At 43.3% G+C, this 143348-nt stretch overlaps 8 protein-coding genes and 1 long non-coding RNA gene across 14 annotated transcripts; 4 read left to right on the top strand and 5 right to left on the bottom strand.

Moving 5' to 3' along the window:
• Positions 1-6261: 6261 nt before the first annotated feature.
• Positions 6262-13842, top strand: LOC133890807 (protein disulfide isomerase-like 5-4). 3 transcript variants are annotated; one of them, XM_062331370.1, is made up of 16 exons: positions 6262-6528; positions 7388-7430; positions 7586-7676; positions 8297-8391; positions 9207-9264; positions 9549-9733; positions 10062-10119; positions 10384-10424; positions 10521-10595; positions 11931-11987; positions 12164-12230; positions 12460-12606; positions 12720-12944; positions 13072-13233; positions 13318-13395; positions 13496-13842. In XM_062331370.1, exons 3-16 carry the CDS (start codon positions 7656-7658, stop codon positions 13571-13573), a joined length of 1347 nt encoding a protein of 448 aa, XP_062187354.1. In that variant the 5' UTR covers positions 6262-6528; positions 7388-7430; positions 7586-7655; the 3' UTR covers positions 13574-13842. The 3 variants fall into 3 exon arrangements, with proteins under 3 accessions (XP_062187354.1, XP_062187353.1, XP_062187355.1); XM_062331369.1 differs by lacking the exon at positions 7388-7430; XM_062331371.1 differs by lacking the exons at positions 6262-6528; positions 7388-7430; positions 7586-7676; positions 8297-8391 and having other exon boundaries at positions 9554-9733.
• Positions 13843-14340: 498 nt separating this feature from the next.
• On the bottom strand, positions 14341-14907 carry LOC133890322 (uncharacterized). The gene has a single exon (XM_062330729.1). It carries the CDS (start codon positions 14905-14907, stop codon positions 14341-14343), a length of 567 nt encoding a protein of 188 aa, XP_062186713.1.
• A 1186-nt stretch (positions 14908-16093) lies between these two features.
• Positions 16094-18612, bottom strand: LOC133891334 (uncharacterized). 2 transcript variants are annotated; one of them, XR_009904182.1, is made up of 3 exons: positions 17974-18612; positions 17785-17891; positions 16094-16316 (listed from the first exon to the last, which is right to left on the bottom strand). It is a non-coding gene; the product is annotated as an uncharacterized LOC133891334 (long non-coding RNA). The 2 variants fall into 2 exon arrangements; XR_009904181.1 differs by having other exon boundaries at positions 16094-16347.
• Positions 18613-21188: 2576 nt separating this feature from the next.
• On the bottom strand, positions 21189-22291 carry LOC133891388 (uncharacterized). The gene has a single exon (XM_062332103.1). The coding sequence runs from the start codon at positions 22046-22048 to the stop codon at positions 21476-21478; it is 573 nt and encodes a 190-aa protein (XP_062188087.1). The 5' UTR covers positions 22049-22291; the 3' UTR covers positions 21189-21475.
• A 12907-nt stretch (positions 22292-35198) lies between these two features.
• LOC133891385 (uncharacterized) lies at positions 35199-36700 on the bottom strand. Its single transcript, XM_062332100.1, has one exon. The coding sequence runs from the start codon at positions 36123-36125 to the stop codon at positions 35517-35519; it is 609 nt and encodes a 202-aa protein (XP_062188084.1). The 5' UTR covers positions 36126-36700; the 3' UTR covers positions 35199-35516.
• A 7808-nt stretch (positions 36701-44508) lies between these two features.
• On the top strand, positions 44509-47008 carry LOC133890996 (WAT1-related protein At5g64700-like). 2 transcript variants are annotated; one of them, XM_062331666.1, is made up of 7 exons: positions 44509-44949; positions 45048-45113; positions 45243-45359; positions 45471-45720; positions 45816-45974; positions 46061-46212; positions 46474-47008. In XM_062331666.1, the coding sequence occupies exons 1-7, from the start codon at positions 44774-44776 to the stop codon at positions 46685-46687; spliced, it is 1134 nt and encodes a 377-aa protein (XP_062187650.1). In that variant the 5' UTR covers positions 44509-44773; the 3' UTR covers positions 46688-47008. The 2 variants fall into 2 exon arrangements, with proteins under 2 accessions (XP_062187650.1, XP_062187651.1); XM_062331667.1 differs by lacking the exon at positions 46474-47008 and adding an exon at positions 46307-46449.
• Positions 47009-57806: 10798 nt separating this feature from the next.
• Positions 57807-60403, bottom strand: LOC133891083 (WAT1-related protein At5g64700-like). Its single transcript, XM_062331777.1, has 7 exons — positions 60118-60403; positions 59970-60032; positions 59321-59437; positions 58759-59011; positions 58476-58631; positions 58233-58384; positions 57807-58132 (listed from the first exon to the last, which is right to left on the bottom strand). Exons 1-7 carry the CDS (start codon positions 60303-60305, stop codon positions 57964-57966), a joined length of 1098 nt encoding a protein of 365 aa, XP_062187761.1. The 5' UTR covers positions 60306-60403; the 3' UTR covers positions 57807-57963.
• A 27618-nt stretch (positions 60404-88021) lies between these two features.
• LOC133891569 (rab GTPase-activating protein 22-like) lies at positions 88022-94585 on the top strand. Its single transcript, XM_062332294.1, has 11 exons — positions 88022-88734; positions 89924-90019; positions 90188-90291; positions 91851-92110; positions 92196-92318; positions 92402-92490; positions 92636-92741; positions 92836-92933; positions 93386-93649; positions 93976-94059; positions 94253-94585. Exons 1-11 carry the CDS (start codon positions 88633-88635, stop codon positions 94271-94273), a joined length of 1347 nt encoding a protein of 448 aa, XP_062188278.1. The 5' UTR covers positions 88022-88632; the 3' UTR covers positions 94274-94585.
• Positions 94586-129633: 35048 nt separating this feature from the next.
• Positions 129634-139854, top strand: LOC133890855 (protein ACCELERATED CELL DEATH 6-like). 2 transcript variants are annotated; one of them, XM_062331464.1, is made up of 3 exons: positions 129634-130454; positions 138348-138880; positions 139025-139854. In XM_062331464.1, the coding sequence occupies exons 1-3, from the start codon at positions 129749-129751 to the stop codon at positions 139748-139750; spliced, it is 1965 nt and encodes a 654-aa protein (XP_062187448.1). In that variant the 5' UTR covers positions 129634-129748; the 3' UTR covers positions 139751-139854. The 2 variants fall into 2 exon arrangements, with proteins under 2 accessions (XP_062187448.1, XP_062187447.1); XM_062331463.1 differs by having other exon boundaries at positions 129640-130454; positions 139016-139854.
• Positions 139855-143348: the final 3494 nt, after the last annotated feature.

The raw sequence follows: 143348 nt of genomic DNA on the forward strand, positions 1-143348 counted from the left end.
GCCAAGAGCGGGCGGAACCCCTCAAGGCAACATAAAAATAGTTTACCATCACCTTTTCGCTGCCTCCGGCTGCTTGGACGGCCGTCGTGTAGATCTGGAGGAACTCGACGAGGTCAATGGACCCGTCGTACTTCTCCGGCAGCTCGGGGCGGAACTTGGAAGGCCACCTAACCCGGCGGAGCTCGGTGGTGAAGGCACAGCAACCGGTGCCGTACCCCGTAGCGCGAGCGGGGGGTTCTCGGTGGCGAGAAGCAGCGAGCCGGGGATCCCCGGTGGCCGCGGGCCGGGAGAGAGGAAGCCTGGTCCTCTGCCCCAACCCCCTGCCGGGTCTCCTGCTGACGTTCGAGAGTAACTCGGGCATCCTCGTGGCCCCTCCGCTCGTCAAGGTGCAAACGAAGGTCCTAGGCTTCAGACACGGCCAGGGGGACGGTGCTCCGCCTGGAGACCCCTCGGCCCGTGCGGGTGTTGCCCGTTGAGGAGCCGGCTCTGGCGGCACCATGCTGAGAAGTGGCGCGAGGACTCCCGGCCTGCACCTGGCGACGAGCAGTGCCGACCAAAGCGACGACATCTTGCATCCACCGACCTTCCGGAGTGTTCGGCGTGGCCTGAACGGGCGGATGCCTAAAGAGAGCATGTGCTGCAAGCAGCGCGCTCCCTGGGCTAGCCTCGCTGAAAGCGAGCCTGCGCTGAGGCGGCACCCGACGTGGTCCAGAGGCGGACCTAGCGGCCGGGGTCCCGACCACCTGCTGGGGGTCGAAAAGTACGTCGGCAGCGGCGGCGGCGGCCCTGATGGGCCCAGCGCCTTGATCCCCTTGAGCGGGAAAAACCGCGCACGTGGATGGCGGCTGCCGCTGGTACGCAGCAGCGACGGGGCTCTCTTGGGCGTCGGGCAGCGCTCCATCACTGGAAGTGGAGCCGGAACGCTGGAGACGGTGCCCACCGGCCATCTTTTCCTGTGGGAAAAAAGTGAAACAAACAATCCAGGGATATTCCCCCCTACCTGGCGCGCCAGCTGTCGGAGGGTGAACTCCTGTCGCAGGGATCCCGAGAGACCCCTTTTTAGAGATTCGGCCGGGGGATGATCCTGGAAAAGCTTGTTTGGGAAATAAGCGGGAACGGAAACAAATGCGATGGCTGGTGGGAGATGATCGCCCTAATGCGAGAAAAATGGGTGCACCGGGGTTCAGACAGATTCGGGCCGCACGGAGGCGTAACACCCTACTCCTGTGTAAGCGCTATATTTATCCTTGAAGGGAATTCTTCAAGGATGTATCTGGTTCTAAGGGGAGAGCCGTTTACAAAGAGCTTGAGGCTCTCGTGTTCTAGCTTGGCTTGAGCTGGTTCGAGCGTCTGCGTCCTCTTCTTCACACACTTCCGGTCCCTCTTCGGTCTGGTTCGTCGGGGCATCCTCCTTTAGTGTTCTCCATCCTTTCCTTTTATAGGCGCGCCGACCTCAACATATCCTGAATGGGAAAGAGGGGATGCGAATGCCAAGATGCCACGGAGAAAGGCGTAATCATTTTGTCTTGACGAAGTGACAGGGGCGGTGGAGAAATGCGGCGCGCATCCGACCATTTGCCACTGTGGAAGCCCTCGGGCACCATAAAGGGGGCCCACCGGGCAGCCTCAGAGGTGCCTGGTGCGCCCACCCTGTCTTGTTCTTCTGCCAGGGCAGGATGGCAGGCGGAGCGCTTCGATCTTGGCAACGTTATCCCGAGGCACCCGGATGAAACGGGACGGGACCCGTGCATTTAATGGACCCACGCCCCCTCCCCCCTGCCAGTTCATGGCAGGGTCTGACACTGGGGCGTGGGTAGCTGAGAATGTCAGGATGTCAGGCCGCGCGTGCCTATTAAATGCGTCATTGGGCCTTTGACTGGATGACACCCTGACGACGGGACCCTTCGGGTCGTCGAATGATCTTGCGCGAACCATCGGGGAACCGAGTCCTCGGGGGCTGCCACGTGCAGCCCCGAGCACTCTCCCCCGAGCACTTGAGTGAGACCTTCGGGGAACCGAGTCCTCGGGGGCTGCCACGTGCAGCCCCGAGCACTCTCTCCCGAGCACTTCGGTGGGACCTTCGGGGCACCGAGTCCTCAGGGGCTGCCACGTGCAGCCCCGAGCACTCTCTCCCGAGCACTTCGGTGGGACCTTCGGAGCACCGAGTCCTCGGGGGCTGCCACGTGCAGCCCCGAGCACTCTCTGCCGAGCACTTCGGTGGGACCTTCGGGGCACCGAGTCCTCGGGGGCTGCCACGTGTAGCCCCGAGCACTCTCTCCCGAGCACTTCCTTCTTGGTATTCGGGCTCTGCGGATCATCGGGGAACTAGGATGTTTGGGAACCAGATGCGGCGGCCCCGAACACCTTCTCACGGGACTTAGTTTCTTCTTACCTTGCAGGGTGGTGACATGTGGCGGATGGCCGGTCTGGTCTCGGGACTTAGGGACCCCTGGTTCTGAATACACCGACAGTTCCCGTTGGTAGTTAGGTACTCGAATGATTGAGGCAAAAATTACATTTCATAATCCTGTTAATAATATCTTGAAGGAAACTGCAACAAAAAGTCTGGTCACTCTTCTGTACCGGGTTGTCACTGAACCTGTTAATAATAGTATATTAGTGACGGGTTCTATTCAGTCATCACTAATAATATATCTCCTTGATGGTTTCTTACTTAGTGATATCAACAAATTTGTCATTTTGTTTCTTCCTATTTTGTTCCCGTTGGTAGCTAGGTACTCAATGATTGAGGCAAAAACTGTATTTCATAATCCTGTTAATAATATCCTGAAGGAATCTGCAACGGAAAGTCTGGTCACTCTTCTCAATTTTTTTTTTAGGTACGCAAAAAAAAGTTGTCACCTGCAATGCAAAGTGCACGTTCTACTAAAATAAAATGTAGACATCATGGAGATACAGGACGGGATGGGAGAAACATGAAATCTTTGAACTAGGTTACAAACTTACAATTGTCCCGCCCAGTATCTGTGATAAGATTGTTAGGATCTAATTCTTTGTCATGTACCACCCAATTATTGTAAAAAAAATGTACCATCTAATTCAAGAACTGGTGATGATTTATTGATTTGTCTTGATTTATATGACATTGCCATGCACTGTGATTGGAATCAGTTAGGACAGGTTACATTAAGATTTGGATTGAAGAATAAAATTTGCAGCTCATAAGCCAAGCTAGCTCTAATACGCATGATTAGCAGCATCTCATCCGCTCCAGGACAACTGGTCCGGAAAAGTTGCTAGTAGACTGGTAATAGTACAAGAGAATGTGAGAATAATATACTTTTTTTGAAACCGAGAATATTATACCGTTGGAATACTGGAAATAATTTATGCCTGCTTGTTAGCAGCTAGGGAGGGGCCCGTTGAATTAAACTGAGTTTTTACAGTGAGGTAGAAACTTAACTGTGAATCCCTAGTCTGCTTGTGCAGAGTAACATCACAATTCACAACATAAATAATGTTTTCGAGAACGTAACATAAATCATGGTTATTGCCTTGATTAAATATAAGGCCCCAATATGAGCTTGATCTTTTTTATTTTGAGACGCAATATCTGCTTCATCAGTGGTTTGTAACATTTTTTTTTCTGAGGAAGAAATGTCTCGAAGGAATTCATAAGAGCACAGTTTCAGTGTAGCTACGCTGCAGATTTACAATTATAGGACTTCAATCTCTACTTATATAAAATATGAGTTAGTTCACACGTCATATATTTTCATACTCTTCTTCCATTTAATAAAAATATATAAAATTCGAATAATTTACCTATTTTTGTTATTCACCTTTGTCCTCTAGTCTTCCGGCCGTGTTTCCAGCTATAAATATAGAACTTGTTTTACTAATAAAAATAAATAAATAAATTAGAAGAAAAACTAGCGGACAATCCTCACCTTTTTCAGATTTCATCTTAAACCAAATTACGGTATCGCTCCCAATATATTTTGTTCGGTGGCGTTTTTATGAAACATTCATATCTCCATACTTAAGTTTGTGATTAATATTCCCACGTCTAATATTTACGTTTTCACCGAAGATGAAAAAGGCCCAAAATAAAAGGCCGTACAATACGTTTATACCTGGCCCAATGGGGAGGAACACTGGCTTTGCATCGCGATGGGCCCACCTCAGCCGAGGCCGGACGACGAATGGCTACTTGGGTGTGTTGGAAACGAGCCCTCAGTTCTCTCTTTCTCTCACGCCGAACAGAGGTAGAAGATGAACAGTGGATATGCAAGAACTTGGCGACGAACGCCCCGGCCGCCACACGGCCTGTATGTTGGCTTGCTATTCAACTCAATGGACTCGAGAGTACAGCTACACAAGGATAACATGGCCATATATAGACCCAGCGGCATCACAGCGCCCACACGATCCACCATGGCGAGCTTGACGCGCACGGACGCATCATCTCCGGCAGACCCGGTCTCCCCCTGCGTACGAGCCACGAACTCCTCCGCACCACCCGGTCTTCACCTCCACTCGTACACCTGATCGTGATCCTTCCGCTTTTGACGCCTCGGCCAACGACTCGATCATCCCTGCTGCTACAACTCTAACAGCCTGCGCGCGCACCACACACGCGACACGGACACAGACACGCACCACGGCCATGAACACCATGGCGTGGTTTATTCCAACAGGGTGGGCCAGTAAAGGCATCTTTAACCTTTTTTTCTTTTCTTCCTCCGGAACCTATGGCTTGGGCAATTTGCAACTTTCCCTATACAAAAGATCCTCTCGCTCTTGCTACAGTTGATTTACTATCATCTAGAGTAAACATACTATTTTCCCCCCGAGAAACATAGGTGAAAATAACCCTCCTTCAATATTGCATAATGCATAGTGCATACCACATATGACATATGCCACTAAGACTTACTCATTATTCACTAGAAATTGCAGATATTATTTTTAAATAAACACCATACCAGAATTAACTAGACATGTCCCCTCCGGTGATAATTGCAAGCAACAGCTGAGATTTGATGTAACTAAGAATGATACCTCAATGTTTAATTATTTTTTCATCGAAAAACTCTTGAACATATACCTATTTGACTCATGAACATCAATGCTACTTGATTTTATTTTAGAAAAAAAAACTATAAATCCAACTCAGATTAACTGAACAGATAGAGATAAACAAAAAATCAGGTGTCGCAGAGGCTAAAAACATAATTTTTTTTTCTTAACTCACCCAGAACACACACACCCGAAAATTGTCAAGAAAATCTTCGGATATTGGGAGGCTTAAAACACTCAGATGATATTAAGCAATACTTTCTCTCTCCTCCAACAAGCTAGGAGGCTCACGCTAATAATGTGATTAGTCTCGTTGTAATATTTTGTCACAATAAATTAGTCTTATTAGCACTTTTTTATGAGGTTAGTGTCATTTAGTTACAAAACACATAAAATTAAAATAAGAGATAAAAATTATGTTAGTGGAAGAGAAAATTATTTATGTTCTAAACTTGTATCCAAATCGTTTACATGTATTGATTTAATTCGTATACGTTTTGATTAATTGTCAAAATCATGCGTGAGATATATGTAGTCTGACCAAAATCAAAATCTGTTTATCTTACATGAGCATTGTGCCTGGCATGTTGCCTACTTAATGCGACGATTTTGAGTTACACGGCGCTTCTTAATCTATTATCTTAGTAAAAAGTTTGAAAATTTTCATTATTCTTTATTATGAATTTTATCTATTAATTAATTGTATTTGACATGAACTCTTTATTTAGATATTTAATTTTTAAGGCTATATTTGATATGGATCCTTCTTGTTTTCCTTTCTAACCCTAATTTCAATTATTATTAATTTATTTTATTTGGACTCTTTATTTATATATTTTGTTTCTTAAACTATATGAAAATCCAGCTGCTAATTTTTCATATTTTTTCTTTCCAAATCATATGGAAATCAAACTACTAATTTTTTATTCCGAATTTAGCTATTTATTAATCATAATTGATATTGATTCTTTGATTCAATTTAGATCATTAGATGTTCATAAAAATAAGTGATCTAGATCTTGTTTTCGATTAATGTGATAATTTCGTGACTTTGATAAAACATGGTGGCTCCTTTTAACCTTAAATAATAATATAATATAATAGATAGATTCTCCTTTTCCCTCTGAAAAGATAAGGTGACAAATGTTGAGAACATAAAAGCAAAGCAAGAAAAGTTAATAGGCACCTAGCAGCGTCCTAGCGTACCTGGACACCTGGTATCAGGCAAGGAGGAGGACACTCAGGGCCTCAGGGAGGGAAAAGGAGGACACGAGGTCGGTGCGGTGCGCTCGTACCATACCGTGCGCGGTGAGATCCCCGAGACGGAGACGACGACGACGAACCCCCACAAAAATCTCACCTCCTTCGTCCTCGCTCCGCCCCAGATCTCTCCTGCCCCCACACCCCGGCGGCCGCCGCGTGTATCTGAGCGCCATCGGCAGCCATGATGTCCTCCAGCAAGCTCAAGTCCGTCGACTTCTACAGGTACCTCCCGGCTCTCTCCCCCGTCGATCCGGCGCTTCTCAGTTCCTCGACGCTTTTCTCCGCTGCGGGTGCTGCCGTGTGCGTCCGTCTGTCTGTGCGGGGACGGGCGGAGATTCGAGGGCCTTGCGCGGGAATCGTCTGGCAAGGGATGGGCTGGCTCGGTGCGGACTCGGCGGAGAGTTAGATGAGTCCGGCGAGTGGTTTCGTTCGATTGCGTTGTGTTGGGAGGATTAGTTGAATCCCAAAATGGTGACATTTTTTTTATGTGTGACCTTTTTGTAATGGCATTGTGAGGTGCGCTCATTGCCCATTGTTAGATTTCATTTTGTCGTGGTGCTTCGGTACGGATAACGTGTTGCACTCTGATGCGGGTATGCAATTCAGAAACTAGAATAGAAGCTAGTCGGACAGTTTGGATTAGATAGTAGAAGCCCCTGTGCCCTTGAAATTACTTCGTCTGGTACTCTGGTTGCAAAAACTCGTCAGTAGGATGGCTTTCACATACCAAGGGATGCACTTTACTTAGCAAGTCGTGACAAAAGTAATCTTTGGAAGTTACAGAGTATGAGTGGGTTATTCTGTTTGAAGATGAAGCGTGAGTATTTAACTGGTTAGATGTATATTTTGCAGGGGCAATGCCTACATTTGGCAAGTTCTTTATACATCTGTTTTTGTTGAAGCAAAAACGTGTTTGTGTTCAGACGTAGTACATCCAAACTATGATGAACTAGTGTATAAGAGTCTGTTCCACGGGATTCGAGAGCTGAGTGGCTCACACTGTTTTTCTACTAGATATATCAATCATGCTATTTAATCAGAAACTTGAGTTTCTCATATCCATATGATCTTTGGGATACAGATATATGGAGGCAGTTTGATTCTCTTGGGCAGTCATGATTTTGGTATGAGCTAGCTATTATGCCTTGATTTTGAAGCCCCTAGAATAATAATGTGGAGATTAATTTGATTCAGAATGACTGACTTTTGTAATGTGCTGTCCTGAATATTATTTATAGGTGATGGGTTAATATATTGATGTTTTTTTTTTGTGTTGCAGGAAAATCCCTAGGGATTTGACCGAGGCATCACTATCTGGCGCTGGATTATCCATTGTAGCAGCACTAGCTATGGTGTTTTTGTTTGGAATGGTCTGTTTTTTTGTCAGTTGCGTCTGTTATCAATTACAGTAGACCCTGCCAGTTTCTTTTATATTACTTGCTTTTAGTTTTGTGTAGCACTACAAACCAAAATGATAGGATCGCCTTCATATTCCAATTGGTGATCTTAAATTAAATGTAAATAAAGGAATTGCGAAAATGAACAGGCAATTATCTTTGTTTATGTAGATATTTTGCCTTCTAGCATTTGGTTTTCTGTAGCATAGCTGACTGCTGTTGCCAGTTTCTGTTCCTCACATTTGTTCTGTTAATTGATTCAATTGAGTGAACTGTTTTATTTTTCAATTGATTATTTGGGTTAGAACATCAACAAGATGGGCTAGATTTTGAAGGCACCTATGATTGTGAGAACTTTAAGCTAATTTGGTTGAATTGGTGGAGAATTGTCAATTGTGATGTACTAAACATTTAAAGTGGTAGTTTAGTTACATTCTATTTCCCAAATATTCTAGTTACTCTGGATTCAGTGCATTGTGGGCTGCCATTGTTTAAATATTGCAATGCGCTGTACTTGCCAGCAGTTTGAACACTAAAAGATGTTGAACTGATTTCTCATTCAAGTTCTGTAAGCTGTTGATTTGTTATTGCAGGAGTTGAGCAGTTACTTAGCGGTCAATACTACCACATCTGTGATTGTTGATAGGAGTTCAGATGGGGAGTTCTTACGGATAGATTTCAATATGAGGTAAGTTCTAGAGCATGTCCCAAGTATTGTTTAGTTCAGAGTTTGAATATCATTCTAAATATGTGCCTCTATGGTATCATACATAACAATGCTACATGTTGCCCTTTCCATCAAGGCTTACAGTTTATAGAATTGGTGTACTAATTTATATCTTCTCTGCTGATATTAATTATTCGATATCGTGATTATAATTTTTTAATGTCATACAATGTATATGCAGCATAAGACAAATAAGTGCAAGACTGTGAGTAGCACACAGTACTCTTTTGCAAATTGTGTCAAAAAGAATCATATAATGTTAATTTGGTGACTAGTCTAATAGTCTTGTAATATCTGCTAGTTTGCTAAATCCAACCATTTGTAATGTGGTTATAGAATAACAATATATTGTTCTTTTACCTGGTATTTCCCCCCTTCTTAAATTCCATATTACCTGAGGTCTACTGGAGAAAGTAGCGCTCAGGGAAATCGCTAGTACTAGGCAGTGCACTGCTCATTCACTAACTTTGTATGGTTTAATTAGTCTTGCTGGTGATTTGGGCTTTGGAGTGGTTTTCTGAAGTCGAGCTTCATTTACTACTATTATTACTACCAGTACTATATTATTATTTGTATTTTATTAATATCATTTTCTTTTTTTTCTTTCTTTCTCTTTGGTTCATGTGGCTCATATTGGGTTTCATCTCTAGCCTACCCCAAGTTACTTGGGACGAAAGGCTTTGTTGTTGGTTTGGAAGATGACTTCAGCAAATCTAGAGTGTGAAACTTGATTGTTGCTCCCTCAAATGTTAACTGATTGCATTTGTGTTTTACAGCTTTCCTGCACTTTCTTGTGAATTTGCATCAGTTGATGTCAGTGATGTGCTGGGAACAGTAAGATTATATCTTTGCCTCCTGTGCTTTTCTTGTTCTAGCTTCTAGAATTTCACAATATATGTTGTTGATTTTCTTTGAAGATATTAGAAAGAAGGGGAACATGAAAGGCATCTTATGTTTTCCAGGAAAAAAAGGAAATGGTGTTGAAGTAGTCATGTATATTGATGTTCCTGTTAAAAATTATTTTTCGCTAGATTTGAAATGCAAGCTATATATATATTTGCACACAGCATAACCTTTTTTCTTGGTTAATTTTAATTTTCTGCTAAAACCATATGCAGAACAGATTGAACATAACGAAAACTGTTCGCAAGTTTTCGATTGATCGGAATTTAGTACCAACTGGATCTGAATTCCACTCGGGGCCTATTCCCATTATCAATAAGCATGGAGATGATGTTGAAGAGGATCATGTTGATGGTTCAGTTCCCTTGTCGTCTCGCAATTTTGATAGCTATTCGCACCAGTAAGTACTAAATTATCTATCAACCTACAGTCCTACTTGATTAAACTTCAAACATCTTAGTCATTTTTCATTTAAAATCATATCAATAACCAACTAATTGCGCATGATCTTCTATTTATCACCATCTTTCTGTGTCACATTCATGGAGCAATTTATATGCATTGTATCTCTATAGCTCCAATTATTTTGGCCAGATTGAGCATCATTACTCATGTTTGTTCAGATAGCTCCAATGTTGTATGAAATATTTCATCCCTCGTCTTCCTTTGATGGGAGCCCTAATATTGCTTCAGTCGATACTTATCATGCTGCTTTTATTCTTTTTCAGGTATCCTGTTTTGGTCATCAACTTTTATGCCCCCTGGTGTTACTGGAGCAATCGATTGGTCAGAATTTATCTCCTTGTGTTCCCTTGTGTTCTTCATTACTTAATTCTCCTATATTTCTGAGGCAAACAATAATGTGCATCTGGACATACTGTGCAGTACTAAACTCAGATGCTCAAGAATGCAGTGAAAGCCATTCTTAGTTTGATTAATTTTGTTTCACATGCTTAACTTTTGACTTTTTTATTCCAACTGAAGTATATTTGGGGTTGTGTTCTGTTGAAGTAAATGTAATTTCTTGAAATGTTTATTGTCACTCAATAGAAACCTTCGTGGGAGAAGGCTGCGAAAATAATGAGGGAGAGGTGAATACTGTTTTCTTTATATGCCCCTAATAAGGCTAGGAGTTTCAATGTGTTATACTGCTAATTGATATCCTCATTGTTTTTTATAATGTGCAGATATGACCCTGAAATGGATGGTAGAATCCTTCTTGGCAAGGTTGACTGCACTGAGGAAGTTGACTTGTGTAGGAGGTTTGTACCTATTGTTACTTAAATTCGAAACAGCACAATTCAAATGTGTATGATGCGGTATGGAATCGCTCATTCTTGGTTATGTATCATGAGGAATTTTGTTAACTATTTGCAGAGTCCTTAAAAAGTGGTCTGACGATGTGAGTCTAAAAATGATATCATTATGCCATCATCTTTCATAAAATTAAAATGTTGCGCACTTCCATCGGGATTTTGTGGTACTCAACTACTCATTCCTTCGGGAACTATTTTCATTGAGAACTTTTCCTTCAGTAACTAAGCATTGATGGAAAAGATCTAGGGCCTGTTTGGCAAAGCTCATAGACCAGCTCCCAGAGTGGAATTAGTGGGAGCTCTGCCAAATGGTAGTTTGCATTTTTTTAGCTCCCGAAGTGATTCTATGGAAGTGATTTCTTGAAATGAATTAGATGCTGGGAGCTGAAAAAACCAGCTTTTCTTGATTTACTTCATTTACAGAATCACTTCCCTCATAGAATTTATCTTAGAGAATCATATTCAGTCATAGAATTACTTCCCACAGAGAATTTGGATCATAGGGAGCTCTACCAAAAAGGCCCCTATTTAGATTGATATGGACTTGCTCAAGGAAAGGGTTCATTCAAAGCTCATGCCTTATCTCTTGACTTGGTTACTGGCTTGCAGCATAAATTAGTTTGACCTCATTTGTTTGATATTCTTTGACTATATTTGTTTCGAAATTTTTATTTGGAGGCTTTTTTCCCGGTCTCTAGCCTTGTTGGTTGTTATGGCATCAGCTTTGGAGCTTGTTAGCCCTTATAGACCATGTACGTTATCTTTATATAAAATAAAATCTTCAGTAGGGCTGTAGGGCTCTCCCCTACTGGTCTCCTAAAAAGTAAAATAAAATAAAGTAAAGAAATGAATTAGTAGAAAACAGTTTTTCGTGTTCCATATTGTTGGATAAAAAGTAGGAACAGGCCAGTGGTCTGTTGGTGGATCCCTACCACCCAGGTTTGCGTCCTAGTACTGGCTTTGGCTCAGGTGTACATCTTCATTAGTGGGCACCAGAGCTCTGGCCGTATTCATAAACAGAAGGAAAATAGGTAAACAGTTCCAGAATTTTATATTTATCATCTCTATATATGAAATGCTCTCCTGTGCATTTGATTGCCTGTACTTTTCTTTGATGGTGCCATATAGTTTCAAGCTATGCATATTGATTACCTAGTCTTAACCACAAGAAAAAGGCTGAACTTATTTCCATTCCTTGCTTCACGTCATAGAATTTGTATGTTCCGTTTATACCTGTACAGATGAAACATACTTTTCATCTCTTTGATTTATCAAATGCAGGCACCATATACAAGGTTACCCATCCATTCGTGTTTTCCGTAAAGGGTCTGATATCAAGTAAGCACAGTTCATCTTACATTCTATTTAGATACCTTCTAGGTTTGAGTAGCTTCAGCCTACATACAGTGATACGCTACTTGGGCTGCACACATTTATTTGTGCTACACTTGTGTTAATATTTACCCAAGTTCCTGGTTCCATTAAAAAAAAAAACTAATTTTACTTTTACACAGGGAGAATCAGGGTCACCATGATCATGAATCATACTATGGGGAACGTGATACTGAGAGTTTAGTTGCGGTATGTTATGGATCACCTGGTTTCCAATTCTTTTTCCTGATTTAACATGGTTTATCTTTACTGTGACACTATATCCTAAACATTAGAATGCTGGAGGAAAGCAAACAGCCTCCTATTTTATAGGGAAAGCAAAAGGCTAAACATTTTTTGCTTGTTAATCTACATTATCTATTGTTCCATTGTCTTAAATTGCTCTTAAGAATTCCTGATATAATGTTTTGAACCTCAGGCAATGGAAACTTATGTTGCAAACATTCCGAAAGAGGCTCATGTGCTTGCTTTGGAAGACAAATCCAATAAAACTGTTGATCCTGCAAAGCGCCCTGCTCCATTGACCAGCGGATGCAGAATAGAAGGCTTTGTGCGAGTTAAAAGGGTAAAATGAGCTACATATAAATTACAAAGAGCTGATTTCTGCGCTGATGGATGTAGTGTGGAGAAAGGTGTTCTGTTGTCTTTATTCTTTAATAACTAGTTCCTGTTTACCAGGTTCCAGGGAGTGTTGTTATCTCGGCTCGATCTGGGTCACACTCGTTTGATCCGTCCCAGATAAATGTTTCACACTATGTGACACAGTTCTCATTTGGCAAAAAACTTTCGTCAACGATGCTTTATGAATTCAAAAGACTAACTCCGTATGTTGGCGTACACCATGATAGATTAGCTGGTCAGTTTTACAATGTTAAGCATGGTGATGTTGATGCCAATGTTACTGTAAGTCCCTAACTTTTTATTATCTTTCTTATTAAGATGTTCAATAAGGCCTCATTTATTTTGATCACCGACACTTCTCGTTTCTTATGAAGTAACATGGCTCCTGTTTCATTTATGTCATTCTTAGATTGAGCATTACCTACAAGTTGTGAAGACTGAGCTTGTAACATTGAGATCATTAAAGGAATTGAAACTGCTTGAAGAATACGAATACACAGCGCACAGCAACTTGGTGCGCAGCTTCTATGTTCCTGTTGTAAAATTCCATTTCCAGCCTTCTCCAATGCAGGTTGGCATCCTCATATCATTTAATCTTTTTTCGTTTTATTAACAAGTGAATGATCCATCTAAAATGATTTGCGTTCATCATCAGGTCTTAGTAACTGAAGTTCCGAGATCCTTCTCTCATTTCATCACAAATGTCTGTGCTATTATTGGTGGAGTCTTCACGGTGAGAACACCGAACACCTCCTTGTTTATATATACATTCATATTTCTGAGTCCATCAAACAAAAAAAAAATGACTAATGAAAACTAACCTGTAATTCTAGGTTGCTGGAATACTGGATTCCATCCTTCACAACACGCTAAGGCTGGTGAAGAAGGTTGAGCTAGGAAAGAACATTTAAATGCCGAAGGTAGATCTTTCGACGTGCCTGCGAGTTTTAACGGTCGCACTAGTAAGCCATTATTTTTTTATACCTGGGTAGCAATTCTTGGTAATCAATATCAATATATGAAAGAGGGAGGCGTGTGGGGTTGACAAAGTTGGAACTAGGGGTCATGATATAACTAGTGACCTCGACCTCACTGGTTTGTTGAATCTTACAAATAAGACAGTGGATCCTTGTGTCCCCTGTGCTAATTGAGCAAGATTATATGCTGTGCTACTTATTCATGACTGTTTTTATGTCGTCCCTTGTCAATAAACTGTATCTCTGCCTTGCCCCAATTCAGCTCTACAAGTGTTTTCACCATCTCGTCCAGATTCTGAAACTCACGGTACTAAAGACAGTTCTTTTCCAGTATGAATTGGTAAAAGTAAACTGCTTGTAGATATGTAGGTATCCATAAAAAGCCATATGAAAATAGAATATATGCTGATCCAACATAAAACCATACGAAAGGGAGATAAGCCTAAACGTATTTTCATTTCTTTTCTGTATGCAACCGATCTACATGATTATATTTTCCGACCCTTAACAATCTTAAAAAAAAATTCAAGAACCAGAAACAATCAGATTCACGTGACATCTAGTTACCTGTCCCTGAAGAATGAACTCGCTACTCTGCCGTTCTTCCAGTGGGTGTCCGTTTGCAATCACTCGGAGAATCCGAAAAGAAAAGGCAATGGAAAAAAATCTTTGTGTTAGATGTTCTCAGATGGGTTCGCCAGTCAGGTTGCACGAACCGTGGACGTGCAATGCGAGCTGCTCTCCCTCTTGAACGGGTACACGACGACGTTGCACGCCACCTGGGACGCCGCGCTCACCCTGAACGGCCGGAGCACGGCTGCATTCCCGGCCACCGACGTCGCCGCCTGGAACGGCAGCGCCCCGGTGAGCACGTCCAGCGCGTAGAGATTGTGCAGGATGACTTTCTTCGCGTCCACCTGCCCGGCCGCCCCGACCGTCGCCATCGACCGCGCCTGGATCTCCCCCGCCGGCGCCGTCGACTGCCCGACCGTCGTGTTGTGGTACGTCACCGTCGTGACCACCTCGCCGTACCGGAACCGCGCGTGGTTCGGGTTGTGCAGCGTGACCTCGACGGCCAGCGAGAGGTTGAGCTCCGGCGGGAGGACTTCGAAGGTGTTGAGTCGCGTGTCCACCGCCGTCGCAGCCACCCGCGGCGGGCCGCCCCGGAGCACGGTGAAGTAGAGCGCGACGAGGGTGACGGCGAGGACGACGACTACGGCCAGCAGCACACAGCAGCATATTAAGGCGTTCTTCTTGATCTTTGCCATTCTTGCTTGTCAGGAAGGTAGGAAAGATATTGGCGTTTCTCAATGTGTTATTCTTTGTGTTGGGTGCTCATTGTGGGTTTGTGATACGAAAAGGGGTTACTTTGGGATATCAGTTACTTATTACCCCCTCCTGTTATAAAAGAGTGTATTTTTGGGTCACGTGTTGACTTAAAAATTAACTGTTAATTTCTTTTTAAATATTTTGATCAAACTCTTAAAAATAGCAAAACAAGGTTTGCCTTGAAAAATAGTTTTAAAATATTACAACTTTGCTATAGTTTGCATATATCTTATACTACTAATTAGTGTCCAAAGTAGTGCATTGGTAATTGTGTTCATATCTAAAACGGCACTCTTTTATGACTAGAGGGAGTAAGTACTTCTCTGTTCGTAATGAATGTTTCAACATCAGAAGCAAAAAGTGAATCAATGAACCATGACACATGTGCAACTCAAAAGCATGTATTGCCTCATTATTTTCTGCGACAGCTGCATAAATATTGTTAAAACTATCGCACCTGTGCAGCATTACTGCTAGTTCAACATAATTGGAGCAAATCTAGTAGTTTTTCTTTCTTCTTTGGCAAAATTGGCTACAGAGAACTATTATTTTGTGGCGTCTGCTGATTTACACTGGAAAGATGTGGTTAGGTTTCAGGACACCCCATTTTCTCTCCCTTTGTTGAATATATTCCTGCACATCAAAAATATGATTTTTGGATGATTAAGAGAGGAATAGGGAGCCCAGTGTCCTTGTATGTATAATACCGTGATCAGTGATTGTGATAACAAATTCTATAAAATTAGTAATTTTCGGAATCTGTATAGTATATGGTCTCTTGAACTTAAGCCGCATCTCCATTATGTAAGAATATGCCCAAAACATCAATGTAATTCTCGGCCAATCCAATCATGGAGATTATTGCCCAAATGTAGTCTGTCGAAGTGAGGTAGGACCCATGAGTTTAACTTATTTGCCAATATACTGAAAACGCTTGGGAAGATTGAAAAGGTATAACCAGACAAATAAATGATTACTTTATTTTGTAATAAAGAACAAAAAATGTTCAGGAAGATTCCAAGATTACTGAATTTGTCTCTCTAGGAATGTCTTATTAATATCAACACAGTGAAATATTTTGGCATTGATTCTCGTCGTGTGCGAAGTTAACAAATAAGATCCAACAACAAAGAAATATCGTTTTGTTCATTGACCAATTATGCACAAAGCCATAAACCAAGACATGATGCACACCAGTGAGCAAGTAGATAATATAACATTTCCACATGTTCTCAGATGACAACTGCGAGTGTCTATTGAATCTCTAAATATCCCTTATTGCTAGTGTCCGTGCAGCAGCTTCAGCCCCCATGGTGATGTGAATTGAAATCAGAATTGAAGAGTCCTCCTGAAACTTTTTGGAATCCCATTCAAGATAACTACATTACATGGAAAATATATACGAGTTAGGCTGAAAATAGTTCCTGACTATCTATTTACAGACTTTGCTGTCAGAGAATTTGCATGAAAAAGGAACACTTTTGTGATTGTAGAACAAGAGCAACATACACTAACAGTTGTATAATCCACATATCGTGGTAGCAAACTATAGGGGAAAAACTGGTTCGAAATCAAGGTATCAAAAAAATCTAGGAGATCCTATTGCTAGCTTTCAATCACCTGAAATCAGCTTTCTTTACAGTTGACACGTGATTGTACGTTCGATCTCGGGCCGACAAGCCACCTTCTTCTTCCTTCAGCCACCACAGCCACCACACTCACACTCTCTCTGCATTGCCCCGACCCCCACCGTACTAGCCTGGCTATCTCCACTTGTCCCCGCTCCGATTCTTCCCAACTGTTGGTCCTCCGCCTCCAGCAGCTGGTGGCATCCCCATCACCTCGCCGTCCTGCCCGCACGTGTGCCACCACCACCGGGCCGGCCTTCCTCCCTGGGCATCCCTCTAAGCCCAAGAAGGATAAAAAAATCCCCTCCCTATACTCTAAATCGCAAAGGAAAGCTCACTGGCGACTGACGACTGTTAAAGAGGCATGATTTCAGTTGCCTAAAGCCTAGGAAATGTGAAAAAATATAGTGTATGAAAGGAGCCTATATGGAAAGTCAAGTTCCAAAGATATACATGAACAATCTCTTCTTGCAAGGAAGAGGCACATTGTGCAGTCTAGTGCCATCAATGGCCCCATAATCTGCAGCATGAAACTATGCTATTTACATGTATGCAATTCAGAAAAATGGTCTATTATGGCTTCGAAGCTTGTACTATAAAAGAATTTTACTATGAAAATAATTATAAATGTGCTTTGTACTCAAAGTTGACTCTTTCTATAACTGTATTACAATATCATTCAGACCACATGATCAACTTGGTCTTTTGTTACTCCCTCACTTCACAATATCATGCAGTGTGAGATTATCCAATCAGCTAAGTAAGGTTAGAATTACCCTGATTTAGGAAACAAAGTAGCGATGCACTCCTAAAACGATATATAGTCTTTTTGACTGATGGTCAATTGCTCAGCTCCAAAGAGAAAAAAAACATGGAAATCACACACAATAATTCAATCGTTCTTGCATCATTGGGCCTATATGGACCAAAGAAAATCTCATTTTGACATCATGGACAAATTACAAAGCACGTGGATATATTGATAAGGATAATGAGAAAGCAAATCAAGTCTGGAACTTTTGAAAGAGCTGTTCTGAATTTTGATACATATGTATCCAAGTTGCGCTGCAGGTTTAGGGGAATGCAAAGCAAATATTTGATTCCCACCCATTACTGTTTCAGCCAATGAATCCAAGGCCATTATTACTGCAAGTGAACTTAGTGGATGCTTACGTAAAGGCAAATTACCTGCAAAGCAACCCACACTCATTTGGCTCAGGCAGAGGTCAATCCTCACATCAGCCAGCTCTACACAGCAAGTGTGTGGTCTTGTTGCACATAAGTCATGTCAAAATCTGCAGTTCAAATCAGTGAAGCAAAACAGAATTAGTGCATCTAAGCGAGGCGGACTTTCTGGGAGCCAAGAAATGCACCAACCTTCGGTGTCCGCATCGTTGGGTGAAGGGCGAAGTCCAGAGTGGCGGCGTCCTGCTAAATGCGACCACCTCCATGGTGACCCGCGAGGCTCCCTTCACCTCGCCCTCCTCCTAGGGCAGCAGCGAGGAGGCAATCTTGGCGAGATCCACGATGGCCTGGAGGCCCGGGAGCCAAGTGGAGCCAGTGCGGAAGCGGCTCTCGATCTCCGTCGGGTGCGGCCTGCATGGGGTGCCCGGGGCGGTTATAGGGAAGGAGACGGCGCTAGACTCATTGATGAAGACGATCACGGGGCAGCTAGGAATTCCTTGAGGGAGCGCGATGAATGGGAGCCATTGGTGGAGATTTCGTCAGGGCCGTCCTCGATGGTCTCGCCACAGGTGGCCCCGTCGGCGGGCATGTTGATGAGGATGCCGCCGTCGGGGACGGCCAGGCGGCGCATCCGCCTCTCCATCTCCCTCTCACATGGCGGCGCACTGACCCAGACTTTCGTGCCTTGGAGGAAGTTGCGAGATAAGGTGGATCGAGCAGCGGGTATGCACCGATAGGGATCCTGAGCACGACGGCGGCTGTGTTCTTCTGCTGCAGCGGCCTGACGACGAGGAGGCAGGCATATAGATATCGGAGAGGAGGATGGCCAGAGGGGATCGGGATCCTCTGCAGTTGCTACTGGCAACTGCAGAGACGCTACAGTAAAGTGCATTTAAGTCTGCTCTGAGTCGTTGATTTCGTGGTGGATGCATCAGATTCGTATGCTACAGTGCTCTACAGTAGTGTGCTACAGTACCGAAACGACTGTACACATGATCAGATTACAGTTCCTACAGTAATGTATGATTAACTAATACACAGCACTGTAGCATTAGACTCATTTTACTGTATAAACAGTTATCCTCTGCATTAATGATGTATTAATGCAGAGAATCCGTGTCCGGCCAGAGGGGATGCTGGGAGAAGGTGGCGAAAGGGGTTGTTGATCGATCCGGGAAGAGTGGATGGACTGCGATTGGACCAACAGTTTTTCCATCGCTGAAGGGGAGCCATCCACACATGAGCATTCTCGGTTCTGTCCAGCCGGATTCGAGTCTAACTAGAGATTAAATTCTGAGAAGAATATTATATGTATATATAGATATGTTTAGTAGTTAAAGTATGTTTATATGTTATGTGAGGTTATATTTTTAATCATGTTTAGTGAGAAATTAAGTTGAAATACATTTTGTTTTATATGTGATGAGTGATTGATAAAGCGTTGATTTGGTTTGACGATTTGTGGGATTGTATAAGCATGTGTATGTATTGTAATTATAATTATAACTAATTAAAGTTGCAGAGAAAAATGGAGTTAGCGTTTTTATCTCTGAGATAAAAAATTTGCACTCGCCGAATGATCCGATGCTGAAAAATTAGTACATGCCGGATGGTTTGGTGTACAGAAGGAATTTACGCTGGAGGGTTTTGAGTAAAAAGATAAAACTCAATACTACAGATGGTCCGGTAATTAGATCTATCCATGCTGAATTAATTTTTTCAGAGATGTTGCAAATATCATGTCTGGTGAGGATGTGCACGCTGGATGGTTCGGCGATTGGATCTGTGCACGCCAGACTAATTGTTCCAGAGATGTTGCAAAATGACTTATCTGGCAGGTTACACTCACCAGATGGTCCGACGATGGAGGAGTATATGCCGAATGCTTCGTTGGAGGATTTTCTAGGAAGTTTTCGGTGGAGTCAGAATTACTAGCACCAGATGTTCCGGTGATCAGAGTGCAATACATGTTGAATCACCCGGTATTCACAATTTTTCTGGGATAAATTCATCAACGGAGAATTTTGATTTTGTCTAATTGAAGATGGAATAGGAGATACGTTTGTGCTTATCTTATGATGTACAGGTGATTGATGCAACTTGGCGATCAACGACGGGATGATTGGGGCTAAGCGGGATGTTTGATACTGGACGATCAAAGTGGCCGGGCGGAGTTAAGAATGATCCTAGCTATACACGTGGTGTGCAAGCAAAGCGTGAGAAGGTGGAAGAAGACGACGTGTTAAAAAAGTCAAGCAAAAGGGATACCGGTGCAAATGACAAGGCGGCCCGAGGGATCGGGAGCGGGAGAGACTTGCTAGTGATTAAGATCGCAAGATGGAGTACACGCATCGACATCAGGTGGCTTACTTAAGGTGTAAACAAGTGACGGCGAGTCATACTTTGAGAAACATGCAAGGTGGTTTCACGGTTTGGTATCAAAACCGTAGGAAGGAGGAGTGCAGTGGCATCATCGCGAAGTTTGGGTTGAGACAAAGCTAAGTCACGAAGGCGTCATGGCCGTCTAATGGACGGAGAAAAAGGTGGAGGAAAATATCCTCGATTATAGGTAAGAGTGTATTGAAAGAGAGAGATATTTTAGAAACAATCTAGGAAACTTAGTGATAAAAAAAACCTAGATTATAAATAAAGGGGAGGATTGATTGAGCCCTTTAAGGTATCCATTTGAGAGTTGTGTGCTAGGGTTTTAAAAAATTGAGAGATGAGCGATTAGCTTATGTATTAGGTGGGAGATTTTAATGAAAAACACTTTATAATCCGTTGAAAATAGGACGTTACTTTGAAAAAAAAGTTTATGTTTCCTCTTGTGCTTATATTCACCTCCTTCTAGTTTTCTTTCTATTAGCTCCCTTACTTGGTTGCAAGTTTTTCGGTTTTTATTGCAATTTTCGTTTTTATTTAAGAACTGAAATTTTTTACTTTGTTGAAGTTGTTCTTCTTATTGCCAGAGGGATAAGAATCACATATGAGTGATCTTGAATCATCCTCATACTCTAGATCTATCAACTTAGAGAATTTCTTCATACAGTTCTCTTTTTGTATATAAGTGTTTTTTATTCAAGTTGCAATAGTTCTTGAGTGATGATACTTAGATTAATTTCTTATAGAACCTAATGTCCAGATCTATCCGGTGGAGCTATGGTGTTTTTATGATCATTGTGATTTTTCTTGTTTCTAGTTTCTTGCTTCCACTCTTTATTTTGAGATACGTAGATAAGAAAATAGAAAAATACTATCTAAAAATATGGAGAGACATCTATTCACCTTCTATAATCCCTGTCCTTAGTCCTACATTTAAACATGTGCTAGTATGCATGTATATAGGTGTTTATAGGTGTGAGTGTCGTGTGCGTGCGTCGGATCTATACTTAAAAACACACCACCCCTAGGATCATGCTGTTGTTTTATATTAGTAGAGAAAAACAACATAAATTAAGCAACATCGATAAAATTATTATGCCCATCCATTCTATCTACCAAACCCAAATTAACAAAGTAATTACCGAAAGAACATCACAGCATGTACTCTTAGTTTTCTATCCCTAAAAACCGAGAGCACGCAACTCATCTGCAGTTCTGCACCCAATTGATGTGTCCATTCGTTAACAGACGCGGGCTCAGAGCACAATATCTGCTCAGCGCCTCGGCGGGAGCAGAATCGTACCACTAGCAGCTACCGGCCTATATGGACAGTGGAGGTGCACTGCGTGGTAGTGTTGTTCCTGAGCGGGAACACGGTGACCTCGCATACCACCTCCGAGCTCGCGCTGACCTTGAACACGCCCAGCACCACGGCCTTGCCGGCCACCGCCGTCGCCGTCTCGAACGGCAGCACCCCGACGATGGCTTCTCCGAGGAAGTAGGGCGTCAAGACCACCTTCACCGCGTCCACCTCTACCGTGACCGCGATCGTCTGCGTGGTGCGCGCCCCGATGTCCCCCGCGGGCACCGACGACTGCCCCACGGCGGCGCCGTGGTACCGCACCACCGTCGCCACGTCGCCGTGCCGGAACGACGCGTAGTTCGGGTTGTTCACGGTGACCTCCACGTGCATGGTGAGGTTGAGCTCGGGGGGCAGGATGCTGAAGGCTGAGGTCTCCGCGCCCACCACCGTCGCCACCACACGCGGCGACCGCGGACGGAACACGGTGTAGTAGAGCGCCACGAAGACGGCGCCGAGGACGACGATGACAGCCAGCAGCACGCCGCAGCAGATCAAGACGGGCTTCCTCTTCATCTTGGCCATGCCTATCGATCGACAATTAATTTACCCGGAGGCGAAGAGGAGGGTGCGCCGACTAACTCACCGGTGCTTCTTGATGAGTTCTTGGTTTTGGAGGTCAATGGGACCTGAACCTGAGGAGGAGAGAGCGATCATAAGTAAGAGGGGGAAGTTTCATTGGAATTTCAGTTATATTTCTTGTTTGCTTAGAGTCATTTACACGTATGTGATTGCTTTGCTCACTGGTGTTCTTTGGAATTTGGATTATTGTTTAGCTGGCTGCTGATCAAGTCGTCTCACAGCCCAAGAGATTAGTAAAAGAATTCCATGGAGATTGGAGATTAGTGTATTAATTGATTGATATTCGTTTTGCTCATTGACTCAACTATTGGGGGTGTTGTTTCTCTCCATGGTGACTCAACTATATGTCACTTGCCAGCAATGTCTTGTCACTCGCAACGTGTAATTTGTTTACTCGCTCGCTGTCGCTAGCTCATTGTATGAAGGAGAAAACCGAGCGTAAAGCTCGTCTGGTTTCGTTACAACATTTGCGATTTGGATGCATGCCGGTAGATGTGGACGCGCACGGTAGAACTAGCCCACAGGGAAACCGAAAAATTCGCGTGTGGATCGAGACGTCGAGTTGTTTCTATATTTTACTAAGCTGCCTGTCGATGTAAGTGTAACGTTAGCATTTCGATGATCACATTGTCTCTGCCCTCTTTTAAATTGCGAACTTCAGGCTCCGTAGCTTTCCATCTGGAAGACCGAATACCAGAGGACACAAGAGAATGTGCATTTCTGTTTCGTGTCTTTCCAAGCCCTTGAAGCCCAGGCTCTCAACCTTGTCGGCCCCTCTAGCTCTTCCGGCAAACTCATCCCCTACCGCGCACAAGAGCCCTAGCTTCCATTGCGCTCCGCGCTCGTTGCCTGCCGCTGAGCCGTCAGCATCGACAACGCCTTGACTATACCTCCACACCCCGGCTCCTCCTTTGTCCCGATGAGATTCCCCTCCATCCTCCCTCTTGTGCTTCGCTGCCGGCCCCCGAGGTTGCGCCTTGGGCCGTGGAGGAGGAAGAAGACTGGAAGTTTGAATCCAAACGCTATAAAGCTGGAACAAATAATGATTTCTATTTACAGGACAATTTTTCCAAAAATTAGAACATCTGTTCTTGTTGATTAGAGTGGTTTTGTAATTTACCTGGAACATTTTTGGGCTTGTTGCCTCTTCTCTGGCGCCAACGAGCTGTGTGGGATGACAAGCTGGTGGGGCGTCGACGCCGGGAAAAATCATCCTTGAGCCAGCGATCCTTTTCTGAGCGCGCCTGCTACTTACCAAGTGGCGTCTGTCTCCGACAGCGTCGCTCCTTCCGTTTTTGGTAGCGAGCAATTTGGTCCACCAGTTCCTTTTTCGTCCGTTTCCGAGTCACGCGCGTCCTGTTTCCGAGTTGGCGTCTGCGAGAGGCGAGGTAGGGGCGGGCCCACTGAGATTTGTTCCCCTTCCTCCCTCCCGTTACTATTTTCGAGATTCATTTCATCTTTCCCTCTCTCTCCACCGCTCTCTCTCTCTCTCTCTCGGTTCGTTCCCTTTCCTCCTCTTCCGTTTCAGAGTCGATTTTCAGGTCAAGAGGAAGAATGTGAGTCACTAGTGTTCGGTTTTTATGATTTGGGACGAGAGTTTCGATTTCATCGATTCGATTTGATCCACTATGATGGGTCTCTCTCTCTCTCTCTCTCTCTCTCTCTCTCTCTCTCTCTCTCTCTCTCTCTCTCTCTCGGTTCGTTCCCCTTCATCCTCTTCCGTTTCAGAGCCGATTTTGGGTCGAGAGGAAGAATGTGAGTCACCGGTGTTTGGTTTTTACAATTCGGGGCAAGAGATTCGGGTTGTGCTGCTCACTCGCTCGCACCCTTCAAAGTTTTTTTTGTGGGTTTTTTTGTTGTGGATTTTTGAAACATCAATTTGATTTGATCCGTCATTGATTTGTACACTTCCTAGGATCCTATTTTGGTATCGTTTTTACAGGAAGTTTGTTTAAGTTCTTGCGATTCTAGGGTTCTGGGAATTCCTCTTCCGTTTCAGAGGCAATCTTGTGTCGAGAGGAAGAAGGTGAATCCCTGGTGTTCGGTTTTTACGGTTTGGGGGCGAGAGTTTTGGGTCATGCTTCTCGCTCGCTCGCACTATTCGAAGTTATTTTTTGTCGTTTTTTGCTCTGGATTTTCGAAATATCGATTCAATTTGATCCGTCGTTGCTTTGTACGCTTCCTAGGGTTCTATTTTGTGGTCGTTTTTACATGAAGTTGGTTTCAGTTCTAGCGATTCTAGGGTTCTAACAATTTTGTTTTTTTTATCACACATCAGGGCCTGAATGTCTGCATATTTTTGTTGTGTAGTCAAAATGAAGCCTTCTGGTTCTAATGTGCCCTTGTCATGCAAGAGTGTTGAAGCTGATTCATCAAGCAATGTGGTATGTGTTTTTATATTGTATACATTGATTACTTTATTTCTCAGTTTCATAATGAGTTGTCTAGCTAGGAGCTTGATTATATTTTTCTTTGTACATGAAATGTTTGGGTAATCTTAATACATGGATTATCTTTTTAACTGTGTTTTTAAATCATGATTCACCATAAGTAACAGTTTTTTTTATCTGTATCTTTTTTTTCATAGAAAACCAATGACTTGACTGAATCTAATCCAGATGATATTGTGTTTTCATCAACTATGGATGTTGAAGAACAGACATACGCCACACAGTTCTGCTCAATAAGATGATCGAAGAACTTAATTGATAAGTTGAGTGATCCACAGAAAGAGATTGTAAGGAACTATGGTTTTGGATCTTTGCTACATCTCAAGGGCACTGCTCTTCCAAGGGGTCTTGTGTATTGGTTGCCAAGAATTATGATGCACGAAGTAGGTCAGTCAAAATCCCAGATAGGGGCTCTTTTAAGCTTGATTCGTTTACTGTGCATCAAATATTGGGGATTCCTTTTGGTGGCAATCCTGTGCCAGAAAAAGCAAATATACATGCCAAGGATGTCATTGCAAGGGATACTTTGCAGCGAAGTTTGGGAGCTAAATTTGATGACTTGATCAAACTTGTCACTCCAAAGTTGATTGGTGATAAGTTTGCGAGAATTTTCATGCTGATTGTCCTGTCCATTTTCATGTGCCCATCAAGTAACACTTGCACAAGCTCTAAGTTTTACTCGGCTCTGTTGTCAAAGACATCAAGTTATATGATTGGAGCAGCATGGTTTTTGATAGCTTCATTAAAAAATTCAGAATTTCCAGTTTGGTCTTACTAAGGGAAATTCATGTGGGAAAGTTTCTCTTGGTGGTTGTATATTCATTCTTCCTGTTAGTACATTTTTTCTTTAAACCTAATATTTGCTTACATGTTTAAGTTATGCAAGAATACTACATGATTCATTCTTATCATTTCTTTTTTTGTTTACAAAATAAATGTCATTACAGGCTGCATACTTTGATTCCTTGGTTATTCCTGAAGCTGAAGCACATGTTGACAATTCAATCCCTCGGCTACTTGTTTGGAATAACAAAGCAATTGATTTGTATCGAACTGTTGAGTCCAAACTTGACAAGATCCAAGTACCTTTTTTTAATTTTCTGTATGTGCAATTTCAATGTTCGTCAGATTAGTTTTGTTGACACTGCTATTCCTTTTTTTTAATTTTTGTAGGTTAAATCCATTTGAATGACACTGTTTGACAAGAACTATTCTAACCCTTCAAATTTTTGGGGGATTTCTATTCCCAGAGGAGGCAATTCAAACCGTGAGCATGTCACAAAAAAGGTCTCACAACTTTATCTTTTTTTTTGTTTTTTCATGTTTTATTCCCATAATATGTTATTCCCTGCTTTATGTAACTATATTATGTCTCCCTCACTTCTCTACAGGGGAAATCTATTCACTAGAGGTGTAGCAAAGAAGATAATTTGGATTCAAATATTGGCACCTCTCATGACATACATTCAGTTGAAAGGCCAATGCGTGGGTCATCTAAATCATCACCACATGTTCTTTGTGGGGAAGACATTCATCCTTATTTTGATCATTTCATAAAATCAACAATAACGGGTGATGAGAATGAAGTTGTAAGTACATGTTACCTTTTTTTTTTGTCTTTTTGCAGGTGACTTTGTCTACAATTTACTTTTATCCGTTTATGAAAGTTAAGATTAATAATATCAGACAGAGTTATTTGGAATAAACTTTGTGAGTTCAAGTTCTATAGTTTATTCACAACTGTAAAAAGTTTTCTAGCATAACTTCTTTGGACAAGTTCTATAGGAAAACATTTTTCAATGTAAGTCTCAAAAATTTTAGGGGGAAGACGTTTATGATAAAGTTATTTTTTTAAGACTTATCCAAAAGTTATGGGTTCATTATAAAGTTATTGGTAAGAGTTCTATCGATCAGTTTCTTTGACAAGTTATCGCTTAAATCTTTTTTTGAACTTTTTTGAAAAAAAAATTGCAGTACAAGTTTTGTGGATAAGTTTTCTAGGAAATATTTTTATGTAAGTCTCAAAAACTTTCGTTGATAAAGTTATCTTGAAAAGTTATTGGTAAAAAGTTAATCATAATGTGTTCATCTTAAAAGTTATTTTTAAAAGCTCATCAGGTGAACTTATTTTGAAATAAACAATGTTGAAATTTTTAATCAAAACTTTTTCCTTTTTCAACTTTCTTTTGAGAAGTTATTTCTAAAATCTTTTTTGATCATCCTTTTTGTAAAAAGTTTTCTAGCACAACTTCTCTAGACAAATTCTATAGGAAAACATTTTCAATGTAATTGTCAAAAGGCTTATGATAAAGTTATTTTTGTTAGACTTATCCAAAAGTTATGGGTTCATTATAAAGTTATCGGTAAGAGTTCTATCGATAAGTTTTTTTCGTAAGTTATTGCTTAAATCTTTTTTTATCTTTTTTGAAAAAAGTTTTGCAGCACATGTTTTGTGGACTAGTTTTCTAGAAACATTTCTATGTTTGTCTCAAAAAGTTATCAATCGAAAGGTTTTGTTACAAAAGTATATCAAAAAGTTATGGGTTCATCATAAACTTAACTGTAAGAGTTATATAAAAAACTTTCGTTGCTAAAGTTATCTCGAAAAAGTTATGTGTTCATTTTTTTTTTGGAAAATTTTTATCATCTTTGTTTGGAAAACCTTTTTTTTTTGAAAAAGTTTGTTGCATAACTTTCTTCTAATAAGTTATTGCTTAAATGTTTTTTATCACTTTCTTAAAAAATGTTTTACAGTACAAGTTTTTGGACAAGTTTTCTAGGAAATATTTCTACGTAAGTCTCAAAAAACTTTCGTTGATAAAGTTATCTTAGGAATTGAGCCTAGCTCAGTTGGTTGTGGGTGTAGATGTACACCTAGAACACTTAGGTTCGAGTCCTTGTCGATGCGAATTTGGGTGCCTATTTCTTCTTATTTATAATGCCACCCAGTTCCTCCTAGGTCGGTTAAGTTTTTTTATATAAAGTTATCTTAAAAAGTTATTAGCAAAAGTTAATCATAAAAGTTTATTCAAAACTTTTCCTTTTTCATATCTTTCTTTGAGAAGTTATTCCTAAAATCATTTTGATCATTCTTTTTGCAAAAAATTTTCTCGCACAACTTCTCTTGACAAGTTCTATAGGAAAATATTTTTCAATGTAAGTCTCAAAAAGTTTATGTGAGAGGTTTATGATATAGTTATTTTTGTAAGACTTATCTAAAAGTTATGGGTTCATTATAAAGTTATCGGTAAGAGTTCTATTGAAAAGTTTCTTTGATAGGTTATTTTTTAAATCTTTTTTTATCATCTTTTTTGAAACAAGTTTTGTGGGCAAGTTCTATAGGAAACATTTCTATGTAAGTTTCAAAAAACTAGCTATTGAAAGATTTTGTTACAAAAGTTTATCAAAAAGTTATGGATTCATCATAAAGTTACCTTTAAGAGTTATACCAAAAACTTTTGTTGCTAAAGTTACCTCGAAAAAATTATGTGTTCATCTTTTTTGGGAAAAGTTTTATCATCCTTCTTTGGAAAAGTTTTTTTGTCATCTTTAAGAGTTATACCAAAATATCTTTTCATCTTTACCCTGTCCTGTATTATTGACCATATTGCAATATGGTCAGTTTCCCAACAAATTACTTCATTTTTTTTCTTGTTGGAAAAGTTTTGCATTGAAATTTTTCATATATCCTTAATCAAAATTGTAGTATTAATTTATTCCCTATGTTTCTTTCATGCAGGACAGAGGACAGGGTAAAGATGAAAGATATTTGTCAATCTTTCTTCAAGAATTATGTTGAGAGATACATAGAACCAGTGGAACCTGTGATTGTCAAGCAATCTTGCGAGATGGTAAGGTCATACTGGTATGGATTACAGCAGCGTGGTAAAGCTATAAGTCCAGTTTCTGGTAAACAATCCAAAACTCTAGTTTTGCATCATTCTGACCAAGAAGCTCGTGATATTATTTACTATGATGTATATGGTGCAGGCAATAGTGAAAAGGATGCCACTATAGCATTTGATCTTGATAGACATAGACAAATTGATGGCAATTGCTCAATTCCCAGCCCATCTAGTCGTGTTGTGAACGATGGGCATCACATATTACCCTCATCTATTGATTTCATTGCAAACAAGAGTGTTGATTCATGGAATGCAACAGAGGAAGTAGTAGTTGATGGAAAAGTCTAGGAAAAAGTCCAGGATGTTTACAGAGGCAGGGTGGATGATCCCAACAAGGAGGATGATCCCAAAAATGTTGTCCTTGATGGTTCTGTCAATGTTGATTTGACTGATAACATTCAGGACATTTGCAGAGTTGGGGAGGATGATACCAAAAATGATATCCATGATGGTTCTGTCAATGTTGATTTGACTGATATCAAGCACCTAGTAACAACTGTAGTCATTGTTGTGTATGAGGAAGGAGACAATAATCATAATGTTGGCGATGAGGCTTGCAAGGGTGACAATACAAATGGATCAAGTGATACTGTTTTATCTTTGCATACCAAGTGATTATCATTGAACGAAAATAGCAGTGCAACTGAGGTGATTTCTACAGTTGCATCACTCCCAAATGACGAACAGTTCCATGTTAGCAATGTTGAAGCATCTGGTCTCAGATCCAACGATGATGCTATGACTTCTGAGTTGCTGCCTCATATGGTTTTGACAAATATTCCTTCTTCAAAGAGACATCTGATTTGTGAAGAAGATATCTGTCAATCTAGATATACTTCCATAGAGAAGAAGATAAAGACTTCATCTAATACTTCAATCAAAGAAGTTATAGAGCCAGGCATCACTAACAAAGCTGATACTGCATATGTTTCTCTACAAGGACCCGATGATGACGTTTCTCATATCAGTGTTCCCATACTGAATGACAAGCCTGCCAGAGATGTTAATATCACACTAAAAAGTCCGTCTGATTCAGATGCTACAGAAATTGGAAAATCTAAAACCGATGCTTCGAAGTTGTCAGATATGCTACATAAGAAGCGTGCTCTCAAGTTCCCAGCTACAATAGGCATACCTAGCATGTCTGTTACTCTCCTAGCACCACGGTTAATAGTATCATCTATTGAAAAAGACATCTTTCACATAGCCACAAAGAGGGTCAAAGACACACATAGAAGGTAATGAAATCCAAGTTTATATTTTTTTATTTCATCTAATTGCATTTCCAACATTTTTTAATGTATGATGTCTGAAGTATTCTGTATCTTCTTTTTTCCCCTATATCGCTCATCTGCTCAACATATGTAGTCCTATTATCGCACAAATTGGTCATTTTTGGATTAATCAGAGGGCATTTGGTGATGGATTTTTCGTGTATGCGATGATTGATTTAGTTTCGACTGCATTTTTGCAACGTGTTTTTCTCTCGGATTGGTAGTTCATGTGTTTTTAAAAAAAAAAACAGTGGTAGTTCATTTGTGCATTATTGGTACTGATAGTGGGACTGATTTAGTCGTATGGATGAGGCAATTCAAAACCACAATGTTCTGGTAGTTTTTTATTGAATGTATGTTCATGATGAGCTTATGTAATTTTAACTATTGTACATGGTGAAGGTAGAGCCATCACCGTGAGGCTTCATGTGATGTCAGTGTCAGAGAAATTGTTGTTCCGTGTCCAGTTTGGCACTCTCTTGTTACTAACATCCAAGCATATAATCTTTTTTTGTGAAATTTGTTTGCTTAGAATTTTGATTCAGTATCTGGAAGCAAACATTAGTTAGAATTAGAACATGTTTCTTGTATCTGATATGCAAGCTGAATGGTATACTCATGTTATTTTTTAAATTCAGGCTAAGTGATTTTTAATAAGACATCTAGGTAATATTTGCATAGATAAGTTATCTGACAAATTTATACAAATAAATTATATCGAATAAGTTATTAACTTTAGGGGTAAAAGGTTTTCTGGATAACTTATATCGATTAAGTTTTCTAGATAACTTTGTTTGCAAAACTTTTCCTAACTTTGTTTATAAAACAATATAAGAAAACTTATAGTGAAATAAGGTATGTCGAAAAAGTTATTTCTTTTTTTAATAAGTCATCTCTGAATAAGTTTCCTATATAACTTATAGTGAATGAGTTATCATATTTTATAAGTTATTTTGTTCCCATACAGGTTTTAGAGAAAAAGCGTAGATCAAGAAGACACTGTTTTCATTTCAACTATGTTCTTACACTGTTTTCATTTGTTGTATCTAACTTTTTTTGAAACATTTTTTATTTTTGTCACTACTCGTTTTATTAGTATTTTTGTGATGGTCTCTGACAGTTTGTGAACTATTGTGATTTTATTTTACTATTTTTATCGGATATAAATTTTGGTAGTCAAACTTATTGAAACCAATTAAAACTGATTGAAAGCAGATATTTAATTCGTGTTAATTAACTCCCCTCCCTTTGTTACCCCCTTTTTCCCCACATCCCGAAATGGTGCTGGCGGCAAACGTGGTGCCAAAAGGTAAAATGAGGTGCCAAAATGGTGCTGGCGGTAGATTTGCGTGGGACGGCGGGAAAAGAGAAAACGCGTTACGAAAGCCACTGTCACGTCTCAAATTCTTAATCACACATTTAAGCAAAATCATGTTTCTTTAGCATTATGCTCAATTTTGCGTAATGGTAATTCGGAGTGCTAACACACTTCGTTAAAAAATCATTTGGGTAAGAGAAAGAAAATTGGGGAAGAAAATAATTGAAGTTGCATTAGAAATACCCATTTTCTCTAACATGTGGGCCTCACATGTGGCCCCACCATCCTACCCACTTCCTCTCTCAAGTGGGCAGAACCCCACCTGCCCTCTCTCTCTCCTCTCCTCACTCCACTCGCCCACCCAAGCTACTACAGCAGCAGCTCTCCTCCCTCCCTCCCTCTCCCACTCAAGCACTCACTCTTTTCTTCCAAGAATCCAAGCTCAAGTGGAGGATTGGTATGCATGTGGTACCATTGCATTCTCTAACTTATTAGCTACTCATCTATCTAATCCATTTTCGTTTTCATGGAAGAATCGAGTAGTTCTTGAAGTTCTTGAACTTTTTAGAGCAAAAATAGAGTTTTGGTCGAATCTGAGCTCTAGAGTCGTGTTGGTAGTTGATGAGCAAGTTCTAGTACCCTTAGGCTATCCCTAACATATCCCCTTTAGGCTTGAAAAAGATCGCAACTCGAATCAACCAAAAATCCACTTGAGAACAGCTTTTTTAGGCTGGCTCGGATATTCCGGACTCACCCGGATACTCCGGGTTCAGAAGAAATAGTCTGTGGAATTGTGTTCAAAATTTGTTAGGATTTAGGGTGCGAGTTTGGTTTAGGATCTCTTGGATAAGGCATATGCACGTTTATGTAGCACAGATTTGTAAAATGAGTCAAATCACCCGAGTGGAAAAATCGTGAAGAAACGAAGTCTGTATCACTCAGATTATCCAAACAAACCCGGAGACTCCAGGTAGTTGTGATCGGTAGCCGAAAGCTTCGTTCAGAACCTCACTCGGAGTGTCCGATATATCTCGGATAGTCTGGACCAATCTGGAGGTTCCGAGTCAAGTTAGAATAGTACTAACCGAGAGCCTTCACCGGAGGATGGCCCGGATACTCCGAAACTCGGATATTCCGGATTCACCCGAATACTCTGGCCCAGTCAAATAAAAAGCTGTTATTTTCCGGATTTGGTTTAGATCATTTAGTATTGCATTGATTCGTATATCTTATATTTCTAGCATATTGTTAAGCTTTGTGGCATACTTTTGCACTTCTTTCATACTCATTGCATTACACGCGTTGATCCTTTTTAGAGATCACCGATCTATTGATCCCGGAGGCCGAGGGCGATCCCGAGGCGCCCCACCTGTTTGAGCCAGTGCATCTAGGCAAGCAACTAAGCATATTGATCCCTCTTGTATAATTGGATAAGTTTAAAATTGATAAAATATGCTTATGTATGTATGCATGTTTAGTGAGTCAGTGTCGGGTAACAATGGGTAGAACCTATGCCGATTGCATTCTTCTACCTTTAATACTTGTGTATTTACATTTCTTGTAGCCTTGAGATGTTGTTAATGTTTAGGTATGAGTTCGACTTATATGCTTATCCATGCTTGGGTCGTTCGGTAGATGTCGAATGACGGCGCACCCCGTTGTTCGTGAGCATAGGGCCTTCTTATGATTACATACACTTGTTGAGGTTGAGATGGTTGTATGAGTGGTGAGTATGAGACGAGGTGTGGGTGGTACTAGGATGGTGTTTTGTCCTACCCGGATGTGGAGTTCCGGTAGAGGAAAACCGGACACCGTAAACCGCTTTGCGCCGGTTAAGCATCGATCATCGGTGTTATTGGCTTTAACACTTACCGTACTCACCACATGCCGATCTAATGGTAAGACGAGCCGAATACCTTCGCAGTTGTGGCTTTTTGGGCTTGGACATCGACGGTGTGAGCGGGCGGGCTTGTAACAGTACTAGTTTGCTCCGGGAGTAGTTCTAGTACCGCTGCGCCGAGCGATGCATAATCCAAACGGTTGGGGCTGGCTGGGAAAGGTTATCACGAGTACCCCCTTGTGTGCACTTTGGCCGGTGGCACAAGCCGTATGGTCCTCGTGTCGTGTGGGTCTAAGAATATCCCCTGCAGGGTGTATAAACAGTTTGAACTGTCGCGCTCTCGGTCATGAGTATGCTTCTGTCCATCTGCATCGGTCGTAGAGTTTCGAGTATAGTTTGTGGTTCAATATGTGGGAGATGGTGATGTTAGTACTTGTTACGTATTGATATACATGTTACTTGCAGTTACTTTTGTTCAGTTGTTAGTTGCATGACAGTTTTCATATATTTTTGGTAAAGTTTCAGTCGCTCGCATATATGTCTAGGATGTTTAGTGCTTATATTTTACTTAACCTATAGTTCATCCTTGCTAATTATCAATACATAATCCTTGGAGTCGAACTATATATATGTGCTCTATATGGTTTAAGTCTTGCGAGTATCTTTCATACTCATGCCCGAGCTTTCAGGTACTCCTGTTGCTGGGTAAGAAGCTATTTTTGGCTACTTCGTGCCTGCCGATCAGGGTGACGAGCAAGAGTAGTGCATCCTATTCTGAAGGTGGCATTTTGAGACAGTGTCTAAGGGCATATGGCGTTGTCCTTTTTGTTGTTTATAAGTTTATCTTTTCGCTGCGTAGTTTTGTTTGTTAGGAGTCGAGGGGTTTTGTCTTCTTCTAGCTCGTTTTTGTTGTAAATTGTTAAAATTAGTTGCATGTTTAATACTTGTAATATAAATATTTATTACTTGCTCTTTGTTAAGCTATGTTGTGATGTACATGTTAGAAGGCATGTCTTCCGATCTTTGGGCACAAAACACGTGTCGGGACTACCCGGATGATATTTCTGATTAATCATTGAGGTTGTGATTATAGATAATAATTTTTTAATAATTAATTAAAATATTATTTAAACGGTTTCTAGCCACGTCGCGCGGGGAAACAGAGAACGGCGCAAAAACCTTGTCGAGTAGCTGTCTGAAGAGTTGCTCGTTCCCTTGCTCGCGGGCGTGCTCGAAATAGCAACGCCCTATACGAAGGCCGAGCGATAGTTTCGCTCAGATTAGACAGCCCACCACTGGCCCATCGCCAAGTAAGCACGGCCCGTTAAAACTTAGGTGTGTTTTTCTTTTTTCTCTAATTATTATAATTAATTTACTTTTATATAGGACCATGATTTTAAGACTTTTGTATGCAATCGACAATTTTAAATACGTAATTCAATAGTTTTTTTAAACTAATTCAACAATTTAATTTGACACGGTTAACATTTTATATGTAATTTAGTAAAACACCTTTATATGTACTTAAAATTTTCTGAAAACTTGATTTGACAAATTATGGAACGTAACTCAACATTTTTGAAAAACTGGTTCACCATTTATGAATAAATTGTTTAAAAAATATATTCAAAACTATCACCGATTAGTAAAGTCGATTATGCAAACACTTATTTAAATTAGGAATACCTGTTTGCGTATCGAAAAGAAGGACACAAGATTTTGTACAGGTTTGGGTATCCCTTAGGATAATAGCCTTACGTCTTGTGCTGCATTGATTAATCTTAGAAGAAGATAATTAAAATATATGTGTGTCTAGATGTACTCCTATAAATCTCGGCGAGTTTTCTTGTATCCTAGATCCTAAAGCTCTTGGATGAATCTAATTGTAGCTTGAATCTGTTGTGAATAATATGGATATCAATAGGGTTATTTCTATTTTCTTTCTGACCTTCACTTCTATCCGACCTCTCTTTTTTCCTTCTTTTTCCTCTCTCCCTCTACCCCACCGGTTGAGAACGTAATAACCTTCCCGAATTATGATACTTAAGAGTATTCTTTTCAAATCCAAAGATAGTTTATGTATGAAATACAATGAACTGATTTTAATATCTGCATATATCTTATTTACCTAATGCCAGTTATTAAACCTACTGTACAAGGTAGCGGATACATATACGATGGTACTCTATCCTCATAATATACTATATTTCTAGTAAATCTTTAATTATTAATTTCAAATCTTCATAAAAATGTCAAAATAGTGTATTCAAAATGTTGAATTTGTATATTAGAAAATGTTTCGAAATTTTAAAAGCATAATATTGCTCTCATTTTGCTGCACCAGTTCTCAATAATATCTTGGTTCAAACGGATACAAGAATAGGCTCATGAGAGGAAAATGTGTACAAAAAAAAATCTCAGATACCGTAAACCCGTAAAATGTGTACAGAAAAACGTAATCAATTCATAATTTCTCAGATACCGTGTACAGAAAAAACTGAAACCACACCACAAACCCGTAAAATCGTAGCCACCCATGAACAAATCCTCTGATCAGACGGCGCACCGTCACCGTCGTACGTCTAATCATGCGCAAGCGCAGCCCCTGCAGGGAACCCCGTCCCCTACCTCGACGAGCCGGACCCCGACCCCGACCCCGATCCGGTGCGGACGGTGGAGACGCAGCGCGAGCTGCTCTCCCCGTGGAACACGTACATTCGGACGTAGCACACCACCTCCACCGTGACCGGCACCTCGAACGCCCGCAGCACCAGCGCGCGGCCCACCACCCTCGCCACGGCCACGAACGGCAGCACGCCCGCGACCGCGTCCGACGCGAAGTGCGGGCTCTCGGCGACCTTCACCCCGTCCACCACCGTGGCCGGCTCGATTCGCGCCGTGGACCGCCCGCCGATCTCCCCGGCCGGGACCAGCGTCTCCCCCACGGGCTCCCCGTGGTACGTCACCGGGCTCAGCGTCGCGCCGTACCGGTACGGCGCGTAGCTCGGGTTGCTCACCACCACGTGCACGCCCACTGAGATCTTGAGGGTCGGATGAGGGAGGAGGCTGAACTCGTCGATGCTCAGGTCCACGGGCGTCGCCACCACGCGCGGCGGCCGGGGACGGTACCGGAGGTAGAAAGCCAGCGCCAGGGCGCCCAGGACGACGAGCACGCCGAGCGCCACGCAGCACGCCGTGCAGTGCAGCTTCTTCCTCCCCTTGGCGTGCGCCATGCCGGCTCACCTTGGCTCGATCGGCCGTGCGAAGCACAGTTGTCTTGATGAGTTCCTTGTCCTGGGCACATCACACATGCATGTGTGCTCACCGCAATATAATCTGGGTTGTGAGTAATATATTTGCTCGGCATTTTAGAGCTTGCTTGTTTGTGGGTTTTCGGTTTGGTGGTTTAGAAATTTGTGTGTATTTGAGAACTGGTTGCTGGTGAAGACGCTTTATCCATCTGTTCAGGCTATGTTATGCATAATTTGCCTTGGGATATGATGTGACTAAAACTGAAGTGAAGCAGAGGATTTGGTTGTTGGTCCCCTTTGATGGTTGATGTAATCTCAGTAGGTGAGAAGCTTTTCTTTATAGTAATCGCAGTAGGTTGGTTTTAGCCATGGTTTATGCCCGCTTCATATTTCACGAAAACAATATGCTAAACACTTCCAAAGTCCCAATAGGTGGTTTGCGGAACCCCGAAATGCCTTCTTTCGCATTTCAGGCCTCGCGGGAATTCGAGTAGATGAATTCAAAATCCCAATAGACGACTTTAGAATTTCTACTGATTCATACGAAATTCTTACGGTATTTTTCCTGCACTCCAAACGGGGCATTAAGCTTTTCCCACTATCCGTGGTGGGAGATAAATATAAGCTAGCTAAACCTAGTAGTATTTGCTGTGCTTGACGCAGGACCAAAATATTACTGTCATCAAGTAAGCATATAAGAAAAGAGGACCACTGACGTGACTTGCTTCGAATTTCCTGCTCTCACCAAGTCCAATAACAAATATCCGTTGGTTAGGTCCCACGATCGGCACTCATGAGTCATGATCTGACATGCATGAGAACGACACGCATCAGTATTGTCTCTCGCGGTGTTCATGGGTATATTTATCTCTCAACTTCTATTAAAAAGAATTATTTAAGTACTGAGATAATTTTAAGTCAATTTAAACGTATCCATTTTGATAGTGTGACATATCTATATTTAAATTTAAAAATAAAATAAATTTAAATTTATTGAGTAACTATATATCGATTTTCTTTTCTTTTAGGACGCCAACGTCATTTTACTTCTTTAAAGGAATTAATATCTATCCAAAGCCTCATTAAACTTATTAATCCTTGAATCGTTGCCATCAATTATCCAAAACCCACATATGAATCTAGATGCACTTTTACACCTCCTCTAGGCCGACCCCCTCTTCCTGCGTCACTCCACGACATAACAACGACATCTTTCGCGCTAGCCCCTCCTCCAGACAATGGTGTCCTCATTCGCACTGGCCCCTCCTCCCGCGCCACGCCACCTCACTTCATCTCCTCCAGATTGGCCCCCTCCTCCTACGCCGCACCATCAGGGCCTTCTTCTTCGATTTCTCCCCCTCCGGTATGTAGCCCTCTCTCTTTCTCTCTCTCAATGTGGAAGTGGAGGCGTGCATTGTGGCCTTCGTGCTCAAATCACTGCCCCTTCGGTTGGCTTACTTTCCAATTTATCTGTGATGCAGGTAAGTGTCACAAGGTGTGTCTGAATCTAGGTGCTGCTCAAGTCTAAATATAAGTGCTATTTTTTTTCTTATATTTCATTTGATTGTGAGATGCTATTATCTTAAAGTGTTGATTTGCACATTTGTGCTGTAATTCTTTTTTGATTGAATTCACAATCGGGAATTAGATTATCTTGTCTTACATGTTCTTTCTTTTTTTAATTTTGTCTTCAGTGAATCGTTCTTCATGGCTCCAGGAATCAAATTGATGTTGAAGTTGAATTCGTTCATTGCTTTAGTGTCGAATCAGTTTGATGTCGAAGTTAGTTTGCTTTAGTTTATAGGTCCAATTGAACCAGTTCTGGATTTTGAGAGGAAGTTGAATCAGCTCCCGTGACGACGCCAGTGACAGTGGCGTGTTCTGTGGCGGTGGCCTTTGTGCCACCATGTTTTTTATGCAGGGCGGAGCAAGGTCGAGTTGGCATAGCAGCAGCCAAGGAGCGTGTCGGCGCGCGGTGGCGGCAGCCGTCTCATTTATTTATTTTTATTTTCTAAAAATACCAATACTATCGATGGACAACCGCTAGCAGTGATAGCAATCTGACTGCCACTGCTCGTTACGTACTGCCGGCACCACAGTCTCAAAATTTCAACTTTGAAGCATAAAGTTTTTATGTATTTTGCTCATTTTGTAGCTAGAGTTTGAAAAAGGAGGTAACAATTCATAGCATGGACGCCCCATAAATTAGTGTATTAGTAAATTGTCGCATGCCATATTTTGTGAACAGAGTCTAAGCATCCTAGGTATAAGATTAGGTTCTATAGGACTATTTTTTCGATGGATCACGCAACTATTAATAAGCAGTAGAAATTTGGTATGACTCAATGGTGTGCTAATTTAACTCTTGTTTATTAGATGACGCGGCACAACATTTTAAATATTTTTGCACTCCACATTAGAAAAGAAATTGAGCATCCTAAAGCGAGTCCTTGTGTGACTCTTTTATTCACGACTATTAACTAGTCCCGGTTGCCCACTCTTTTATTCACGACTCGTGCACCCAGTGTCACTAGTGTAAAAATTTATCGATCTCATGGGTCTTCGACTTAATGGAATTTGTTTTTTTAAAAAAACAGGAGGGATACGCACCTCTACTGATTAAAATATATTAAAAACAACAAAGCTGATAATTAGAGTGGTAATTAGGCCCGTGGGTTTAGATACCTATAGGTTTTATGCTCGACACAAATTTGGTCCGATGGATCGGGTGCCCACAAATTTGCGGATCGAGCACAGGTTTTAGAATTCACCTTTGGTGCCCATCGGGCCGCCGAGAATCGTGTATTCGTCCGGCGGCCCAGGCCAACTAAACAAACCTTGCTTGGAGCCTCATACGGATTCGATCCCCAATCCCTGCTGATCCCCTCCCCGAGGACTTCACGCCGCCGCCTTCCACTCGCGACTCGATCCTCGCCCACACCGCTGCCCTCCGCGGCTCTGCCCTTGCTCGCTTCGCCGCCCGCCGATCTCGCCAAAGCCGCCTGCCTCGGTGACGAGGGCCTCCGCACGGCCGCTGGGGATTACACCGGCTTCACGCGCATCAGCCGCTGGGGATTACACCGGTCTCATCCTCTCCGTGCGGAGTTGCCGCTGCGCAACGCAAATGTGGCCTCCCTCGCGTGCTCGACTTCCACCGCGTCGCCGAGCGCGTTGGCTTCCTCACTGCGATGAAGCTCAATGGCGTTAGCTCGTAAGTGTTAACGTTGCCTCCAGCCTCTTCTTGTCTGTGTTTTGGTCACTTGATGCAGTAGTCGTGATCAAGGTTTCATTTACCGACCGGAGCTCGGTTACCGGGCTCCGGTGGTAACCGAAAATACGCGATAACCGCGGTTACCGGTCAAAAATTCAAAAAAAATCGGAGAAAATTCATTCGGCAAATTTTAAATTTTTGCGAAAAAATCATGTTTTTGCCCTCTCGGTAACCGAGCGGTTTGGGTCGGTTACCGAGCGGTTTGGGTCGGTTACCGAGCGATTTTCTCGCATTTTTGATTCGGTAGGTTACCGAGCGGTTTGGGTCGGTAACCGCTCGATTTTCTCGATTTATCGAGCGGTTTTATCGAATTTCAGCGCAGTTCAACAAAAAACCTAAAAAAGGGTTCAATCTTGTAAAATCAATAACTAATTCATCCGAGCTTCAAATCAAGTGAAACAAATTTTGTTGGCTTCCTTGTAACATGATCTACATGATAAAAGTATTTATACTCATAAAAAAGTTCAAAATTTTCTGTGAGAAATTTTATTTGTTAAACCAAGGTAAATGCATAGTTTACTCTTTGCTAATCCAAAAATCATGAAACTAATTTTTTTAGTCTTCTTACATGATCCTATATCTTTTAAAAATATATAAACTCATGAATTAGTTATTGTAACATGCATGATTTTGTAAATGTGTTGCGACTAGATTAATTCATAACTGACCCATCACACCTTAAAAATTAGTGAAACCACTTTCATTAGCTTATTTATATTATGATTTACGTAGAAAAAATAATAGTAGATATGAAAAAATTAATTACAGTGATGTTTCTTAACATATTCACTTTATGCTTGTGAACTTTGTAAAAATCATAGAGAATTTAATAAAACTCTAAATAAAGTGAAATTAATTTTAAAGATTCTCTTAAAATACGTTTTATACAAGAAAAATATGTGTTTGCATGTTACACTTTTCCTTAACATGAGTTAATAATTGAGCCGCGCGCTTCAATTTTTTTCATTTTTTTCAAACTTTCTCCCTATAGAATATGATGCAAACGACATTATTTTTGAAAAAAAAAAATTCACAGAAGTTCTTAGAATTATGTCTAGTTTTTTTTAAGATTTTTTTGATTTTTTTTTAATTTTTTTTATTTTTTCGAATTTTTTGAATTCAAATTTCGGTTACCGAGCGGTTTTTGAAATCGGACCGGACCGGGAAGGTCGATAACCGCGATTTTTGAGCGGTTACCGACGGTTTTTTAACCCTGGTCGTGATTTGGTTTGCTAATGTAACTTTATGCTCCAAACATCATCAGTTCTCCCACTTCTTTGACGTGGCTTAGTTTGATATTGCAACTTTCGGTTAGTAGTACTTATCCTATATGCACATGCACGGATCTAATTACTTCCTGATTTGTTATTGATTGTTTCTTGGACTTGCAACGAACTTGATTGCAACGTACAAACATGTTTTCATAGGTGTTATTTTTTTTTTCTAGGTTCAGACCCAAATCGAAACCCGATGGACATCCGACCGGTACGTGGTGTCAGTTTCTGCCCATTTACCATTTTGGTTTGAGTCGGGAGGAGGCTAATGGGTTTAGGGTTGGATATTGTTTTGCTCTACCGTACCCGACCTGATCCATTGCCACCCAACAAAACAAAAAGGCCGAATTATCTGATTATTGAAGCTAGCTAGTTGATCATCTGTTGTTTGTTTCTTTTTTTTTTCTCTATAGATAACCATGGCAAACTATTGAATGAAATTTACTTCGCTCTGGGCACTTGGGTCTTTGTTATTGAAGAGTCAATCGTTTCTTTCCTTCCAAATACAGATGATTTCCATGAAGAAGGGCAAGGCCAGTCTTTGTCTAAGATTTAATCGAATTTGTTCAGACGGGCTTTTCGCCCCCTGATTTGTCAGAAAAAACACACCCTAAAGCGAGATGTGATGGACAAGCTTTTTTTCTAGAACGTGCGATACTTTTTTTTTCTAGAACGTGCGATACACTATTTTATTAAGGAGAAACACAAAATAGTTCGAAACAAGACTTAAAGAGCCGAGGCTCTCAAGGGTTATCCTATGCCACGGTGAAGACCCGGGCACAAAAACAAGATAGGTTAAGATTACAAATCAAGAAAGGACGACCTAGGACTTACCAAAAGAGGAAGAGACTAAGCATTAAACATAACTAAAAGACGCGACAAGCCCTTAGAACCCGCTAGACTCCAGAGGGTAGCCACCTCCCGGATACTACGCACTAAGTTGAGGGGAGAAGAGCTACTCTGGCCGAAGATGCGAGCATACGCTCCTTCCATATCCGCCACACTATGAGGATGAAAAGGGAGTCGAAATCAGACCAGAGATCCTTTGCGACCACCTTGTGGCTACCGAGCCACCAGTCCAGCATGGAAGAGTGGGGAGGGGGGTTAGGTGATGCATGCGACCCAAACGGAGGACATAGAACCAAACCTCACGACTAAAAGCACAGCCTACTAGAAGGTGATCGAGGGTTTCTATTTCCTGATCACAGATGGTACAAGGGCCATAATTTGGAAGATTATGGCGGTGGAGGCGATCGGACGTCCAACAACGACCATGCAGCACTAGCCAAAAGAAGAGGCGGCATTTTATTTGGAGCCCTGGTCTTCCACAACTGCTTAGCTCTAAGGATCGTTGTCTGACCGATGAAGAAGGCCTGGTAGGCGCTGGCGGAGGAGTAAGCGTTCATGGCCGACCACTTCCAGATAAAGCGATCTGGAGTGCTGAAATCCAGAACGAGGGAGTCCAGTCGATCCCAAAGGCGAAGGTAATAGACCAAAACTGAAACCGTGAGGGCACCAGTGATGTCACGCACCCAAGACTTATCCCTTAGGGCCTCATTGATAGTGCGAGATCTAATGCGGCGCTTGGCGACCGCATGCAGAAGGTTGGGCGTGATCGAACATAGGGGAGCCCCTTCCAGCCAATTATCGTACCAGAAGAGGGCATGTTCCCCATTTCCAACCTCCATCGTAAGAGAAGCTCGGAACATAACATCAGTCGTGTAGTTCGTACGGAACTGCAGCCCCGACCAAATCTTGTTGGGGTCTGTACGTGCAAGCCAACACCACCTTAAGCGTAATGCCCTTCCATGTGGTTCAAGTCGGGAAGACCTAACCCATCGAGCTAGGTTTGCCTGCACACCCGAGGCCACGCCACAAGGCAATGTCCGCCAAATGCGACCTCGGTTCCTTTCCACATGAACGCCTGGCGGATCTTGTCAATGACCTGCAAAACCCAGGAGGTAGCACACAAGCAATGGAGAAGTAAATAGGTATGGAACTTAAGGTGGCCTTGATGAGAACCAGGCGCCCACCTCTGTTCATTAGTCTACCTTTCCAAGCAGGTAGACGATCGGCGACCGAATTGACCAAGGGCTGCAAAGCCGCTTTAGGCAACTTTGTCACAGACAGCGGAATCCCCAGGTACTTACAGGGGAAGTATACTATGGGACAAGGCATCATGGAGGTGACCAGCTGCAAATCTTGCTAGCTGCAACGAATCGGCGTGATCTGGATGTCATGGACAGGCTTAATTGTGGCCTCAAGTGAATCAAATGAAGCTTTCTTCTCCGATTTTCATCTTTTCTAAAGTTGTCCTCCCCCCCCCCCCCCCTCTTTTGTAGGGTCACAACATGCTCTAACTTGGTCGAGAAATGCCCTAAAAAGAAAAAAAAAACTTGGTCGAGAAGGAATTGAGTTGACTGCACTAAACTGCATGCCAGACTACTTGACTTAACGGTGTACTTTAACGTAATAATTCACACTAGATTCGCCAGATGTACACAGCTTTATTACCTTACTGCCTACGTACACAGCCTACGTCGTCCTATATTCTACACCTTTTATTTCTCTTTTGCTTCTTTTTTCAACTCATATAGCCACGACAAGGGAAAAAAAAATATTCTGCGTTTAGGCCATGGTCATTGCAATTTCATCAGGAAGATGCCTTTTGCCGTGTGTGTGTGAATTACGTGCGTGGAACAAAAGGACGTTCAGCTTTGAACATGGCAAAGGCGCCGACGTGGTCGTGCATCTTTCTATAAAGAGAGAGAGGTTCACAAAGATAGCGTTGCATTGGTGAACCGCGGATCCTTCTGCATCATGGTACGAAAGCTATGTATCGATTAAAAACAGGGATCAAAATTTCGCCAAAATTTTGATGAAATTTTTAAAATTTATGAGGGAACGAAATATCTAATTTCAGTAAATTTTTTTACTGATACGTGAGATGAACAGAGAAGATAGTGAAAAAATATTTGAAATTTCACAAATTTTCATCTTTTCGTCGATGAACGAAAAGATTATAAAACGAAATTAGAATCTCTGATTAAGAATGGAGGCCATGACGAACCGGCCTGCAAAGCTAGCGTTATCACTTGTTATCAGCAAATGGCTGCAATGAGCACTTCCATTACACCTCACGTACTGACGACATTACAAACAGACTGGTCATCATTTCACAGAAGAACGTAATATGGTCGACGACCTACTGCAGTGGATTTTGGCATGTTTAGGTCAGTTAGATCATCTCCAACAGTTACCTCAAATTTTCATCCTCAAAATACTATTACAGCATCCCCTATCACTAATACTGTAGCAGTACTGTATCACTAAATACAGACTCTGTTGGAGACGAATTTCTAGTGGTACAGTACCCCGCAAAGTACTGTAGTGGTACAGTACCCCGCAAAGTACTGTAGCACTAGAATCCTCAAATTTGCAGATCCTGTTGGAGAGGGCCTTAGAATTGAAGCTGGTAAACATTTAAACCATTTCTGAGTGATTGGTTAAGCAAGAACAAATAAGTCTAGCTCAAGACCTCTTGATACAAATAAGTCATCGCGAAACCTTAAACTATTTCGTTACGGCACCCGTGATGATTTATCGAAAATAAATGAAGATCAAGAGAGATCATGGAAGCTTCTCCCATGAACTGCTTTTCCATAAACAAGCTCAACTGTCACAGGCTTTTATCCAACAATTTGCCGTGCTGCTTATCCAAGTGGCAGTTTATTCATCTGTGGCCAGCGCACTAACCATCTTAATTTCTATTAATGTGGCCACTACGCCAATTAAGATTCAGGCTTTTTCTTATTAAGAATTATTCTTGTCGTCTCAAAAGCCTAACTTGTCTTAGTAACCTGAACCTTCCACAAAAAAGCTTGCCCATAAACTCGATCACTACCTGAAATTGTTGTTATCCAGCTCGCATGAACATGCAGAGAACTTTCAGCGTCCCCTTTAATTTCATGCGCAGTCTTGGCAGTTCACATAAACTCAGTAGCTACCCGTCGCGCATATATAATATAGGGAGGGGAGCTCAGGGCCAGGCACAACAGTGCTGATACACCATCGACCTCGCCACCATGAGCAACGGCAAGGTGTACGCCACGGTATTGCTCATCAGGCTGATCTACGCCGGAATGCACATACTCACCAAGGCGGCCTTCAACCAGGGCATGAGCACCACGGTTTTCGTCTTCTACAGGCACGCCGTCGCCGCTATCTTCTTGGTGCCTTTCGCGTTCTTCCTCGAGATCAGGTAGGCACATTTGATGGTGTCTTCACTCTTCAGTCATGTGTGCCTTCTGCAGTTATCATGAATGATAGAGTTGTTTACCTGGTGTTCTAAATTTGCAGGAAGCGACAAGCGCCACCTCTGAACTTCAAGCTCTCTCTCAAGATCTTCGTTCACGCTTTCTACGGGTATGTTGGAACTCAGAAAATCTGTACTATGTTCTTTGACTGAATAAGTGTGCTGTTCTTCTTAAACATAACCGAAAAATTTGTGATCCTGTCACCGAAATGAAACGCGGTTTCTGTTCTGTGGCTCAGGATGGCTGGAACCATAAACTTGTACAGCATTGGCCTGAATTATGCTTCGGCGACCTCTTCATCGGCGATCTTCAACATTGTACCAGTGGTCGCCTTCATCCTGGCCGTCATGTTGAGGTCAGACAAGTTAAATCAGAACCAAGAACCACTGATTTGGTTCTTCGTTACGTTTGGTTTCAGTACTAACACGTAGGCCACTGCAATGATCGTTCTTCCATTGCCCGACAGGATGGAGACCCTGAACCTGAGGACCGTCCATGGCGTGGCCAAGGCCTCGGGGATATTCCTCTGCGTCGGCGGCGTCATCGTGTTGGCGCTGTACCAGGGCCCCGAGCTCAAGTCCTTGAACCACCACCAGCTCCTCAACCACCACGCGAGCGCCGCCGCGGCGCACGCGCAATCCAAGAAGGACTGGACGCTGGGGATCTTCCTGATGACAACGTCGGTCGTGATATGGTCTCTCTGGACGGTGCAGCAGGTAATAGATCAGAATCTCTCCTCCTGTTTATGTTCAAGTGCCTGAATTTTCGTGGCGGTACTGATGTTGCCGCGATGTTCCCGGCCGTGCGTCAGGGTCCCTTGCTGCTGGAGTACCCTTCCAAGCTCCTGAACACGACGCTGCAGTGCGTCTTCGCGAGCGTCCAGTCGTTCGTCATCGCCCTCGTCCTCGAGAGGGACTTCTCGCGGTGGAAGCTCGCCGGCGGCGTCAGCCTCGCCTCGGTGCTCTTCACTGTAAGCTAGGCACTCACTCGGTTGATGCACTGATCAGTCGACTTCTCGGCATGTCACTGCTTACGCTGCGTACGTGCGTGTTCCAGGGCATCGTTGTCGCGGCGATCTCGTACTACCTGCAGATCTGGGTGATCGAGAAGAAAGGGCCGGTGTTCCTGTCGATGTCGATGCCGCTGAGCCTCATCTTCACCATGGCCATCGCCTCGTTCCTGCTGGGCGAGGACGTCAGCCTCGGAAGGTAACACCAAATCAGATCGCATTACCAACCACATCGCCGAAATTAAAAACCATCCACTCGCTCCTCCTTTTAACTTGTGCACGGCCCTCGCAAGTGGCACCGTATCGAGGTCACAAGCAATCCCATGAGGGGCAGCGAGATGATCAGATGAAGAGGCCCCAAACAGATCGAGCTCTATCCAGTCACTTCGCTGTCTTCAGATTTCATTTTTGACGCGTCCGTCCCGTCTGGCTCTCATCCCCCTCGCTCCTGTGGGTGCAGCATTATCGGCGGCGCGCTGCTCGTCGCCGGCCTCTACAACGTGCTGTGGGGCAAGAGCAGGGAGGAGCTGCAGGGGGCGCACGAGACGCGGAGCAGTGGCGGCGACGGGGACGGGGACGTGGAGAAGAAGGCGGCGATGGCTGCGCGGCAGCCGGCGGCCGGGGAGGAGGCGGATAAGCTCGGCGGGACGTGCGACGCAGCGGCCAGAGTCTGACGCGTGCGGATCATGCAACATGCATGCATGCGATCGGGTGATTCTTGACCGTCGATATTTCAGGACCGGCGTGTCACCCCCAACGACCGGTGTTTGTGCGATGACTGCAGAAAGGCTGCTGCTGCTGGAAAGCGATTCTTCCAGCGCCACCTGTATGTAGTAATGTAGGCACCCACTATTGTTTGTGTATTGAGATGTACATCACTTGGAGTTCCTAAGTGATGACTGATGACATATTGATGCATAAGAGTGAACCTAGTTTACTACCTTTCTGAAAAGTTTTTTTTTTTTATGTAAATGAGAATCTAATTTATTACTACTTACCAATGGGTTGTGCAGACTGCAGAGTCCAGAGAACATCTTTACTTTATCGAAGAGAGAAAAAAAAAAGAATATTGCGAGTACATACATCTTTACTTATTGCTTTACTTCGGCGAAGAAAAAAAAAACTACTACGACTACATCGTTATAATTATTTTTTTATTATCTTTTTAGTTGATCTTGTAAGTTTTATTTTTAGCCCATCTCAATTTACTTGGAACAAATGGTTTGTTGTTGTGGTTGTACAATACATCGTTACTGCATGCTGTCTTTTTTCCTTTTTTTCTTTGCATGGGCCGGAATGACCAAGCCCAACAAGTTGTCACGGCCGGGATGAGGTAAGCACAAATGGCCCAACCAAATCAGCATCTTCAGTGGTTAGTGATCCACTCCGAACCTTACATGCGAGTGGCACATAGACTTACGAAGCTGATTTTTTTAAATAATGGAACAGGAATAGTTTCATATCCCAGCCTCTAAAAAAGTTACGAAGCTAAATTATGTGTAAGAAAAATTGAAAAAAACCAAGAATCAGAAGTTGAGAGGACAAATTAGGAGACCTAAAAAATTTTGGTATAAAAGGGAGTATAAACACGGGAACCAGAATAGCCTCGTGGTGAGCAATGTACATGTGAGGTATCACCGCGTGCACCAGGATTAAATCCTTGTGCCTATCTTTATGTGAACATGTGTGTCCTAGTGGAAAAGGTGCATCTCCCCCTTCATGAACTTCTGTATCCCCACGCTCTACCAAGCTAATAAACAGCGGAGTGATAGCGGATTGATATCAGGTAGTAGATTACGGATAGTAGATGATATTACGGATGCTAAGTTTTAATAGATGATATTAAGTGACTCACAGCTGCTTACTTTGACTTCAAGTAAGTATTTTGATGTCGACATATGTACTTTATCTTGTGATCTTGATCGCCGGCAAGTCTCTCTCGCTCCTAATTCCTCGGACTGCCTTGTCACTTGCACCGACATCCCATTCGTTTGACTTTATCAACACGCCGTCTTCATCCTTCCTTTTAAGCTTTGCTTGACCTCTATATGCACAGCTAGTATCACCTTCAATTTCGCTCAGCCTCCTCAATCGTCTGGCACCAAGCACCCCACTTGGCTTCGATCATCCCGCTGTCAGCCGCCAAGTTGCATCCATCATCTACACATCATGAGAAAAACAGACATGTATCTCCAAAACACCATGTAAACTTATCACAAGTTAGTTCAAATCAAATCCCTATTAAAAAAAGTCTGTCCAAAGAAAAACATAAACATCGTATGTTTCGAGGTGTACAGTCTCTGAACACTAGACCATCCGGTGAGTACTATGATTCCTTCTTAGAAACCTCTTGGGAAACCATCCGATGAGTTCAAAGTTCATCACCGGATCATCCAACGAGTACAACTGTATCAGACCTTATTTTGCAACATCTCTATTAATTGTTCTAGTGAAGCCTTCGGTGCTCACACAGCTCATCATCAAACTGTCCAGTGTGCATCTTCTCTCTGGCACACTTCTTTAGAAAATTGTCCGGTGTTCACATCCCCTGAACACCGGACTATCTGGTGCAGCATTCAAATTTTGCCTCCAAAGAAAGAATACTCCGGCGTGCACTGACTCTGATCACCGGACTATCTAGTATGTATAACAACTCTGGCATTGAAAACATGCATCTCTGTTAAATACTCCGGTGTTGTCTAAGTGCTCACCGGATCATTCGGTGTATACAAATTCCCACACACCGGACCATCCGGTGAGTGCAATTTTTTTTGACTTTGACAGAACTATGCCAACTCCATTTACTTCAATTTTGGTTAGTCATGATTATACTTGCAACACATATACATGCTTATGCAATCAAAACATCATCAAACCAAAGCAACACTTTGTCAATCACTAATCACAAGTAAAGTAAGGCACATTTCAACTTGGTTTCTCACGTGGGAAGCTTCTCCAGTGAGGATGACGGCGGGGATGAGCTTGGGGAGGCTTGGTGAAGCTTGGGAGAGATCTTCTCGGTCGATCTTCGGCCATCGTGATAATCGAGGTGGGTGCTCCTTTGCTCTCTCTCGGTTTTGGGTCGAAGTGAAAGTGAGTGAGAGAGACGTAACGAGAGATGGTCGATAGGGCTTTAAGTGGGCGTTCTTAGCGTTGGTGGTTAGATCGTAGCTGGTCCAGGTCAAACCATAGGCTAGACCTACGCATAGTGAGTTCTCCATCCTTCCCCTTTTTCTGCCATTTATTTTCCCCTCTCTTCCTAATTGGTTTTGGGCTATCTAAGCTATTCCAAAAATCATGCAAATTTTTGTGGTGACACTAGGAGTCATGGGAAAACCATTTTGGTTGGTTTGAATCAAAAAGCTTGAGCCAAACTTTTTAAGAAAAAAAAAATCTCACTCATAAGTATATAGTGAAAACTCGAGTTGTGTAACAACGTGCCATTTTCAAATAGTTTTTAATACTTAAAACAAAAGCCAAAATCATTAAACATGATGCTAATTTTTTTTATATGATGCATATGCATGCTCTATGACCAAATTAGGAGTTTTGGGATGTGACACATCTGTCCCCACCCTAGACATATCTGCCACGAAGGAGGCCAGATCGGACTTGTTCTAGCGAGGAGATCGCAATAACCGGTTGTATTTGGTGTGACGAGTGGCGACGCTCCACATCGCAACAGTTGAACCTCGAGCTTCAATAAGAAGGGAAAAAGGAGGGAGAAAGCTACAACAAAGAGACCATGCCGCTGTTGTGGAAGACCTCGCCGAGCGGTAGTGTTCTGGTACGACGTTGTAACGCCTGGTGAGTCATCCCCTATGAGTCGCTCCTAATGGCGTGAAGGAGATTTTATGGGGTAAGGGGACCGGCTGTTATCGATGACGAGCCTATCCTTTTCACTGTATGTGATGAGCGAGGGAATGTGATAGTGGAACCTAACTTTTGACGACCCTGATATTAAGCCAGCTGAAACCTTGTTTCACCAAATCACTAAATTTAGATATAGAGAACCGGTTAGAGATGCTTAGGAAAACCTGTGAGCCACCAAGGAACCGTGAGTACCGACCGACACAGTGCAGACAAGGGAACAGCAACGACGCACGGGCAACGCCTGGTCGGGCGCACCGCCGCGGCCGCCAGCTCTTGCTCAACCCGGCCGGTCGATCGGTGCGCGAGTCGCGCGCGCGTGGCAAGTAGGCACGGCCGCCGCCGCCGCCGAATGCCTCGCTACCTGCTGGTTCACCACTTGACGTGACTGCAAGCCGTGTCTCATCGTCATCTGTTGGCTTCGGTCGACTGGTCGAGTGGTTAGCAAATCCAAGCATCCGACTCGAGTAGTGCCGAGTGTGTGGAGGCAAGTTGTGTCTTGTCACTTCAATTTATACCTGAAAGTTGATGGCTCAGGATCCATCATAAGTCGAAGCTTCGAATCCTGCAGCCCTTACAGACAACGAAAGCTCATTACCCCTCTCAAAATATTATATTAAGATGTTTCCGTTCAGGTACTGAATTGAATTATTTTATTCACAAAGTGTACAGAAATTTGCCTAATGCTAATGGCATCAATTAATAATATGCATCAAAGTGTGAAATCGACTACTACATGCATTCGCCACTTCGGCCGTCACGTTATCATGACAAACACGCACAAACTCATACACATACAACGACACCTGATCGTCTTAAAGTACAAGTAAATTGCTCATCTTTGTTTATTAGTTTAGATTTTTATGAGTTAGTCGGTACATATAATGTAATATGTATTAGAAACAAATATCTCAAGTTTAAATCTAGATAGGCATAATTAAATAAAAAATTATAGTCTACTTCTATCAGTTTAAACTTTTGAATAAATTGATCTGTGTATGCAACTTAATAGATCCAATACTGTATAATAGGAGAATAATACACGATGAAGCCACATGCAAGCTCGCTGAAAACGACCGAGACTTGTGTATCCCCACGCTCCGCTACTGTAGTGTGTGCTAGAATATGCAGTCATCTGCATGCTGTGTTGCGACTACCTCAAAGTTGTAACATAATCCTCAACAAACTGAACAGGGGAACATCAACGAGAGCAAACCACACGCACAGCGCACATGCACGGCATGCGGGACGCGCGCGGGCAACTCCTGGTCGGGCGCACGGCACTGTGCGTGCAAGCTTCGCGCTCCGCCGCGGCTGCTAGCTCTCGCTCGGCTCAACCTGCATGGTTGGTGGTGCCGCCGAGGCCTCGATCGCGCGGCTAGGCAGGGGCCGCCGAGGCAGAACGCCTCGCGCGCGCATCTCCTTGCGCCCTGTTGGTGACCGCTCTGCCTGGGTGCATCGTCTGTTGGCGCCGGCTGGTTGGCAGATCCACTGCCAGTGCTCTCCGAGTGCGTGGAAGCAATTTGCATAGTTTTCTTTTCCGAACAAGTCTTGTCATCTTACCGTGATTAATTCATTCACGAAAAGACGATGAATAATCCATGGTAGGAGTACGTGAGATCAAGCCACAGATCGTCCTGTCCGTACAGAGACCGTGAGAGCTCATTAGCTTCGCTCTCATAAATATGTGTAAGATGTTTACGTTTACGTACTGAATTACTTCATTCACAAAGGATGGCATCAATAATATGGATCAAACTGTGAAGCCCACTTTGGCGCCACTTTGGCCGTCAAGTTATCATCGCAAACAACTACAAATCAATACATATGCAATGATACATGAATACCTGATCTGATGCTATAGAATAATGCATGCTGAAGCCACGTAGAAGCTCACTAAAAGCGACCGAAACTCCTTTTTATCCATGCGGATGAATAAACTATGGTACTGGGAAGGAAACATTGCGTTGTGCGTCGTCATCTTACCGTCCTGAACCAACTGTTAGAATTATACCTGTATAGTAATTCTCAATAAATTTTAAAAGTCTATATTGCAGAGATGCGGTCAGATTTATCTCCTATTAATATCATATTACTAATAGAGGTAGATATAAAAGGTTTTCTCTCTATATATGCAAAGATAGACCGTCTATTGAGAGTATCTCTTAAATTAGGAACACTCTCATCACGTTAAGTATGTATAAGAGTTAGAGTTTTATCTTTTTCTCTTTCTGTTGTGATGTCACTGTAGTCTACTTCATTCCAACATCGGCGTGCACCGACAATCGGGAGAGCATGTATCCGAAACCCTCACTTTTAAGATCTTGTACCAGGAGATGACGAATAAGGTTTTTGGGAAGCGCTCCGCGCGACTACTCAAGTTCTTCACCACAGCTCGTCTTCTTGATCGTTTGGGTGTTGCCCGCTATCATCATCAATAAATTAGGCGCATCATCGGCAGGATTGATTATGCTGTCACCATGGGCAACTAGCATATTCAACAACCTCCATAACGCATAACCAGTATGTAAAAACAATGTTACTCGTATTTTATTTCCTGTGGTTCCTAATTTTGAGTATAGTAGATCTAGACATATATAGTGATTTCATATATATGACTAGATTATGCTCTGATAATATGAACATGTTAGTTTATTAGTTTACGCTCATGAATTATTTATGGATTAAATTAAACTTAAAAGTGCCTTATTTTTTAACAATCCAAAAACTTTATTGTAGGCACTTAGGTTTATCAATGGCTGGATTTGTCGATACACTGATGCCAGATAAGTTTTTTGGTGTGCACTTTAAGAGATAGTAAGTCAAGGTCACTTTATGGCTGACGGCTATGAATATTTACTGGGTGGCTAATGGCAAGCTAGAAGGAATCCTTACTGTTGAGTAGAAAAATGCTTCATGGATGCCAATGTACTATTTGTATGATGCATTCTTAGCATTCTTCGTGACCATCTTTGTGATGTGTATATGCACATACAAAACGCGAATGAGCTGTGGGATAGGCTGAATGTTAAATTTGGTGCATCAGATGCAGGAAGTGAACTGTATATCATTGAGTAATATCATGAATACAAGATGGTTGAAAATCGCTCAGCAGTCGAGCAGACTCATGAGGTTCAGTGCATCGTGAAGGAACTCAAACTCCTCAAGATCAATGTACCCAACAAGTTTGTGGCTAGAGGCATCGTTGCCAAGTTACCTCCTTCATGGAAAAACTTTACCACTGCTCTAAAGCACAAGAGACAAGAGATTACTATTGAGAGTTTAATCTCGTCTCTTGATGTTGAGGAGAAAGCTCAGGCTAAGGATGTGAGTCTAAATGGAGGCGAGGGACAGACTAACGCTAATATTATGCAAAAAGCTCTTCCACAACAAGAACAAAGGGAAAGATAATAAGCCAAACAAAACTACCACCTTCAAGAAGAAAAAAAAGATGAACACAACAAAACTACCTTGCTTTGTGTGCGGTGAGATTAGGCACTTTGCCAAGGATTATTTAGACCGCAAGGGAAGAAAGGCTCCACAAAAGCAGAACTCAAAGACGGCTAATGTGGTGACTATTGGCGAAGCTAGAAATAGAGCTGCAAGGTATGGAAATTTACCTTTGGTGTTTTCAGTCTACAAATTGGTGTATTGATATAGGTGCCAATGTTCATGTGTGTGTTGATATCTTAATGTTCTCTTCTTATCAGGTCGCCCAGGATTCCTCTGTCCTAATGGGGAATGGATCACATGCTTCTGTTCGTGGTGTTGGCACAGTAGATCTGAAGTTTACTTCGGGAAAGATCGTGTAGCTGAGGAATATGCAGTATGTCCATACAATGAACAAGAATCTAGTTAGCGGCTCCATTCTCTATAGAGACGGATTTAAGATGGTGCTCGAGTCTAATAAAGTAGTAGTGTCAAAGTATAGAAAATTTATTGGTAAAGACTATGAGTGCGGAGGCTTATTCTGTTTTCATTTTCTGATTTCAGCAATAAGTCTGTGAACCATATTTGTGGCAATGTTAATGATGATGCTAGTATTTGGCATTCGTGGTTATGTCATTTAAATTTTGGTTCTATGACTCGACTTTTCAGTATGAGTTTAATTTTGAATTTTTTCATGGTTAAAGGTTCTAAGTGTCATAGTTGCGTGCAATCAAAACAACCTTGTAAGCCTCACAAGGCAGCTAAGGAGAGACATTTGACATATCTAGAACTCACACATTTAGATCTGTATGAAATGAATGGTGTGTTGACAAAGGATGAAAATAATTATTCATGACGTTAATTGATGATGCGAGTAGATTTTGTTATGTATACTTGTTGAAAACAAAAGATGATGCTTTAGATCACTTTAAAATCTATAAAGCAGAAGTTGAGAATCAACTAGAGAGAAAGATCAAAAGAATTAGATCGGATCGTGGTGGAGAGTATTTTTCTAGTGACTTCGACTTATTATGTGAGAAACATAAGATTATTCATGAGATAACGTCTCCCTATTCACCTCAATCAAACGGGGTTTCCTAAAGGAAGAACCACACATTGACTGACTTGGTTAATGCCATCTTAGACACTGCGGGATTATCTAAGACATGGTGAGGAGAGGTACTGTTGACTTCGTGTCATATCCTGAATAGAGTTCCTCTCAAGAATAAGGACAAAATCTAATATGAAGAATGGGAAGAGAGGAAGCCATCACTTTCTTATTTGCGCACTTGGGGATGCTTGGTGAAAATCGATGTACCAATAATTAAAAAGCGCAAGCTCAGACCTAAAATAGTAGATTGTGTCTTTCTGGGATATGCTCATCGGAGCATTACTTATAGGTTTTTTTGGGTTAAATCTGAGGTACCTAATGTGCATGTCGATACAATGATGGAGTCTCGTGATATAATATTTTTTGAGTACATATTTCCTATGAAAGATTTACATAGAATGTCTAGTCTATCTTCTGAGATAATTCTTAAACCCACTCCACCTCTTGAGATTATTGAACAAACACATGAGCAAGATCATGAGGAGGATGACAGTGATGCTCCTAGGAGGAGTAAGAGAAAAAGAACTGCATAGTCTTTTGGTGATGATTTCACTATGTACCTTGTGGATGACACTTCGAAGTCTATTTCAGAAATGTTTGCATCTCTAGATGCAGACTACTAGAAGGAGGTTGTTCAGAGCGAAATGGATTCCATACTCGCAAATGGGACTTGTGAGGTCACAAAACGACCTTATGGTTGAAAACCTGTGGGTTGCAAGTGGGTGTTTAAGAAGAAGCTTAGGTCCGATGGTACTATTAAAAAGTACAAGGCTCAGCTTGTGACCAAGGATTATACCTAAAAGGAAGACGAAGACTTCTTTAACACTTATTCACCTATTGCAAGATTGACTACTATCCGAGCGCTACTTTCCTTAACTACTTCACATGGTCTTATTGTTCATCATACGGGCGTTAAGACAACTTTCCTTAATGGAGAGTCGAACGAGAAAATTTATATGGAACAGTCTGATGGGTTTGTATTAAAGGTCAAGAAGGCATGATGTGTAAGTTGTTGAAGTCCTTATATGATCTTAAACAAGCTCCTAAGCAATAGCATGAAGAAGTTTGATAGAACTTTAACATCTGCAGGCTTTTTGGTCAATGAGGCAAATAAATGTGTGTATTATCGCCATGGTGGGGGTGAGAGAGTTATATTGTGCTTGTATGTTGATGACATCATGATATTAGGACAAACCTTGACGTGGTTAATGAGATCAAGTCTTTTTTTATCTCAAAGCTTTGATATGAAAGATTTGTGTGAGGCTGATGTAATCTTAAACATCAAGTTAATCAAAGGAGAGAATAAGATTACTCTTACACAATCTCAATATGTTGAGAAGGTCTTGAGCTGCTTTGGCTACCAGGACAACAAGCCTTCTCCAACACCTTATGATTCCAATGTGATACTTTGAAAGAATAAGAAAAGTGGCAGGGACTAACTAAGGTACTCTAAGATTATTGGATCATTCAAGTACTTAGCTAGTGCTACAAGGTCTGACATCTCATTTGCTATGAGCAAATTGAGCCGGTTTACTTCTAACCCAGGCGACGAACATTGGTGTGTGCTTGAGTGAGTCATGTGTTATTTTCTTGGTATTATGAGTTATGATCTTTACTATTATGGGTATCCATCGGTACTGGAAGGTTATAGTGATTCAAATTGAATATCTGATGCCGATGAGATTTATGCCACAAGTGGATATGTATTCACTCTAGGCGGTGCTGCTATCTCATGGAGGTCTTGCAAATAGACCATCTTGACAAGGTCAACTATGACAGCCGAACTCACTACATTAGATACAACCACTTTGAGGTAGAATGGTTGCGTGAGTTGTTGATGGACTTGCCTGTGGTTGAGAAACCGGTATTGGCTATCCTTATGAACTGTGATAATCAGACGGTTATTATCAAAGTAAACAGTTCTAAGGATAATGACAAGTTCACAAGGTACATAAAGAGACGATTGAAGTATGTCAGGAAATTGAGAAACTCCGAAGTGATAACCTTAGATTATATCCAAACAACTAAGAACCGGGTAGATCCCTTTACAAAGGGACTATCCCGGAATATGATAGATAATGCATAAAAAAAGATGAGTTTGAGACCCATGTGAGTTATACCATAGTGGTAATTTAACCTATGTGATCAGAGATCCCGTGAATTAGGACTAGGAAGAACAAATTATTGGTCTAACTGGAGGAGGGTACCTTTATTTTTTATCCACTCAAGTGAAGATACAATACTCTTAGAGATCTGTAAGGCAGGTTGGCTATTGCCTTAATATGTTCTGTTGGCTTTAAGTAGCGAATATGCTAACCCACAAGACGTTCTTGAAAGAACACACCTATATTAGTCTGACTATTGCTTATAGTCTATGAGACTTGGTTGATCTCTAGTAAACTTATAAAGGGACTATGGAGTATGACTTATATGCTCCACCCACGGGGTAGCCTACTGGCAGCCAAGTATCAATTATGACTTTAAGTGAAAATTGTTGGCACAAAACTTGCAATTCAAGGCGTAGTCTATTGTTCAAGTTGTGAATGAGTGTAGCTTGATATTCTAGTGGATGTTCAACTTAACAGTCTTCACTAAAACACTGATATATCAAACAAAATTGGGAAATTGATATCTATGGGATTTTGAGATCTGGTGGGGGTTTGTTAGAATTATAGGGGAGGAGTCTGTATAATAATTCTCAATAAATCTCAAAAACCCATATTGTGGATAGGCAACCTATGATGAGATCTACCCTATATTAGTATCATATTGCTAATGGAGGTAGAGGTGGAGGGTTTCTTCCTATATATGCAAGGACCCCATCTCATTAGGTGAAAATAAATAGAATGCTAATCGAGAGTAGTCCTTAAATTGGGAACGCTCTCATTACATGAGTCTGTATAAGAGTTAGGGTTTTGTCTCTTTGTCTTTCTGTTGCACTGTCGCTATAGTCTACTCCATCCCGGTGTCGGCGTGCACCGGCAATTGGGAGAATAGGTCTTTGAAACCCTCATTCTTGAGATCCTGCACTGGGAGAGGACGAATGAAGTATTTAGGAAGCGCTCTACGTGACTGCTCAAGTTCTTTATCACGGCTCGTCTTCCTAGTCGCTTGAACGTTGCCCGCTATCATCGTCAACAAATTTGACGCGTCATCAGCAGGATGGATCGAACCGTCAACACGGTGCAATAGCATCTTCAGCAACCTCCACAGCACATGATCAGTATGTAAAAACCATGTTACTCCTACTTTATTTTCTGTCGTACCTAATTTTGAGTATAGTAGATCTAGACATATGTAATACTTTCATACATATTACTAGATTATGCTTTAGTAATATGAATATGTTAATTTATCATTTTTGCTCATGAATTATTTATAAATTAAATTAAACCTAAAAATATCTTATTTTCCAACACCAATTGCGCGCCACCAGTTCAGTGAGTTGACTCGCAATATGCGTTGGTTGTTCCCCGCACCCTGAAACCAGTGGCTTGCTTGGCTTTGACACAATCTTTTATGTCACATCGCCTGGCCGAGTTAGACCTTCGTTTCTGCATCGTCATCTGCTATCTGGGGCGCCTCCGTGTCCTGCAGCTCAAGGCCAGGTTTACCTTCGCTTATCTTGTTCGTGTCATCTTGCTCCTCGATGCGTTTCCCCCAAAAGACATTGTACAGGCCTCCAATCAGTAGTATCCCGGCAAAAATACTGCACAACACAGCAGCCGCGAAAAAAGATTCAATGATACATGAAAATACAAGTTCTTCAGTGAAAATACTAGTTCTTCAGTGACTCTGAACACACATACCTCCCCAGGCTAACTGCGTCCCCTAAAATGGAGGAGGATATGACGATTGTGAACACGAAAGTGAGCGGCATCGACATGGCGAGGAACACCGGGCCCCTCTTGGCGATCGTCCACATTTGCATGTAGTATGAAAGCGCAGTAACAATCACACCCTGCAATGTCGTTTCATTTCATTTAGAAACAAGCATCAGTAGGGCCGGCGTTTTTTAGTTGAAAAATGCGAACTTAATCCAGATGAATTACGCTGTAGATTATCGCGACGAGGCTAACATTCCAGCCCAGCTTCCACTTGGAGAAGTCCCTCTCGTATGCGACAGCCACAACGAAGGCCTGGACGGACGCGCACGAGATCTGCAGCGTGGTGTTCATCAGCTTGGAAGTGTCTTCTATCAGTGGCCCCTGAAAGAAGAATATCAAGTTGCCAGCTGCCACTACTCCATAAACATCGAGGTCCGAAGTTTCGATCAAATCTGAAATTTTCGTTTTGCTCTAAAGGAGAAATCTAAAGCTTGAATGCATTTTATACCTGAAGCACTGTCCACAGGCCTGCTAAAACGTTAGATAGTGTCATGAGGAAAATTCCGAGTACCCATTGCTTCTTGGAGTAGGTGTCTGCCCCAGCGGAACTGCTCCTGCCGTGCTGAAAGAGCTGGTGATGGTTGAAGGATCTGAACATTGGCCCGTCGTAGAAGGCCAGCACGGTGACACCGGCGATGCAGAAAAGAATACCCGCGAATTTGACTTTGCCATGGAACCTCGTCAGTTTCATAGTTTCCATCCTGCCATAAAAAGTCTGTTTTGTTCAGTACCAGAACTGAAGCATTTCCACTTTCGCAAAAAAGAAGCATTTCTATAAAAATAAAAAATAAAGAACCGAAACATTTCCGATGTACTAAGTCAACTGAAAGTGTAAATTAATTTTACACAGATGTTACGTTCAGAGTTAATAAAGCTCCCTTTTGTAAAAAAAAATTTGGATTACACAGATAAGGTCATAACTCATAATATTATGACAGATTTTTTTTTACTTTTTGTGTTTCTTACGTGACATAGTCTTAAAATAGGGGAGAAATTGGTGCTTTCTTTACCCAAATGTAATGGCTAGGATGAATGTAACCACCGGTTGAACATTGTACAATGCCGATGACGATGTAGCTGATGCATAGTTGAGTCCAAGGTTAAATAAGTCACCACATGCTGTCACCCTGAGAAACAAAAAGAACCAAGAAAAAAATCAGGTAAGTACTTAGGGTCAGGGAGCTGAAATGCGTTTATCTCATAAACGAATATACGAAACTTGTACATAATTTATTCAACTATAATTTAAATATTGCAAGTTTTATTCATAACTTCTGTTTTAACAGCTTCAAAGGTTAGGTCAAACGTAGAAGAGATATCTAAACTTTTAAAGGCCTGTTGCACTATTTGCATGGAGTGTGACAGTGTGCTCAGTTGAAGCAATCATGAGACATGATACCAAGCACAAATTTTGGAAACATAGTACATGACATGTAATTCAGAAGATCAGTACAGCAGGATGAAACAAGAGAGGACATATCAACCAATTTTTGTACTGCAAAGTTGCACGCTAAAAGGAATTATTTTTCACACTTACAGAAACACCATTCCTCAGACATGTGAAAGAGCCAAGAAAGGTCATAGCTCCTGCATGAACCAAGTAGCCTAACAACAATACGAGCATCCAAATTTCATACTAGAATATATAACGCAACTTACCCATATAAGGCATGTATAAACATCTTCCATCCAATCTTGAACGTCACCGGCTTAGCTTTACCCCTGCACAACAAGATGATCAGAACAGAACACAAGCAATAAACAATAAGGCAAGTAGACATCAAGGCACAGTTCACAAAGATCTAACCTCTCCAGAATGAAAGCAATAGGGATCAACACGAGCGCAGCGGTGGTATGCCGGTAGAACACAAACACCAGGGGGTTCATGCCTTCATCCAGGGCCACCTTGCTCATGACATGCATACCGGAGTACATGAGCCTGATGAGAACGACAGCGGTGAGAGCCTTTGCGCCACCACCCATGTTGGCAAGCATTGCTGGCTACGAAGTCTACAACTCCGGAGGCGACTCTGGGGTCTGTGGGCGCAGCTTATATATACATTGCGAAAGGCGCCACCATGTGGGAACCTCGTAAGAGCATATGACTTGCTCCGGTGTGCAGGACATGGATAATAATCCTGGTTAGTGCACCGTCACCTAATCAGTGCTGCGCCAATGGGGGAGGAGGAAGAAAGCGGATGGGAAATGCTGGGCACTAGGGAGTTAGGGATGAGTCATGCGAGCAGAACGGAGAGGAGATTTAGTGAAGGATGATCAGAGTATCCACTGATGGGAGGAGAGGAGAGAGGATGACAAACAAACAAGCAATCCGAGTCGATCCCAACTTAGTCTTTGGGAGCATTAATTTGTGGCTCAGCTGTTACCATTTGGAGCCTCAAGGCCACTACTTTTTTGTGCAAAGCTAATCAAGGTGTATACCAAGCTAAGCATACTGTTTCATGCCAATATTATTTGTTTATTTATGCATCGAGTTTCTTCTTGGGTGATGACTTGTGAATTGTGATTGCTAAAAGGGGACAAGGGAAGAAGTGACCGATGGAACAAGCAAACTGACATGTAGAAAGCATGTAGAGATCCACAGCAGATGTGCATGGTCTGCTGGTTCTGAATGTTCTCTGCACAAGGGCTGCTTGGATAGCAAATGTAGATGGTGGTGGTGTATGCGTCCGTCTCAAGCAGTGATAACATTTAGCTTTGGATTGCACCTAGAATATATAATTGGCTGGCTACTCTTTAGTGAGGCAGACAAGTATTAGTGGGAGAAGTGTGCATTTCTGCTTCTACACAAGATAATTATGGTAGTTCCGTGATATTGAAGGCAAAAGCAGACGTTCTCTCTTGTCTAGTTTGTTGACAATTCGGCATGATATGCACACAAGAAACTTGCAATAATTCTGATAGTAGCTTGTTCCAGTATAAAAAAAAGTTTTGAATACTAACACTAGAAACTTCTTTTAAGAAGTTGCATCGATTAGTAATCTTAATTATGGTATAACAACCCAGACATCACATGGCCAATCTCTTATTAAATACTCATCTCTTTAACCTACACTACACTAGTAACTGATACGTCTTACACATGTGAAATCAATCTAGTATACAATAATCCAAAAAAGTGTAGAAGGCAAATAATGGAAGAGTGGGTGTATTTTTAGAATATATGGAAGATAAATATTAAACGTCTAGGAACAAAAGATAAATAATGAAAGATTAAATGTTTTTTTAAGGAGAAACATGATCCAACTTTATATAGTGACCGTTTGATTAACTCGGGTAGACAGTAGAGATCGTCCGAATCCGTCACTACTGGTGAATTATATAAGAGTATAAATATACTCAATGCAAATTGAGTCTTATCATTCAGCCGCATCATCATAAAACTATTATCATAATACCATTTATATTACAACCCATTAATAAATTATGATCATTTGGTAACCTAATCCCCACCATACCCGCTAGCTTTGAATAGATGCTGCAACCCTGTCTGAAACAACTACTACCCTGCTGATGATCTAAACTAAGCAACGCCTATTCACGTGTTAAATGATCACCATCCAAGCATCCAAGATGTGATAAGTTTTCTAATCTCTCTTTTTATTTCTGTTTCATAATGCACCAGCATCGGATCGTGGGATGGTAGATATACTTCAATTCTTTCTCATTAGGGATAAATCCACTTTACTCTCTTGAAGTATTGTTAGAGTCCACCCTAACCCTGTAAAATATTTTTTTACATAACCCCTGAGGTTCTAATACCAGATAAATCTACCCCTCAAACTGGTTTTGCTTGGCAGTTTCAATGACATGGACAATGGTATTACCATGTTGATCACCACATCAGATTCAGCCTTCCACGTCACCCTTCCTCCTCCTCCACAACTTATGGACAATAACATTTAATTGTGAAAATATGTCATTAGCATTTTCGTGGAAAAGCATGACAGAATTGCTAAATTTGGACTTGACAACATGATATTTCTCTTCACACACATCTTTTGTACCATCATGAATTTTAATAAGCATGTTCCAAATATCATATGCATTGATGAGACTATAAACATGATAAAAAATGTTGGATAAATACATAGTTTTAGATTTAATTTAATTCCTAAATACAACGTGAACAGATCGACAATCATCATCATACTACAAGAGTTTATCCTAGACATATATCCCTCTAATATATTCTAGGATGAAAGCAGCAAGAAAACAGACATGGTGAATATGTCGGATCACAGTGAACATACCCGATGGCAGCTTGAGATGTAGAATCCCCCATGATGGTGATGCAGCAGAGAATGACGAAGAGGACATAGAGGAAGCGGATTGCGATGACATAAAGGAAGCAGATCATGAACAGTCGTGCCGAGTGCTTCCCTAAAACCTTATTTGCCCTCTCCCGGTGTAGGATCCCAAGAGCGATAGGTTCCAGAGACCTACTCTCCCATTCGTCGATGCATGCCGGCACAACAGGATGGAGAAGACTACATATGGTTGTGTAGCAGAGAGAAGAGGCAAAAGAACCTAATTGTGTATATGCTTTGTGGAGGCAACTAGCAGATATATATAGAGAGAATATTGCAAAGTTGAGACGCACCATGATTGAACTCGGATACGTGATACGATCGAATTCTTAATCGATACAATTTTCATATATTTATTTGTTTGCCCACATAGTAAAAAGAATAAAACTAAAAAAGAGACCGCACCTATGCATGCTAATGGACCCGATTTCAGCGGACCATTCATGCAAGTGCCATGTGCCCACACCCTTCGCCCATGCCCCCGCCCCGTCCACGGCGAGGCAAGCGAGCACCCGCATGTGTTCTCCTAGTTCTTTCATCCACACATGCTAAGTTGATAGAGGAGATAATTCCTTATAAGTTACTCTCCCTCCACCTCCAATAGCAAGGTGGGACTAACAGATGCTTACCCACCTCCACTTAGTTGGACCTTTGAGATTTCTTTATAACTACTCAATGTAATGAGCTAAGCCCATATATTCCGACAATCCGCCTACCAAATCTCAAAGTGCCTTGGTAATTTGCCTTCTCGCAATGCTATTTGATATACTAGTATTTTCATGGAGATCTGTTAGGGTTGAACATCTACCTAAAGCATTAAGCTACACTCATTCACAACTTGAATAATGGACTATGCCTTGAACTGCAAGTGTTGTGCAAACAAGTTTCACTTAAAGTTATAACTATACTTGTCTGCCAGTAGGGTACCACTCGGGTGGAGCATATAAGTCGTACTCCTTGGTCTCTTTATGAGTTTATTAAAGATCATTCAAGTCTCACGGACTGCGACTAACAGTCAGGCTTGTATAGGTGTGTTCTTAAGAATGTCCTGTAGGATAGCAGCTTCGCTAATTAAAGCCAATAGACACATTAAGGCAATAACCAACTTATTATACAGATTTTGAGAGTATTGCATCTTCACTCGAGTGGGTTGTTTTGTACTCTCCTTCAGTTAATCAATAGCTTGTTCTTCCCAGGTCTTAATTCATAGGATCTCTGATCACATAGGTTAGGTTACCACTATGTTATAATTCACATGGGTCTCAAACTCATCTCCTTCGATGCATTATCTATCACATTATGTGATAGTCTCTTTGTAAATTGATCTGCTAGGTTCTTAGCCATTCGGATATAATCAAAAGCTATCACTTTGGAGTTTCTCAGTTTTTTGACATATTTTAATCATCTCTTTACATGTCTTGAGGATTTCATATTATCCCTAGAACTGTTCACTTTGACAATAACTGTTTGATTATGACAGTTCATAAGGATAGCCATTTTGCTCCCATGATTGACCTCATCAGTATGGTCTATTTGCAAGACCTTCATGATATAGTAGCACCGCCAAGAGTGAATACATATCCACTTGTGATCTTAATCTCATCACCATCGGATATCTAGTTTGAATCATTATAACCCTCCAATACTAATGGGTACTCAGTATAGTGAAATCCATAATTCATAGTACCTAGCAAATAGTGCATGACTCACTCAAGCACACACGCCAATGCTCATCACCCGGGTTAGAAGTAAATCAGCTCAATTTGCTTACATCAAATGATATATCAAGCCTTGTAGCACTAGCTAGGTACCCGATGTACATGGTATTTTGTCGTATTTTATGAGCAATTCCCTCACATACATACACATATACACACAAAACAAGAAAAAAAAGAGAAAAAAAGACATGCAGGCCCTTTTCTTTAGGCCGGCCCGAGCCAGCCCACCCTCTTCCCCTCCTCTCTTGACCGGCTCAACCCGCTACCCCTTGCCTTATTCCCCCTGGTCACGCCTGCCCTAAGCGCTCAGGGCCACTGTGCTTCTTCCCCCTCTCTCGAGAGTGTCGCCTCTCCTCTCCGGAGCTCGTCACCTCTCTCCCTCCCACCGTGTCGTGCTCAGGCTCAGCCATGCTACGCCGCCTCTCAGCCAGCTCAGCCGCCCCGCTCTCTCCTCCCCTCCTCTTCTTTGCTCTCTGGGCCTTGACGCCCGAGCGCGCCTCCTCTATGCCCCCGAGCCTCTCACCCTGCCTTATCTCTTCCCCCGTGCTTATCCCGTCCCATAACCACCTCGATCTATTTTCTCTGCGGTGGAACCTCCCCGTTGCTGGCTATAAAGGCATGAGGGGTGCTCGCGGAGAAAGGGAGATCAGATCCAAGAGAGAGAGAGAGAGAGAGAGAGAGAGAGAGAGAGAGAGAGAGAGGAGGGGAACAAAGGTCTCCTGTCGCCTCAATCCATCCTCTGTCGTCGCCGTTCTTGCTCGCCCGGAGTACCATGGCCGCCGTCTCTCTCACCGGTGGGTCTCCGCAGTAGCCCCTCTCCTATTCCCCTCATTCTTTCTGCTACAGGGGCACCAGCTGATGTCTGTGTCGTGGCCGTGCGTGAGCAGGGGCTTCGGCCGGCCTCTGTGTCGTGGTCGTGCATGAGCAGGTGCGCTGATCGGCTTTTGTGTTGTGCCTATGCGTGTGCAGGTGTTGACGATTGGCCTTTGTGTCGCATCTGTGCTAGCAGATGAAGTCAGCTGGCATTCATGTCGCGTCCATGCGAATAGGTGTTTGCTTTGGTGTTTTGACCGACGTTCATGCAGCGTCTATGCGAGGAGTAAGCAGTGCCGGCAAGTGTTCGTGTCGCGTCCATGCGTGCAAGTGGTGCTGGTCGGTGTTTGCATCGTGTCCATGCATGCAGGTAGTGCTGGCCAACGTTCGCATCACATCCATGCGTGCAGGTGGTGTTGGTTGACATTCGCGACACGTCTATGCATGTAGGTGGTGCCGGCCGGCATTCGTGTCGTGACTGTGCGTGCAAGTGGTGCCGGACGGCCTTTGCACCACATTCGTGCGTGCAGGTGTGTTGAATCTCGGTCGGCTTCGTTCCTGCGACCGTGGAGATGGTGTCGTGTTTGATTTGGTTTGGCTGTGTTCTGTTCTATGATCCGGATGTCTTCACCGCCATGGAGGAGGTGTCGTGCTGTGAGTTGGGTGGCTGGCTGTTCTTTTATTCTGTGGTTGTGTTTCGACCGGTTTTGCACTGCTGTCGTGATCTGTCACGCTGGCAGGGAGTCAAAGTGCCATCGGTGAGCCGACAGGGAGTATGAGCGCCACCGGTGCGTGTGTTGTGCTCCTCTGGTTTGGTATGTTTGACCCGTGTGCGTTGTTCCAGGTGCTGACGCGGGTGCCACTAATCGGGTTGCCACTGTGATGGGTGTGCATGTGTTTGCTGCCCCTTTCTTTGTTTGTTGTCACTGGTTGGGTGTTAGATTGTCGTCGACGAATTGGCAGGAGGTCTAAATGCCGCTAGGCGTGCATGGATGGTATGGTGCTTGTTGGTCTTATATCATCGCCGTTCTGATAGTTGCTAGTGTATTCGTATGGATAGCATGGTGGCGCCATTGTTGTTCTATGATGTGGCTCGGTGTGACCTTGTTGTTTGCCCTGCCCCCCCCCCCTTTCTGCTGCTTGTTACTGGTTGGTGTTGTTACTCGTTAGGAAACTTGGTCCTGGTTGAAAATCATCGGCTATACTGTTGCTTGCCATTCTGATGGTTGAGTAGGGATGGCATTGGTCTCTTCGATGATCTATTGTTTTATTGACCTGATAGGTGCCATGGACGTATAGGATGTGTTATCAACTACTTGTGGTTGCTGTGATGCTATTGGCTCCCCTGTTGAGCTAATTCCCAGATGGTAGTATCTATCATGGGTTTGGTTCATTTATTCAGTTGGTGGACCAATTATCTAGGTTCTGGCTTGTAGAGTAATAGTGGTGTGGTGCTCCTATGTTGCTAATATTGCCCTACTGTTAGTCTTGTTAATATGACCAGTGGCTTGATCTTGTTCTTTGCTAATCCTGCCCTATCTTTACTGTTGCCTTTGTGGTTGATCCCCTAGTGCCGTGATGGCCTTTTGCCTTTATGGCCCTTTTACCTGATGTTGTCTATTATCGGTTGTTTGTGGTCATAGCTATCTGAGACCTTTGTTGGGAAATCTGTGAGCTGGGGAAAACTGTGCCCTCTCATTTGGTGCTGCTGTGGTCCTACTGTTTTGGCCATGCTGTTGTAGATTAGGTGATCTGATCATGTGTTAATCCGAGGTCTTTTGCTACTAATCATATTGATAGTCTGATGATAATGGCAAATGATGATTAATAAGCTCGTTGTTCAGGAGTTTGGTATTGTGTCGTGGCTGATGACATGCATTGAGGCTCAACAGTGCCTTTGTGGCTTGTTACCCTTTTGCCTGTGTGGCTTTACTGCCTTTGTGGTATTAGCCTTCGTGGCTGAGTTGCCTATGAGATGTTGTCGAGGTTAGGGGTCGTAGATAGGAGTTTAGAAATATTGCATTTCATCAGGCTCCCACGAGGTTGTAGCTGGTGAACCACTGCGCAACTAGACTCCCTCTCCCTCTACTCTCTTGTCGTAATTGAGGCTGAGGCCGATGATGAAGGGGCTACAGATTCTAAGGCCTACGTGGCCGATGATGGCTCGGAATATATAAACAGTCCATAAAGCTCATGCTAGACTATTTATCCCATCTTTTCCTTTTAATTATTTTTTTAACACTTACTGTGATGTGTTTTGATGCGTGTGACTACAGCCTTGTAGACTCGGAGACAACCTGACGACGAGCAGTGAAGCAGCTTAATCGAAGGTTGCCCGGGAAACTGGACGTAATTAACCGGTGGCCTTGCGAGGGTACGAGAACCAGGAAGACACGATTGCCAAAGCATTAGTCAGATAGCATGTGCTTTTATAGTATGTGTGAGAAAATTATAAACTATGAAATTGTACTTTATGATTTTGATAATGAATGAATAAAGTTATGTGTTTCAATTACATTTGTCTCATGTTTTCTCATATACAACTGTATACTGGCACGCCCATATATATTCACAGTTATGCAATACAGAAATTCGAACACAAACGACAAGTTTTGAATTCGTGAAACACCTGAGTGACCCGATTATCTGGGAGTATCTCAGTTGATCCCTAACAATCCTTTTATTCTTTTGAAGTATTAAGCTAGGATCATAAGGTATTGGAGCGGTCTTGTTGTCCATATAGCCAAACCGGCTCAATATCTTTTCCACATAATGGGATTGCAAAATTGTAATCCCATTCTCACATTTGATCAACTTGATGTTTAAGATCACATCAGCCTCTCCCAGATCTTTCATATCAATTTTTTTAGATAAATATGACTCAACATCATTAATCACATCAAGATTTGTCTCAGAAATCAGTATGTCATCAACATACAGGCACAAAATAACTCCCTCATCCTTGCCATGGTGATAATACATACATCTACCAGCTTCATTAACTGCAAAGCCCATAGATCATAAAGTTCTATTGAACTTCTCATGGCATTGCTTAGGGGCTTGTTTAAGACTATATAAGGATTTCAATAGCTTACATACCTTGTCCTCATAACCTTCAACTACAAACCCATTAGGTTGTTCCATATAATTTTTCTCATCCAACTCTCCATTAAGAAAAGCTATCTTAACATCCATCTAATGAACGAGAGACCATGTGAGGCAGCCAAGTAGAACTCTTATCATTGTTAATCTAGTGACATGTGAATAAGTATAAAAAAAAAATATTCGCCTTCTTTTTGGGTATAACCCTTGGCGACAAGCTGAGCCTTATACTTTTTGATAGTATCATCAAGCCTAAGCTTCTTTTTGAATACCCACTTGCAACCCACATATTTACAACCATAAGGTCGATATGTGATTTCCCAAGTCCCGTTGGCGAGAATGGAATCCATCTCACTACAAAGTACCTCACTCCAGTAATCTGCATCTGGAGATACGTATGCTTTTGAAATAGACTTGGGAGTGTCATCCACAAGGTACACAGTGAAATCATTACTAAAGAATTTTATTGTTCTTTGTTTCTTACTCCTCCTTGGAGCCTCACTGTCATCCTCCTCATGAACTAGCTTATGTGTTTGTTCAGAATACTCAAGTGGTGTGATAGATTCATAAAGTATCTTAGAGGTTTGACTAGAAGTGTTATGTATATCCTTCATAGGAAAAATATTCTCAAAGAAAGTAGTATCTCTAGACTCCATAGTTGTATCGACAAGCATGCCAGGTATCTCAGATTTAACTACTAAAAATCTATAAGCAATGCTACGATGAGCATATACTAGAAAGACATAATCTATTATTTTAGGTCACAGCTTGCGCTTTTAGTTATTAGTGCATTGACTTTTGCCAAGCATCCCCAAGTGCGCAAATAAGTAAGTGATTATTTTCTCCTTTCACATTCTTCATATGATATTTTCTCCTTATTCTTGGTAGGAACTCTATTTAGAACATGACACAAAGTGAACAAGGCCTCCCTCACCATGCCCTAGATAATCCTGCAGTGTTCAACATGGCATTAACCAAGTCAGTTACGATGCGGTTCTTCCTTTCGACTACCCAGTTTGATTGGGGTGAATAGGAATGTGTTCTCTCATGAATAACCTCATGCTCCTTACAGAATAAGTCAAAATCACCAGAGAAATACTCTTCACCATGATCTGACCCAAGTCTTTTGATTTTTTTCCAATTGATTCTCAACTTATGCCTTATAGATTTTAAAGTAGTCTAGAGCCTCATCTTTTGTTTTCAACAATACACATAACAAAATCTAGTTGCATCATCAATTAAAGTTATGAAATATCTTTTTCCACCATTTGTCAAATTTTACGAAGATTTGAATATATGAGTTCCAGTGGTGCTAAATTTCTCTCCTCAACAACCTTACGAGGCTTACAAGGTTGCTTAGATTGCAAAAAACTTTGGCACTTAGAACATTTGATAATGAAATTTTTGGAATTAAACTCAAGCTGGAAAGCCGAGACATCCAACCAAAATTTATGTAACATAACCGTGAGTGCCAAACACTAGCCTCATCTCTATTAACATTGCCACAAATATAGTTCACAGATTTATTACAGAAATCAGAAAGGGAAAAGCAAAACAAGCCTCCGCACTCATAGCCTTTACCAATAAAAAGTCTATGTTTTGACTAGTTTATTAGACTCAAACATCACCTTAAACCCATCTCTATAGAGAAAAGAACAACTAACTAGATTTTTGTTTATTGAAGGGACATGCTGTACATTCCTCAGCTGCATGGTCTTTTCTGAAGTAAACTTCAGATCTACCATGCCAACACCATGAATAGAAGCACTAGAGCCATTTCCCATTAGGACGGAAGAATCTCGAGCGACCTGATAAGAAGATAACATTGAAATGTCAACACACACATATACGTAAATCCCAGAATCAATGCATCAATTGGTAGACTAATTCACTGAAAGAACAATAGGTAAATAACCATATACAGTAGCTCCATCTCCAATGTTGCCAATGGTCACGTTGACAGACTTGGTGCTCTTCCCTTGATTAATCTTTTTCCCATTGTAGTGTTGGCAATCATTAGCACACTGGCTAACCTCGCCGCACATGAAACAAGGTTTATCATCTTTGTTCACCTTCTTTTTCTTGAAGTTGGTTATTTGTTTGGCCTTATTATTTTTCCCTTTGAACTTACCAGTAGAGGACTGTTGCACCACATTTGCACTAGACTGTCCATCGTCTCCTCTGGTATGCACATCCTTAGCCTGAGCTTTCTCGTCAACATCAAGGGACACGACCAGACTCTCAATAAAGATTCTTATCTCTTGTGTTTTAGAGCAGTGGCAAAATACCACCAAAAGAGAGGAAATTTTGCTATGATGCCCTAGATACAAACTTGTCGAGTAACACATACTTTAGGAGTTTAAGTTCCTTTATAATGCATTGGATCTCATAAGCCTGCTCGACTACCAACTGATTATCGGCTATTTGTAGTTATGATACTACTCCATGACATACAGTTCACTGCCTACATCCGACACACCAAAAATTACATTCAGTGCATCCCACAACTCCTTTAGATCCTTTATGTGGATGTACACATCATAGAGATGGTCAACAAAAGCATTAAGAATACATCCTACAATGAGTGTATTGGCTTCTTCAAACTTATTCTCCTTCTCAAAGTAAAGAGTTCCTATAGCCTGCCACACATAACCAAGTAGTAGTTCATAGCTGTAAGCCGCAGAGTGGCTTTGACTTACCACCATCTCTTAAAGTGCACACAAATAAACTTGTCTGGCCTCAGTGCATCAGCAAAACTAGCCATTGTTAAATCAATGTGCCTACAATAAGGTTTTTGGATTTTTGATAAATGTGCACTTTTATATTTAATTAATTCCTAAATATAACGTGAACATGAATAGATCGATTATCATCAAAGCAAAATCTATTCTAGACATATATATCTCTAATATATTCCACGATGAAAGCAGCAAAGAAAACTTGCATGATGAACATGACGGGTCACAGTGAACGTCCCCGATGGCAATGTGAGATGCAGAAGCCTCCGTGATGGCGATGCAGTAGATGATGACGAGGATGTAGAGGAAATAGATTGTGATGATGTAGAGGAAGAAGATCCTGAACAATCACGCTGAGCGCTTCCTAAAAACCTTATTTGTCCTCTCCTAGTGCAGGATCCCAAGAGCGATGGGTTCTGGACACCTGCCCTCCCATTCGTCGGTGTATGCTGGTGTAGCAGGATGGATCAGACTACGCACGGCAACACATCATAGAGTAGAGCCAAAAGCCCTAATTGAGTATATGCTTTGTGGTGGTGGCTGACAGATATATAGAGAGAGAATATTACGGTTGAGACACGCTACGATCGGACTTGGTTACATTCCACAATCGAATTCTTTGACACAATTTTCATATATTTATCTATTTTCCCACACAACCAAAGAATAAAACTGTAAAAGGAGGCCGCACCTGCGCAAGTTAGTGGACCCGATTTCGGCGGACCATTCACGCAGGTGCCATGCACCCGCACCCTTCGCCCCCACCATGGCCACGGCCCGACGTGATGAGGCGAGCGAGCACGCACGTGTGTTCTCCTAGTCCTCTCATCTACACATGCTAAGTGAGTGGAGAAGATAATTCTTTATAAGTTGGTCTCCCTCCACCTCCACTAGCAAGGTGGGACTAAAAATACACACTCATCTACACTTAGTTGGTCCTTTGAGATTTATTTGAAATTACTCAAATATAATAGGCCAAACCCATATATTCTAACAAAAAAAACACCAATGCTATGATATAATAATAAAATACTTCTAGTTATAGCATCAAAATGCAAATCTTCTTTGTTGACTATCATAAGATTGTTAAGTCTACGCAAGGGATTCATGTCGATATTTCCAACCCTCCAAACGTCTAAACATTTGCCCCTAAGATAATAGGACATGAGGATTTTTCAATAGGGGGAATTTATGTTGTCAAAGTGAGGAGCCCTACTAGAATCTATCATGTCCAAGGACAACACTTTCTCACTAAACGGGTAAGCCTAAAATATCTAAACGTGAGTCATAGGCTCTGATACCAATTATAAGGACCAGTGTCATCCTAAGAGGGGTAAACTAGGGCTTCTAAAAACTATTTAGTTCAAATTCATAAGATAAACCTAAATCAATGTGAGGAACCGTTCAAACAGTATTCTAATTAATCACTAAGTCGATCACTGACATGATCATGATTTCAACAATTAAACAGAATACCGCTCCAGTAGTCTTGACACGTGTTTTGTGCCCAAGGATCGAAGCACATGTCTTCCAACATGTACATCACAACATAGCTTAATAAAGAGTGAGTAATAAACATTTATATTACAAGTATTAAGCATGCAACTGATTTCAATAATTTACAACAAAAGCGAGTTAGGAGGAGACAAAACCCCTCAACTCCTAACCAGAGGTAGTTCAAACTATTTATACACCCTGCAGAGGGATACTCCTAGACCCACACGATACGAGGACCATACGGCTTGTGCCACCCGCTAAAGTGCACACAAGGGGGTACTCGTGACAACCTTTCCCAACTAGCCCCAACCGTGTGGATCGTGCATCGTTCGGCACGGTGGTACTAGAACTACTCCCGGAGCAAACTAGTACCACTTACAAGCCCGTCCGCTCACACCGTCGATGTTCAAGCCCACAAAGTCACAGCTGTGAAGGTATTCAGCTCGCCTTACAATTAGATCGGCATGTGGTGAGTAAGATAAGTACTAAAGCCAACTACCCCAATGATCGGCCTTAAACGATGCAAGCGGTCTACGGTGCCCGGGTTCCTCTCCCGAACTACCCCCAGGACTTTCCTTCGAGGCAGACGTCACCTCTAACACCGCCCACATCTCGTCTCATATTCACCACTCATCCAACTAACATCCACATAACCATATACATGAACAAGTAGTAAGCCCTAAGCTCGCGAACAACGGTCGATACATTGCTTGTCTTCTACCGAGGACCTATGCATTGCTAAGCATTTTGATCGACTCTTAGACATTTAACATGTTATCAAGGCTACAAGGATATAGATGAACAATTCAAGTTAGGGATTATACAATCAACATAGGTTCTACCCATAAAAACCCGACATCGACTCCCTATACATGCAAACCTATACATAAGCATAGTTTATCAATATTTAGATTTCATTCAATTTGACATAGGTGCAATATGATAGATGCTTGCCTTACTGCTCAGGTAGCTGCCTACAGTTACTCATGCAACATTCACAGAAATCCAGAAGATTGGAATCGCCTTCGACCACGGTCGTCTCCCACTCCGGCTCCTTGTTCGCTAAACAACACGTGCAACCATGAGCATGAACGAATGCAACAAGGTATGCCACAATGCTCAACAACATGTAGAAGTATAAGATATGCGAATCCATGCAATACTAAACGATCTAAACAAAATCCGAAAAATAACAGCCATCCGGAGTATCCGGGTTGGTTCGGAGTATCCGAGTTCGGACCCTCCGGGTGAACCTCCGGAAGAGGCGCACTGTTACCGCCTTTTTATTGTCTGACCCGGAGTATCCGGGTGAGTCTGGAATATCCGGGTTTCGGAGCCTCCAGGCCATCCTCCGGTGAAGGCTCTCGGTTAGCCACTATTCTAACTTAACTCGGAACCTCCAGGCTAATCCGGACTATCCGGGATGTGCCTGACACTCCAGGTGAGGCTCCGAGAGAGGCTCTCGGTTATTCCTTAACGCAGCTACTCGGAGTCTCCGGGCTTACCCGAATTATCCGGGAGATATAGACTTGGATTCTTCCACAACTTTTCTCCTCGAGTGATTCGACTCACTTTACAAATCTGTGCTACACAAACGTGTATATGCCCTATCCAAAGGGTTCTAAACTCATCTTGCATTCTAAACTCTAACCAATTTTGAACACAATTTGACGGACGATTTCTGCTGAGGCCGGAGTATCCGGGTGAGGCCGGAATATCCGGGTCAGCCCAGAAAACCGCTCTCGAGTGGATTTTTGGTCGATTCGAGTTGCAATCTTTTCCAAGCCTAAAGGGAACATGTTAGGGGTAGTCCAAGGGACCTAGAACTTACTCATCAATTAGCGACACGACTCAAGAGCTCATATTCGCTCAAAACTCTATTTTTGCTCCAAAAAGCTCAAGAACACCAAGAACTTCAATAACTACTCGAATCTTCCATAAAAATAAAAATGAATTGGACAGATGAGAAGCTCACGAGCTAGATAATGCAATGGTACCACATGCATACCTTAATTCCTACTCTTGAGCTCGGATTTGAGCGAGGAAGAGAGAGTTTGAGAGAGAGGGGAAGCTCCTCTTGCCTTAGTCGGTTGGAGCTCGGGAGCAGGTGGGAGAGAAAGAGAGGGAGTGGGCTGCTGCCCATAGAGAGATGGGGCGGTTGGCCCACATGTGGGGCCCACGTTTTAGAGAAAAGGGTCCGTTTTGACTGCGAATTTCATTCTTTTTCCTCATCCAATTGACTTTTAACGAAGTGCATTAGTATTCTGAATTATAATTACGCAAAATTAAACATAATGCTTAAAAAGGTATGATTATGCTTAATTACGTGATTAAGAATTTGGTACGTGACAATCAAGCTCTATCATATGCTCTAGGTTTATCTAGTAAGGCTACTCTGATGCAACAAGATTTGCACCCTAAGTTTCAATCCTACAAATTACACATGGTAATTCTAGGAAAGATACAAAAAATAATTGGTGCAATAAATAAGTATGGAATGTAAACGAGTTAGAGAGAACAAACTTGGCATAACGACTTTTTCCTATGGTATCGGAGAGTTAGCTCTCACCACTAGTTCATGTTGGTGTGCACTGGATGATCAGGTGGGTCACGGAACATTCTGGTGGCCTTCATCTTCAAGAATAAAGGTCTTCAGGACAATTTATCTGGTGGTCACCGAACAATTACCATAGGACAATTAGGTGGGGTCGCCAGACTATCTACTACACTTATTTTCAGTGCAAATTACTGACAATGAATAATGGACAGTTACCATACTTGGACATTCTAGGGTTTTTCCGTAATTCTTGGGGCATATCTTTATCTCAAGAAGGAGATCTTTGATGAAAGGAATCTACCCGTAGGCACCCAAGGCATCCTGTAACCGGGAAGACTTATCTCCAAGAACAGGAAGGAGGAGTCTAGAGGACGTACGACACCCCCGTTTATATACGAAACCAGAGGGCCCTGCGGAAGAGAAGTCATTACACACCAAACCAGAGAGGCAATACAAGTCAATAGAAGCCGAACAAGAAAGTCACTGACTAGGTTTAGATCCATCTAGGCTAGCTACACACTCCCTTGTAACAGGCTCAGGTAAGGTTATTATCCTTTCGGAGGTCCAAACCTGTATAAAAAACCACTGTATATTCTCTTGTGATCCATCTACTTAAAGCATCCCCTATTTCTTTAACAAGTTCGTTAGATCAGTAGTTCATGAATTGTCAACAATTGAATCTATATTTTGGTCATAACTCTTTGCTCTGAACTCCAATTTTGATGATATTAGACTATGGATGGCAATTTATTCCGATTAACCGTTTACCCGTGGGTAAATACCCAAGTAGGGTAGGGTATGGATAGCATTTGGTATCCACGGGTACGTTCATAGGTAGAAAATATTACTCGATGGGTAGATAGGTACGGTATATCCATACCCGTGAAACTTGTATGCCTGTATAAATCTATGAAAAGTGGATCATTCCATCAAACCTTAACATTCTACATCATACAAATACCCGAGTAGCCGAGCTCTCTACTCTTCAACCCCTCCCCTCGGTCGCTCCGAGCTGCCTAGCACGTCGCTACTCTGTCATGCCGCCGCCCCACCCTGGCCAGCCATGTTGTGCCACCCCACCCCGCCCCGCCCCAGCCCGACCAGCCCCGCTGAGCTACCCTGTTGCGCCGCCCCGTGGGTAAACGGATATACCCACGGGCGACAGTTTTGGGGCTATCCCTTCACCCGCGAACGGGTAAAAAACCGACGGGTACATGTATGAGGGAGCACTACCCGTACCTGATTGCCATCCCTATCCTGGACTCTGTAAAAAGTTTGTCTTGAGCTCTACACATCTCTACTAAAATCTTGAGATCAAACCCATTTTATTAAATTCATATCCATGGAATAAATCTAATTCAACTATCTCTTTGTCCCGGCTTCACTTTTTTTTTTGGTTTCAAATGTGTCTCTGGTCTTACTCTATGCCCATCTATTAGTGATAGCTAAGCCTATTGTCTATTAGTGATCTTTCAGTAGAACAGTTAGATCAGTGAGGCTAAGACAAAGCATTAGTAAGAAACTTGCACAATTTTGCTTCTACAAAAGGTAATGGATGCGGTTCCCGTGACATTGAAGGCAAAGACAGGGGTTTTTTTTGTTCAATTTGTTGACACTGGACATGCATGATATGGTCAAGACACTTGCAATTCTGATGGTTACATATTTCAATAGAAGTAATTTTTGAAAAAAAAATGCTGATTTTAAGGAGTTGCAAATGGTAAACATATTCATCGTATGGCACAACAGCAGAGAGTTGACAGGATCAAGTCATATTAGATTCGTAAATAAACTCACTCCACATACTGTGACCCTTAGCCACAAGACATATCGATCTTCTCCAGTTGGCAGAGGTAGCTTGATTCAAAGTGCTCGCCTGGATACTACATCTTAAGAACTGTCGTAGTTACGTCGAAAAAAGCATCTTAAGAACTGTCGTAGCTACATCGAAAAAAGATAACATGACATTTTTCTTGCGACACCCTCATGCAATAATTTGTAGAAGCAGATGAGCATATATCAGTAGCTAACAATAAAATAGATCATGCGTTTCCGTTAATGAACCTGAAGCGTGTTATAGGACGACCACGACTAAGCACATTATTCACCTACAGGATCAACATCTCACGCTAACTGTTCTGATTGAGCAGTGTGCTCCCTTTTACGTTGCCAAACTTCGTTTACTATTGTTGACTAGGTGACTTGCAGAGCAGGACACTGACCTGCAACACTAACATCAGTGAAGATAAATTAAGCTTTCCTCCAATCCATTCACTCCTAGCTGTGCTTTATAAACCGAGCTGGCGAAAGGATAAGGGAAGAAGATTCTGGAATATTCCATCTTAAAAGGCCCGCATCTACCACCAGCTTCCTTTTGCACAGAGCGATGGTTAAGTTGTTCATCTTTCTTTCTTTTCTCTTTCTCTTTTCTTCTGGTGGATGCATCGTAGGCTCATCTCTCTACAAAGGTCGCTCTTGCTACTGATGTTTCCCAATCACAGGTAGATAGTCGAGCGACAAGATCAGGTCGCCCAAATATTTTCTCTTTCTTTTTTTAAAAGAATAGGATAAGCTAGGCATAAAAGTACAATGGCACTACCTTATAAATCACCTCATGTATTGCCATATAATCATGAGACACAACTTAACGATATACATTGATTTTTCAGTTATCTTGTAGTAATTCAGTAAGTCTTTAATTTATGTATAGATCGAATAAATGTTATAAGTTATATGACAACAACTTGTTTAATAGTGCAGAGTAGTCTCGTAATCGTAAATGTTAACTTATGAGAATGTTATTTCATGAGATAGATCTCTTTCTCTCATCTCCTCTCTCTCCCCCAAACTAACTAAAATCTTACGTGACAATGAATAAAACCGTCTATAAAATCACTATTGTACATTTCTACCTACCCTAAGATTGTGTGCAATAGCAGCCGCGGCAGACGCTATCATGTGTGTGGGTGGGTTGGGGATTGTTTTCCTTCCTCCTCCTCGTCCGTCTATCCTCGTTCAATGGTGTTGCAGATGGTGCCGATCCGGTTTCTCTTCAAGTACTGTGCTGCCAAAACTTGCACCACTTGACTTGTGTGTGGTGGTTCAACTGACAAGGTCACTTGATCTGTGCAGCATTTGCGTGGAGAGCAGGCCGCACAACGAGTGTTGGTTCGGTCAGACTCAGAGATACAAACACAGGGTTTCGTACAGGGTACAATACGAGCTGGACGACGGCGAGGTCAGATCAAGATTTTGGACATTAGCGTGCACGTGCTCGTTGAGGCAATCACGTTGAGGAGATGACACGTCCTTGTCTTTGCAAGAGCCGCTCGGGTTTGGGCCCCTTGTAGCCAGGCCCAGGCAACTCGCAAACAATCTTCGGTTGCACCGGTCCACGCAAAGTCGCCTATTTTTTTATTAAAAATTTAAATAAATAGATTCCTCGCAAGAGAATTAGTAAAACTAGGCGCCTGCAGCTCTCTCAGAGGGCTCCAGGGGGCGGTTAGGCCTACCACCCCCTCAGAGGGCGGCAAGAAGGGCGGTTAAGGCCTTTTTTTCCTCTAAAAATATAATTTTTTGTGTAATTGAAGAAATAAAAAAGAAGGGGTGTAAGGAAATTAAGAATTCAAATTTGGAGTAGGTTATGTAATAGTCGGAGAATACAAAATCAGTAATTAGTAGTCGCAGCATTTTACGTGGGTATGGGGTGCGAACGAGGACAAACATAGTATTAAACATAGGGTGAAAATATTACAATACACTGTAACCACGACGACACGATGAGGAAATAAAGATGACATGTACGGTTCACACCAAGACCTACTTATTAGTGCGTCGATCCTAATCATAACATGCCTTAGGGAGGGAAAGTATGTCGGGTTACATTAGGTACTCTCTACTTAGTGCATCTATGATACTTTCTCTTTCGGAAGGCATCGAGACTTGCCACCTTAGCACGGCGGGCTCTCTCCCGCTTCCTTTCCCTCTCAGCCTCCCGAGCCTGAGCCACGGTACGGTCATGCGCCGCCTTCCTCATGCGCTCTTCTTCCTCCCGCTTGAGGCGAAGTTCCTTTTGCTGTTGCTCGTACTCCCGACGTGCGTACGCTTCCCTTCTCCACCTCATGTTCATGTCGACCCACTGCTTCTGTGAGTCATTTTGCTCACTGTCGAGCCACTGAATAAAATCACAGTGCGGTGGAGGGGACTGAACAAATGGAACAAGATGAGCGGTTAGTAAAAGAGGGTGCGAAATCGGAAGAGATGAGGCGGATATCTGTTACCGTACCGGTCGATAACCAGTTGTTGCATGTCGAGGCTTGTCATACTCGTAGTTGGCACACATGAAGAAGCGCACCCCATAGGTGTATGAGATGTCCTGCGACTCGCGAAGCTTACAAAGGTCACCATAGAAGCACATTGGTGGTTTGAGACCTTCAGGTATGGTAGTTCCCCAATGTTTCTTTGATGGGTTTGATGGAGCTGAGAAAGACATTGCACTTGAGAGATATGAGAAATGAGTGATGCTTCAACGTAAGGAGGTTCGGCTATTTATAGTTGGAGGAGGTAGGAGCATTGGATACGCTCGTGAAGAAAGGAGTGAGGGTAGGGGCGTAGCTGGTGGCAGGAGCATCGGATTCCATCTTGAAGAATGGGAAAGTTGTGTCATTGATCATGGTCAGAGATTCTACATTTATTGGTACCCGTATTGTCATTTATTGTTTGGAATGCGTCAGGAGGCATGTGTTGTCAAGTCATGGTTAAAGTTTAGTAGTGTGGTCACTTCTTCATTGAACGTGTCTGAATACGAAATGCATTTACGACATGCTAAGTCAACCATACAAAGTAAACGTGTCTGAATACATAGAAGTACATCACGAAGCGAATATGCATATGTAAGTTACATAAAATGTAAAATGCTACTGTTGCCTCCCTCGTTGCCATCGCCTGTGCGCCCCATCGTGGTCCCGATGCCGCTGGTTAACTCTCACGTGACCCCTGGAGTAGGTGAGGGGGTCGGGTGGACCGACGTGTCTGGTAGGCCTAGTAGGGACCACCGGTGTCGAGGCCTCGTCCTGCGTGGGCTGTGTCTGAAGGGGAGCACTGGAAACCTGGGACCGCTGGAGGACGTCGTAGTCAGGTGTGCCCCCGAAGAAGTCACAGACGAGGTCGTATGCGGCGTCGGGACCAGCCTCATCCTCCTGACTAGGGTAGGAGGACTGTGAAGGCTCCGCAGGCATCCATATGTACTGGCTGGAGAGACCTACGAATAAATAATCATGTTAGATACGAACAATATGGTATTAGAAGTAGTAGTAAGAATTGTATAATTGTACCTGCGTGGTACGACGGTGCAGCAGAAGAAAGCCACGCTGTCGTGCCGTAGTATGGCTCATACGTTGCGGGTGGGGTCGGGCGTGGGGCCGCCGAAGACGGACCGGCCTCATCACCGAAGTAACCTGAGCACAATATTAACTTATTTTGCTGAAAGTATTACAAACTAGGATGAAGGGTGCCGCCAGTATCTGAGGGTGGACGCACAGGGCTCGATCTACGAGGTTGCGTCGAGACTTGTGCAGGTGGACCTAATGAATGTTTAATAATAAGTAAAGGATATTGTTCAATATTATTCAAAAGTATAATTCATACCAAGTTGCTCCGAGCCTCCATGATGTGGTAGAAGGGGTCGTGTGGGTGCCGACACGGATGAACGACGGTGCACGTCTGACTACCGAGATGACTCGGTGCGGACACCACTAGACCTGGGAGGCGCCCCTGCTACATCTGTGGTAGATCGGCAGGAGGTAAGCTTCAAGGTGCGTGCTGTCTTGTCGAAAACCCGCTTAATGAAGCTCGCAACATCCGACGCACTTAGGTAGTGCCCTTGCCGGACGTGGTCCATGGCAACAGCTGCATCCCTATGTACATCATAAACGATATCTGCCTACGGATACAAACAGAAGTAAACAATTACAGTATATGGTTATGTTCGTTCAATATGGACTACTGACTTCAAAAAATAACTTACTGCTAATGCGGTGTCCTCGTCCTAATGCACCGAGTATGCCTCCGTTGTCGACGCGATGTGGGGCCGGACACCCTCAGGGGTGTAGGTGACACGTGTGCGCGTACGTGGAACATACCACCGTAGGTATTCCCTGAAGTTCCGCTCGGTATGGGGACGAGCCTCCTCCATGACATCTTGTAGCGCTTGGGCCCATGTTGCCACGTAAGGGGCCAAGCGCTCTGCCCAGAGGTTGCCAGCTGGCTGGCCTTTCCGCGTGTACCTGCATTTGAACCACGGTAAATGTAAGTCACAGTGAAACGAAGGTTGCTAAAACTGTAATTTTGCATTTGTACCTGTGGACTTGCACGGGGACGGTACGGATGTGGATGAGAGGGAAAGCCTGGTGACGACCAAGCTGCTGCATGACGCGGTGCAGTGAGTACTCTTCGACGTAGATGTCGAAGACAAGAGGCGCCTTCGTGAGCCAGTACTCCTCGTCGCAGGTACACAAGGGTGACAAACCCAACCTTGCACGCGCCTGCACGGCCAAGATGCTGTATGGCTCCCATACCACGTCATCCGGACGTAGCCTGTCGAACTGGGTACGAAAATGCTCGTACGCGCTGTGAGGCTGCTCGTGCGCCCAGTGTGGCTGTGTGACAAACATCAAAACAAATATTTAGAGACAAAAAGAATACGAAGGAAATTGTTAATGTAAAATACGTACCCGACGACGACACCACATCGAGGCCATAGTAGGCGCGTCCTCGTCCGGCTCGTCGTACCATTCCTCTGGGTACGGGGAGCGGTCCACCACCGGCCTGCCTATGGAGAAATGCTCGTATGACCACAGCTGCAGAAGAAGTGGACACAAGGCGAAAGTGGCTAGTGGTTCTTTCTTCGTGCATGCGTCGCAGAGCGCCCGATACGTCGCAGCAAGAACAGCGGATGCCCAACTGAACTGCGGTACGTCCTCCGCATCAGCGTCCGCTATCGACCGGGCGTACGGCACAAGCGTCCTGGCAACCAGGTGTCCTTGGCCACTAGTGAACATTACCCACCCAAACAACCAAAGCAGGAAGGCCTCCAAATGCTTGGAGACCGCGTATGCATTGGCGTGTGGGTGTATGTACGCCGGCTGCACATATGACTGGTGTCAAAAATGATCATTACTACATACTATATTAGTATTTGATAGGTTGTATGGTACCGTACCTGGAACTGTAGGATCAACTTCTTTCTTGGGCTGCAAATCAAGCAATGCAAGCAAGGTACATTCGTCCATCAGACGAAGTACACCAAGGATTTGCTGAAAAAGTTTGACATGAGCGATGCAAAGCCATTGGCGTCACCGATGGCTACCTCGACTGTGCTTGATCCAGACGAAGATGGAGAGGAGGTGGACCAGTGGGAGTACAGGAGCATGATCGGCTCCCTTCTATACCTGACGGCGACAAGACCCGACATCCACTTCACCGTCTGCTTGTGTGCTCGCTTCTAGGCTTCACCGAGGACGTCTCACCGCCAAGCGGTGAAGCGCATTCTAAGGCATCTCAAGCACACTCTCGAGTTTGGGCTTTGGTTTTCTGCTTTCTCTTCACTTTCTCTTCGAGGTTTTTCGGATGCGGATTTTGCTGGCTGTAGAATTGATAGGAAGAGTACCTCTAGTACTTGTCATTTTTTGGGTACTTCTCTTGTGTGTTGGTCTTCTCGCAAGCAGTCTAGCGTTACGCAGTCTACTGCTGAAGCTGAATATGTAGCTACTGCTAGCTGTTGCTCATAGATTTTGTGGATGGTTGCTACCTTGAGGGATTTTGGGTTAGATTTCAAGACTGTGCCACTTTTGTGTGACAACACCAGTGCTATAAGCTTAGCCAATAACCCAGTTTAACACTCCAGAACCAAACACATAGATGTGAGATTCCACTTCCTGAGAGACCATAATGAGAAGGAAAACATTGAGTTGAGCTACATAGATACCCGACACCAGCTAGTCGATATCTTTACCAAGCCTCTAGATGCAACAAGATTTGCTTTTCTGAGGGGAGAGTTTGGTGTGTGTCATCCCTATGGCATTGTGTGAGGGGGAGTTACCTTTATACATACTCTATCTTACTTTTATTGCATTTGCATTGCATATATTTTGTAATATAATCTTGTTAGCAAGCTTCAAATATAAGTTCTTTGCACTTTCTTGTACTAGTTGCGAATTTGTGCTAAGTGTAGTGGATGTATAATAATTTATGTAAGCTTAGGCTCTTATTGAAACATGGCATAAAATCTGTTGAGCAAGCTTGTCTTTTCTAAAGAATGAACTTGAAATACGAACATAATCTCTTGTCACCCTTTAGTATTTGTTTTAGCTTAATCAATGCTTAAATTAGGGCTAGTTATGTGAAAAGCTTGTGCTAGGCCGCTTTGTTCAGTTCAGCGGATTGGGGGTCTTTGACCTTTGTCTATGTAAATGTTTAGTCCATGATTAACCCTTGGGAGAGCATGTGCTCTTTTGTGTCACAAAGGCACAACTTGTTTTGGCTTTGTGAAAAATTGCATATCTTGAATTCTATGTTGAGTTAATAAAATGAATGATCAAGTTTTGAGCTAAAATTGAATCCAATACGATGGCTTAAGGCTTCATGTGGTTTGCCAAAGAAGTGAACCCATGGTTGCTTAAAACTCACTTGAGGATAGTTAAATGATCAAATGAGAAAGTCAACTTGTGCTTTTTTAATGTGCTAAGAATGTTCTTTTTCATGTTGTCAAACTAAGGTTTGGATTGATATATGGGTGTCTGCATAGCCCATCGGGTTGAACTTGGTTGCCTAGTTTGAACTTGATATAACACTAGTTTCTCTAATCTTTACACTGATCATGAAACTGCGGATGCTTTTGTGGTGACATCTTTTGGATAATTGAACAACATGATCAAAACTTGTTTCACTCCTGGTGCTTGTAACATGAACTCACTTCGAGACTTTGTGCGTCTTTGAATTATATTGTTTACTTCTCATAGTGCTTAGACATCTCTAGTTCTTGCAAGTGCTTTGTAATCTATATGTGAAGCTTTGTAGACTTGTATTTCATTTGCACATCTTTTGCATAGTCTGTTATCTTTGATGTTTGCATTGCCAAAGGAGGAGAAAATATGCCCAAAAATTTTATGCTCAAATATTCAACAAGAGATGTGAGATGTGTTTTGAGTTTTTCTTGCTCTTTTGAGGTTTTTGGCTCATCTTTTTTGCTGTCGGTGAATCAGGAACCGGGGGTCCCTGAATCCCGAGGCCAGGCCAGCAATCCACCACGTGGCGCCATCCCGCGGAGTCTCCTCCGCGAGGTAAAAAAGATTAAGTCCTGGGAGAGGGCGCTCGGGGCCACAGTCAATGGTCCCCGAGTACCCAAGTTCTCTGATGATCTGCGAAGTCTAAGTACCGGGAAGAAAGTGCTCGGGGAGGTATACGGTGACCCCCGAGCACCCGAGTCCCCCGACGATCAAGAAAGCTAAGTACCGGGAGAAGTGTGCCCGGGGCTACGAGAGGTGGCCCCCTGGGCACCCAAGTATCCCGAGGACCCACTGAAGGAAGTTCCAGGAGAGAGTGCTCAGGGCTGCGTGCAGCGACTCCCGAGCACTCGGTCCCCTGAGGATCAGTACAAGCGTGCCCGGGAGAGAGTGCTCGGGGAGGTGAACAGTACCCCCGAGCACTTGGTTCCCCGAGGATCAAGAAAGTGCATTCTCGGGAGAGAGTGCTCGGGGAGGTGAACAGTGACCCCCGAGCACTCGGTTCCCCGATGACTCAGAGAGCCCCCTGACAGTGGCCCCCGAGGGGCCCACTGATGAGGTGTCAGCCAGTCAAAGGCTCAAGGCTGCATTTAAAGAGCGCGCGTGGCCTGTCACCCCCAACTGCTCCCGCCACGCTCGGTGTCAGTTCCTGCCACATTCTTGACAGAAGGGTGTGGGGTCATTAAATGCATGGGTCCCATCCCGTGCCATCCGGCCCGTCTCGGGATAACGTTGTAAGGGCCGAGGCGTTCTGTCTGCTGCGCTGTTATGGCAGGAGAACAAGACAGGACCGGCACGCCGGGCCGCTCTGCGGCTGCCCGGTGGGCCTTCTCCATGGCGTCCGTTGCCAGTGCATTTATGGTGACGGATGTCCGGGCGTGGGGCGCATTTTCCACCTCCGGTCACTTCGCACAGAGGCTATGATGACGCCCTTTCCATTTATGGTATCTTGGAACTCGTGCCCCCCTCCCGTTCGGGGCATGCTACTACGAGCGGGTATTTAAAGCAGCTGGCATCACTGACAAGGAGAAGTTTTTTGAAGCTTTGAAATCTCTGAGCAAGTTGAAGAAACTGAGAATAGGCTTTAAGCAGAGAAGAGAAGAGAAGATCGAGAGCACCCAAAGCCAACAACACGCAGACCGAAGAACAAGGAGCCTCAGGCTCTAAGATAGACAAACATTCTTGTAACTAGCAACATCCTTGAGGGACATTCTCAGGGTATTTATAGTATCCATACAGGAGTAGAGTGTTATGCCTCCGTGCGGCCCGAACCTGTCTAAACACCAACGCATTTACTCCATTCCGCACTAGATCATTCCACCCCACCGGCCATCGCATTCATACCCATTTATTTCTCTGGCGAACATATTCAGGATCATCCCCCCGGTCGAATCTCTAAAAAGGGGTCCCTTGCCTAGAGGCATAAAAACTCACATACGAGTATATGTTTATAGGTCTTGAGTACCCTTGCCTCTAGATCATCAACTTGGAGAGGTTCCTTGGCCGGAGATCTTTTCTTTAAGCTGCAGTTTTTCACTTTTGCAGGGTTGTTTTTCTTGATGCTAGTGGCTTAAACACTCACATACTCATGTATTTGAGCGGGTCTTGAGTCCCCTTGCCACTAGACTATCATCTTGGAGGATAACCTTGTTCGGTGTCCATCTTCTCTAGTTTCTTTGGAGGTTGCGAGTTTTTGTGCACAAAGACACATGGAATGGTCTTGAATGGAACCTATGGTTCATATTTCATCTGTGGAGTCATGTTGCCATGGAACTAGTCTTATTGCTTTGTCTCTCTAATTCTTTTGCTTCCGCTTGAGCGTTTTGAGGTGCGTTGGGTGAGAAATAGGAAAAGGCCATCTATTTCAAAAGAAATTTGTTGAGGCGCCTATTCACCCCTACTCTAGTCGCCGTTCTCGTTCCTACAGTTAGTTAAAGCGATTTTAACAGAAAACTGCCATGCCGACAAAATCTGACGAAGCGGAGGAGCGTTGGCGTGTAGCTGTCCATTTCGGGCCATGCGAGCCAGCCACGAGCCACCATAAGAATGCCCGGAGAAGACGGCAAGCTGGAGCCTGGCTAATTTAACCCCACCTGGCCTCCTCGGCTCGCCCTGATCCCACAATCAGATCACCTCCTCCGTCCATCATGAAGCCTTGTCTCCATATGCATGGTTTTCTTAGCTCGAATGTCCCACATGACATCCTCGATCACCACGACCTCAGTTCCTCCTGAACCTAGTCATCGAATATCAATTCCTCCCTAAACTTAGTTCAGCGATCCGTCATCGACCACGTTTTCCTTCGAGCAACACCTGCACATGAATCAAACAACAATTGAGTATGAGTACAAGTCCTTCCCGATTTGACTCAAGATCAGTTCACGCAACACTACGTAAACTCCAAGCAAAATCAACACGCTAACATAAGCATACCTAACTAATGATTACGCATCAAACTAATTATACTATCCAAGCATATCTTAGCAACTCATGAACATCAACCAAATGTCATTATGCTAAATCACTTTGCTCTGCCAATTTCATCAATCAAACCAATTTTTTATCACATGATCTCACAGCGAACAATTTCTAGCATGCTATTTTACTGCAGTTGCACCATGGCAAGCGTGTCTTGTGCGCTTTTATCTGTAGCTCCATCTCCCTCTTCTTCTGCTCTGGGTCTTCATTTCTCTTTCGCTCTTCGTCCTAATGCTTGACTGTATCAAGGATGTTGCGCCATAGGTCGTAAGGGCCTAGCTTGCTCTTACCCTTGTTGGACCCGGACCCAAACCCAGAAGCCACGAATGGGATTATGGTAGAGACGAAGTAGTCGTTCAGTATGCACTTAAGCGTATTTGTCCTTATGGTTACCTTTATATAGAGTAGTGGTGGTGGCATGTGTTAGAGATCTCAGGGAATCCAGCTATGTGTTGGAATCGACTCACAGCTACACACTGTAACAAATAAACTTTTCAGTGCTATTGCTAATAGGCCGATGAAATCTAGCGAATAGACTTTAGTGTCATATATTGAGATTTGCTGCTAAAAGAGGGTAGCGAGAGATCTACAACCTCCTTTAAGCTTTCCACCTTATGCTAAAAAAAAGTTGGTTGGCTTCACCAAATCGTATGCTTATGTTGTGGTTGCTTGATCGCTATTATTTTGTTTTTCTACGGGACCTTAGTATCAGCCAATAATAGATTTGAATTTAGGGAGCAGCTGTGTTTGGAAGAGGTACTATCTACCGGGAACGAGTATAATTTTGAAACAGATCTTCCATGTGCAATGATTTATCAACCACCTGCCACCTACAAGGCTACAACTACAAACGGTTGCTTTCAGATCAGCCATAAACTGTGGTACCAACCATCGATTACTAAGTCCATGGTGTAAACATGCTGCTATAACGCTACTGGACCCAGTCATCTGTACGAAAAAAAGTATGCAGTTTTACATGGACAAAATCTCAAATTTGACTGGTTAGCTCAGGGGCGGATCCAACGGCGGAGGAGAGCTGGGCTCTAGCCCCCTACTGCTTTGTAATTAGTGAAAGCTCTCTGACTCTTAACAAGTTTTTTTTTATGGATGAGGAAGAAGAAGAAAAAAAGAGAAAAGAAGTAGAAGGGGAAGATGAGAAAGAGAAAAGAAGAGATAGGTGAATGAGCTCCCTATCGTCTCCTGTGCATCCGCACCTGGGTCAGCTGAATCCAGCCGTCAACTCCATCTTCAGCTCCGACAAGCCACAAGCCATGGAGTCAAAACGTTAGTTAAAAGCGATTTTAACGGAAAACTGCCATGCCGACGAAATCTGACGAGGCGGAGGAGCGTTGGCGTGTAGCTATCCATTTCGGGCCATGCGAGCCAGCCACGAGCCACCATGAGAATGCCCGGAGAAGACGGCAAGCTGGAGCCTGGCGGCAGCTTGGAAGTTGGAACCGGTCGTCCACCCACCACCACCACCCCGTCGTCCCCAACCTGCTCCTAATTTAACCCCACCCGGCCTCCTCGGCTCGCCCTGGTCCCGTCCCCCCTTAACCTCCCCTCCTCCTGCGGTTCCCACTCCCATCCTTCGGTTCAGGAGGCAGGCACAGGTTCAAGGGGGGATCGGCTCGGCTCCATTGCGCCTGATTCGACCCGTTCTTGTGATTGCTTTCGCCGTTTCTTGGGTTTCTTGGAAGGCCAATCGACTTCTTGGAGCCCCGGGTGCTCCCTCGAGGTGTTGCTGCCTTGTCTCGGTTGGATTTGTCCTGGTGGCGTGTTGCCGTGCTGTTGTTGATTCGGCTGGAAAATGATCAAGTGGGGACTCAGCAGCGGGACGCCCGCGGATTCCTACTACGAGGTCCGGTCGGATTGCACGGACGATGTGCCCAAGAGCAAGTTCAAGATCAAGGTCTGATTTTTTTTTTCTCTTTTGCTTTTCTTTTGTTCGTTTTGTGTTTGTTAATTTGGTTATTGTTGTGTGACCATGCATATCAGTATCAGACTATTCAAGAACCTCATATGTGTTTTTACGCCTTTTTTAGAAGAAAAAAACAAAGAATTTGGCCAATGTAGTATTGATGGTATGGAGGAAAACTGAATAGAATCTTAAGTAAGAACATTCTGTAACCGAAAAGATGGAGAATCTGTTGGTGCATGGATGCAACTATGCATCTTGCGTCTGCTGTATAAATTGCTGCTTTATTAAAGAAGAAATATTTTTGCAAATACTACCAACATCAAGCTTCATATTTGTCTGTCATATCCCATTTCGTTTCCAAGCCTCATTAGCAGCTGGCAAATGAGCCTTACATTCAGTTCTGATCATATCTCATTTGTAGCCAACTTTCTGCACAGAAGTTAACTTGCTCACTTTTTGTGCTAAATAAATCATAAATTGTACATTTATTCTGTGCCATAATCAATTATGTTATTTCCTGCGTATTATTCATTAAGAGAAAGGAAGGGAAAAATAGAAAGATTCACAATACAGCGTTCAGGTATCGTATAGCACCGAAAAATAGGAAAGAGAAAAATAACTAAATGCTAACTAATGCCATTAAGAAACTAAACGCCCAGTCTGCGACCTTAAAGAAAGAAAAAAAGAGAGAGAAGCTTACTGCAGGGAGAATTCGACAACCCCAGGATCCCTCCGAACCCTTGCCTCTTGGGAAATTACATGAAGAATCTGCAAGTGGCTCTGGGTGGTAGATTCAACGACTCATGCATTCCTTTCCTTCCAGATGGTCCAAGTTGGCAGTAAGGCAGTAGTGTCCAGACCGCGTCTATCGCTTTTTGGTATTGCTTAATGTTGATGAATATTTCAATCTTCAAAATTGGATTCCTAGAAAAGGGCGAAGTTTTGACCGCCATACATCCATTATAGTCTGAAATTAGCGCAGTTTATGAAACAGTTGTCATCAGGTCAAATCAAAGACAAAGGGAATTGACGCAAGATTAATTGCTCCTATATCATATCAGCTTGAATCGTCATAGCATTTTCATTTAGAGAATTGTTGATGTCACTCTTAAATGTTACCTACACAACACAGTCCTTTCTTGCTCCAAGCAACTCTATCTTATCTATTTCTTCATTTCAGGCTGGCAAAACGTTAAGTGCTCGAAAATGGCAGGCTGCATTTAGCCCCGATGGCTGTCTTGATATTGCCTCAGTCCTAAGCCGGATACAAAGAGGAGTAAGATTCCTCATTTTTTGAGTTTTTTTCTCCCAGTTTCAGATATGCTCCTTGTCCTACTGATGTTTCTTCTGTGCATTATGTTAGTTTAATAATAATAATAATAATAATAATAATAATAATAATAATAATAATAATACCGATGAATAATTATTTGTCTTCTTTTAGGGTGTCCATCCAACAGTCAGGGGGGAGGTTTGGGAATTCTTACTTGGCTGTTTCGATCCCAGGAGTACCTTCGATGAGAGGGAGGAGATCAGGCAAATAAGGAGGTACTTGCTTTTCTAAAAAGAATATCCGGTACACTTATTGTTTTATAAAGCATTTTTTTGCTTTCTTCTTTCAAGTATTACTACATTAAAGGGTGACATAGTTATGCAGAGACTAGGATTAAACTCTTATGTGGTTGTATTAGCTTGATGTAACGATGAGAGTTAATAAAGCTCTATTTTCGAACAAAAAAAATTAAGAGTGACAGCAATCCGTGCATCTTTTATCAAGTCATTAATGAAACAATTGTTTGTTCCCACTAGCTATTCCAAATTTGGAATTGGTATCTTACCTATTGTACTTGCACATTTCCTCTCTGTCTTGGTCCAGGATCTTTGTTAAGATCTTTCGTATACGATCATTCATATCTGACTATCATTTTTCATTTTATTTTTTTATCCTTTTACTAATTAAAACCATTCTTTTAAAAAAACAAGTTAATGTGAACCCTACAATATAGGCAAAGAAATCAGTATCGATATCATCAGGAGTATTTCAGCTTTTCTTACCCCATCTGGGATAATGAACTTTAGTTTGGGCTTGGCACCCATAGAAAGTTCTTGTTCTTGTGCAGTTCCCTTGTATTGTCCTAGCATTGCAGATCCTTTCCCCAGGATCTCTATTATAATTTATTTTTTTGAACCATGAGAAGGAGCACTGCTCTTTCATTTAAGTAGAGGTAGAAATCTGAGAGTTACAAAGGTTGTGATTACATAATTAACTGGAAATAGCGCCACCGAAGAAATGAGAAAGAAACTAATCTACATCCGGCTGACCACACGCCAGTTTTCTCAGGGCCACATGCTCTTTGATTAGCCGAGCACTTGTGGTGGTGACACTGCTGTGTTGCTAAACATTCGCTGGTTTCGCTTATTCTTAATATGCCATGCCGTATACATGATTATGGCGGTGGTGACACTGCTGTGTTGCTAAACATTCGCTGGTTTCGCTTATTCTTAATATGCCATGCCGTATACATGATTATGGCTGCCTTCTTCTTTCTCTGCCTCGTTGGCGTGGTCGCTATGGAGTTCTTCCACTAATCTTGAATGGAGTGTTCCTGGCCTGTTTGGTATGAACTGCCCCAGCCCACCCGGTGATCCCCCTAAATCCGCTCCTGGGTGTGATCAGATCGTGTGTCCAAGACTGCACCAGTTCCCAAGCCTCCTTGGCGTAGCTGCACTGCATGCAGAGGTGCAATGCCGTCTCCTCACAAAGAGCAAAACTGGATTGCAGGGCCATTGTCTCACTGCCAACTTATCTGCCGTCAAAATCTTGCTTTGAATTAGCAGCCATGCAAAGAATCTGTGCTTTCCTTCCACATGCGCATGCCACACGTCCTGAGCGTCAGAACTCAGTAAGTGCTGTAGGATCCCTGAAACTGGAACAAACAAGCAGATTTTGCAGTATATTGCCCAGTCGATCTGAGGTTAATTTGTTCGATGAGACCCCACAGTGCAATGCTCTATTATAATTTACTCTTACGATTTTTAGGAATAAAGAGTCACCAATGAAACATTATCATCACTTAGCCTGAAATATTTAACCTTATCAACTACAGACTACAGTATGCTAGATGGAAGGAAGAATGCCGAGAGATGGATTCTCATGTTGGTAGCGGTAAAGTTATCACAGCACCAATGATCACTGAGGATGGGAGACCAATTAAGGATCCTCTGGTTTTACTTGAGTCTACTTCAGACCAGAACACTTCAGAAGGTGCTTCGACTAGCAGCAAAAATGGAAAAGATGTAGACGATTGTGCAAACCGCATTACAGATAAGCAAATTATTGAATGGAAGCTGACATTACATCAAATTGGTATGCTTTGACCCTACTTTCTGTTTTTATACTTCTTTTGACTCTTTTTTCCCCATTTGTTGTTGTAATTTGAAAATTGTTATAGGACTTGACGTGCTACGTACTGATCGCACCATGGTATTTTATGAGAACAAAGAAAACCTCTCCAAGTTATGGGATATTCTAGCCGTGTATGCATGGATTGACAAAGATGTCGGTTACTGTCAAGGTTAGCTACATCTGACTTGCAGAGGAAACTCATTTAGGGTCCAAATAAGCTTACAGGTGTACTAATATTTATGCCTCGAACAGGGATGAGTGATTTATGCTCACCGATGATAGTTCTACTCAAGGATGAAGCAGATGCATTTTGGTGCTTTGAGAAATTGATGCGTAGATTGGTATGCTTTGCCTTTCATGAATTTTCTCATGATACTTTTCTTCTAACTTTAGAATTCAAAAGCATACATTGTGTTGCAAATCACCTCATTTCCTTTCTTTTATCTTTGACGTCTTCTTGATCACTCTGATGTTTGGAATTTGAAGCGAGGGAATTTCAGATGCACAGATCAATCTGTGGGAGTTGCCAACCAACTTCAACATCTTGCATCTATAATTCAGGTTCTTGACCCGAAGCTACATGACCACCTAGGTAAAAATTGGATATCAATGAAATTGCCAAAAAGTCAATATCAGTTTGTCCAATTTTACCAGCAGTTTTTAATGGTATTGAGTCCTGAATGCAGAAACTCTCGGTGGAGGTGACTACCTGTTTGCATTCCGTATGTTTATGGTGCTCTTTCGTCGTGAAGTATCATTTGGAGACTCCTTATACCTCTGGGAGGTATGAAGCTACCATACCAATACAATATGATGAATATTGCCAGAACTAGATCATCAGTTCTGTCTTTTGGTTCTTCTGAATGATGTTTGATCTACATAATTATAATTGTTACACCTTTACTTAAATCACTTCAAATAAGTATTACATTCTTCTCTAGATACAGGTCCATGTTTCAAAAGATTGTGTATAGTCTGGAAACCGGACCAACTAAGTGGCATGCTTCCATCTGTTTGCATATCAGTGTATTTCTGTGTACATAATTTTGTGTGATAGATCATACAAGTTTAAGGACAGTTTCTGTTTATTTTCCTGTCGTTATTTTTTTTGTAATGCAAACATGCAGTACCAACGAATACTTTTAGCATCTGCATGAGTCTATGTTAATTGTAACTCATGTTATGTTTCTCTTCCTCCTCAAAAACTCATGTTCTGTTTCTCAAACCTGCCAACAGATGATGTGGGCTCTGGAATACGACCCCGACATCTTCTTTGCAGCATGTGAAGAACAAGGTGCAGTACACAAAAATAAAGTTTCTAAATCAAAACTGAAAGGGCTGCGCCATTTTGGCAAGTGGGATAAGGAAAATACAAAGATTGGGGCCGAGGATGGTGAAGAAGGTCCAGTTCCAATTTCAGTTTTCATGGTTGCAAGTGTTCTTAAGGAAAAGAGAGAAAAGCTATTACAAGAAGCTAGAGGACTGGATGATCTTATTAGGGTAAGGTGCACAATCCAGCTATTCATTTCCTTCCACAATTTTCAATCGTCTTTTCAATCTGGAGTCAGAACATGACCATTTCAATCTATACAAAAGTAGTGTGTTTTCTATTTTTCGGTATTCAACACAGTGAGATTATGTTCTGGGAGGAAAAGCTCTGAAGCGAACTGTCATTTCTAACTTGGCTGAAGTTAAGAGAGCTGATTTTGATGGGACTCTTAAATTCAGTTTAGTTTGAGGCCAATCTTGTGGTAGAGCTTCAGGTTCATGTATAGATGCTTGTGTTGTACATCATCAATTTAACTTTTGCTGCTGTTTCTTTTCAGATATTGAATGATGTAAATGGGAATTTAGATGCAAAGAAAGCTTGTGCTGGAGCTTTGAAACTCCACAAGAAATACCTGAAAAAGGTAAGTTGACATTCTGTTACTCTTCGTAGCAATCAAGTGAATTAGTTTAGAATAAATCATGGCTAAACTTCTTCTCTAAAGCATGTCTATTCTGTTACTCGTTAATTAATTAAATTATAAAGAGATAATATATGCTATGCACTGATTTTCTGGGGTTTAACAACTGAGTACATTACATTTATTCTTTTGACAGGTACAAACAAAGAAACCTTAAGAAACATACCTCTCCAATGAGCAATTCCTTAACCATTTGAACATAAACAACGACCATATTCGACAGAAAATATTGAGCAAAGGTTCTCAGAAGTGGTCATCATCTAAAAATGTCCTCGGATACACTGACTCCAAAGTTATCAGGCTAGTCGGTTGAGTACAGGATGAGTGCAACCGGTTGTACGTATATCACGCATGTTCTTTGTGCTCCACAATTTTGTTGGCTGTACAGACAGAAGGCGGTGTGGGTAGCATGCCTTGCTTACACAATTATTTCAATACAAGTTGAAATGAGCAACACCTTGCGACAGAACTCTGTTTCAAGAAACTTTTGCCATATTGTGAAAAAAATTGTAAAAGAGGACAATTTTGAATGTTTACGTCGACCAATACCAAGAGAACGCCAAGCTTATTCAGTAGGGTGATGGAGGCCTTAGCTCTTTGTGGTGAAGTTCATCACTAGAAATTCAAACAACTTAACGCTACATGCATGGAAGGAAATAGAAGCGATATGTAAGGTGCAATAGCAAGATAGCAAATTCCCAAACGCTGGATGCAATACATACTGCATGTACTTATTACACAACAACTAATATCACGCTGGTTCGTGTGTCGAAAAATATAATTTTGCCTTCAACCTTGGATCCTAATCCTTTTGGAATATGAACATCGAGATCCAGTTATAATTTAATTAATTAAAAGAAAATTTTAGAGAACTACACTTTTTGGATTAGGCCCACATGTCAGCCACCCCTAAGTTAGCAGAGCATCATGTGCATGACATGTGGGTCCCAGTTAATTAGCAACTCCTAAAATGTGTATTTTCCATGATATTTGCAAAATGTGTGTAGTTTTGTGATAAGAATTTCAAAGGGGTAGTTTTGTGATAATTTTAAGCACATAAGTGTAGTTCTCAAAATTTACTCTTTATTTAAAGGCCACAATAGGGCTATAACTGCAGTAACATAATTTATATTTACTTATTACCTTCTCTTCCATGAGCTTATATATTCGAAGGAAGCTATGTAAGTAGCTTTAAGCAGTGCAAATTTAAAAGTTTTGGTTTCTCCAAGTAGCTAGCAGCGTGCAACACCATTATCTCAGTCTCTCAGGTTGCATGCTATGCTATTATGTGCTATGGAATCTCACCCATTATGAAAATATATATGCTATGCATTACGTGAAAAAAGATAAAAAAAAGACATGAAATTAATGACGGGTCGTAATATGATCCGTCATTTATAATAATAATAATGATTCGTAGTTGTGACTCGTTAATTATTATCAGTCATAAGTGACGGGTCATCCTAGACCAGTTATAAGTGACGGATTAAGTTATGATCCGTTACTTATTACCAGTTATAAGTGGTGAGTCATACTTGGCTAGTTATAAGTAACGAGTTAAATTATAACACATTACTTATTACTAGTCATAAGTGACGGGTCATCCTTGACTAGTCATAAGTGACAAGTCCAATAATCAACTCATCGATGATGGATCGTTATAGAAAATCATTAGTGACGGTCAAGTTGTGACCCATCACTAATGACTAGTTTGATAAAACATAACAAGTGAAGGAATTCTAATTAATCAATCATTAGATGTATTAGTCAATCAGTTTGCTATCACAACTTACTTAATTTTTTTGCCTATATAGTAAATATCTATATAGCATGATGCTATAATTTTTTATTTTTTATTTTTCTCTTATTTTTTCTCACCTCAACAACACTAGAATAATAATCATAGTATGGATACAAACGCTGATGTTTGATGTAAGGGGTGGTGGCTATGGACACAAACGCGAGTTTTTAAAACAGTGCAAAAACTTTATGACATGAGAACTCAATTTTCCAGGTCGTTTTTAGCCTCAACAAATTTGCCAAACCTGATGAAGCGGGGGGGGGGGGGGCGGGGGAACGGATACAACTTTTTGAGTAGATATCCGTAGAGTAAAAAATATCAAAATCAGAGTCTGTAGGCAAAATTTATGCTTGTTTTACCCAAAACGCTTTGAATCACCTATTTGGTAGCATGGTCTTATAACCGTCACCTATGATCTTCGGCAACAAAGATTAAAAGGATAAAATATCTGCTTACTATCACAATGACATGATAGTTGAAGTGGTAAGAGGGTACGTATGTGAAGGGAGGTCGCGGGTTCGATCTCCACAAAATGCGAAGATTGCGGTTTGAAAAATGGCATAGCTTGTGGGGAATATGTGATGGACCCCTGTGTTAGGTGGCTCGTGTGAAAAAATATACTTTTTAACCTTTTCTAGTCAAAAAACACGAAAAAGTCAAGTCACTATTGCGACTCGTCATTTATATTCAATTATAAGTGACAGGTCACTATTACGATCCGTTATTTTTGTAATTTTTATAAGTGACAGGTCAATATTTATGACCTGTCATCTATGACTGAATTGGTGATGCGTTTTAACCTATCACCAATATCGACCCATCAGTGACGTATTCGGAGTGACGAGTGTTGAACTCATCACTGATAATGGTTACTACTCATTACCTATTATTTTTTTCGCATAGTGATGGCTCATAAAAAGATGTTTGTTAAATAAATAAGGGCTTTTTAAAAAAGCCACGTCAAACCCAAACGGAGAACGAAGCCCGGATCTCGTCCATCAGTCTCGTCAAGCACGAATATTATACCGTTTTGCATTGCCCCGAGCATGTTGTCGTACCCGTCCCTCCCTTGCCTGCAGCACGCGCCGGTGGAGATCGAGGGAGAGGCAGGCAGGGCGTGTCCGTCGCGAACAGTAGAGCGATCGAAGAGGCCAGCTCTCTGCCGGCGGTCAGCCTGAGACCGATCGACGTGACGACGCCGCACGTCCCTGCTTGCGAAACGTGTTTGGTTCAGCGGGGAGCTCCTCGTTCTTCCCGAGTTCCCAGCGGCGGCACAAAGCATGTGTTTTTGTCTTTCCTGCAGTTTGAACGTCTCTGTTAGTCCATTTTGTCAAGTGGCAGGGGGCATGAGCGCACGTCAGTGAAGAACACCAATCGGACATCGCCGTACGTGACGGATTTGCTGTCACAGCGCCTGTTACTCTGTTGTCGAGCTCGTCCGACAAGAGGAGTGCGGGGAGGAGGCGAGATGGGCCACAAGACCAGAGGGAGGAGGTGGACCGGAACCAATGGTCTGGCAGACGGACTTAGAGACCCGAGCTCCAGCTGAACCCAGTGACACGCCAGCCTGGGAGTCGAGTGAAATAGGCGGGAGAGATGAGGAGAGGCACGGAAGGAGACAGCTCTAGAACCTTTTCCTGCTCTTCTTCTACCTCGGATCCTTCTTCCTAGAACCTCTATAAACCCTTTTGCTACTGTTTGTGTGATAATCCAGTACCACCCATATCTATCTCAAGCGGGATCGTAACAACTAGTATTAGAGCCGAGTCGACACTGGCGAAAACTCCGGACTACCTCGCGTGGCCGCAGTATGCGACGCGTGAGCAAAAGAAGGCGGCGGAGATAGAGCAGCAGGTGTCCGAGATCGTGAAGATGCTGGCGGAGTTGTCGGCGTCAAACTCAACGATTCTCAAGACGGTGGAGTTGGGACCGACAGTGAAGAGTCTCATGGGATTGAAGCCGGAGATGGACGTGGCGGTGAACGATCTGTGCGATGAGGTGATGGATTTGCGTACGCAGATGAACCAGATGAGTGTCGGAGTCAAGGGTGGAACATCGATCAACAACCGGCCTACTCTATTTCCACTGCTTTCGCATATAAAGAAGCTAGGAGATCTGTGACCCATGATCAAGAGTGGTGATCTCGGGCCAGACGGCTGCGGCGTGGAACATGTGAACCGGAGAAAGGAAATTGGGGGCGGGCGGGGGGGGGGGGGGGGGATTCCCGATTCCAACCCCGGTCAAGGGTACGCATAATCTCTTTAACACCATGTGCAATTCTGTTTCCTATGATTCGTCATCACGATCATTTGGGAGTTTTCACGATGCTCCATCGAGACTCAATTTTCTATTGTTTGATGGGGAGGGACCGAAGTCGGTGGAAATCGAAGTGTGAAGCCTATTTTTGCATCTTTCGTGTGCAACCTGAGTTGTGGGTGAGCATCACTAGCTTGCATCTGAGAGGGAATGCAGCCCTATGGTTTCAGACCACACAATTTGCCAGAGAGTTACCGGATTGGGAACAGTTTATGATAGCACTGATTGACAAATTTGGTAGGGAAGAGTTTCAAGTTGCATTGCATTAGTTTACACGCCTATGCCAAATGGGCAGTGTTGCAGAGTACACCGACTGATTCGAGTCTATGATGGACAATCTTCTAGCTCACCATGGATCTTGGGAACCACGGTTCTTCATTACGCTATTTTTAAATGGGCTCAAAGATGAAATATGTGCCGCTGTTGTTTTACATTGTCCAAGTACAATTGATGCTATTGTGTCATTGGCTTCCTTGCAAGAAGTGCTGGAGATGAGTAGAAGGAGGGAACGTCGATCGGAGAACATGGCTGGGAAGCGAGGACCCTCTCGATCACCACTACTTCCACCTTTGATGTCCGGGAACAAGTCTAGGACAATGCCTTTCGAGAAGCCTGATGATTGAAGGGGACTTGATGCAGCTCGAGCAGAAGCTTCGGATGATCGGTTGGTGTCTCTACGAGCATATTGCCGCACGCGGGGGCTTTGTTACTGTTGCAGAGAGAAATGGTCTCATGACCATAAGTGTGTGGCTACAATACAATTACACGTTGTCGAGGAGCTATTGGAAACCTTGGAACCTGAGGAAGCTTTGGATCACAAGTAGGATCACGCTGAAGGAGAGGATAGTCATGGTATGGAGACACTGATGACCATTTCCATGGAGGCTATCAGTGGACCGGACACATATCGCACTCCTCGCTTGCAAGGCCAAATACAGAAAGGAGAAGTATCGATGTTGGTGGACTCTGGAAGCTCCAATTGCTTTACCAGTGAATCCCTAACGAACAAACTGTCTGGAGTAGTGCAGGAAACACGTTCAGTGAAGGTACGCATAGCTAACGGTGGTCTCTTATCTTGCAATTTTGAAATTCCATGCTAGATTTTGTGGATTCAGGGATCCTCTTTCAGTTGCACAATGAAAGTTTTGCCGTTGGCATGCTATGATGTTATTTTGGGAAGGGATTGGTTAGAACCTTTGAGTCTTATGAGCATTCATTGGGCACAGAAGACACTACCCTTCGATTATCAAGGCAGAAGGGCTACCTTACAAGGTGTTCAACCACAGCTTTTTGATTGCGCCATGATTTCAGCTCTTCAACGCAAGAGTTGCACCAACAAAGGAGCTGTCCAAGCATTGGTGCATTTATGCCAATCAGAACAAGAGGTGGAGAATGAGTATATACCAATGGAAATTATTGAATTGCTTTGGGCATTTGTTTGATGAATCGAGAGGACTACCACCTGCTCAACCCTTGGTTCCAAGAGCAAAACCGATTAACGTGTGGCCATATCATTACGATCCGGCATAAAAGGATGAGATTAAAGGGCAGGTTGTAGCGATCATGACCCTTTTAAGGTATGTATGTGATTTTGGTAATTAATGATAATATAGTCAATGAGATTAACATGTTTGTCAAGTACATGCTTTAGTAGGTCTCATGGATGCAATACATAAAGAAGCCACCGAAGCGGAACTCAAGAAAGTTTAAATTGGATGAGTTCAGAAAAGATTGTACTTATCGGATGGTCTGGTGCTCAGTAAAATATACACATCAGAGTGTTTTTGGCTCAGAAGAGAAAATTAAAGAACACACTGGATGGTCCGATGCTTAGCAAGGTAAATATGTCGGAGCATTTTTCAGGAGCTGTATTTCGGTGCAGAAGAGTTTTGAACGCTAGATGATCTGGCGATGAGGAGTTGACAACACCGATCATTTTTCAGAAGATGTTCCAACAGCTTGTCCGGTGTGGTTGTATAAACTGGATGGTTCGATGATCAGAGGATCTACACATCAGACAAATGCACACTAAGAAGTGGCTCGGTCGGCTCAAGTCTACATACTGCATAGTCCGGTGATGGAGTTCAAGGTTACACCAGAACATCTGGTGTTCACAATGAGTTAGAGTCTGGTTCTAACTGTTGTACATACCGGATGGTCTAGTGTTTGTATTGCTATTGACACCGGATCATCCGATGTTCGCGGATTATTATTTTTTTGACCGTTGGAGCAACGGCTAGTCTCTACTTTGGATGATCATACAATCTTTTTTGACCGTTGGAGCAATAGCTAATTCACGGGTCTGAGGCTATAAATACCCCCACACTCGATCATTTGAGTGTGTTGGAGTCCAAGGAAGCTCATAGACACATGAGAAGATATTAAGCCACTAAAGTGCTAAAAGTGATCAGAATAAGCTTTCTATCACATCATGTTTTGATGGATCCAATTCCCACATATTTTCGAACTTAAGTGGTACTTCCTTCGATTCCAAATATAAGACCATCTAGAGTATGCACTTGAATTAATTCAAAATATTAGACCATTTGAACTAATGAATTGAGATGAGTAGGTACAATGATCTGGTCCATAATTAATTAGCATTACTAAGTGTAGTCTATTCATTATGATGCGTTTAAATGGGGCTAAATTTGGGAAGTGAAAGTAAAAATTTTGCCGCAAAGTTGTTGTAAATTGAACACGCAATTGTGCGTGCCACCTTTGCTAGTTTGTATAATGTGACAAGTGGAACCTAACTCTACAGAATATACAGACGAACTCTTAATCTTATGTAAAAGTACAGAAACTGAAATAAAATGGAAACCAATGAGCATACACAGTCCACAAATATCACAACGTTGCAATCTCGCATGCCCTCCTCCATTACAACTCGCATCATACACATATATCCCTCCCTCACAGCCATTTCTTGCATCCGATCCAAACCTGCATATTCATCTTCTCCGGCATCTCACACCCTGCAATTGTATGCTTCTGTACAGAACCCTCTAATTAAAATGATCAGAAAATGCAGCGTCCTAAGACAATTCCTCTATAATCCCCTGAAGTTTTCACTCATCATAACCGTAAGGAGTCCACAAGCGCGACAATCGTCACTAGCGCCGCCGCCATGACAATCTGTCCGAGGCTCGCCGTCCCAGCACGCCGGTGCGCACTCGACACTTTCGGTATCCTCTCCGGGAGCGCGCACTCCTCGCCGTCGAAGTACAGCCTCTCGGGGAACCCTTCCCCTTTGGGAATATTGATGTTGGGCGCGTCCTTCTTCTTGAAGGAGATGACGGACTGCTGCTTCCCTGGCACCCTCGGGTCCGCCGGCGTTTTCCCATCGGTGATGGCATCTAGGTACGTGAGCCCCGGCAGGCCCTGCATGAAGATGGTGTTGTTGAAGGGCGCGCCCATCCTGGTGCCATTGAAGGAGTAGACATTCTCGTAGCCGCTGTAATGGTTGCCCATGGTGACGGCGGCGAACCAGTCCCTGAAGGTGTAGTCCTGCCAGTTGAAGATGGTCATTCCAAACCCACACCATTAAGATTTTTACCTGCGTGCACACGAGTAAACTGTGCGCATTGCAATCCCTGGTCCGTAGGCTAAGTTAGGACACATGTCCCCATCCGACCACCTAATACACCGGGCACATGTTACATTAAAGAAGCTATTGAGGAATGGGTTGGCTATACTAGTGTAAAATAAAAATTTCTACCGTATTCACAGAAAACTATGCAAGTAGAAGATCATAGATTCTTACCACTTAACACGTAGTACAATAAAATAAGAGTTGGAGTAGACCAATCCAACGTCGTGCGCATCAAGCTCCTCGAACAGCTTCTTGATTAGGTCCGCGACCAGTCCCGCGTATGTGATCACGCTCCTCGACCAACTATAAGCAGATAGTTGTGCTCCTCGACCAGTTTCGAGCAGGTGCTTGTGCTCCTCAACCAGCATCCGAGCAGATATGTCGTGTCCTCGACCAGCTCCGAGTGGTCGCATCACGTTCCACGACTAGCGCCGAGCAAGAATATTGACCAGCCGAGTAGGTCCTCGATTTGCCGAGCAACAGCAGTAAGATCTACATGCCGAAGAGATTAGCGACACAATAGCAGCAATGTCACTACGGTATCCACACGTACTGGGCGGAATCGCCGAATGCCGATGTGCCAACACCCCATGCGCGGCTAAGGTTTTATGAGATCATGTGGAGGGTTATGGCTAGGGTTTTAGTGTGACTCTTTTTTTCGCACACTCTACCCCATACATCTCCTTATATAGAACTCGCTAATGGGCTCCCATGTTGAAAGCAATTTAGGACTCTAACACCTCATAGATCACAATCCAATCAAACCCATATACAAATCCAATTCGTAAGTTTTGTTCTAACCCATTAAGTGTGTAACCAGATAGGTTCATGTACAAACGGCTACGACTCAGAAAACCTTTCCAAACCGAAGTCAATAGCAGTCCCTAGCAAGACATGTTGACTCCCAAGTATAGAAAAAGATCATATCGGCTAAACCTTGATATACACATGCACTGATCCCTTCGCCACACGATACCAGTCAAGCTCAAGGCGAGATATGTGTCACACTTATGATAACTCGACAATTCACTCGATCAGGTAGTGGATCTATCATGATTAACTCTTTAATCATATTGACATGGCTATGCACTTTCTTAATCTAACTACCTCAAGGGGTCCATAGATATCTCTCCTATTTTCAAAGAAGAGCAAATTCCATCTTGATCACTCACACCCCATGACATGTTTCACGATAAACCTGAAAAGTATCTTTGTAACTATCCAATTACGAAATAGCATTTGACAGTCCCAAAGTATGCCACTACACATTATAGGAATCAATGATGATCTCAGATCTAAGGATCATGCATGTACATTATTCGAGATAACAACTAGTGATACATCATAAATAACAATCCTAGCAGTATCTCAAAGTGGGTTTATCTAATATTATGTTCTCTAACATGAATGACCATATTATTGATTCGATATCTCTATACCTATGATCTGTGAAATATGATCATCAATCAATACATGTGCTAGTCTTATGAATCATCCCAATTATATGTGACCAGGGATCAAATCAAAATAACATCATGATATAAACAAAAAGTTCCATGAACAAGTCACATACTTGCTAATCAATGTAAATGATAGTCATCCAAAGAATAACACATTATTCAGAAGTACATGAACATAACTATGTGATACAATCATCTCTATAATTGCCTCTAGGGCATATCACATTCAATCTCTCACTTGCACTAGAGTCAATCATGTAAGTATTTAATACTCATAGCTCTCATGTGCGCCTCATATCAGAAATATTCAAATCCATGCACACCTTGCATATCTTTACATCACCTCGATCTAAAATCTCTCGAATGAGGTGATAGCGCTGCATTATATGCTTGGACTTCTAATGTGACCTAGGTTTTTTGGCATGCGCAATGGCTCAACTATTATCATAATAGAGATACATTAGACTAGTAGCACTAGTCACCACACCTAACTCAAAAACAAATTTTCTGATCCAAACAGCCTCCTTTGTAGCTTTAGAAGTTGCGAGATATTCGACCTCTGTTGTGGAATCGGCCACCGTTTCTTACTTAGAACTCTTCCAACTCACTGCTTCTCCAATGCAACAGAACACAAAACCAGATTGCGATCCTGAATCATCCTTGTCAGTTTGGAAGCTAGCATCGATGTAACCATTTACAACGAGCTTCTCCTCACCTCCATAGACTAGGAAAGTATCCATAGTTCTTTTGAAGTACTTGAGGATATTTTTTATAGTTACCCAATGACCTTCACCAGAGTTTGATTGGTATCTACTCATAATACTTAGAGCATAGAAAATATCTGGGCGTATACAAAGCATGGCATACATGATGGACCCGATAACAGAAGCATATGGGATCACGCTCATTCTCTCAAGCTCATCAGTAGTCGAAGGACACTAACTCTTGCTGAAAGTGATGTCATGTGATATTGAGAAGAAATCTTTCTTGGAATCCTGCATATTGAACATTTTCAATACCTTGTCGATGTATGTACTCTGGCTTAATCCGATCAGCCTTCTCAACCTATCTCTATAGATCTTTATGCCCAATATGTGTGTTGCCTCTCCTCGATCTTTTATTGAGAAATTCTTTCTCAACAAAGATTTGACAGAATCAAGTATTGAAGTATCATTCCCGGTCAATAATATGTCATCTACATATAAGACCAGAAACACAAGTACGCTATCACGTCTCAAAGCCATAATTACGTAATTAAGCCTAATTACACTTCATAAGCATTAGATTTAATTTTGAGTAATTTTATTTCAGAGCATTAGAGCACTTGATTTTAAGTCAATTGAATGAGAGAAAGAAATTTGGGAGAGAAAGAAATAAATTCACAGTTAAAATGGGCTTCTTTCTCTAGCATGTAGGACCCACATGGGTGGCTAACCGCCCCATCTCCTCTTGGGGCGGGAGCCCCCACCAACTCCCCTCTCCCTCACTCTCTAGCAACCCTCTCTCTCAAGCTCTCTCTCTCTCTCTCTCTCTCTCTCTCTCTCTCTCTCTCCCCCTCGATTCCTCCCTCTAGAAGCCGAATCGATGTACGTATGTGGTATTCACGCGATCACTAGCTCTAAGCTCATCATCAATCCAATTCATTTTCATTTTCCCAAAGGATTTGAGCCATTCTTGGTGTTTTTGCTTGAAGCACGAGGAACCACGGTTGGACTCCTCTTCCCAGGCGATTTCTTCGTTTCCTTCATCACCTGGTGGTCACCAACCTTCACAAGCACCATGGGTAAGTCTCTTAGACTTCCCTCAACAAGAATGTGTGGATTGGTGGGTCGATTTCGAGTTTGGAGCTAAGTTTGCGGAGTTCTCGAGTTCTTTAGCTTTGGAGTAAACAGAGAGGATTCGGATGAGATCTGTGCTAGGAATCGTCTTGCTAGGTTGGTGAGTGAGTTCTAGACTCTATGAACTATCTTAAACATGTTTCTCATTGGTTTGGAGAGGCTCGCAAATTGAATTGGCTGAGTTTTCTCCCTCGAAGTAACCTCTCTGGACAATCCGGATACTCTGGGTAGCCTAGTGAAAAACCTGATTAATTATGCTAAAAAATCGTTAGGGTTTAGGGTGCAAGTTGAGTCTAGAACCCTTTGTATAGTGTATATGCATATTTATGTATGATATATTTTCATATGAGAGTTGAATCGGCTGAGGAAGATCATTGAGAAGTGCAATTCTATCCAATTTGGATAGTTCGGGATAAACCCGGAGGGTCCATGTAATTCACAGTGCTTTTAACCGAGCACCCTCGCTCGGAGCCTCACCCAGATAATTCGTGCAACCCAGATAGTCTGGGTTAAACCCTGAGGGTGTAGGTTAATTCGATTTTGATTTAGCAGAGAACCCCCATCCGGAGTACAACACGGAGGTTCTGAGTTCAACCTGGAGTCTCCAGCCTCCTGTTAGATTTCAAAGTCATTTAGATCACAAAGTTTGCTATTATTTCTCATGTCTTGCACTTTTATCTTGTTGTTATGCATATTGTAGCATACGTTGTTGCACCTCATTCATGCTCATCATTGCATGCGTTTTTCTTTAGTGAACGAGGATCCAGAGCGTGATGCAGGTGTGGTTGAAGGTGACGCCGAGCCACACAGGTTCTATGAATTCTATGTGAAAAGCAAGGCAAGCATCTTAGCATGTTTCTCCCATTAATTTGGATCATATCTGTCTAATATGATAAAATATGCTTTATGTACGTTATGCATGTTGTTGAGTAGATGTTGGGTCTTGTATGGGTAGAAGTAGAACCTATGTTAATGCATTACACCCCGTCTTGAGTTATTGGTGACTCATCTCCTTGTAACCAAGATTTAAATTGATGATTATCCAGTTTAAAAGTTAACTGAAATGCTTAGCCATGCATAGATTCTTCGGTAGAAGTCAAGCAGTAGTCTCACGAGTTATAGGTTGTAATTATTGTCACATTGATAAGAATGTTGGATTGATGGTGTTGGTTGGTTGAGTAGTGAGGATGAGACGAGATATGGACGATGTTAGGGGTGTTTCTCCTGCTCCAATCTGGAGTTCTCCGGGGTAGGTCAGGAGAGGAACCCGGACACCTAGACCGTTTGCGTCACTTAAGCACCGATCGTTGTTACAGTTGGCTCTACCACTTATCGTACTTACCATATGTCAATATAATGTTAAGATAAGTCCAACACCTATGTAGCTATGATCATTTGAACTTTCATATTGACGGTTTGAGTGGGCAGGCTTGTAAGAGACACTTGAAGTTGCTCCAGGAGTTAACCTAAGTGGGCTCTGCACCGAGCGATGCATGATTCAAATGGTTGGGGCATATTGGAAAAAGTTGACATGAGTACCCCCTTGGGTGGACTTGTGTGGTCACCCAGGCCGTATGATCATCGAGTCTTATGGTAAATTTGTGCCCCTATAGGGTGTAAACAAATGCCGCGCTCTCGGTCATGAGCATGCTTTTGTCTATTTGCAGCAGTCGTAGAGTTTCGAGTTTGGTTTGAGGTGGTTGATGGGTTAAGATGGTTTTTTACATATGTTATTCTATGGTTCCTTTTACATATAGGTTCAATTGATAGTTATGGGTTAGATAGTTGGTTGGCCAAGTCTAGATGCTTACACATGTTCTGTCAAATTTTATTTTCACATGTAAATTTACTTAACCCTGTGGCCATATTCTTGCTAACATACTAATTCAAAATCCTTGAAGTCGAGTTATCTATAAGTATCTAATATGGATTAAGTCTTGTGAGTATCTTCGTACTCACGCTGCTCTTTCAGGTGCTATCGGCTAGGAGGAGCTAGTCTTTGGCTACTTCACGCCCGCTGAAGGTGGTGGCGGGCACAAGTAGGCAACTACTTGGAAGTTATGCTTTTGTAATAGAGCATAAGGGCATATGGCTCCATCCTCCTTTTATTGTTTATAGTTTTAGCTTTCACTGCATAGTTCTTTTTTGTCTAGGAGTTAATTAGTTTCAGTCTCCTCCTAGCTCTCTTTTGCTGTAAATTGTAAGAAATTGGGGATGCTTAAGAACTTGTAATATAATTAAATTACTCGCTCTTTGTTAAGATTTGTTGTGATGTGATATGTTAGAAAAACTTGTGTTCTGCTCTTGGGCACAAAATATGTGCCAGGACTACCGGAGTGGTATTCTGATTAATCATTGAAGTTATGATTAAGTAAATGATCGATTTAATCATTAATTAGAACACTATTTAGATGGTTCCTTACATGCGCTCCCACTAGCCTTTTGTGAACACAAGACTCATCTTCATTCTTGATGAAACCAAACCCATTGACCACTTCATCGAAATGAAGATTCCAACTTCAAGAAGCTTGCTTTAGCCCATTGATGGACTTTTGCAGCTTGCATATCTTCCTAGCATTTTTCGGATCGATAAAACCTTCAGATGTGTCATGTACACGTCCTCACTTAGGTTTCCATTAACGAAAGCCATTTTAACATCCATCTGTCATATCTCATAGTCATAATATGCGGCAATTGCTAGGATAATCCGGAAAGACTTTCGCCGCCAATCATGCCTTATAGATGTGAATATTTCCAACAACGTCTATCTTTTTCTTAAAAACCCATTTGCATATAACTGTTTTAACACCATCGGGTGGATCGACCAAATTCCAAATTTGATTATTGTGCATAGATTCTATCTTAGATCTCATGTCTCCAAGCCATCTCTCAGAGTCCGATCCCATCACCGCTTCTGAGTAGGTCCTTAGGTTCATCATTGTCCAACAATAATATATCGCGCTGCTTTGTAGTTAGGAACAAAAACCTCTCAAGTACGTGACTGACCCTTTTCGACCGACGTGGGCTGATGTCTCCACAACATGTTCTCCAGCATCCAGTTGTGGTTCAGTAGGAGCTGAAACATTTTCTGATGGTTCTCGAATCTCTTCGAGTTGCACCGTGCTCCCACTAACGTTCCTCGAAAGGAACTCTTTCTCCAGAAAGACACCATTTTGGGTGACAAACACTTTACCTTCTTCCTGATTATGGAAATAATGTTCTTTGGTTTCTCTAGGATACCTCACAAAGAAGCACTTATCAAATTTGGGAGCGAGCTTATTAGACGTCAAATGTTTTACATAGTGTTGGGACCGAAATCCCAGACAATGTGGACCTTCGCTTATGGAAATGCCGAAGGGTCCTCGGGGTGACACGTGTTTGGGGTGGAACAGTTTTTCGATTCATCTTCTGGGTACAGTATGGCCCTATTTATAGCCCGTACCCGACCACTCTAGGCATGGTTTATAGGTCCTACCCCTTTACCTGCTACATTCTCGGAATATTCGGGGGCATTATGGTACAAGTAAGCATATTTACATAATCACAACTCTTTCCTGAATGACCAAAGCGAGCCCCACTATCCAGTCATGATCTTCGACTCCGAAGATCTGCCGAAGTCTTCTCCATTCCGTCGTCCGCCCGATGGCCTTCGGCTTCTGAGCAAAGACCGGCTGCTACCTTCGCCCGCCGCGGTCAATCAGGACCGTTGGCACGGACTTCGGCCTTCGGTCGAAGGCTCGTCACCGTCTTTCGTCGGCACGGGAAACCAACCCTTCGACTGATGGAGCTTCGCAATCTTCGCAACCTTCAAATGCTGTTCCTAAAATGAAATTGCAGTGAAGCATGTGGTCTTTCCAGTAGACTTTGAGCTATCCTCCGAAGAGGGGGGCGGGAGATCATCCCCAACAATAGCCCCCTACTGGTAAGGTTTATCTTTGATGGGCCGAACCTGTAGTCTATAAGATGCATCTCAATGCCGTCCCCTTCAGCCTATCGAAGTCTACTATGGTGGATGCACTTCGTTGAAATTGCCTTATTTTTTTAACATGACCATGCGGCCCCTGGGTAACTGTATTGTTGACATGCATTTAATGCCCTCGATGTATACCGAAGTGTCATTTTCTTCGTCGATTCAAGTTTCGATGAGTGCAGTTTTAACTGTCGGCCCCTTTGCTATAAATACCGCTCCACAGTCAGTTGTTTTTACCGCGCCTTTTCTTAATCCTTCGCTCTCGTACGAAGCCTCTGACAGTCCGCTGATTCCTTCTCGGACGAAGCCCCTTGCAGCTCTCCGCGTCCTTCCCTGTTCAAGGCTTCCCCGTTAATCCGAATGGCACCAAAGGTCAAGTCTTCTCGCCCGAAGATATACTGGATTGGGCAGTCTGAGGTGGATGACGAAGTGTTGGCCAGCCTTGTGAAGGAGGGATTGATTAACGATGTTTCCAAAGTTTGGCTCCCCGACAATCACGAGATACCGGAGCCTGCTAACGACGAAGCAGTTGTATTTGTTCATTATTTCCGAGCAGGTCTTCGCCTGCCATGCGATGAAATGGTTATTAAAGTGTTGAAACTATTCGAAGTTTATCTTCACCAGCTCACACCCAATGCCATATTGAGGATGGGGATTTTCGCATGGGCTGCTCGGTCAGAGGGAGTGAAGGCATCCACGAGGGCCTTCGCTTCTGCCCATCGTCTTCATCACCAACCAAAACCGGTCTTCGCCTAGGGCGTCCAGAGCGAGGCTCATTACAGTTGTTTGAACTTTGTGTACTGCGCTGGGTTAACCACGCCCGTCATCGTATACAAGAACAAATGGCCGAGCGGCTGGACGCAGTGGTGGTTCTACCACAAGGTGGATGCCGAAGAGTTTCTTGTCTCGAAATGTGAGGAAGTCAAGGGAAATCACGCGCCAGATGTGCTCTTGAAAACATCCCAACAAACAGCTCTCGAAGCCTTCGCCAGGTGCGCGAAATATCTATCCACCCGTGACCTGGTAGAGGAATTTTATAACTGCTAGGGTGTGGCCTCTTAGCCAGGATTGGAGTATCCCGGAGTTTGGGGAGAAGGGGCCCAAGGGGCTTTGCCGACCTCGTCCTTCCGTGCACAACTTCACGGGTATACAATTGTCTGCCTTTAAAACATCTATATATATTTATTAACTTCAGCGGCACTTGCTTACGCGTATCGATCTTTTCCAGATTTTTTTGGTGTACGAAGTCGAGGCCAAAGCTATAATGATTGTTGGCAAATTTACTCCGAGTGAAGCCCAGCTATGTGCCGAACTATGTGCCCAGCTATGCGCAAGAAATGTGTTCGAAGACTCAATCGAGTCTTGGAATACGGGGGCCTTTCTTACCGGGAAAGGCCGAAGGCTTGCGCAGTGCTGCAGAGTACCGGAGATGGCTCCCCGGTAGAAGATGCCGATGAAGAGGTTCCCGCTGGCCCTCTGAAGAAAAGGAAACAATCTGAGCGATCACCGCAAGGTGGTCGGAAAAAGAAGGCGCTTACCCTTCAGAAAAGGCCACGCGAAGTTGCCTCCGATGTTGCCCGCGAGGAAACGTCTTTGGAGGGTTTGGCCGCGCCGCGTGACGTGCCAAGGCGAGAAACTCCAGAAGGCACATAGGAGCCCCGGCCTCCGAAGTCGGGGTTTTGCTCCTGTGTGGACCTTCCCACGCTGATTTTGAGTGACGACGGGAGTTAGCAGAGACAGGAACCATCCTTGAGGCTACCACCCAGGAAACCGGGATCGAAGGAGCTGAAAATATTAAAGTGGTAGCCTATTCTTCGCCATCGTCACCTTCGAGTTCCTCCTCCGGGACTGAGGCATCAACTCCAAGCGCGCCCCACCGTGGCGGAAAAGGGTTGATGGGCCATGGCGGGCTACTTGACGTGAAGGCCATAGCACCCGAGGCGTTCAAGGCTTCATCCTTTGAACCAAGCGCCAGGGAGGTCAATGACGCGAAGAAAATTTTTAGTACCTTCGTCCTCCCCGAGCTTGAAATTTTGCTTGCCCGGAAGCCCGTCAACGAACTTTTCAATGCTTCTGATGTGGCAATTGCGAAGGTATACCAGTATGTTCCATTATTATTATTATTGTCCTTATGGTAATTGCTCATATCCATGTGACATCCCAAGCTTTACTTATATCGCGGGCTCAGCTCAAGCAAGCAGATAATTCTGAAGCCCGCGCCCGGAGTGCAGATGTGCAAATTGATATGCTGCAGAAGCGTGCTGAGAAAGCCAAAGGCCAGAAGCATGAGTTTTTGCGCCGAGCGAGGGAAGCTGAATCGCGCTTGGAACAACTTGAGAAGGAACTCAGCGCCCTTCGCTTGGAGAAACAAGTGGCCAAAGAGGAAGTGAAATGCTTGCGCCAAAACCTGCAATCCTTTGAGGCGCAAGTATGTGACTTGCAAGCACTTTGCACCTTAGAGAGTGCTAAGACACAGTAGCTGCTAGGAGAGCTAAGCGAGGCGAAGGCTCTCCCCAAAGATGCTTTGAACGCGCTTGGGGAGCTTGAGCCGAAGGCTGTCGCTGCATGCGAAGCTATTAGCAATACCTTCGAAGGTATTGGTGCCTCGGTGACGCCCCCAACACTCGACCTTGTCGGGCTGGGCGGGCTTATAAGTTGGATCAGTGAAACCAGCGGGAGCCTTCTCTCGGCCGCTCAGCTATATGGCGACTTCTGCGCGATGGTTGCCGCCTGGAGTCTTGTCCAGTCAATTGAAATGACGGGCTGCGACCATCATATCGAGCTTCAAAAGCCTACCTTCCGGTACCCGACGGACATGTCAACTTTAGCTGTCACGAGGGTGTCGAAGACCACTGCCCGATAGTTTACCACCAACTATTGGTGCAAACACGGTCGCGAGCTCGCCCTCCGAGAGGTGGAGATGAACCGGCAACGAGTATGTTGCTTCATAATATTGGTTTTGTTGCCTTTTTGGTCGTACACTTTTTTTATGAAATATTTCTTTTGCAGGCGAAGTCGAGGGATGATCCCTCATCCAAAGCTGCAACCGCGGCGGTCGAAGAAACCGCGAAGCGTCATTTCGTTTTGCGTTTTCCTTATATGATGCGGCGATGTATTATACAATGATGACGTAATATATATTATATTTGTTATGAAATGTTCTTCACTTGTTGCGCTCCCTGCGCAGGTCCTCCCTTCGAACACTGCGCAGGTAGCCGAAGAGGCTGTCCCCATTACCATGATGAGGGATAATTTTTTTGTGTCTTGGTCTTGCTAGGAATCATTTCGTCACCGTCATCCCAATGTTGAGCTTGAGCGGTATTGTCATGCAAAGTGTAAGACATACGATGCCATGAATACTAGGACCAAAGCGTTTTGGAAATCTTTTAGCCCTTCGACGTTAGCTAACTACCGAGCTGAGCGCAACCTGCGATGCACCGCGCGAGGAGACGTCAAGGGTCCGCCTGTGCTCCTTGAGTTGAAGACTGAGCCCGAAGACGACGACAAGCTCCCACTTCATCAGCCGCAGCTTTGCTATCACCACGGTCCCTCTTTGCAACTAGTTGAACACACTGGAGGCAAAGATGATATTCAAGCACTTCTGTCGACTTTGACTCATGTTGGGTCCCCTTTGGCCCCAACCATGCATTTTCATGCATGTGAAGGCATAGCCTTTCAGTTTGCTTTTAGTTGATGGTATAAGGATTTTATTGATCCTGATGTTGACCGCTTTGCGGAATAAATTTTGCATTTACAATATTACTACTTTGCTTTTTTGGGCACTTACTTCGGTGGCATCGTGCTTGAAGTGACATATTGGCGTTTCGCAATGTTTTCAGATGTTAGGAATGCCTTGTCGCTTACTCGAGTGAAGTCTTCTTCGATGAATGATATTCTCGATTATTCATGTGTGGCGCCGCTTCGGTAACAATGAATTTTTAATATTGGATAACGTCGTTCCCCTGATTTTTCACCGCAGCTACCTGCGACTGCCAGAGAACTGCTTTTTTGAAAACGCCGTCCCCCCCCCCCCCCAATTTTTGGTCGCAAGTATCTTCGGCTGATAGAAATTTATTTTGTTCGGGAGCGAATGCTCTTAGGGCAGTTTTGTCTTAGCGTTCATTTTTCTTTTTGTGCGGGGGTAGGCACTCTTAGCCCCCAACTTTAGCTTGAAGTGTGTCGCCTTTTCTTAAGTCGAGCGACACTTCGGCTTCTCTTCCAAAGGTTTGTTTTTCCTTCGGTGCGAGGCAGGCATTCTTAGCTCCCGACTTTAGCTTGAAGTACGTCGCCTTTTCTTAGGTCAAGCGACACTTCGGCTTCTCTTCTGAAGGTTTGTTTTTCCTTTGATGCGGGGGCAGGCACTCTTAGCCCCCGACTTTAGCTCAAATTGCTTCGCCTTTTCTTAGGTCGAGCGACACTTTGGCTTCTCTTCCGAAGGTTTGTTTTTCCCTTTGGTGCGGGGGCAGGCACTCTTAGCCCCCGACTTTAGCTCGAAGTGCGTCGCCTTTTCTTAGGTCGAGCAACACTTCGGCTTCTCTTCCGAAGGTTTGTTTTTCCTTCGCTGTGGGGGCAGGCACTCTTAGCCCCCGATTTTAGCTTGAAGTGCGCCACCTTTGCTTAGGTCGAGCGTCACTTCGGTTTCTTATATATTTTTTTATTTATTTTTTCTTAAGGTCGAAAGTGTACGTCTTTTTTTGTTGACACTTCGCACCTCTAGTTGTGCCATCTACTTGCGGCCCTACACTCGTCGATTGGTGTGCCACCTTGCTCTTAGGCTGGCGCACTTCGACGACAAGTTACCAATACTCAGAACAAGCAATATTTTCTGGGGAGACTTCTACTATATCGATGTTTACAAGGGTTCCTGCCTCATTAAAAACCTCACCCCCTAACGAAGGGGTCCCCTGTGAGAAAAAGAGTGCAGTTCCTGTACAATTTGATTACATGAAATGAAAAATCGCATAAAGAAAACTTACACAAGCTTCATTTTGGCCGCGATCGCTGTCACGCGTAGAACTTGCGAAGGTTGTCCGCATTCCAAGTATGTAGAAGCTCATCACCCTCCATATTAGCCAAGTGATATGAGTCGGGTCTTAACAATCTTTTGACTAAGAAAGGACCATCCCATTTGCTTTGTAGCTTTCCCACTGATGATGCATTACCGAATCTTCGCAGCACCAAATCTCCAAGGACAAAGTTCTTTTTGGATATATTCTTGTCTCTCCATTTTCTTGTCTCCTGTTGATATCTGCCCAGATTTTCGGCGGCCTACAATCTCATTTCCTCGAGGGCATCCTTTGACGTTGACTCTTCTCCTTGCTCTGGTTCGTTCACGACCCTAAATGATTTGTTTTTGCATTCCTCTGGGGTCATTGCCTCCTCGCCGAAGAGGAGGCGAAAAGGTGTGAATCCGGTTGGTCTTGCTACCGTTGTCCTTAATGACCATAAGACTTTAGGTAACTCTTCGACCCATTTCCCTTTTGCCAGTCCCTGCAGGTGCTTCACGACACCAGCGAAGATGATGCCATTTGCTCTTTCAATAGCCCCATTAGACTGTGGGTGGTACACAGATGCGAAAAGCACTTTGATCCCCAGACCTTCGCAAAAGTGTCTGAATCCTGCACTATCAAATTGAGTGCCGTTGTCTACTGTTACTTCATGCAGGACTCTGAAACGGCATATGGCACTCTGCCACAGGAATTTCTGTATATTTCTCGATGTTATGCTTACAAGTGGCATCGCCTCCACCCACTTGGAGAAGTACTCGACCACAACGACGGCATATCGCAAATTTCCTAGAGCGGCTGGCAGCTAGCCAACAATGTCAATTCTCCACTGTCTTAACGGCCAAACTGGTGGGATTAGCTGTGTTTTTGCCGAAGGTCTGTTTGACCCCTTCGCCCAGAATTGACACTGTTGACAACTTCGGACTATGTGATCCGAATCATTGACCGCCTTCGGCCAATAGAAGCCCTGTCTGTATACTTTTCCAACCAAGGCTCGTGTACCCATATGCGAACCACACAATCCATTGTGAATTTCTTTTAGCAAATTATGTCCTTCCTGGGATATGCATCGCAACCATGGTGCACAGACTTCGGCCTTGTACAGATTGTTTTCCACAATTTTGTAGTTTCTAGTTCTCTGGGCCATACGCTTTGCTTCAACATGATCCTCGAGCTTGTGATGACCACGAAGATAAGCTAATAACGGAGAGTGCCAATCTTCTCTTTCGATCATAGCAACGGAATGCGCTGGTCTCGAAGTGTCTTTGGCGGCTGGTTCAATCAGCTTTTGGTAGAAAACATCTAATGGCATAGGCAAATTTTGCGCAGCAGCTTTGGCTAGCTCATCTACTTCAAGGTTATCATTTCTCGATATACTATTGACTGTGAACCCCAGGAAGTACTTTTCCATTCTTCGTACTGCTGCCTTATACTTGACCAGTTCTGGTTCTTTTGCCTGAAACGTCTTGTCAATTTGGCTTGCTATTACCTTTGAGTCTGTTTTAACCAGCACCCTTCGGGCGCCCAAATACTTCGCCTTGCGAAGTCCGAGGAGGACGGCTTCGTACTCTACGATATTGTTCGTAGACCAGAATTCTAATCTGGCAGCATATTTCAGCTTTGCGCCCGAAGGTGAGGATAATATTGCCACCATGCCTGCTCCTGTCGCTCCCCAAGCCCCATTGCAATATGCGGTCCAGACCAGTTCTGATAGTTCCTCTTCTGGGGCTTCAATTAGCGGAGTCCATTCTGCTACAAAGTCCACTAACGTTTGCGATTTCAACGATGTCCTTGCCACAAAAACAATCATGAATGGGGCGACTTTCGCGGCCCATTTTGCCATTCTTCCTATAGCTTCTTTGTTCTCAAACATATCGCGAAGGGGCAAGGAAGTTGGTACTGCGATCTTGTGAGCTGTGAAGTAATGGCGAAGCTTGCGAGATGCCATGACTAGTGCATATGCTACTTTTTCTAGTTCTGTGTAGATCCTCTTCGGGCCTGCAAGTGCTTCTGACACATAGTATATTGGGAACTGCCGTAATTTGTTGTCTTCGTGTCTTTCTTGCACAAGTACAGCGCTCACTACCGAAGGGGATGCCGCTATGTATAACAAAAATGCTGCGCCTGGATTGGGGCTGGAAAGTGATGTGAGCTTCATCAGATAGTTTTTTAATTCATCGAAAGCTTCTTGTTGCTCTGCACCCCATTTGAATGGGTCGGAGCTTTTCAACATTTTGAAGAAAGGTAGACTTCGCTCTACAGATTTTGCAATGAACCTGTTTAGTGCTGTCAACCTCCCTGCCAAGCATTGTGCTTGCTTTCTATTTTGTGGAGGTTTCATATCTATTATCGCCTGTATCTTTTGGGGTTCCACTTTGATGCCTCTCTTCGACACCAAGATTGCTAATAGCCTTCCAAATTGTACTCCAAAGACGCATTTTTCTGGATTCAATCTTAGTCCTGCCCTTCGCAAGCTTCCGAAGGTTTCACGCAGGTCTTCGAGATGTTAGCTTCTTCTGGCACTCTTGACCACTATGTCATCAACGTAAGCTAGGACATTTCGCCCTATCTATGAACTTAGAACTGTTTGCACCAACCTGGTGAAGGTTGCGCCAGCATTTCAGAGGCTGAAGGGCATCCTCACAAAGCAGTATATGCCGAAGGAGGTTCTGAAACTTGTCTTCTCCTCATCTTCCTTTGCCATCCAGACCTGGTGGTACCCCGAATATGCATATAGGAAACTTAACATCTCACAACCAGCCGTTGAGTCCACCAGCTGATCAATTCTAGGTAATGGGAAATCATCCTTCGGACAAGCCCTGTTCAAGTCTGTGAAGTCGACGCACATTCTCCAATTTCCGTTGCTTTTCTTGACTAACACTGGGTTAGCTAGCCACTTTGAGTGCAATACTTCACGTATCACTCCGGCATCGAGTAACTTTTTCACCTCAGCCTTTGCTGTTGCTTCTCTTTCACTCGAAGCTTTTCTAAGCTTTTGCTTCCTTGGGTTCGCCCTGGGATCCACATTTAAGCTGTGCTGAATGATTTCCCTACTTACTCCTTGTAGGTCCTTCGGAGACCAAGCAAAGACATCCTCATTACTGCGGAGGAACATTATGAGTTGTTGTTGGTCCTCCTCTGGGGCCTCCACTCCTATGGTGACTTTTTTATCTGGTTTTTCTTGATATAACGACACTATTCTGGTTGCTCCCTCCGATACAGCCTTCGCTGCTTTGTTATCTTCGGCTAGATGTCACTTTCCTCTCGATTTGCTGAAGGTTCTGTCACCATGTGGACATTTCACCTTCCTGGAGTGATTCCCACTTCAATTCATCTGGCCACTCGCTGGTCTCCAAATACCGTTATGACGCCTTCAGGACCAGGCGTCTTCATGCACAAGTATGCGTGGTGCGGTATTGCTCCGAATGTGTTCAAGACTCCCCTACCAAATATCACATTGTATGGGTAATTAATGTCGACCACATCGAAGGTAATATCTTCCGTCCGAAAATTCATCCTTTCGCCAAATGACACTGGGATTATCTTACCCAGAGTGTTGATTGAATTTCCATTGAAGTCTAGCAATGGTGATCCAGCTTGATTCAAGTCGCTTCGACGTAGACCCATTTTGTCGAAGGCATCAACGAAGATGATATCCGCTGAGCTTCCTCCATCTATCAAGATCCTATGAACTTTGTTTCCCGAGATGTTTGCTGTGATAACGAAGACATCTGTGTGTGGGTAATCTAAGACCCTCATGTCCTCTTGCGAGAATCTAATGGGAACATTTGACCACCTTGAATGAATATACGTTGGCCCCACACCGACGTGGTTGACCCTTCGCACGTATTCTTTCCGCTATCTCTTAGATTCTGTCTACTGGTTAGACCCCCCTGAGATAGCCAACACCACATTGTATCCATGATTTACCGTGTTCACAGACTTACTGCTCTCTGGTGGTGCTTCGATCGCAAACCTTGGTGGTGGCGGAGGTAGCTCCCCTTGGAGGGTCATTTGCCTCGTTTGATCTAGCTGAGCTGAGGCTGTAGGTGCATATTGCAGTGCCAGCATCGGTCGCCATTGGTTTCCAAATGTCGTGTTCTGATTGTGGTTTTCCCACGCTTCGCTTCTCCCAAAACTTGCTGCATGGTGTATGGTTCTTGCGTGGACAAGAGATTGCTTCGCCAAGCTCTCTTTCATGGCCACAACCTATGGGCACTGCTTGGTCCTGTGGCCAGCTCCTTCACCATGCAGCTTGCAGTAAAATGTTGTTAGGTCCTGCGAGACTCGTCCACCTCGGCCTCCACGGCTGCTTCCTCTACTTGTTCGGCCTCCTCGAGTAGCTGCACTCTGAGCTTCGCTTGCCACTTGAGCGACTTCAAATGGGCTAGAGTTTATCTGATTGACTTCTTTTTTCCTTGTGTAGTTAGATGCTTTTGATTTCCTCGCAATGCGCAATCTGTCTCTAGGATTGCTAGTGCCTGCCTCTCTAGCCAATGTATGTGCTTTTACTTTGGAGGCTACCATTTCATTTTTCCTTCGAAGATGATCAAGCTCAGATCTCGCGTATTCTTCCATCTTATTAAGCAGCTCTTGTACACTCCCGGGTCTTTTTCTTGTGAGCTTTCCTGCTAATAACCCCCTTCTGATGCCCTGTATCGCCACATCGATGATTGTATCTTCGCTCAGCCCCTTCACTTGGCAACGTATGTGCACAAAGCGGCGCATATAGCTCTGTAATGTTTCTGTTGGCTATTGCTTCAGTGTGAAGAGGTCACTCGCGGTGATCTTGTCTGCTCGATTTCCTTGGAAATTGTTGTACAGGGCATTACGCAATTGCTCCCATGAGTATATGGATCCCGGGGGCAACACGGAGTACCAAGATCTTACTATCCCTTTTATGGCCAATACGAAGGCCTTCGTCAACGTTGTACCATCCCCTCCGGTAGACTCGACAGCCGTTTTGAAGCTCATTACAAATTCCCTTGGGTCTGACTCCCCGTCAAACATTACCACTCTGGGCATCTTGAAGCCTGGTGGCCACGGCTGGTTCTGCAAATCCATGGCCAGCGGAGATCCTGGGTCTCCCGCGGACGACCGCCGCCGAAGGTCCTGCGAAGTTCATGCCATGTCTCCTGGCAGCGTCACCTGGCGAGACATTCCTTCCGCTTGATGTAGCATATCGATTTCCTATTGGATTTTTTCCAATGTCTTCCTAGCTTCATCTGCCCATCTGCGATATTCTGCGGCTTTTCAGCTCGCTACCAGGCTATCTAACATGCGCTTCTTCTGCGCAATCTGCCTTTCCAGCTCTTCGGCCTCTAGCCTGGCTGTTCTTTCCTCTTGTGTTTCATCTTCGTTTTCATATTCTATGAAGTCATCGAGGTCTTCCCACTCTTCGTTTCGCACCTTCCCCCCTTCTTTTGCTGAAGGCTCGAAGTGTGCGCGATCAATCGGTTCCATGATCTGCACTAGCTCCGCATTTATCTGGACAGCTTCGCCGTGTCTATCATCATTGACTCCTGGTGGCGCTACTTCAACTCTGTAGCATTGCTCGCGTCCGCCCGAAGCTCCATCGGCCGAAGCATGGCTTGACCCTGGCAGCGCCGAAGGGGGTCTTTCAGCCGAAGGCCCGGCCGCGGCCGAAGGTTCCGGCAATGCTTCCACTATTCTGGTTGGCTTTGTCTTCTTCTTAGGTGGCATGACGTCGTGGGTTCGATCCCCGCGGACAGTGCCAACTGTTGGGACCGAAATCCCAGACAATGTGGGCCTTCGCTTACGAAAATGTCGAAGGGTCCTCAGGGTGACACGTGTTTGGGATGGAACAGTTTTTTGATTCACCTTCTAGGTACAGTATAGCCCTATTTATAGCACATACCCTACCAATCTAGGCATGGTTTACAGGTCCTACCCTTTTACCTGCTACATTCTCAGAATATTCAGGGGCATTATGGTACAAGTAAGCATATTTACATAATCACAACTCTGCCCCGAACGACCAAAGCAGACCCCAATATCCAGTCGTGATCTTCGGCTCCGAAGATCTGCCGAAGTCTTCTCCATTCCATCATCCGCCCGATGGCCTTCATCTTCTGAGCGAAGACCGGCTGCTACCTTCGCTGGCCGCGGTTAATCAGGACCGCTGGCATGGACTTCGGCCTTCGACCGAAGGCTCACCACCGTCTTTCACCGACATGGGAAACCGACCCTTTGATCGATGGAGCTTCACAATCTTCACAACCTTCAGATGCCGTTCCTGAAATGAAATTGCAGTGAAGCATGTGGTCTTTCCAGTAGACTTCGAGCTATCCTCCGAAGAGGGGGGCAGGAGATCATCCCCAACACATAGGCCTCACAACCTTAGATCTTAAGGAAAGACAAACTGGGATGCTTCCTAATCCATATCTCATATGGTGTATTCTCTATAGCTTTAGATAGAATCCTATTTAAAGTGAACACAACAATTTCTAGAGCGTATCCCCAAAAGGATAATGAGAGATCAGATTGGATCATCATGGATCGAACCATGTCCAACAAAATCCGGTTCCTTCGTTCAGACACTCAATTCCATTGAGGCATCCGTGGCGGAGTCAACTGTGGAACAATTCCGCATTGCTTTAGATGATCATCAAACTCATGGCTCAAATACTCACCTCCATGATCAGATCGCAAATATTTAATTGTCTTGCCAAGTTGATTTTGTACTTCATTCTGAAACTCCTTGAACTTTTCAAAGGACTCAAACTTGTGCCTCATTAGATAGATATAACCATATCTACTATAGTCATCAATTAAAGTAATGAAGTAATGAAAATCACCTCTAGTGATAGAGCTCATTGGTCCACATACATCCGCATGTACAAGGGCCAAAACTCACTCGACCTCTCTCCTTGACAGGTGAAAGACGCCTTAGTCATCTTGCCAAGTATACAAGATTCACATGTATCAAATGATTCAAAATCAAATGAATCAAGAAGACCATTTTTATGGAGCCACTGCATGCGCTTCTCACTTATATGACCTAAGCGACAATGCCAAATAAAAGTGGGATTCAAATCATTACTGAGGCTTCTTTGTATTAATGTTATAAACATGGACATCCTTAAGATCTAGAATATATAATCCATTCACCAATGGACAATTACCATAGAGCATAAAATTCAAATTCGAACAATACTTGTTCTTTATTATGAATTCATTTCCATCTTCTTTCAAACATGAAGAGAAGATAATGTTTTTGCTCAAGGTAGGATTGTAATAATAATTATTTAATTTGAAAACTAATCCTCAGGGTAGCAATAAGGAATAAACACCAATGGCCAACACAAAAACTTTTGCATCATTGCCGACATGAGCATCCATCTCGCCTCTCACACACTTCCTAGTCCTTTGCAAGTATAAATCATCAATCCGGTATCAAATACCCATGAATCATTAGCATGAGTAACAAGATTAATTTCAATAACGTTTATACCTGAAGTAGAAGTCTTACTTCTCTTATTCTTCTTGAGTTCTTACAAGTATAGCTTACAGTTCCTCCGCCAATGGCCACATTTATGGCAGTGGTGGCAAGCATCAGAAGCAGTAGGGCTAGCCTTGGACTTTCCAATAGGTTTAGGCTTTGAGCTCGAGATCTCATCTGATGCTTTAGCCTTAGCCTTGCGCTTCTCTTCTTGTTATCCTTCAAAACCATCATCACATGACTAGAGCTCTTCTTAATGCTTTCCTCAGTAGTCTTAAACATCCCATGCAATTCAGCCATGCTCATCTTCATGCTATTCATATGAAAATTCAAAATAAACGGCTCGAAGCTCGCAGGGAGCGACTGAAGAATCACATCCGTAGCCAACTCAGGGCTAATGAGAAAACCAAGTTTTTCCAGGCTCCCAATGTAACCAATCATCTTGATCACATAAGGACTGACTGGACTGCCTTCTATCAACCTCGACGCAAACAAGGACTTAGAGGTGTTGAACCTCTCGACCGTAGCTTGGTTCTCAAACATGCCTTGGAGTCCCATAATCATATCGTGAGTATTCACGTTCTCATATTATTTATTAAGCTCAGAGGACATAGTGGTAAGCATGAGACAGCTAACATCGAGTGAATCGTTGTTGTGCTTCTCATAAGCCCTCCAATCAGAGGCAGATGCATTATCGGCTAATTCATCTGGATAGGGAACCCTTAGAACATACTCCTTTTTCTCTTATTTGAGAACAATTCTCAAATTTCTATACCAATCAATAAAGTTTGTTTCTGATAGCTTTTCTTTTTTAAGAATCGAACGCAAATTAAAAGAATTGGTGTTAACAGTAGGTGCCATGATCTACAATAGAAATAAATATGCAAAGTTCAATACTATGTTTATGTAAATCCTTAATTAAACAATTTAACAAATGATACTCCCACTATATGTTTTGAAATTGTTTCTCTCTAACGACATATAGTGGGACAAGATCCATATTCGACTAAATTCTAGTGAGCTTTGGCATCACTGCTAGAAACTTAGGTGATATAGGTAAGCAATACATTGCTAACACATCTCTTTGTGACTCTTGTTTGTTGGGTGGCATCAAATGCCCCGATGTCCAAGATCATGCCCCTAGCTCAAAACCGTTTTGATAGCTTATTAAGTAAATCAACACTATGCATGTAGATGTTCGATATCTATCCTAACTGGTTAAGATAAATAATGATACCCTGCTTTGGCAGACATACCAATCAATAATCAAAACCTATGTAGGTGCAACTATTGGAAAGACATCAATTATTCTTAATTTTTTTGAGGAAAACTATTATATCATGTAAACATATCCATCTCATAGAAACACATGAATAAAATAGCATGACAGAAATATAGATAGATATCACATGCAATGATATTTACTATAACATAGTATGACCCCTTCACATGGTGATCTCCACCACCATGGTCCCTGTCCTCCAGGTCATCACGCTTCAAGTATCCATGATCATGTACTATTCTATTACACCTAATAGCACTAGTCAAATTACATAAAAAAGGAAGCACCACAGGTCGACACGCAAGCCGTTATACAATAATATGACATCATTTGGCTGCAATTAACCATGACACGCAGGCCATGAAAATTACACGCATGCATCATATACACATAAAGGCCACACTATTCACATCATTCCCTTAAAAAAAGTTAAGCGCAGAATCAAATTCTAACAGGATGATATAAACATGTTATCATTAAAAGCTCTAGGCCCTGACAGCATGGCGAAAATACATAGATTGTATCTATGAAATCGCTATGAAAATTTCATCGGTTTGATCATATCAATCCAATTCTGAGTCATTCACCACGCCACAATTTCCACTCGATCAATCATATTGATCATCGCTTGAGATTTTTCAAAAATAACGATAACACAAACAACCTCGATCTGCTGCTCATCCAACCATGTTGTAGCGTGCGCTGTTAGCTCCGATAGTGATTCCAGCCGGTAGAGGCAAGTTGTATGTGCGGCCAGGTGGGAGATCGAGCTAATCTTTTGGCCATATAATTTCATCGACCCACATCTCATCCGACCCCTATTTGACCAAACCGTCATCAACCTATCCATAACATGAACCAATCACAAGAACAATAATAGATCCAATCTATTACTACCACCTATCATATATATGTGAGGGATCTAGATCAAAAACTACGCATGTAGGCTCTGATACCACTATTAGGGAACGGGTTGACTACGCTAGCATGAAACAAAAAATTTCTACCGTATTCACCCAGGGAACCATGCAAGTAGGAGATCATAGATCGTTACCACTTAACGTATAGTGCAATAGAAGAAGAGTTGGAGTAGACCGATCCAACGTTGTTTGCATCAAACTCCTCGAACAACTTCTTGATTAGGTGCGCAACTAGCACCACACAGGTGACCACGCTCCTCGACCAACTCCAAGCAGGTGGTCGTGCTCCTCGACCAGCTCCAAGCAAATGGTCGTGCTCCTCGACCAATTCATTGACAAGCCACTGAGCAGATTTGTCGTGTCCTTGACCACCTCCGAGTGGTCATGTCACGCTCCGCAACCAGCGTCGAGCAAGAAATCGACTAGCCGAGTCAGTCCTTGATCAACCGAGTAGCAGCGTTAAGATCTACACACCGAGGTCAGCACCACAATAGTAGCAATGCCTCTACGATATCTACACGTACTGGACGGAATCACCAAACGCCGATGTGCTAGCACTGCATGCGTGGCTAGGGTTTTAGGAGATTGTGTGGAGAGTTGCGGCTAGGGTTTCAGAGTGGCTCTTTTTTCCCCTCGCGCCTCATCCCACACCTCTCCTTATATAGAGCTCGCTAATAAGCTCCCATGTTGGAAGCCCTTTAGGACTCTAACACCTCATGGATCACAATCCAATCAAACCCATATATGAATCCAATTTGCATATTTTGTTCCAACACATTAAGTGTGTGACCCGTTAGGTTCATATACAAACAGCTACGACTCGAAAACCCTTTCCAAACCAAAGTCAATAACGGTCCCTAGTAGGACATGTTGAATCTCGAGTATACACAAAGATCATATTAACTGAATCTTGATATACACATGCACCAATCCCTTCACCTCACGATACCAGGCAAGCTTAAGACGAGATATGTGGCACCCTTATGATAGCTCGACTATTTACTCGATCAAGTAGTGGATTTATCATGATTAACTCTTTAATTATATTGGTATGACCATGCACTTTCTCAATCCAACTACCTCGATAGGTCCAGAGATATCTCTCCCGTTATCAAGTAGGAGCAAATTCCATCTTGATCTATCACACCCTACGACATATTTCATGACAAACCCGAAAACTATCTTTATGACTAACCACTTACGGAATAGTGTTTGACAGTCCTAAAGTATGTTATTATACATTGTAAGAATCAATGATGATATCAAATTTAAGTATCATGTATGTACATTATCTGAGATAACAATTGATGGCACATCATAAATAATAATTCTAGAGGGTTCTCAAAGTGTGGTTTATCCAACATTATATTCTCTAACATGAATATCCATATTATTGATTCGGTATCTCTATACCTATGATCCGTGAAACGTGATCATCAATCAATATATATGCTGATCTTATAAATCATCCCAACGATATGTGACCAGAGATCAAATCAGAATAACATCGTGATATAAATAAAGAGTTCTGCGAACAAGTCATATATTTACTTATCAATGTAAATGATAGTCATCCAAAAAATAATATATTATTCAGAAGTACATAAACATAGATGTGTGATATAATCATCATTATAATTGCCTCTAGGACATATTATCTTCACATATGTCATATATTTGGAGGGGATACACAGGCGAAACAGGTATAGATACAACTATTTCATACCCGTTTTTCTTTACATGTTGAGTTTAATATCAATCCGTATCTAGACCCACCGGTAAAAAAATACATTCCACCATTAAAATTTTTACCCACACCATTAAAAATTTTACCCAGGACACATGTCACCATCGCACCACCTGATATACACCGGGCACATGTTACATTAAAGAAGCTTTAAATCAGAAACCTGACGGGTCCTTCTAGGCTGCATTTGGTGGCCAAGTTGTTGCTATGATACTTTCGTCGCAGCTGGGAGCTGATTTTCTTTACCGGATACACACGACGCCAAAAATAAAAGAACAACCAAGCGGGTGAAAAATGCTCCGGCCGGGACGGACGGTCGAGATTGACTCCTGATCCTGGCAAGATTTGGGGTTGAAACTCCGAAACGGAAGCGACGAAGAAACGGAAAGCTCTCACGGCCTCCGACGCGCGGGCGCGCAACTTGAGATCGTGCCGTGCCGACTTTCTCGATCCGGCCGGCAGCGCGCGCGCGTCGCCTGCCGGCCGTCCTCTGCCGGCATCATGACCATCAAGGACCGGTGGCCGTGCCTTTTGCATCCCTGCCGCCGTGTCCTGCACCTTATCACTTTTCCGATGAGATTCTCTGACTTTAAGTTAATGTAACTTCATTCTAAATTAAATTTTTTGTATAATTAATTAAAAAATATTATATGACTAAAAAAGTTGAACTAGTTAAGAAATTGGAAAATATTGTATTACTAACTAAAAAACATTGAACTTAAGTGAAATTAAAATTCAATCTTCCGGTTAATTATATAATATTTTTTGATTTGAAATGGAATCATGATACCTTTAAAAAAAGATAAAGCCAGAGGATGCTGATACCCACATTCCTGCGCCGACAGCGCGTCGCTTCATCACTCTCACTCGTTCGTGCATCGTGCCACTCCGGTGGAGAAAATTATTGGCGTCTCCGTGCAGGCGCAGGTGCTGCTGGTCGTGGTGGTGGTGGTTAAAATGGAAAGCACGTTATCGTGCGGAGAACAAACCCACATGATGTCCCATTGTTCCTGAGCGTAAACTAATGTCCGGCGAATCGCTGTTACGCGTCATCAAAATTCCATTCTAGGGCTTATTTATACTAGGACGTAACAGGGCATCTACTTCAGGCATAGAACTACTTTTCTTATTTCTTATTTCTCTTATATTGTTCTTTCTTTCTGTATAAACAATTTGTGTGCTACGTACCAATGGGGATCTCACAGTCAGCGGCTGTATTATGTGCTGCATGATGTCTCTATCTTCATGAAGATTGAGCACTTATTTACTTATTAGATTATGCATTTGCCTCTATCAGACTGTAAGCATTGTTCAGTGCAGATGTTGGAAATTTGTTTTCCACTATATAAAAAGAACAGTCAGCGGCTGTCAGCAATGCGATACCCAATACTGTTGTAATCTTGTGTTAATCAATTTAGTTTATGTGTATGGCTACGTAGATTATGCAAGAAGACCGTTCGATTTTTTATTTTTTATTTTTTGCAAGAAGACGTCCCAATCGTTGTTCGCCCCTAATGATGATGACGCATCCCCACTTTAGATTAGCAACGCGCCTTCGCCGGCTTTAGCTTTTCAAGAGGACATACCTGTTTGTTTAGGACCCTGTACTTGGGCGTGTCTACTAGCAAGCTGGAACCATGCATAATCCTGAAGACCTGAACCCACCGTCAAAATGCTTCGTAGTAACAAATATTCATTTCTGCTTTTATTTTTTATTGAACTGCAATCTATATTAAAAACAAATAGAAATAGTGTATTTGAATGCAGAAAATTCACATGAAAATTTCTAGCGTTCCAAACAACACTACTGCAGAAATAATCATCACTACCGATTCAAAAACTGTATCACTGATAATTTTGAACCGACAATGATAATCATAAATTATCACTGTCGGATCAAGAATTAGCACTAATAATGAAAATCAGTACCTGTTGGATCCACAAACCGACAGTGATGCAACTTATCACTGCCGGTTACTCAATCCCGGGAAAAAAATTAAAATTTAAACATATAAGTAATAATTTATCCTAGCTTTATATTGCTAATATCTAGAATTATTGGTTTAGATCACACTAATAATTAATTAAGACACTGATAATTCTTCACTCCATCACTATACACAAAAAAACAAAAGACATGGCCTCGCGTGCGCAAAAGAAACTAACTGCCACGCGCGTCTACCATGGTCACTTGAGGTCACCCACGACGACGAAGAAGTAATAGTCGTCCTCCTCCTCCTCGTCCTTGGCTTCCTCCTCCTCCTCCTCTTCGTCCTCTTCATCCGAGCTCTGAAACTTCTTCGCCTTTAGCTCGTCGACGAAGTAGTCTCAAACGTTGTTCTCGGAAGGGGACCTCACTGATCCGCCAGAGTTCAAGGATTGTGTCTCATCTGAGTTCTCCGACAGTGTCAAAGCCTCATCGTCGGACGATGGCGTGGGGAGTGAGTGGCATGGTCAGAAATGGTGGTGGCGGAGGGAGCGATGGAGTGGCTGGAGCGAGAGAAGATGGTGGAGTGTCCATTGTGCAACAACAGTAGAGGAGGAGAGAGGACGAAACGATCGAGTGCACGCGTGTTAAATTTAAAGGCGTTTGGGAGGAGTTGAGTAAACAAGGGCTAAGAAGTCATATGGTTTTTAGACTATCAATACCGCTCTGTAAATACAACTGATAATGATAACTATTATCACTGCTGATTATTAAAAACATATATTTTTATAAAATGTTAGGTGCGTGAAAGGATCCGTAAATCCTAACTAGTTTAACTCAATTAACTAAGTTAAACTAAAGTGGATCTACGAATACACGTAGATCGTTCTATGCTCATCCCTAGTTCACCTTCTGGATTGTTTGACACCGATCTTAAGCCGCGGTGGTGCTGACGCCGCACGCCGTCTGTATCAGATCGAAGGCGACTCGCACAGGCAGACGGGGGGCACTGCTGGACGCTAAACATCGATCGTCGTCATGCCGCTGCCTAGGTTGGTGGATTGGAGACTTGGTAAACATGCTCTGTTTGGTTGCTACTTGCTAGCCGGGCCACCCTTGACGATTTAGAGGAGGCGGCGGCGCGTGACATACGCTTAACACATCGCTTTCAATACTAACAGACCAGCTCGATACTCACAAGATAATTTGATGGGAAATATTGGTTGAGTTTGTATAGGATACATCATCTAAGAGACCTTTCGATAGAATTTGAATAAAATACAATCCAACGGCTGTGCATCATTAACCGTTATAATGGCTCACTGAATTAAGGGGCCGATATTTGTTTTTTGGGTATTTTAGTAATTTTCTTTTATTTTCTTAGTGCGTCTCATGTAAGAATTACCGTCAACGAGCATCCAATTAGTAAAAATATGACTGTACAATAGTCTTTAGAGTGGAAAAAAGATTTTTTTATTGAAAAACTAAAAAAATAATTAAGAAAAATGTCTAATGTCGTGATATCGGAAATAACGACACATCACTATGGATGAAAACGTACCAATAGTTTCCAATTGGTTCAAGTCCGAATTAGAAATAGCTAGTTTTTTTAAGTCAGCATTAGATATTTTTCACTCAAAATCGACATCGGATAATTTTTTCGAAATCAGAATAGTAGTTTATGATGGAATTAGCATCGGCTAACCAAAGTGACTGAGTTAGGATATTATCTGAATTGTATTATGTAAACTTGTATCAGACATAACGTTGTGAGCCTGTGAAATTAAGATGAGCTAAATTATGCTGTTTATTATCTAAGTGTCTATGTTAACAATTGATTATATTATGTTAGTTATTGCGTAGCTACTTTCTAATTTGAACATGCTTTTTGCTTTTGTTATAGTCTTATATAGAATTTGAGTGGTCTTTTATGTATTGGTAAATATTCACTAGTCGTATTTATTTTCGATCCATATTCATTTTATATTTGTTTTTAATATTATCCATAATCATATTCATATCTGAACTATCCATATACTTCTAGCAAAAAATATGATTTTAAATACAGTAAACCTTGTTCCTACCGATTTGGAGCCGTTTTCACCCCCAACTATAACCATCTTTTTAGCACCACACAAAGTCTAAGGAAAAACTAAAACACACGGACAAAATTATACACATCTTTAAGGTTAAACTGCAAAATGTCCCAGCATGCGTCGCACATCAAGTTCGATGCAAAGCAAATAATCAGTGACATAAATCCGAAGTAAGCCACCCCCTTCACCGACTCCACCGACGCAAGCACAAGATGGCCTCGCCGGAGGCCGAGACTTCGCCGCCGTCCACGCCCACCACCACGGCCTCATGTCCCACCCCGCGCCCGCTGGCGACCTCGCCGACTATGAACGCCGAGCTGCTCCGCGCCGCCCGGAGCGGCGACGAGCGGCGGCTCGTGAAGGCGCTCCTCGCGGACCCGTCCGCCCCCGACCTCGAGGTTGCCGCCACGGCCGGAGGGAACACGCTCCTCCACGTGGCCTCCGCGGGAGGGCACGCGGAGCTCGCGTCGCTCCTACTCCGACGCGCCCCGCGCCTCCTCGCCGCGCGCAACGCCGCGCTCGACACCCCGTTCCACCTCGCCGCCCGCGCCGGGGCCCACAAGGTCGTCGCCCTCCTGGTCGCCTCCTCGTCCTCATCCTCCCCCGCATCCTCCCTGTGCGCCCTGACCAGGGCCACGAACAGGCGCGGCGAGACGGCGCTGCACGACGCCGTGCGGGGAGGCCACGAGGCCGCGGCGCGCGCGCTGGCCGCCGCGGACCTGGGGCTCGTGGGGCTGTGCGGCGGCGCCGTGGAGTCGCCTTTGTACATGGCGGCGGCGGCTGGGTCCCTGGGGATGGTGCGCGTGCTCTTAAGGACATATAGGAGTGCGGAGGAGGAGAAAGTGGTGCCCGTATTGGGCTCGTGCACGGGTCCGGGAGGCCGCACGGTGCTGCACGCTGCCGTTCTCACGAGCAACGGTGAGTTCCCCACTACGTATTTAATTAAATTTCTTATTGCTCCATCTCTATGTGTGATGAATCAATGAGCAACTGGAGTGTATTTAAGATCTTGGTGGCCAGATTTAGTTTGTTACTGGGAATTTCAGGTGCTGGGGGAAGGTTATCGAAGTCAGGAAATGCTTCTTTGGATAGAAATGATTGAACTAACAGGTTGTTGAATAATTCAGTTGAATCTACCAGCTCGGATGTCACTGATCCTAAAGCAAGTGATAGAATCGGATAATTGTGTACTTTGTTTGATGTGACAATTTATGATCATTTTATTCTGCTTTCAATTTTAGTGTATAGCTATCTAAACTCGAACAGTTAAAGTTACTGTAAGGTAGTGATAGCGATTTTGGTTGGGGATGCCTTGGCAGCACGGAGCGAGTAGTTGAAGGTAACATGATAACTGTGCTGTAGTGGATTTAGTGGAGGTGAACACTTTGTGCTTGTGGAGCTGTACCGCATGTGAATCATGAGACAAAAGAGAAAAAAATGAGGTACATATGCTTAAGTAGTATACTGATGGGGTTCTATTCGGAAAAACAATTGAATGATGCATTTGCTCGAGGACTGAGGAGTTAACAAAAATAATAAAACTTGAATTTAAACCTTAGAAAAGATGAACCAGTTTTATGTTTAAAATTACTCATAATTTATCGAATTTTGGTGTCATAAACTCATTATAGTTAGATCATTTGCAGTTCGGATTTAAAATCACCTTAAAATAAACAATCAAATCTTTGTGTAAATCTCGAAGTATTTCTAGGTACCATCTTGTCGAGGGTTAATCCTTGACAGTGATTTTGAGGTGTATCGGACGATGGATGCGTGATCTGTGTTTTGGGGGATGTGCCTATGTTAATCTAAGAACACCAGAGTTTATCCAGGTTCAGGCCCCCTTGGGATAATAGCCCTACATCCTGTGTATTCTTCTCATTGAGTATGGTTTCTCCTTTGTGTCTTTTTTCGGGGCCCTCTACTTGCTAAGGTGGACTTCCTTCCCCTTATAGCCTTAGAGCAAAGGAGTCTTACACGTGGGGCCATCAAATAGATCAATGCCTGCCTAGACGATCTACATAGGCTATCATTACAGGATACGTATGCGTTGTGTCTGCCCTGGAGCGTTGCAATGCCCGTCCCATCCATCGGACATGTCTTGCATGTCGCGCTCGGGTCATCCGGCCTGCACAGTTCTATCGCCGGTTTCCCACGCGCGCTTGCCACGCCCTCTGTTGTGTCTGCGAGCCTGTCCCGCAACAATTAATGTTGCGGGACGGGACACGGTTGCCCTGCGCCGGTCATACCGTCTCAGTCGGGGTGAACTGTCTGGGAAAGAAAAACGACGTGAGTAGCGACATTAAATGAGGTTTGACTGGCTTAGACGAGTACCTGCCCCGCGACCAGCCCTTGCTGGTCGCGGAAAATCCTGCGAAGGCCAGTGCTGTGGTCGCGTTGGAGCCGACTGGTCGTGCGGTGGGCCTGGGCTGGAGAACAAAAGCGGATAATGACAAAACTGGTCGTCGCGGGCTATCCCGGTGGAGGACCCTTATACTCTTTATATCGACAGTAGCCTCCAAGCTACCTCGCGGATATGGTGATCTGAGCTGCTTTTTATAAGGGCGTGGTCGGACCTGGTCGTACCACTTGGGTCCCTGGTGAACAAGAGCTTTGTCCAAGGAGTGGTTGGCGACATGGTCCACTATCGTGACTGGCTTAGGAAACTGCATCTCGAGGGGAGGTTAACCGTCCATAGAGAGGATTGTCGGAGAGAGAAACCTTGACGGCTGTCAGACTTCGAGGGAATTTCGGTTTCCCAAACGGCCTTCGGAATTCGAGGCGGCGGAACCGAATCGATCTTATAAATCGAAAGGCGGAACCCCCCGGAAACCGCTTCGCACTCTAAAGCCCTCGCGCCAAAGCCCATTGCCCCCAATCGCGGAGTCGTCCAAACGCGCTCGCGGGACCCCGAGTATTGGTCGTCTCATAGCGGGGTTGTCTTCCTTGACCAGTTGGTTCGGTGGCTTCGTGAGGAACAGACTTGTGTTTAGCTTCCCGCCACCGCGATAAGTTTCTCTGGGTAGGTATAGATACTTTGAATTTCCTTACCTTCCTGATTCAGTAACTCTGTTGTTTGCCGTAGGCCCGTGGTAGCTCCTGTGGCTCCTGTCATGACTCCTCCGACAGCGCCCCCGCAGGACGTTCCAGTCCCTCCGCCAGCTCTGGTTTTGTCGTTTGGAGCGCCAGTGGCGGCTCCAGTCCTCGTGGCCTCGGTCGAGGAGCCCGTGCTAGCCCCTGACTTGCTCGCTCTGGTCAGCCGTATCCCCTCTTCTGTTCGCAGACTGGTCGAGGAGAAGGAAGCGGTGGCCAGTAGGTGTGCCGAGCTGGAAAAACTACTGGCCCTAAAAAGGGAGGCCGGACACTTGCTGCAGCAAAGGTGTGGCGAGCTCCAGCAGAAGAAGGCTGCGCTTTCCGTCAAGCACTCCGCGCTTTCCGCCGAGCACTCCCAGCTCAAGGAGGACGAACGCACAACCCTCAGCATTCTCCAGGACGCCTTCAAGACGTTGGCAGATCCCTGGGAAGCCTCGGGCTGGGAGTCACCGAGCCGAAGAACAACCGCACCGCCTAAGCCTGGGCCTATGCCATTAGGGTCCTGGCGGAAAACTTTTCTGAGCTCCCTGCTACCCTAGTGCTGAGGGGTGTAGAGGACGTGGCGCATGTCGTGAGGTTGACTGCGGAGTACATTTTCCGGTACTACCGCAGTCGTGCCCTAAATTTCAATGTGGACCTTGTTCTGGAGGGAGCCGTGGTCGCTGGACCCGAAGCTGAGGAGAGACTGCAGCGGGAGTGTCAAGGGGCGGTAGACCACGTGACGTCTGTCTTCCGACTGGAAGGCACCGAGGAGTAAAAACTTTGATTGTAACTTTTGTTCGGTAATATATTTGAATGAAGCCCCCCGTCGCGCTTTTCGCTCTCTGATGAGTTTGTTGTTTGTGGTCGTAGAGTTCTTTGAGTGTCTGAACCATTCGCCCGTACCGAGCCCCCATTTACGCCGACCAGCCCCTAAGCTCTTGGCGGACACCCGACCATCCCCACTGACGATCTCGCTGACCGGCGTATTTTGGGGGCTACGGCCGAATGTGAGGTGGGGTTTACGGTCGAGCGAGCGAGTATGCCTAGCGATCTTCAAGGTGTGTTATTCCGACCACCTGAACCACATGTTGGTCCCAGGTTACCCATGCAGGACTCGACCAGCTAACTCATGTGTGACTTACGACTTGTTTCTTGACCAGCCTGTCGGGAGGAGCTACTCGAGGCGCAGAGGGATCTAGAGCTGGTGACTAGGGAAAGCGTCCTGCAGAGAGAGGAATTCTACGACCGCCTTCGCCGTTATCAGGAGGATCTGTTCGCGGCCCGGAAAGACCTAGAGCTGATGACCAAGGAGAGCGATGAGTGGCGAGTGACATTCTATAACCAACTCAGCGGGCCTTTACCCCCTTCGACTTATTGCTTCGGTCCGCCAGTGTTCAAGTTCACCCGACACCTGGAAACACCGTGATGGGGCCATATTGAGTGGTTTCTGGTGGCCTCCGAAGATGCACATAGCCTTGAGCAGAGGATTCACGAGACCGTCGGCGACCACCTTTTTGAGCTCAGAGTTTCCGGCGCTTGCCTTGCCCTTGCCTGCGTCCGCGACCACTTCCTTGACCTGGACCTCTTGCCGGTAGTCGGTGTCGATTTTGAAGGTACTCGGATAACCACGGAGGAGCTCGACATCTGTGCTGACTCATTTTTGTATGCCGTTCGTTCCTGCCTTTGGACCGTCTGGTTCGACCCGCTTAGGAGTATTTTTGGATCCTAGGAGGAATGTCCTGAGGTCGTTTGGAAACAGCCCTCGGGCTTTATCTGAGTGGTCGCTTTGTAATGAAGGATGCTTGTCTTTATGTGGATTTTTTCTATAATTGGGCGGCGAGTAGCCTCGGAGTGCTCGTAGTGCCCAGGGAGGATCGTGTCGGCCCGCTCACTTAGCAAGGTTCCCGGCACTAAGGATGACCTTTAGCACGACAAGCCTTTCGGTGGCGACCAGCACTCGCCCGAGCTAGGGCCTATAGCATCATGGTCGTTAACCCTCGGGCGTCTTTCCCCTGGCAGCGTGCGAGCGGTCAATTTTGGATCACGTCCCATCGATATGAGCGAGTGGGCTAAACAGACCTCACATATCCTAATAGTTTTAGCCCCGACTGTCTGGTCGGCGAACAGGCAGTCAAGTTCTTGAAACGAAAACGCTTACAATTTGCTGCGATATCGTGCTTGTCCGTGAAGTCCTGCAACACAGAAAGAAGCTTGGTTTTTTGGATTTGAAATACTTACAAGTCATGTTCCACGCTCGTCTGGAAGGTCTTGCAAAATAGACAAACAGGCTCGTCATCGAGCAGCATTATACACAGAATTAGCACTTCGGGAGTTGTGTAATTTGCGGCGGACCTCCTGGCAAAATCCGACCCTGTGAGGCAGGGAGATTGAAGGTCGCCAACGACCTGCGTTCAGCCTCGCGCTTGGTGGTCGCGGCCGCGCCTGAGGCCTTGTTAGGACCTGGTTGCTCGAGCCATAGAGAACGCTCGCAGAACTCTTCGCTCGAGTTTTCATCGTTGTCTTCACCAGGCCATCTCTTCGGGCTCGACTAGCTGGCCATCCGAGACGACCAGCGTGCGACCATCGACTGACGAATTGGGTTTTGTTGTCCGTATTTGTTCCAAGCTGCATTATCAGCGCTCGTATGGACTTTAATCGCTGCTGTGACAGTTATCTCCCTAACAGGCTCGGTTTCGATCAACTTCGTGAATTTTGATGGCCACGCGTAGGAATTTAGAATTGCCTGGGGCTTTAGGGAACGGTCCCACGATGTCGAGCCCCTAGACAGTGAAAGGTCGAGAGAATGGTATGAGTTGCAGTGGCTGGGCTGGTAGGTTGGTATTTCGGTCATGGTACTGGCACGACTCGTACCGTTTCACCTGCTCGCAAGCATCTTGAAGGGCAGTGCGAGATTCGACCTCTACACGTGCCTCCGAGGATGTTAGAGAACGCTGTGCTCCTCTCATCCTGAGCGATGTATTTCAGTAAAGAGTCGTTGCTCCCTTGGTGGTAGAGGCATCTCTCTACCAAGGAGGATTCTCGCGGTCTGCCCGCGTGACCCTTTCTGCTGACACATCGTCGCCAGGGGTTGCTTGATTCTATAGGTAGTTCGAGATCTGATCCATTCAGGTCGTACCTGAATCGAGTAGGGCGACCACATGATGGCCACCCGAGGTCGACAACACCGAGAGAGACGTTGCCTCCAAAGGTGTTGCCTCTGATGTTTCGTTTCCAAGCAAAGCATCCCTTCCATGTTGGCCCGAGACCGTGGTGGGTGGTCGTGTGAATCTTTTTTCAAAGACTTCGACCGGGGCGGGTTCGCAAGAAGAGGCCAGACGAACCAGCCCATCGGCCAAGGAGGTAGTCGTTGCGAGGGACGTGCGTGACTTCCTGGTCGATGGCGCGTTGCTCTAGCTTTCTCACTTCGGAGTGGTATGTCGCTATCGTCTGGTTCCAGCACTGAAAACCCCTTGGTATCAGGGTTACACCTAGTAGCGAGTCCCTCATCGCTAGTAAGCGTTTTTTCCCGTGCGGGTGATGCTCGTGTTCCAGTTAAGAGGCCCTTATACTTCACTACGCATTTAATAATTGGAAAAACAGAATTGAACCATGTACCTGACTATGCATGGTCTTGTGCTCGTTCATTCTTGGTCGGAGGAAGCGTGCCTCATTTAGCGACCAGTACCGTTTTGAAATCCTGCAAGGTAGGACAAGGATTCTCTCTTCCTATCGATGGGTGGTCAGTGCCGAGGGAGGAGAGGGTTACCTTTCTGAGATCCTGGTATCCAACGGGAAGTGGTTGTTACCTATATCAGAAGTGCATAGTGTGGACCCTTCTGTTCGTCCTCGGGTTGAATATGCTCGAAGAAACAAGACACCCGATTAGTTTCTGGGTACTCTTTTACCTAATCAGATCATACCTGGCCGATGGTTTCGGTTTGCACCACAGGGATGGGCTGTTGGCCGTCCCGACGCGGTGAGCGCTCTTCCGGGTGGGGCTGCCGTTGATGAGGCCGGTTCCCCGGGAGCTTGCAGTCCGTGAGCCTCCGTCGCCGGGAACGTGGATGCCTTTGCTGCTCTTCGTCGAATCCCAAAGCTTTTGGATCCTGATCCAATGTCCTGAATCTGGAACACATCGGGTTTGTCTGGGTCGTATCCCATGAAGAACACCTCGCAGCGACTCGGATCCTCAGAGCGGGACTCGCCGGTCGTCGAGGATTCAAACATGGGTAGCCCAAAATAAATTAACAACACTTACCAGAACTCGAAAACGCGCCTCCCTACCTGGCACGCCAAATGTCGAGGGTTAATCCCTGACAGTGATTCCGGGGTGTATCGGACAACGGGTGTGTGATCTCTGTTCTGAGGATGTGCTTGTGTTAATCTAAGAATATCCGAGTTTATCCAGGTTCAGACCTCTCTTAGGGTAATAGCCCTACTTCTCGTGTATTTTTCTCATTGAGTATAGTTTCTCATTTGCGTCTTTTTTCGGGGACCTCTGCTTGCCAAGGCGGACTCCCTTCCCCTTATAGCTCTGGAGCAAAAAAGTCTTACACGTGAGCCCATTAAATAAACCCATGCATACCTAGACGATCTACATAGGCTATCATTACATGATACGTATGCGTTGTGTCTACCCTGGAGCACTGCAATGCCCGTCCCATCTATCAGACACGTCTTAGCTTGTCGCGCCCGGGTCATCCGGCCTGCACAGTCCCATCACCAGATTCCCACGTGCGCCTGCCACGCCCCCTGTTGTGTCTGCGAGCCTATCCCGCAATTATTAATATTGCGGGACGGGACACGGTAGCCCTGTGCTGGCCATGCTGCCTCAGCCGGGGTGAATTGTCTGGGGAAGGAAAACGACGTGAGTAGCGATATTAAATGAGGTTTGACTAGCTTAGACGAGTACCTGCCCCGCGCGACCAGCCGTCGCGGGAAACCCTGCGAAGGCCAGTTCTATGGTCGCGCTGGCGCCGACTAGTCACGCAGTGAGCCTGGTCTAGAGAACGAAAGCGAATAATGACAAAACCGGTCGTCGCGGGCCATTCCGATGGAGGATCCCTATACTCTTTACATCGACACATCTACATTTGAATATAAGGTTATGTATTTTTTTCAATACAAAATTCATTTATCCTTTCATTTTATAGCAGTCTATCTAATATTATTTGAACCGCTCTACAAACAAGCCAGGGAGGATATCTAAATTTGCATAGTGCCCTCCTTCAACATGATTCCTAGGTTCGGCCCCGTATATTTGATGGATCTGTTCAATACTTCTGTACTTCCTGTAGGCAAACTTGTCCCAACCGGAATATGGGATAGGAGTAGGAGAATCATTTACGACATTGATATGAAAATTCTGTCCATCATTGAAATTGACATGATAAAGTGCTTTTTGAATCTTAAGGTTTTAATTCTCTCTCAATTCTGTACTATGGACATGTTTGATCAATTCCTTTGCCTTGTGTACTTTTCTCTTCTTCTTTACCAAATACTTATCACCATCTTAATTTACTAGGTTTGTCATGCATGTGGATGTGTATGGAATTTTGGCTAAGAAAAATGTTTTGATAATCCTTTTTTTTGGACAACAGGGAGTGCATATACTTCATCACTAGTCATCTTTGGTTCTCAGAGTAATAGTATTTTAAGTTTTAAACTTGCTATACTAGGAATTGTAGTCAGTAGATTTGATGCAGTTGATATATTTACTAAAGCTCTTTTTAATAGAAATGACACAGGAATTGGTGCAGTGGAACCCAACTCTTGTGAAACAAGTTGATGATTCGGGCAGTACTCCTCTTCACTACATTGCATCTGTTGGAAATATTTCCACAATGAAGCTCTTATTGCGCCATGATACTTCTTCAGCATACGTCTCAGATTCAAATGGCTTATTCCCTGTGCATATTGCTGCTAAAATGGGAAATGGTCAACTCATCTATGAACTCTGTAGATACTGCCCAGATTGTGACGAATTGCTTGACAGTAGAGGAAGAAATTTCCTACATATTGCTGTTGCACATAAGAAATGGAAAGTTGTTTGGCATTTCTGTGGCACCGCGGAGCTTGGAAGAATGGCGAATGTCATGGATTCTGAAGGGAACACACCTCTGCATCTTGCTGTCAAGAATGCAGACCAGATGATAGTGAGCCTTCTGATGGCAACTACAGTTGTATTGCCAAATATAGTGAACAACCAGGGCCTCACTGCCTTGGATCTTGCGGTACTGGCAACTGACAAAGGAATAAGTTATACACTGGTAAGCTTCACCGACAACTGCATTCGTTTTTTTTTTTTTTGCATATTCTAATTCATATTCTTGTTTGGCTTAAAATTCGTTTCATTTTTTTAGCTTATCATTTGCTTTCCTGAAACGTTGATTTTCTTCTGGTAGAATCCACAGGTCATTATACTTCGCTGCTTGGCATGGACAGGAGCTGTCCTTAGTCCTCGTCGGCTGGATCATTTCATAGATGAGTTCAGCATTGGGAAAACTTCTGGAAACGAGCTCAAGAAATTTACCAACATTTCGCAGAATTTAATTGTTGGCTCAGTGCTTGTCTCTACAGTCACGTTTGCAGCACTTTTCACTCTGCCTGGTGGCTACATATCAGATGGACATCCACACGCCGGTGCCCCAATATTGTCACACAGATATACTTTCAAGGCGTTTGTGATGGCAAACACTCTTGCATTTGTTGGCTCCACGTTGTCCACCATTTGGCTCACTTATGCTGGATCAGAACATGTTCATCCGCTGCTTCGTGCAATCTACATGTTCCTCTCTGTAATTTCGATGGAGCAGGCAACAAGAAGTATGGTTCTAGGATTCGCATTGGGAGCATATGTTGTTTTGAGCCCAGTTAGTGATCGGATTGCCATCGTGGTCTGCCTGTGTACCTTCACGACCCTCTTGCTTCGCAACCCATCTAGTTGGCAGCTATGGTTCCTGATCATGCCAATAAAGAGGCGATTGGGGTGGAGAGGAGCTTTTAAAACCCACTTGCCTCAAGAAACAAGGGGTCGTATTACAGTTGGTATTGGCTCCAATTTTGCTCGTCTATTCCTTCGGAGGATGCTTGGTATGGTATTTACTTACAGCTTTATCTTTCTGTTGGCATTGCTATGAGAACTGCAACAGTGTGCCTTGGTGTAAGATTCACATTCCTTGGAAGAGTTGCGTGTTTTGTATATAGAAGTTCTTCAAGTTGCATGGTGCTGGGTTTTCCTTTCTCCTGACCTCACTGTGATTCTAACTTCTGATTCGAGGGGGGGGGGGGGGGGGGGGCTTGTGGTTAACAATAGTCTAAAGCCTGGTCGACGTCGAGAACATCTCAACTAGAGAATACAACATCTCCGCGCTTGTAACCTTAAAAGAGTGCTCGACCTCTTTCTCACCCGAGCGGCTATGGCACCACCAGCGCTCGCGAGGGCCACGCCACCGCCGTCCACGACCCCACGCCGGCTAACCCCGCCAAAGCCGCCGTTCTCCAAGGGTTCCGGGACGCTGGCGTTACCCTCATCAAGCTGTCAAGGTCAGCCGCCCATCTTACCATTTTCCTTTTCCCCTTCTGTCAGATGCTGGTGGTTGTATGACTGTTTCCATGGAGATGCTGGTGGCCACGGGGTCCGTTGGTGACCTGCTCGATCTAGTGTTACCCGTGGCCACGAATTTCGTCAGCTCTTTTGTTCTCGTGTGCTGTAGAAGCAGGGCTTTGGCTAATTAGCACACCAATTTTTTCCCATATTTTAGCACTTCAAATCTCACAAATCTGTGTCTTTACATCATATGAGAGAAAGTTTGACGGAAAAATACATAAGGGTGCAATAGGCACTGCCAGTAGGCATATCCCTTTTGTAGCAAAAATGATCATATTAGATTATAATTGTGATTTTAATAATTAATGATAACATAGTTAATAGGATAAATACGTTTGTAAAGTATATATTTTAGTAGATCTCATAAATACAATATATAAAAAAGTCACCATAGCCGGGATAGTTTGGTTGAATTGAAGAAGTCTCAGAAAAAATATACTTACAGGATGGTCCACCGCTGGAAGAATTATATTTACCAGAGCATAATATCTAGAGAATGTTAGCCTCACTGGATGGTCCGGTGCTCAAGAATATACACGTCGGAGCAATTCTGATAGGAGATGAGGAATGTCTTCACTGGATGATCCGGTGTTCAATGGATAATTTACACTAGAGCATTTTGCTTCTAGGCAGAGGAAAGTCAAGGCAACGAAAGGTCCAGTGATCAGTGAGGATGCAAGACGGACTATTTTTTGCATAGAGGGATTCAAGCACAGAAGAATAAAGATCAACACACCGGAAGGTCCGACGCCTATGTTGTACACACCAGATGCTTCACATCGGAGTATTTCCTGCAGTAGTATTTTCAAGAGTTAAAGATCGAAAAATACCTCACCAGATAGTCCGATGATAACTGTTGTGTACATTAGAGGCTTACACTGGAGCAATTTACATAGAGAGGTTACAGAGGTTCGGATGGCTCAAATGTACTCATTAGATAGTCCGGTGATAAAGATAAAGTATACACCGAAGTATCTAGTGTTCACAGAAGATTTGAGTAGGGGTTCCAATGGCTGCAAATTGATACCATGGATAAAAATCACTTATACTGAGTTTGCTCTCTCTATCTTATTTACGTTTCCGTATTTACATACTTGTAATATACCTTTGCACATTTACCTTCCTAGAGTAGTTTGCTAGGATTGACTATAGGTTGAGTAGACACACTAGATAAACCTAGAATACATTTAGATAGAAATTAATATAGTTTTATCTTGTGAAGTTTTTTGGAGCCGGTTAGGTTTTTAAGTGTCCTAATTCACCCCCTCTTAAGACGTCACCGATCATTTCACCTTTACATAAATAAATCATGAATTTCTCAATTTTTGTATGGCCCTTTGCATAAATAAATTATGTCTTTTTCATTTTGTAGCTGATTGGTGGGTATTGTTTGGGGTGACACAAAGGAGCTATACAAGTATAACATTCGCATCATGTCATAATGCGTGTCATCTAGTGGGTGTGAGCATAACTAGAGCATTTTTGCACTAGTTCATACAAATGTGAGGAACGTGCTAGGTTATGAAAAGATACAGAAGCTTGTGTATGTACATCATAATTTGAAGCAATGCCTCAAACAAGATGTGCTATAGAAAAATCATTCCGAAGAGAAGGTGATTGATCCATGTGCTATGTTGATGAATGCCACATTGTTTGATTAATCAAACCCAATCATGAAATGGTTGAAAAAATCGAGAATTGAAAAAGATGATTTGTCTCATGTAGAAATGCTTAGTCGATGAAGGAAGATGAAACTTGCTATGTTGTGAAGGAATAATAGGAAGAAAGGCAAGATAATTGTGGCAGATGAAGAAGATGAAACCATAAATTTTGAAAGCAACATAGATGAGGGCACTCCACCTGGTAGTCCCGCTTATGCTGAGTCTGGTGATTGTAGCTCAGCAGGAGACACCGACAATGATGATCACAGAGATGACTATGAGTATGACGAATCAAGGGAATTACTTGTGTGTGCTTTTCCTTTTGTTTTCATGTTTCTCAAATAGTCTAGTGATGTGCCTTTGTTTTCACAGGTAATAATGCAGGTGATACTTTGGTCAAAAAAAAAAAGAAGAAAACCAACAATAGCGACTGCATTGCATATCTGAAAAACAGAAAAACAAAAGAAAGAGACTCATGGGTGAGTAACTAATTGCGAATATAACATACGTAAACTATCAGGTGAAATAAGGAACCACTAAGGAAAGGCAACTACCGATGTCCTTTGTTGATTCAAACCACCATTTGCCTCAACATATATGTAGCCATTTGATTCAGGCAAACCTAACACATCTAATGAAAAATAATTAGGGAGATACAAGGGGTATGTTCAAATATGAAAGTTCTCTAAACGCAACTCCCTCCAGGTACAAACAAAAAGTGATATTTTTGCTTTTACATAGGCTATGATGGCACATTCATTTACTGCTAAATTTTTGAAAAGGTTATAAAAGTGTGATTTGTGAGAGTAAATTTATGACAGATTCACCCATATCAATTTCATATATCCAAATAACATATTCTACAAATATTTGAAGTCAAAATTAATATGTTTTGACTGCTTTCTAGGACTCTGTTTTTTTTTAAAAAAAACTTGTGGTAATAATATGTATGAGTTCTTCCAAGCGTGAACTTGCTAAGCGTGGTACATTAAAAACAAACTGTACACGAATCAAGAATGGAGAAAAAAGATTCTTATATGAGGCAGATAATCAGTTAACCATCAATAAGAACTTGTTAATCATATAATAAAGCATATTAGGTCCCGACATGGGCTGCTTGTGAGTTTCATGAGGAGCTCACTACAGCAGAGCAAAAATAAGCAATAATACATCTTCTACTTGCAAGTTCGTGGTTCTATAATAGCAATTGAACTATGAGTGATGAATCCACCAGACCATATGTAAGAAAAAACGTAAGACAGCGTCAAATTATCATTGGCATGATACAAGAAAGCAAGTCTTTTCTCTGCAATCAGAATATGCTCAGGGGTTTATTATTTACATATAAGAGAAGAAACAAATTAATTGGAAATACATCAAAGGCATTAGAAGGAAAAACAAGCAATGCTAGAAACCACAAATACATTAAATGTGCACATCTGATGTATATTATTTACTCAAGAAAAA

This window comes from Phragmites australis, chromosome 14 (assembly GCF_958298935.1).
Source record: "Phragmites australis chromosome 14, lpPhrAust1.1, whole genome shotgun sequence".
Lineage (NCBI taxonomy): Eukaryota > Viridiplantae > Streptophyta > Magnoliopsida > Poales > Poaceae > Phragmites > Phragmites australis.

Coding starts and splice junctions, on each gene's coding strand:
- LOC133891083 (XM_062331777.1), bottom strand. CDS start 60,305: ATGCTTGCCAACATGGGTGGTGGCGCAAAGGCTCTCACCGCTGTCGTT. Junction 59,438..59,969: donor TTTATACATGCCTTATATGG/GTAAGTTGCGTT, acceptor TTTGTTTCTCAG/GGTGACAGCATGTGGTGACT. Junction 58,133..58,232: donor GACGCAGTTAGCCTGGGGAG/GTATGTGTGTTC, acceptor TGTGTTGTGCAG/TATTTTTGCCGGGATACTAC.
- LOC133891385 (XM_062332100.1), bottom strand. CDS start 36,125: ATGGCGCACGCCAAGGGGAGGAAGAAGCTGCACTGCACGGCGTGCTGC.
- LOC133890322 (XM_062330729.1), bottom strand. CDS start 14,907: ATGGCAAAGATCAAGAAGAACGCCTTAATATGCTGCTGTGTGCTGCTG.
- LOC133891388 (XM_062332103.1), bottom strand. CDS start 22,048: ATGGCCAAGATGAAGAGGAAGCCCGTCTTGATCTGCTGCGGCGTGCTG.
- LOC133890996 (XM_062331666.1), top strand. CDS start 44,774: ATGAGCAACGGCAAGGTGTACGCCACGGTATTGCTCATCAGGCTGATC. Junction 45,114..45,242: donor TTCGTTCACGCTTTCTACGG/GTATGTTGGAAC, acceptor TCTGTGGCTCAG/GATGGCTGGAACCATAAACT. Junction 46,213..46,473: donor GAGGACGTCAGCCTCGGAAG/GTAACACCAAAT, acceptor CTGTGGGTGCAG/CATTATCGGCGGCGCGCTGC.
- LOC133890807 (XM_062331369.1), top strand. CDS start 6,488: ATGATGTCCTCCAGCAAGCTCAAGTCCGTCGACTTCTACAG. Junction 6,529..7,585: donor AAGTCCGTCGACTTCTACAG/GTACCTCCCGGC, acceptor TTTGTGTTGCAG/GAAAATCCCTAGGGATTTGA. Junction 12,231..12,459: donor ATACTGAGAGTTTAGTTGCG/GTATGTTATGGA, acceptor TTTGAACCTCAG/GCAATGGAAACTTATGTTGC.
- LOC133890855 (XM_062331463.1), top strand. CDS start 129,749: ATGGCCTCGCCGGAGGCCGAGACTTCGCCGCCGTCCACGCCCACCACC. Junction 130,455..138,347: donor TGCCGTTCTCACGAGCAACG/GTGAGTTCCCCA, acceptor TCTTTTTAATAG/AAATGACACAGGAATTGGTG. Junction 138,881..139,015: donor AAGGAATAAGTTATACACTG/GTAAGCTTCACC, acceptor TTCTTCTGGTAG/AATCCACAGGTCATTATACT.
- LOC133891569 (XM_062332294.1), top strand. CDS start 88,633: ATGATCAAGTGGGGACTCAGCAGCGGGACGCCCGCGGATTCCTACTAC. Junction 92,111..92,195: donor GCTGACATTACATCAAATTG/GTATGCTTTGAC, acceptor AAATTGTTATAG/GACTTGACGTGCTACGTACT. Junction 92,319..92,401: donor AGATGTCGGTTACTGTCAAG/GTTAGCTACATC, acceptor TGCCTCGAACAG/GGATGAGTGATTTATGCTCA.